The sequence below is a fragment of the Solanum lycopersicum genome, chromosome 9, assembly GCF_036512215.1.
Source record: "Solanum lycopersicum chromosome 9, SLM_r2.1".
NCBI classification, from domain to species: Eukaryota; Viridiplantae; Streptophyta; class Magnoliopsida; order Solanales; family Solanaceae; genus Solanum; species Solanum lycopersicum.
Window position 1 is genome coordinate 49,768,123 of NC_090808.1, and position 144,179 is coordinate 49,912,301.

At 33.3% G+C, this 144,179-nt stretch overlaps 6 protein-coding genes, 2 long non-coding RNA genes and 2 pseudogenes across 9 annotated transcripts; 1 reads left to right on the plus strand and 9 right to left on the minus strand.

Moving 5' to 3' along the window:
• Positions 1-5,111: 5,111 nt before the first annotated feature.
• On the minus strand, positions 5,112-8,282 carry LOC101268795 (chloroplast envelope quinone oxidoreductase homolog; annotated as a pseudogene).
• Positions 8,283-12,184: 3,902 nt separating this feature from the next.
• On the minus strand, positions 12,185-15,822 carry LOC101268312 (chloroplast envelope quinone oxidoreductase homolog). The gene is made up of 4 exons (XM_010327980.4): positions 15,478-15,822; positions 14,570-14,711; positions 13,629-13,720; positions 12,185-13,209 (listed from the first exon to the last, which is right to left on the minus strand). The coding sequence occupies exons 1-4, from the start codon at positions 15,541-15,543 to the stop codon at positions 12,520-12,522; spliced, it is 990 nt and encodes a 329-aa protein (XP_010326282.1). The 5' UTR covers positions 15,544-15,822; the 3' UTR covers positions 12,185-12,519.
• A 5,395-nt stretch (positions 15,823-21,217) lies between these two features.
• Positions 21,218-21,613, minus strand: LOC138338553 (uncharacterized). Its single transcript, XM_069289527.1, has one exon. It carries the CDS (start codon positions 21,611-21,613, stop codon positions 21,218-21,220), a length of 396 nt encoding a protein of 131 aa, XP_069145628.1.
• Positions 21,614-22,071: 458 nt separating this feature from the next.
• LOC138338554 (uncharacterized) lies at positions 22,072-26,063 on the minus strand. Its single transcript, XM_069289528.1, has 6 exons — positions 25,848-26,063; positions 25,020-25,478; positions 23,846-24,244; positions 23,654-23,720; positions 23,167-23,252; positions 22,072-22,572 (listed from the first exon to the last, which is right to left on the minus strand). The coding sequence occupies exons 1-6, from the start codon at positions 26,061-26,063 to the stop codon at positions 22,072-22,074; spliced, it is 1,728 nt and encodes a 575-aa protein (XP_069145629.1).
• A 25,515-nt stretch (positions 26,064-51,578) lies between these two features.
• Positions 51,579-55,129, minus strand: FBA4 (fructose-bisphosphate aldolase). Its single transcript, NM_001346977.1, has 4 exons — positions 54,927-55,129; positions 53,926-54,067; positions 52,870-52,961; positions 51,579-52,453 (listed from the first exon to the last, which is right to left on the minus strand). The coding sequence occupies exons 1-4, from the start codon at positions 54,990-54,992 to the stop codon at positions 51,764-51,766; spliced, it is 990 nt and encodes a 329-aa protein (NP_001333906.1). The 5' UTR covers positions 54,993-55,129; the 3' UTR covers positions 51,579-51,763.
• Positions 55,130-56,116: 987 nt separating this feature from the next.
• LOC109121051 (uncharacterized) lies at positions 56,117-64,591 on the plus strand. Of its 2 annotated transcripts, none has more exons than XR_011211736.1 (3): positions 56,117-56,444; positions 57,783-58,293; positions 64,248-64,591. It is a non-coding gene; the product is annotated as an uncharacterized lncRNA (long non-coding RNA). The 2 variants fall into 2 exon arrangements; XR_011211737.1 differs by having other exon boundaries at positions 57,823-58,293.
• A 6,039-nt stretch (positions 64,592-70,630) lies between these two features.
• On the minus strand, positions 70,631-83,504 carry LOC138338164 (uncharacterized). The gene is made up of 3 exons (XR_011211536.1): positions 82,879-83,504; positions 71,983-72,051; positions 70,631-70,889 (listed from the first exon to the last, which is right to left on the minus strand). It is a non-coding gene; the product is annotated as an uncharacterized lncRNA (long non-coding RNA).
• A 15,924-nt stretch (positions 83,505-99,428) lies between these two features.
• Positions 99,429-104,146, minus strand: LOC101254129 (chloroplast envelope quinone oxidoreductase homolog; annotated as a pseudogene).
• Positions 104,147-116,296: 12,150 nt separating this feature from the next.
• Positions 116,297-117,331, minus strand: LOC138338555 (uncharacterized). Its single transcript, XM_069289529.1, has one exon. It carries the CDS (start codon positions 117,329-117,331, stop codon positions 116,297-116,299), a length of 1,035 nt encoding a protein of 344 aa, XP_069145630.1.
• A 12,135-nt stretch (positions 117,332-129,466) lies between these two features.
• On the minus strand, positions 129,467-130,472 carry LOC138338556 (uncharacterized). Its single transcript, XM_069289530.1, has 3 exons — positions 130,232-130,472; positions 129,715-129,902; positions 129,467-129,658 (listed from the first exon to the last, which is right to left on the minus strand). Exons 1-3 carry the CDS (start codon positions 130,470-130,472, stop codon positions 129,467-129,469), a joined length of 621 nt encoding a protein of 206 aa, XP_069145631.1.
• Between the last annotated feature and the right edge of the window lie 13,707 nt (positions 130,473-144,179).

Consider the following 144,179-nt stretch of genomic DNA (forward strand, 5'->3'; position numbering starts at 1 on the left):
ATGATTGAACTGTACATGTGAGTAGAATAGCAACAGATATATGACTTATGACCCACATAGCGGACTTCAACTAGTTTAGAATTGAGGCACAAAAGTAGTTGATTATAGTGTTTTATCAGGAGAGAGACATGAAAACAAACACATTCAAGTGAATAGTTGAATTACCATAATCCTTTTTATTTTCTCATTGCTTTTTTATCTGCTTAAGAATTATGGTAAGCTTTTAAGGGAGTGTTTAGTATTATTTTGTGGAAAATGTTTTTCATTTTTTTTATGTTTGGTTGGGTTAAATATTTTTGAAAATATGTTTTTCAAATCAACTCATTAATCTCAAATTTAAGAAAAATGACTTCCCTTCAAAAATTAAGGAAAACATTTTTCAAAACTCTCTTCAAACTTCAAATTACAATTTTTTGTTGAAAAAATAAATTTAAAGTTTATTTTTAAAAAATATTTTGAGAAAATAGTCAAATACCACCTCAAATTATTGTCGAACTTCCAACTACACACTTATGTTTTAGGAGAATCCTATCACCCCCTAGACTACTTTAAAACAAAATAATTACACTCTTAAATGTTGACATGACATAAAGAGTGTCTTCACTTTCTTAGATGCATGCAAAAGTTAGAAGAATTGATAAATAATATTTTTAATTTGACTTTTTGTCAAATATATAATTTTAACCTACTCTTCAAGTTTTTTTTTTAATTATATGGAGAAATGCAATGAACTAAAACAATTATGACTATAAAACAATTTTTTTCGATCATCAAGCAAACTAAACATGAATTTTGGGTATATTATCTGGGTCATACATCTTTTTTCATTTTTATGAATCTCAAATTAGTTCAAAATATCAATACCATTAATCTATCTTTTCATTGATTTCAAGTCAGTAACATATATCAACCATCAGATCTTATCTTCAATCTCTATTGTTGTTTAGTGAAGAACCAAGAATTTAACCATCAACAACTCGTAAATAAAGTTTTACAAATTTGGTGTCATAGAGACAAATAAATATCACAATAAAAAATTCAAAAAAAAAGAGAGAGAGTAATCAAGCTCGTCAATGTGCATGAAGAATGATATAAAGTAATGGAAAAGTGATAATGTTGAATTTTTTTCTGGATAACTAATTTGAAAGAAGTGAATGAAAAACAAAAGAGAAAAGGAGGAAGAAAAGAGTATAGATCTTTTTGTAATTAATGAAAAAGGTAATAATAAGGAAAAAAATTAATATAAATAATAAAAAATAACAGCTGACAGCTAGTGGACATCACTGCATGTTGAGAGTATGGTTGTCTAGCTTTAGGGTGATATATATTATTTTTTTTGAAAAAAATCAGGGGGATAATAAGATCCTGCAAAGTATAAATGTGTAGTTGAGAATTCGATAATAAACTAGTGAACCATTTGACTATTTTCCTCAAATATTTTTAATTCAGTTTCAAAAGTTATTTTCTCTAGTAAAAATTAAAAATAACTTCTCAAATATATTTCATTCATAAATCAAACACTAAAAAGTCTTATTCACAATCAAAAATCTAATTATCGAAAAAAACATTTTCCTTCATATTAAATACACGCTAAGACTTGTGCCTCTTGCATCAACTCTTGCACCTTAACATTATGATGTTCAACTAAAATCACATGTGAAGCAGAAAATAAACTGGGCTATTCTTGTTTTTGACTTGGTCAGCCAAAATGTAATAATACTCAAAACATAGTTACTGATACTCAAAAAAAAATTCAAGAATAAGAGAATGCAAGTTGTTTAAGGTGAAAATACCTTCAAGGCAGCAGCTCCACCACCACAAGAGTCGTACTGAACAACATGCATAACCTTCCAGCCCTATCAAATTCACCAATTTCAATTGGAATATATACCATTTGAATAGAAGATAGCATAGAGTGTATCGATTAGACAACACGTGGCCAAAAAAACTGCAAAAATCCAAAATGTATTAATACATCTGTTCTTCCCTAACCATTAGTTTTTTGTCCAACACAAAATTTAAACTCAAACAATTTATTACTCAACGCATCACCCAATAGAAAATCAGATACGAAATTTGGGTTAATTCTCTAATCCCATATTGAAACAAAGTAGTTATATATATTGTTCGAAAATAGCATAAAAAGTAATAAATTACGGTGAAATGAAAAATTTAAAATATGTATATAAGAAATTTTTTTAACTTTCTTAAAATGCTTGTGCCACATAAAATGGAATAGAGGACTAACATATATTATTTGAAAATAGCATAAAATATACTATAAATTACAACACTTAAAAAAAATTAAAAGAAAAAAAAATAAAAAATTTAGTTGATTATTCAAATTTCATCTGTGTCACATAAATTGAGACAAAACTAACATACATTGGGTCGATGCTGGCACAAACGCTTATATCTAGTACTATCTAATAAATGTCAATAAGATGCCTCCTCTATATCAATATGTCTGATTTTTGACAGAAGGGTATTTCTATAAATCTCATCTTAATGAAGTGATGTAATTGGGTAAAGTAAACCTTCATACAACTTCATTAAGTACCGTCACGAAAAAAATGGCTTCACAACCTTTATGTAAGCATATGATACAAAAATGAACCTATATCATATTTTCAATAATTGTTGTATCTAGAACATAACTTTTATTTCATTTTTAAGGGAAAAGGGGCTTGTATTCCTAATTTTGTTATGATTAATAAATTGAAGTAAATATTTTTATTCTCTAACAGATAGAGTATGGATTAAATATATATTTTCTATGCATGGTGAATGCATAATTTCATGTGTATATTTACGTTTTTGTTAACAAATTGAATCAAAAAGAACTTAGTTCTTAATTTTAAAAATATCCCATGACTATAAAACATTGCTTGACTTATTCTTTTACTTTTGTTTGACATGACTAAAAAAATTTTAAGTACAATTTTATTCTAATTCAACTCAAATCTGTTATGATAGAGTAAGTGATATTTTCTTTTCACTTGGATCGAGTCTATATAAGGTCTAGAGATGAGATACAATGCTTTTTAAAAAATAATTTTAGAATTTATTTTAAAAAAAAAATTACTTAATATAATATACTTCACTATCATATATACATATTTTACCTCTAATTTAATTTTTTTTTATATGTAACACCACTTTTTAATAATTACTCATATATTTTAAAAAATTAAACTAGATACACAAATCTTTTAAATTTAACAATAAATAATTATCTTAAAATTTAATCTCCTTAATTAATGAGATACTAACTATTCAAAATTTTCTCTCTCAAATCACACCAAACATTTCCCTCCCCAGTCCTATTACCCGTATGTATCTAACTCCCATTCCCATGTAATTCACCTTATACATTTCTTCTTTGACCAACTCAATACATTTTTGCATGTTCTAAATTCTTTAACTACTTCTTGATACTCCCCATGGTGATCTGAATGGAAAGTGCTAATGGAGAGTTGTTGGGCCCTGATCCTGCTGAGACGCCATCATTTTCAAAAATTTCTTAGTAATTGTGAACTATGACAGAAACAATGAATGTCAAATGATACTGTTTTAGAAATTACCATACTCACTCCTTTCAAGATAGTCATTTACATTTTGTTCATTTTTGTCATTTATATTCTAAGGTATCTCGATTTTAATCACTTTCATATATTTGAGTAATGTAAACTTTATATTCTTTATCAATTTTTTTTTCTTTGTATCTTAAAGTTTAGAATATTTTGTCCTTGAGATACATGTATCATTACTTTTGAGGTACATGTATTTATCGATTTTAAAAGTCGAGATACACAATTTATTAATTTGAATTAAAGAGTGTAGCTTATTTCCTTCTATAATTTTCGTATTCGATCTCAGAGATCCATGAACCCGAATGCCTCAATAATATTGTGAGTATTGTGAACTTTTTTTTCAGCTATTCCTTCCTTTTGTATCTTATAGTTTCGAATATATTCGTCTTTGAGATACATGCATCATTATTCATGAGACACATATATCCATCAGTTTTAAAAGCTGAAAACACAATTTATTATTTTAAATTAAAAGGTATAACTTAGTTTCCTTCTATAATTTTTGTATTTGGTTTTAGAGATCCATGAACCGAAGGCCTTAACAATACTATGATATTGACCATTTGCAAAAAAACATCGAGGATTGAAGATTCAAAAGAAGAAATTGATGAAGAAGATGAAATTTATGATTGAAATTGATGAAGAAGATGAAATTTATGATTTCTGAATTAATAATATATTTGATTTAGATTTCACATTAAAACTGATAGTAGTTCAGATTCAAAAGGGAAGATACAACTTTTATGTGTCTTGTAATGTGTTTCTTATAAGACACTGAACGATGGTGCGCCTTACAAGGCGCATGAAAGTTTGAGTCTTACTCAATTTGACTTTATATAATGATGTTAATTTGAGGGTTACAATATTGTCCTTTTAATCTGAACTGAATTTTGTTGACCTTTTGAAGTGTTTAGCATTTTCTTTCTCAAAAGCTTCATTCTTGGCTTAAACTCTATCATCTAACACCTAATCTGAGCTTTTAAAAGTAATCATTCAATTATTGTTCACATTCGGAAGTCAATTAATCCGATTTGAGGGCTGAATAAATTATATATATAGTTCTAGATAAATCACCCCAACCAGTTTCAGATTATGTTTTCGTTGACTAATTATTTCTGCAAGTATGATTGGACAAGTTACTGGTGTAAAGTAGCCATCGATTTTGATGGTAGTCTTTGAGTAGTAATAATATTGGGCGATAGTTGATTAGAAATCCACCAGTCATTAAGAAATGTCAATTTTCATTTCAACTATTCTGTTTCCATTTATCATCAGTTAGGATTGTGAAAGGGAAAAACATATATACATTTTATATTGGGCGATAGTTGATTAGAAATCCACCGGTCATTAAGAAAATGTCAATTTTCATTTCAACTATTCTGTTTCCATTTATCATCAGTTAGGATTGTGAAAGGGAAAAACATATATACATTTTAATTGATAACTATGTTATTTTAGTTTAGGTGTATACAAATAAATATTTAAAGTTGTATAATATTAGACAAGTATGCACGTATATACTTTGTAATACAGGTAAAATGCCACGTAGTAAACACAATTATCAGGTAAGATGATACATAGGAGGCAAATAGAAGTTGTTACAGCTGAATATATTTATTTGGTCATACTGCACAAGCCTCGCAAACATTTTATTACATAATTTGGGAGAACACTGCTCTATGGCTCCACAATAATCTTTCCGGTGGCATGTCCATCAATACTCTTGCTCCAAGCATCTTCAGCCTTGCTCAGAGGAAATTTTGAGTCGATTACTGTTTTCAGTTTCCCTTCCTTCACAAGCCCAACAATCAATTCCAGATTCTCCTTCTTCAGAATTAAAACCAGTGGCACCAACTGTTTCTTTGAGAAGGTCAATTTCTTTACCGCAAAGGTCCACATGGCGCAAACTGCAGGAGTTATATCTATCACATTTCCGCTTGAACTTAAATTAGGCTCAAAGGTAGACCAAGGGATGCCTGTTGTGCAGTGAATCACTGCATCATATTTTTGGCCTGACGGACTCTTAAGAGCTGCTCCCTCTGGGGTATTGTAATCAAGAACTTCATCTGCTCCTAAGCTCTTCACAAGATCAATGTTGCGCACTCCACAGGTGGCAGTAACATGAGTGTTACCAAGTTTTGCCAATTGAACAGCATAGTGACCGACGCCACCTGAGGCAGCCGTAAATAGAATGTTCTTCCGGGGTCCAGTTCCATTGAGCTTTACCTCAGAATGATTGACAAGGGCCTGAAGAGCTGTAAGACCTGCAACAATAAGACCTGCACCTTCTGCAGCTGATACTTCAGCGAGTCTTGGAACAGTCAAACTCTCATTAGCCACCGCATATTCAGCCGATCCACCTCCATTCTGTATCAAAGCTCATGAAAGATACATCAATCATAAGCGATAGAACACAATATTACAACATGACTATTCAAAGTAAAATGATTTAGCTAATGAGGAGGAATACTACAAAGTCAAGATGAGTGAGCAGATTGCTCTAGCCATAGTGCCTCCACTTCCAACCAAACTGTTAGGATTCAAGTCAGTGGTGTAGTTTCGTGGGGAGGATGATTTGAATTTTCAATGAGGGGACTTGGCAGTGAACAGAAACAACACAATATCCGTAGAAGACGAATGTAAACCCTGAGCAGGTCCCTCACCTACTAAGTTTCAACCAAGCTCCAAAATGTAAGAGAGATGTAGCGAAAGGAAAGCATTTGAAAAGAATTGGACCAACCAGGGCATTGAGCATAGCCACAACCTTGTCACCAGCCTTGAATCTTTTTACATTAGATCCTACCTCTACAACCTCTCCTCCCACGTCGATAGCTGTTACAACCAAAAGTCAGTTTAGAACCAAAAATCAACACGAATAAAAATGCATATTACAATGCATTTAAGCAATTACTCCATAAAATTAAAGATAATGGCCAGGCTGTCCTGATGTCTTTGCCTTTTAACTTCCCATTCGAGTACATTACCATTAAAATTGCATGCTTCAGAAGGGGCATTATTACCTGATCCTACTCACTATAGGAAGTTAGTTGGAAAACTAAACTTTCTCAGCGACACACGTTTGGACATTGCCTATAGTATGCAACACTTGAGCCAGTTTATGCAGTCTCCTAGAGAACCCCACTTCAAGGCTGCCATACATGTCCTCAGATACTAGAAAAGTGATCCTACTTTGGGTTTATTTTTGTCAAATGCTCCAACCTATGACCTCAAAGCCTATTGTGACACTGATTGGGCTTCATGTCCAGATTCCAGGAAATCAGTCAGTGGATACCTTGTTCTACTAGGAGATTGTCCTATTAGCTGGAAGTTTAAGAAGCAAGAAACTGTGTCATTATCATCTGCCGAAGCAGAATATAGGTCCATCAGGAAAGTTGTTGGAGAATTGGTTTGGCTTAGAAGATTGCTGATTGAACTGACCATTCCATGTTCTGATGCTACACCAGTGTTTTGTGATAGTCAAGTTGCTGCTCATATTGCTCGAAACTCAGTATTTCATGAACGAACTAAACATATTGAGATAGATTGTCACTTTGTTCGTGATAAGCTACAAGATGGATTCATATCTTTGCACCACATTTCTACGGTCAATCAGTTGGCCGACATTCTAACCAAGGCTCTCACAGGAATTAAACACACGCATGTCTTAAGCAAGTTGGCTGTGACATCCTCACCTCCAACTTGAGAGGGGGTGTTGAGATGATGCACTATTTCAGTTTGTTAGAGGATCAGATTGGTAGATACAGTAAATTAATTGTTCCATACAGAGTTAGTTGAGTTGGTTAGGATTAAATTCTATAGATTAGATATTTTACTTGATCTCTTATACATGTATAGATATGGATGCTAGTAATTGGAATAAGATACTTTCTTTTCCCCAAATCAATCTTCTTCATTTCATCTGTTTACAGTTTACAGAATTCATCTCCCTCCATTAATGGAGGGGTTCAGTAAGCTTGATAGATCTCTTTTTCGACATTAACTTTTCAAACACTTTGTAGAGATGGGTGATGTGAAAAACATGAAACACAAGGCAACTGCAATCTAAACCAAAAAGCACAAAAAATAGAGTGCAATGAAATTCTAACAAAATGTGTAGATGATTGAACTTACAAGGAATAAAAGGAAACTTGGTAGGAAGAAGTGGACGAAGCATGCCCTTCTGAATTTTCCAGTCAAAGGATTTATGCTTGTAGCCTCCACTTTTACCAAGACTTCATCCTTCTTCGGAGTAGGTACAGGAACTTCCACATGCTGCAAGAGTTTTAATATTAGAACTACTGTTTCTACTTCTGATCAGTATAGAGCAGCCTCATTAGCGGAAGTGTTTAAAACAAATTACACAAAAAAGGAATAACAATATGCTTTCTCTGCAATGACGTCCCAAAGAATCAACCAAACATAATTACTGATACGAAAAAGAAAAAAAATAATTGTTTTGCAAAGCGGAATGTGAAAATACCTTCAATCCAGCGGAGCCGCTGCCGTAAGAGTCGTATTGAACAGCATGCATAGCCATATCAGATTCACCAATTTCAATTCTCTCTCAAATTGGAGCAAAATGGGCGAGGCTGATGGATAAGATTGGAATATATATACATGTGAATCGGCGGTAGCATTAGAGTGTATCTATTGGGGCACACGCGGCCGCCTATCCACGACTATTCTCTTAAAAGGGCAAAATCCAAGATGAGTGGTAGTGTGTCCATCAACATCAGTAAATGCAACTTGCTAACCTTTGACTTGACATGGAATTGAACTTTTTAAAATTTAATGGTTTAAAATAACTTGGTAAATATTTTTCTTACCTAATACAATAATATATGTCTTCATATAAACTCAGACAAAAAATAATATGATAATAATTATTAGAATATTTTCTAAAAAAGAAAAATAAAAACTGTTTCAACTCTCTAAATATGATAAATTTAAGAAATTAATATAATTTAATACAAAATAATCTTTATATGTTAGGAATTGTAATCAAAATTTTATTTTAGTAATTAGTATTAAAGAGTATATTTATAATTTGGAACTATATTGTTTTCATAATCAAAACAAATTATATTTATACTTGTATTACATCATATCAATGACTCGTTCAATTTTTATCTTAGGTTGTGTACATGATATTTATACTTTTATGAATCAATGATTTAATCATCAATGAATAATAATAGACTAAAATCTATATTTTAAATCATCTATTATATTACAACTAATATATTAGTGGTAATGATCTGGGGTGTATTTACGTAGTCAAGTACCATACTTTTTTTCATATTTTAGCTTAGTTTCTAGTATAATTTTTGTGAATATCCTTGTCTATATTAATGATATGATTTGATAACTAGTGGACATAATTAGGTTGAATTCAAGCCAATGACAAGAAGAGAAGACCTATACGATGGATTAGAACATAAAAGCAAAGTAAATCGGACTAAAATGAAGAAAACATAGCTCTAGAATAGACCATGAGATGAGTCCCACGCTGCACCTTTTTTGTGAACTTAACTTCAGTCCAGACTCCTCACAATGCTTCTTGCATCACAACCCCCTTGTCTGTCAAATTAAAAAAAAGTTCCTTGGATGTGCGCTCATGCACGTGCGTGCCTGTGTTTGTGACGTTTTTAAGAGGACTAGATTTAGAATAACTATTAGGACTTAGAATTATAAAATAGAACTTAATTGTTCTTAGTTTTTAGCTTTTGTTTATAAGTGATACTAGTATATGAGCACGTGCGTTGCACGTTTACTTCATAACAATGAATATGAACTATTAAAAAATTATATAATTTTTAAAAAAATAATATTTGAGTTATAATAACAAATATGAAAAGTAAAATGATAAACGTTTTTAATGAATAAACTTATTGATAAAAGGCAAATGCGCGATTTAACTTTTTAAAAAAATGTTTGTAGTGTATAGTTAACTTGAAGATTTTCTTTTTGCATTTAGTCCTTCCTTTATTATAATTTTGGTATAGAAATTTTTTATTTGTTTTAAAAGACAAAATAAAGTTGCAAAAACAAACATGGAGGCACACTATCTTATGATTAACTTTCTTAAAATGTCTTTTTTATCTTATAGAATAGAGTAAAAATATTGAAAATTTTCCTTAAAATGTCTCTCTTATCTCATACAATAAATTGAAATTAAATTAATAGTTACACAGGATATACATTTCAAGAAGATAAAATATTTGACAGTAATTAGTAAAAGATGAAATTCTCCTTCTCATTAAGTAGAATGAAATTAAGTAATTCAAATTTATAAAAAAGAAACTTATTAGAAGGAAATAACTAAAGATTTAAAGTGCAATGATTGATATTTAAATTATGTAATTATACAAATAAAATATTAATATGTAATCAACTAAATCAGATTTTAATTTAATGGAGAGCCAAAATGATAATATTAGTATTCTTACAACTAAAAGTTTGTTAAAATATATTTTACATTTTTTTTTTAATAGGAGCAATATTTGGTCAAAGGATAAAAGATCATGTAACTTCTTAAGCATTTTGGTGTATCATTTTTTGAATTTGGGATTTGGATCTAATGATAATTTTAATGAAACTTGTCTAAAAATTATAGATTTTATCCGCAAGCACATGTAAGAATGATCTTTCACAAATATTTAAAATTTAAGCTGCAAAAATATAATTATTAATATATCTTGTAGGCATTAGTTGTTTTACATGCCTTATACACTATTTTTATGATTTTATTTGTCTCATTTTCTAAAGCAAAAAATACACCCTTCAATCAATTATATTCTTAAAACAAAATTACAAATACAAAGAAAAAGTATCATATATAGCGCAAGTTTAGCGTAAGGCTACCAACGAAAAATGAAAAAATTCTAAGACAATCTTTTCTCTATTCTTTTTATTGATAATGTGAATTGAAACAAAGTTATAGTAATAAACATTCAACTTTTGACCATAAAAAAAAGTTAAAATCTTTGGAAGACAAGTTAATGGAAGTGATATTCAACTACATAAATGGAGGATTTTATCATAGTTGTGATCTCAACAAATAAGTAAAAAAAAACAAATACATCAAGCTTCACTATTCTAGTAATTAAAGTGTTATTCATCTCTATAATCACATTATGCCTTGTAATCTCGACACAAATCTTCTTGCCTTGAAATTTTCTTCACTTGATTAAAGCTTCTCTAGTCTTCCACACTCAAAAATTGTATCACATATAAATCTTTCTATGAAAATAATGTTAAAAGCTTTGTATTTATAGAAAAAAATATAGCTTTGGAATATGAAGATTCACTTACAAAATTGAAAGGTCAAGTGTTACAAAACTTGAAGACAAATATTAATTAAGAACAAAAATTAATTTAGAAGACAAACCATATACATGTATCTATTTAAAGGAATAACTTTTTTTTTATTTTTTTTATTTAATTTACTCACATGTATACCAACTAAAAATATTATAGAAATTCTACTATTTACTGTTTAATTAATTAAATATTTAATAATATATATATATATATATATATATATATATATATATATATATATATATATATGATGTTTTATAACTTTTTTTAATTAATATAGAGGTAAAATTAAATTAAATTAAAAACTTTAATTAAAAATTATTCTAAAGAAGTGCAAAAGTCATTAGCATTTTTATTAAAATAATGTAATTTAATATTCAAATCAAATAGTTAAATATTTTTATAACATTTTAATTTATAAAAAGGGTAAAATTGTAATTTAACTTTTAACTTTTTTGGTTTCCTCTTATAATAATATGGGAAAAGGGTCAAAAATGTCCTTAACGTATTGAAAATGACTCAAAAATGTCCTTCTTCTATCTATTGGATCAAAAATGCCCTCTCATCTACCTATTTGGATCAAAAATGCCTTTAGAGTCAAATTTAAGCCTAAAATTGCCCTTACCTTTAACAGAAGCTGATGTGACAAATATATATATTTTAGTTAAATGTGTGGCATTATTTTATTGATCCACATATATTAGACCCACTTTCATTCATAATCATACCCATTAACCCAAACCCAAATCCAAACCCATTTCTCCCACTTTCTTCATCTTTTTTCTAAAAAAATTATTTGAAATATTAATAAAATAATATCAAAACAATCAATACAACAACATGAAGTTCCAAGCATTTCTCTAAAAAATTCAAAATCTTTCGTGAGCTAATTGGAGATTGAACTCCTCCTCAACTGTTAAAGGCTCCATTTTTTTTAAAAAAAATGTGATAAACAACATGGCTTGATTTGATGAATGTCTTGCTTCCATGGGAGATTGAATGTATGATTTTTTTTTGTTCCCATTTCATCAAATCCACTCATTCTTTTGATACGTTTTGAGATACAAATTAAATTGTACTTATCTTTACTATCATAAAATTAGTAGGTCAATTAATATTTTTTTCGAGAGAATGATGATATATAGAATTTTTATAACCTTTTTTTTAAAGATTAGAATTTCAGTAATTTACCGAAAGAATTTGATAGTATTTTATTAATTCTCCAAATAATTTTATAGAAAAAAGATGAAGAAAGAAAAAGTAGGATCTTTTAGAAATAGGTTTGGATTAATGGATATTATTGAAAATGAAATTGGGTGTAATTACATGTGGACCAATAATCATAATGCGAACACATGAAATTTTAAATATTATTTTTACCACATCAGCTTCTCTTAAATGGAGGGATATTTTAGGTTGAAATTTTACTCTAAGAACATTTTTAATCCAAATAGATGGATGAAAGGGCATTTTTAATCCAATAGATGGAAGAAGGACATTTTTGAGCTATTTCTAATAGCTTAAGGGCATTTTTATCCTTTTCCCTAATAATATATGATAAGCCAGATGACAAACTGCACACAAGCCTTTTTAGACCAGTACTCTATGGCTCCACAACAATCTTTCCGGTAGCATGTCCATCAATACTCTTGCTCCAAGCATCTTCTGCCTTGCTCAGAGGAAATCTGGAGTCGACCACGGTTTTAAGTTTCCCTTCCTTCACAAGCCCAACAATCAATTCCAGGTTTTCCTTCTTCGGAATCAGAAGCAGTGGCACCAACTGTTTCTTTGAGAAGGTTAATTTCTTTACTGCAAAGGTCCACATGGCATTAACTCCAGGAGTTATATCGACCACCTTTCCACTCGAACTTAAATTAGGCTCAAAGGTAGACCAAGGGATGCCTGTCGTGCAGTGAATCACTGCATCATACTTTTGCCCTGACGGACTCTTAAGAGCTGCTCCCTCTGGGGTCTTGTAATCAAGAACCTCATCAGCTCCTAAGCTCTTCACAAAATCAATATTGCGCGCTCCACAGGTGGCAGTAACATGGGTGTTACAAAGTTTTGCCAGTTGAACAGCATAGTGACCGACACCACCCGAAGCAGCCGTAACTAGAATGTTCTTCCGGGGTCCAGTTCCATCGAGCTTAACCTCAGCAGGATTGACAAAGGCCTGAAGAGCTGTAAGACCTGCAATAACAAGACCTGCACCTTCTGCAGCTGATACTTCAGCGGGTCTTGGAACAGTCAAACTCTCATTAGCCACCGCATATTCAGCCAATCCACCTCCATTCTGTATCAAAGCTCATGAAGATCCATCAATCATAAACGATAAAACACAGTATCACCACATGACTATTCAAAGTAAAATGAATTAGTTAATGAGGAGGAATATTACAAAGTTAAGATGAGCAGGTTGCTCTACCCATGGTGCCTCCACTTCCAACCAAAACGGTTAAGATTCAAGTCAGTTGGAAAATACTGCAGTCCCATGGGGAGGAGGGTTTGAATGAGGGGACTTGGCCCCCAAAAGTAAACCAAAAACAAAACTAAGTAGCATTGAACCATAGGCAGCGAACAAGGAACAATAACAACATCCATAGAAAACGAATGTAAACTCTGAGCAGGTCCCTCGCTTACTGGTTTAAACCAAGGTCCAAAATGTAAGAGAGATGTAGCGAAAATAAGACATATGAAAAGAATTTGACCAACCAGGGTATTGAGCATAGCCACAACCTTGTCACCAGCCTTGAAGCTTTTTACATTAGATCCTACCTCTACAACCTCTCCTCCCACGTCGGTAGCTGTTACAACCAAAATAAGTTTAGAGAACCGTAAACCAACAAGAATAAAATGCATATTACAATGCATTAGGGAAATTACTCCATAAAGATAATGAGCAGGCCGTCTTGATGTTTTGCCAGTTAATTCCTACTCAAGTACATTACCATTAACAATAGTTGATGTTATTATGCGAAGTCTATCATACTGGTGGCCTCAAACTTTAGCTCCATTTATTTTTCAGAGCCACTCACTCATTAAATACTACACAAGCAAATTAAATTCCATTTCTACCAACTTTATGGCCACAAATCGTTTGCCAATCAAATTCTTTACTTTTTTATGTTACCATTCTCAATCTTCCAGATACTATACGCTGATGACATGTCCTATCCCAATTCACAAATTTACATTAGTGTTGCAGAATAGCTTCTATACATTCCTTCCTACCAACTCTATCAGTTCCCCAAGTAAATAGGTCTTCTAGATGTTTATGCCAGCCTTGCATAACCTAAGCAGCCAACTACCAAGGCAATTTTTGTTTTTGGCAGAAAAAACAAGCAACAAAAGATTTCCTCAATATACGAACACCCATGTCCCATCCAAAAGATATTACATCAGCCCAGGGTATAGAAAAGGAAACAAGAAGAAAAAACTATATTAACTTGTAAAAGGAGATGATTTCTGATAGGTAGCATAGAGTATTTGAGATACTTAAGACTGTTAGACAGAGTTCCTCATAACAAGGCTGATGCAGAAAACATTAAGAACATCAAACACAAGGCGACCACAAACAACACCAAAAAGGACTAAAGACACAGCGCAAGGAAATTCTAACAAAATGTCTAAATGTAATTGACGATTGAACTTACTAGGAATAAAAGGAAACTTGGTAGGAAGAAGGGGACGAAGCATGCCCTTCTGAATTTTCCAGTCAACAGGATTTATGCTTGCAGCCTCGAGTTTTAGCAAGACCTCATCCTTCTTCGGAGTTGGGACAGGAACTTCCACATGCTGCAAGAAGCAATGGCATGCACACAATAAAAAAGGTTTATATATTAGAACTGTGCTACTACTGAGTATAGAGCAGTCTCATTAGAGGAAGTGCAATATAATATGATCAATAACTGCAATCATTACTCAAACATAGATTTCAGTATCCTAAATAGACGCAATAAGGTCCATCTGTATAGCCTTGTTCTCTTTTACAGACATAGAAAAGTCCTTCAAAGTTCTACTTCGTGGAATCAAGAGTTATATTATGTCAAGACTCAAAATCCAAATGGTCTCAAAGAAACACATTTCTACACCTCAAATGATATTTTATATGCACTACACTCAATTTTTGTGCTCAGATGACTGATCCGAGGACTATCCCAGTTTGTTGACATCCCTTTTAAATTAATTCCAAAAAGAATACACATTTCTACGTCAATTTTAATTCCTTTTAAATCAATTCCAAAAAGAATACACATTTCCATGTCAATTTTAATTTTAATGAAATGATTTAAACCCACACAAATATTTATCACTTATTTTACACAAGAAGTTGAAAAAAAAGTCTTTTTTTTCTTAAAGAAACACATTAAAATGAACAGTTGGATCTTAAATTGCTCAGAGTAGATCACTATCATCTAAGAGATACTAGTAGCATTTGTTATCGAGAAACCACAATACCAATTACCCTAAACAGTCAAACGCCAAAAGATGAACCAAATATATGAAAAGAGGAAAAGAAAAAGGGAAGCAAGTGTTTTTGCTAAGCGAAAGGTGAAAATACCTTCAAGGCAGCGGCTCCACCGTCATAAGAGTCGTACTGAACAGCATGCATAATCTTTCCAGCCATATCAAATTCACCAATTTCAATTCTCTGTGAATTGGGGAAGCAACAACACCTTGAAATTGGAACAAAACCTGCGAAAACAGATTGTATAGGAAATGAATATATAGCTGTGAAATCGGTAGACGGCAGTAGTATAGAGTATATCTTTTGGGCGACACGCGGCCGCCTTTCCACTAAAAGGTTATCGTAAAAGACAACATTTGAACACTAGTTTTAGAGTGTGTTTGGCATATACATTTTCAATTTTCTTAGTTGGCTTAAAATGGTAGGAACACCATTTGATATATTCTTCAATTTTATCCTTTAGAGTTAATATACCCTCTTTATGAATTTATATCCTAACTTATATACAAATGACTCACGTATACCTTTTTTCTCTGATGAAAATGAAAAAAAAATTAGTTTTATTTTTTTCAAAAAAGAATGTAATCACAAATAAGTATATTTAATTCTCCTCAAATATATGTATATATATATGTATATATATAAAGTCAAAAAAATAATTTATGTATGAAAGAAAAAATAAAAATAAGAATAAGAAATTTAAATAATTATAATAAAAAAAAGTTTAAAAAATAATTTATGTATGAAAAAGACTAAAATATACTTTGAAATTTGCTAGAAGAATCATATATACCCCTAAATAATTTTTTTTAAAAAATAAAAGCCTAAATATAAATTTAAAACTAATTTTGTCACTTCCGTCAAATAAAGGATATAAATGAGCTCATTTTGTAATGGTTGGGATATACATGAGCTGTTTGTATAACGGTAAGAGTATATATGAGCTACTTTCGCAACGAATGACATATCAACTCCACTTTCAGATCAAATATTTCTTCAAATTTAAGAAAAATCATTCACATGCACAACTAAGAAAAATATTTTTCAAAACCATACTTGATCCTTTAATTTCTTTTTATTCTTATCCAAACTCCGTATCGCACCCTCCCATTCAAAAAAAAATATTAAAAATTTCAAATTTATGATTCTTTTTCCCTCATGCATCCCTACCTCCCTATCCCATCCAAAAAACTTATTTTTGAAAAATATTTCTAATCTATTTTTTACCTCACGCCCCTCCACCCCCCCTAAAAAGGCCACCCTGTAAAACTTTTTCTTTTTAGAAAAATATCTTTGAAAACATTTCAAAATTTCAAAAGTTTATTTTTGTGCCACCACCATAGCTATCCCACTCAGGTCATTCTCGTTAATTTTTTTAAAAAAAATTTCAAATTTTATACAACTCCCATACCTATCCCACCTCGTAAAAATTATTTTTAGAAAAAAATTATTTTTGAAAATAATTTTCCTAGTTAAGGTCATAGGTCAGATCTCAAGATCGGATATTCGAACGATCATCTTCTCCACTTTTGTATTTCGCACATAGAAAACGTGTTTTTCTTCTGACTTTCTCTCGTTTACGGAACGAAGAAAGCGAGTCTTATCCTAGTTTGAGTGTCGAGATCGGGTCCTAGATCAATTATCAGGGTTGTTTTTTGGATAGCAATTATTTTCCTTAAAGTGTATTTTATAGTCTCAAGCAACAAATAAAATATATTTTATGAAAAATATTTTTCGTTTACCAACCAAACATTAAAAAATGTTTTCTTCTCACCAACAAAACATGAGAAAATAAGTTAGAAATTTATTTATTTTCCAAGAAAACATTTTCTAGGAACCAAACACACCCTTAACGTAAAACTCTATCCTTTTTATATTTACTCGTCAAATATTTTCTATAATTTTAATTTTATATGCCATTTTTGACAAACTAAAATTCCTAGCATTTGAAAATTTTACAAAAATCTCTACATTGGAACGTTCAGTGATAAAAATAAAAATTGAGACACGATGATGTGTTCAAAATTGAAACATGATATATCGCGACATTTTGAAATGTATCTGAATTTTCAATTAAATTAAAAAGATTTTTTTAATTTAAAAAGAGTAGGGATAAGATGTAATTAACTGTTAAGAGTCGGGATAAGATGGTAATTTACTCTTAATCGTCGTATAAAACTCTCTTAATCGTCGAATTATTTTTCAAGCCCTAAGAATGAACATCAATTAATATAGATAATACGGTAAATAATCATGTTAATAATTATTTTCTTAACTGATGAGCCAAATATAAATATAATGAGTAATCGTTAATAAAAAAAGTAATTTTTTAAGCAACAACTCTTAGTTATTTTTAAGGAAGAAATTTTTATAATCTTTATATATATTCTAACAATTTTTAACAATTTAATAAATATATGAGTTCTCCAAATAGTCCTTCAAAATGTTAAGATAACTTTTATAATTAAAATGGTAAAGAAGGTCATTGGACACGTAATTGCCGAACGATCTAATTTGATAAGTTTATAAATCTACCATCAATAGAAAGGAATATAAAATGGTGGACACTTGACCTTTCAAAGTGATGTTGAGTGTGCATGAAAATATGATGGAATTTCAAAGACATGACATAGAACTTATAATATAAAGTTATGAAGCACATACAAATAACTAATCCATTATGACGAAAATATGACTTGCGGTAAACATCGTGATTGTTTTCCCATTCTTAAAGTGAATGTTTTAAAATATGATTAAAAGTATGGATAAGAACATATTTATGTACAGCTAGATAAATTTCACATTCGACCTTTACGGGAGGTTTGAGAGAATAAAAGAAAATATTTTGGCATTTCATTTGGTCAGGAACTTTGAGTACATCGTAAGTATATGTTATGTTTTAATATAAATTATCATCATATATTATTATAAGTGGGAAGCTTTAACCATCAAAGTTGGATTACCATTTTGCTCCTTTACTAAATTAAAATAAATTATTATTTTTTAAATACTAATATTTTATTACATAATGGTAGAATATGAAGTCCAACAACTACACTTTAATTTTTTAGTTATGACATTATAATTATAATTAATAAGGTTAAATTAAATTAGAGTAGAAAACAATAATGTATGAAACTCTTCGAATTTTGTGATTCTTTGAATTTTGATATAAACATAAATTTATCTATTATGAAAAAGTAATGTATGAAACTCTTCAAATTTTGTGATTCCTTGAATTTTGAAACTAAAATAAATTTATTTATCATGATTCAATGTGTCTCATTAAAAAAAAATTAGTAGGTGAAAAGACAATCAAATATCACTATAAATACCAGTTAATTGCTTCCTAGGCCCATCACATTCTTTTCTTTTCTATCATTTTCTATTCTCTTTTCTTCTTCCTAGATTAAGATATGAATACATGTCGTCAAAAAGCCAATTAGGGAGAAAAACAAATAGATTCATTCTGAAATTAAAAGAGAAACTTTCTTACAAATTAGTTCAACTGTTAAACTTAACAGTATAAGATATGACTTATGTATTCCTTTAGATGTTTTTTGTGTTAGATTATGATTTTAAGTTTTTCTTTTTTATTTTTGTCACGATCCAAAATGGGTGTGATGACACTTGTCTTATCCCATCAGGACAAGTCAGTCTGAAACCCAATATCTAACAAAGTGGGGAAACAAATAACAATCCAACAACAGTTTCTATTATGAAAACAAGTCAACTTAATTCTTCAATCCCCAAAATCAGGTTGTCACGTGCACAAGCCTCTAATGAAATATTAGAATTGAAATAAATTATGAGTCTAAAATGAAATTGTCTTTCAAGTAAAACAAAGTCATAAACTGGAGTATGAAAGTTTGCTGAGATGACAAACAGCTCTCCTCACAATCCTCCACAAGATGCCTCGAAAACGAAGAGACTGAGAGGTATCACGAAGATCTTGGCTCGTAACCTACAAAAATTTGTAAAAGCAAGGGGTGAGTACCAAATCAAGCGGTATCCAATAAGCAAACCTTTAAATACAAGTTAAGTGAACCAAATACGGGTACTCCTTACACCCTATCAGAACCTCCACCCTACAGTATAACAATTCACAGTTTACCAAGCACACAACTCAACACCCACACTCTATCAGCTTACATATTCTCAATAAAAACTCAATATTCAACAGTCTAGAAAAACACTCATAATATCATCAAAAACGTGTTCAAGTTCATCACTAATAAAAATATTTAATGGCATGAGATGCAATGTCAAGTATAGTGATGCATGTCTTTCCTAATGATACACACCCGTTGTCTCTCAGTCTGGGACCCATGGGGGACATATTTGTCTATGCATCTGTCGCGGTGCATGACACGACCCTCGATAATAGTAACCGTTGCGGCGAGCAATACGTCCCTCGAAATATAATATCCATCACAACGCACGATACGACCCTTGAAATGGTACATCCTCTTATCACAATCATGTCTCAAATACAATGCAAATGACATGCTCAAATGAAAAATGAGGAGATAATCATTTTGATAACAAAGCACAATTTACAACACAGAATACAACACCAACAAATAAGCAACAAGTCTCCAAATCATTCTCAATACCACACAAGGAAATACACGAATTTCATACGCTTAACAAGGGTTTAGAAATCCACTTGCCTCTATTAATCAACAATTCACTCCGGGACTTGAGCCTTCCCTTTCCGTTGAGCTTCTAAATTAATGCAATCTATTCAAGTACATAAACACAATAAGATTTTGAAACTAATAACACCCATATTAGTATAAGTTTCCTAAGTTTCAAGCCTAAGGTTAAGTTTCAACTTCTCCAATATCACCATTCTAATAGTGTTCATGTAATATAGTATATTCAATGCTTAATTCTATCCAAAGAAAAACAAAACAATTCTAACATCTTTTTATGTTAATAGATAATTATATTATATTTCGACCCTCAAATTACGGCCTATACTTGATCCATAGCCAATGACAATGTATAATAATACCTCAAGAATTTCGTGACTTGTTCTAACTGGAAATCGTAGTGTAGATTGTATTGAATATATATATATATATATAACTACTAACCATTCAGTTCCATAAGCGACCAATAGATCTAAAATATATTAGAATAATTATTACACTGTTTCTTGTCTCTAATTTTATCGAAAACTTTCGGATCGATGCAAAGCATCATGGAAATCATCACTGACACACTTAATTATAAATGTCACTATAATAATTTAATCATAATAATAAAATAATGGATAGGCTCATAGGAAATCAAATAACTAATCACATTTTCTACAGGGACTATTGTTGATAACTACATATTTTTCTTCATTCCACCTCACTGTTCACCCCATTAATGAGTTTTGTCCTTTTCCCCTTTTCAATATTCCAACAATCAATCTTAAGTTATCAATAATCAGACATCCAACTAATATATTAATTATATAAAAAGGGAAGAAACTCGGCTACTTTACGTCTTGATTCACTAAGTTTTCCTTTGTTTGTTTTCTCCGCCATCAATTCTTTCGATAGCAACCACGTTCTCCTCTTCTTATTCTTTTTTTTTAGTTATGACCCATATGTTAACCCCAAATAATGTAATTCACTTTTAACCCATGTTGTGTAGATTATATTTAATGATAAATTTAGTTCATTAACTATCCAATAGTTAACTCAAGTAACACTAGTATTCATAATTTCCAAAAAAAAATATTCCGGGTCATTACATTATCCACCACTAAAAATCATGTTCGTCCTCGAGCATAAGGTGAAAGAAAGTACATGAAGCTTAAAAAAGTTGTGAATATCTAGAACGCAGACTCTGTCTCCCAAGTTGTCTCTCCCACAGATCGGTGCTTCCACTGCACCTTCACTGAAGCAATCTCCTTGGTTCTAAGCTTTCGAACATGCCTATCCAAAATAGTTATAGGCTCCTCCTCAAATATCAACTCTGGACCCAACTCCACAGAATCAAGTAAAAGCACATGAGATTCATCCGTAATGTACTTCCGAAGCATAGAGACATGAAAAATAGGATGAACTGCAGGCAAACTAAGTGGCAAGGCTAACTTATAGGCCACCTTTCCCACTCGGCTTAAAATCTCAAAAGGTCCAATGAATCTAGGACTAAGTCTGCCCTTCTTTCCGAACCTCATCACACTCTTTATGGGTGATACTCGAAGCAAAACATGATCACCCTTCATAAATACTAAGGCTCTAACTCTTCGATCTGCATAACTCTTCTATCGACTCTGAGCTGTCAACAGTCTATACTGAATCATACAAAATTTATCCATAGCAACTCTAAGCAAGTCTGTATCCAAAGAGTCCATCTCCGCTGAATCAAACCAACCAATATGAGGGGCCATCTGGATACTAGAGTGATAACTGTTACTGTAGGCAAACTCTGCTAAGGGTAAATGTTGATCCCATCTATCATCGAAATTGATCGCACATGCTCGAAGCATATCTTCCAACACCTGAATCGTGCGCTCAGACTAACTATCTATCTGAGGGTGAAAGGATGTACTCATATCTAACTGAGTAACCAGACCATGTTGTAATGCCTTCCAGAAGTAAGAAGTAAATAGTGAACCTCGATTTGATATGATAGAAATAGAAACTCCATGTAGTCGCACAATCTGACTGATATATAGCTCAACTAACTTTTTGCCGTATACTTCACCCGAACTGGAATAAAGTGGGCAGACTTGTTCAGCCTATCAACAACAACCCAAATAGAGTCATAACCACCCACTGTGGTAGGCAAACCCACAACAAAGTCCATAGTAATCCACTCCCACTTCCAAGTAGGAATATGCATCTTCTGAGATACACCGCCGAGCCGCTGGTGCTCACACTTGACCTGCTGGCAAGTCAAACACCTCGAAACAAAGTCTGAAATATCCATCTTCATTCCATACCACAAGTAATGATGACTCAGATCATGATACATCCTCGCCTTTCCCGGATGGATGGAATATCGAGAACAATGAGCCTCCTCAAGAATTAATCTAATCAAATCGCCCATCTTGGGCACACAAATCCTGCCTTCGATCCTCAAGACACCATCAAAATCAAGGACAACCTCTTTAGTTTTTTCTCTCAATACTTTGTCTCGAATGAGACATAACTTCTCATCATCAAACTGGTGTGCACGGATCTACTCGACTAAAGAAGACCGATCCTCAATAAAAGCAATCATCCCGTAACTCTCTTCTAAAATCTACAAGCGGACAAAACTGTTAGCTAATATCTGCACATCTCTAGCCGATGGTCTCTCCTCAATACTAAGCGATGTAAGACTCCCCATGCTAGGAGTCTTCCTACTCAGAGCATCAGCCACAACATTGACCTTCCCCGTAGATACAAGATGGTCACATCATAGTCTTTCAACAACTCAAGCCATCTCCGTTGCCTCAAGTTCAAATCCTTCTGACTAAAGATATACTGAATATTTTGATGATCAGTGAAGATCTTAGAATGCACCCCATAAAAATAATGACGCCATAACTTAAGTACAAATATCACAGGCGCCAACTCCAAATCATAAGTAGGGTAGTTCTTCTCATGGGACTTCAACTTTCTTGAAGCATAAGAAATCACTTTCCCCTTCCGCATCAACACACTGCCCAACCCAAATCCTGAAGCATCACAATACACAGTAATGTCTAGACCCTCCTTAGGTAGAGTCAAAATAGGAGCCGAAGTCAACAAAATCTTGAGCTTTTTAAAGCTCTTCTCACACTCATCAGACCACTGAAAATCCCAAATCCTGTCGAGTCAATCTAGTCAATGGAGCTGCAATAGTAGATAAACTCTGAACAAATCGTCGATAATAGCCTGCCAATCCCACAAAACTCCAAATCTCAGTAGGTGAAGTAGGCCGCGTCCATCCTCTAACTGCCTCAATGTTTTCCGGATCTACTCTAATACCTTCCTTGGACACCACGTGTCCCACGAATGTCACAAAAGTAAGCCAAAACTCACACTTTGAGAACTTGGCATATAACTTCTTTTCTGTCAACCTCTAAAATACAATCTTAAAGTGTCTAACATGGTCTTCCTCAGTCTTGGATTAAACCAAGACGTCATTGATGAAAACAATCACAAAAGAATCAAGGTATGGTCAAAACACCCCATTCATCAACTCCATGAATGCTGCAGGGGCATTAGTCAATTCGAAGGACATCACTAGGAACTCATAATGCCATACGGGGTCTAAAAAGTTGTCTTAGGGATACTTGATGCTCTAATCTTCAACTGATGATACCCAAACCTCAAATCAATCTTAGAGAACAATGATGCTACCTGTAGCTGATCAAATAAGTCATTAATACGTGGAAGAGGATACTTATTCTTCACCGTTACCTTGTTCAACTGTCTGTAATCAATACACATCCTCATAGTCCATCCTTCTTCTTCACAAATAATACAGGGGCACCCTTAGGTGATACACTAGGGCGAATAAAACCCTTACTTAATAAATCTTGCAATTGATCCTTCAACTCTTTCAACTCTGTTGGAGCCATACGATAGGGAGGGATAGAAATTGTCTTAGTGATCGGCTCCAAATCAATAGAAAAATCAATATTCCTATCGGGAGGAGCACTTAGAAGATCAGAAGGAAATACATCGGGAAACTCTTGAACCACGGGAACAGAGTTCATGGGAGATGGTTCAACACTAGTATCCCGAATAAAATCTACGTAAGACAAACACCCTCTCTCCACCAATCTCCAAGCACGGATAAAAAAGATGACCATTTTAGGATAAGAACCATTAACACCCTTCCACTCAACCCTCGAAACACCAAGCATCGCTAGAGTCACAGTCTTAACATTACAATCAAGGACAACATGATAAGGAGAAATCCAATTTATACCCAAGATAACATCAAAGTCTATCATCCCCAGAATGATTAAGTCTACCCAAGTGTCATACCCAGCCAAAGAAACAAGACAGGATCGATACACTTGATCCACCACTAAGGGCTCACCTACGGGTGTAGAAACACGAATAGGTACACTCATGCTATCACATATTATATTAAATTCAGCAGCAAATAATAGGTTGACACATAAGAGAATGTAGACCCTGGATCAAACAACACAGACGCAGGTCAATGGCATATGGGGATGATACATGTAATAACAACATCAGAGGTCTCCGCCGCAGTTCTCCCTAGGAAAGCATAACAGTGGCCCCCTCTTCCACCTCTAGCCTGGGTGGTTCCTCTACCCCCACTCTGCTGAGCTGCAACACCTTTACTAGAAACTCCACTACCTCTACCTAACTAAACTCTATCATGACCTCTACCCTGCAGTGCCGGTGACCTAGTTTGAAATGAAGAGATAGGATGGGCCCCACCACGACCCCTATGAGAAGTACACTGCCGCATCAGGTTATCAGGATCTCCACAAGTAAAGCAAAATCTTTGTTTAAGGAACTACTGTGTGGACCCTAAAAACCCACTATAACTATCTCGACCTATAGATCGATGTTGTGAACCGTACGAGCCCAGACCCGGTCTATAAGAACCCCTAGATGTCGGACCACCTTCGAATGTCGGCATAGATGCATGAATGGGTCCCCACTGCTGAAAGAAACCATTCCCTCTTTGTGATCCCCTAACTCCAGATGAGGCACCATGAAATTGACTTGATGTACGGGCCTTTTTAGGGTCCCCAACTCCTCTCTCTCCATCAATTCTGCCTCTTTGGCGTCCCTCACAATGGACTGGAAAAAAGCCCCCTTTCTAGATGTCCGGAACACAGCTGACCTGATAGAGAAAGTCAATCTCCTCATAAATTTGTGGATCCTCTTTGTCTCATCAGAAATAATAGTCAACGCATGCCTAAAAAACTGGCTAAAACATGCATCATACTCTGTAACAGGTAAACCATCCCGTGTCAGATTTTCAAACCTCAAGTGACTCTCCCGTGTCACGCTCCAAGGGATAAATCGATCATGGAATGCACTAGAAAACTTCTCCCAAGTCATTGGAGGATATCCAACTGGAAAAGCCCCCAAATAAGTCATCCACCACTCTCTTGCTGGCCCACGAAGCTGGAGTGTAGCATATCAAACCCCATGTGACTCAGCTAATCCAACCACCTCTAGTAACTCTCAGCATGTAGTCAGAAACTCATGAGCGTCCTCGCTCTTCCCACCCTGAAACTGAGGTGGGTCCATCTTTCAAAATCTCTCATAGCTACGCTGATCATCCTCTGTCAGAACAAACACTGGTGCAACTTAACCCCCAACTGTTGGTGCAACATCATTTTGAACCGTGGGATCCACTGTTAGCTGCCCCACTGCATCCTGAACAACTGGATCTTGCTAGTGCTCTTAGGTCTAAGTAAAGCCCTCCAACACACTTAACACCCTCAATAATGTATCCTGAAGCAAAGGTGTGACTGCGGGCTCTAGAGAAACCTGATCCTCTCTATCATCAATCTGAGGCTTTGTAAAGACCTCTCTAGAACGACCTCTCACTGGTGCTGCTCCACGAACACGACCTCTGGCTAGTATCGTACCACGAGCACGACCTCTAGCTTGAGCTCTACCCCTAACCCTAGATGGGGCCTCCACAACTACCTCGAGAAGTGCCTCCCCTCTACCACCAGTAACATTAGCTCTAGTCCTCGTCATCTGTCAAAAGAGTATACAAAAACTCAATACTAAAGAAGGTAACCACGCACGATGAGAAAGAATGAAAAAAAGGAAATTTTCTAATAGTCTTTATGGCCTCTCAGATATAAGTATAGACGTCTCCATACTAATCCTTAAGACTTTACGTAGACTCGGCTCATATACACGTGAGACCTATGAACCCGGGGCTCTGATACCAATTTGTCACGACCCAAAAATGGGTGTGATGACACTTGATTTATCCTACCAAGACAAGTCAGCCTAAAACGTATCTAACAAAGTGCGGAAATAAACAACAATCCAACAACATTTTCTATTATGAAAACAAGTCAACTTAATTCTTCAATCCCCAAAATCAGGTTGTCACGTGCACAAGCCTCTAATGTAAATATTAGAATTGAAATAAAATATGAGTCTAAAGTGAAATTGTCTTTCAAGTAAAAACAAGTTCATAAACTGGAGTATGAAAGTTCGATAAGATGACAAGCAGCTACCTCACAATTCTCCACAATATATCTCGGAAACGAAGAGAAAGGGAGGTATCACGAAGATTCAAGCTCAAAACGTACAAAAATTTGTAGAAGCAAGGGGTGAGTACCAAATCACGCGGTACCCATCAAGCAAACCTCCAAACACAAGTTAAGTGAACAAATACAGGTACTCCTTACACCCTATCGGAACCTCCACCCTACAGTCTAACAATTCACAGTTTACCAAGCACACAACTCAACAACCACACTTTATCAGTTTACATATTGTCGATAACAACTCAATATTTATCTGTCTCATGTTTTATAGAAAAACACTCACAATATCAGCAAAACACGTGTTTAAGTTCATCAATAATAAAAATGTGTAATGCCATGAGATGCAATATCAAGAATAGTGATGCATGTCTTTCCTAATGATACACAACCGTTGTCTCTTAGTCTGGAACTCATGGAGGACATATCTGTCCATGCATTCGTGCGGCGTACGACAAGACCCTCGATAATAGTAACCGTCGCGGTGAGCGATACGTCCCTCGAAATATAATATTCATCGTGGCGCGCGATACGACCCTCGAAATGGTACATCCTCTTATAACAACCATGTCTCAAATACAATCCAAATGACATGCTCAAATGAAAAATGAGGAGATAACTATTTTGATACCAAAGCACAATTTACAACATAGAATACAACACCAACAAATAAGCAACAAGTCTTTAAATCATTCTCAACACCACAAAAGGATATACACGAATTTCATACACTTAACAAGGGTTTAGAAAACTACTTGCCTCAATTAATCAACAATTCACTCCGGGACTTGAGTCTTCCCTTTCCGTTGAGCTGCTAAATTAATGCAATCTATTCAAGTATATAAACACAATAATATTTCGAAACTAATAACACCCATATTAGTATAAGTTTTCTAAGTTTCAAGCCTAAGATTAAGCTTCAACTTTTCCAATATCACCATTCTAATAGTGTTCGTGTAATATAGTATATTCAATACTTAATTCTATCCAAAGAAAAAAAAACAATTCCGACACCTTTTTATGTGAAAAGATAATTATATTATATTCTGACCCTGAATTTATATCCTATGCTTAGTCTATAACCAATGAATATGTATAATAATACCTCAAGAATTTCGTGACTTAATCTAACTAAAAACTGTAGTGCATATTGTATTGAAAATATATACATGACCATTCAGTTCCATAAACGACCAGTTGATCCAAAATATATTATAATAATAATTACACTGTTTCTTGTCTCCAATTTTATCGAAAACTTACAGATTGATGGAAATCATCACTAACACACTTACTTTATTATAAATGTCCCTATACTAATTTAATTATAACAATAAAATAACGGATAGGTTCTTAGGAAATTAAATAACTAATCAAATTTTCTACAGAGACTATTGTTCATAACTACATATTTTCCTTCATTCCACCTCACTGTTCGCCACATTAATGAGTTTTTCCTTTTCCCCTTTTCAATATTCCAACAATCAATCTTAAGTTATCAATAATCAGACATCCAACTAACATATTAATTATATAGAAAGGGAAGTAACTCGAGTAGTTTACCTCTTGATTCACTATGTTTTTCGTTATTTGTTTTCTCCACCGACAGTTCTTTAGATAGCAACCCATGGTGTATAGAGTATTATTTGATGACAAATTTATTTAATTAACTATCCAGTAGTTAACTGAAGTTACACTTGTATTCATAATTTCCAAAAAGAATATTCTGGGTCATTACAGTTTTAGAGTTAAGGTATGGTTGTCAAAATGGATTCGATATGCAATCCATATTTTTATGTAATTATGTATATTTTGCATTGTTATGAATTTTATTTTACTTTTGTTATTGTGTTATTATACTTTTAAGTGCTATTTAATTGACAAAACTTCTATTAATACATGATAAGTTTGATAATATTTGAATAGTTTATGCAAAATATATTTTTGTTTAAATAGAAGTAATTTAAATAAATACATAATGTAACTAATACTCTCTCTCTCTCTCTCTATATATATATATTTATATATATATATATATATATATATATATATATATACATACATATACATATTCACATATATTTGTGGAACTCACGTGCAAAACATGTGTTGATAACTAGTATTATTATAAGAGGGAAGCAAAAAAGTTAAAAGTTGAATTAAAATTTTACCCTTATTATAAATTAAAATGTTATAAAAATATTTAGCTATTTAATTTAAATACTAAATTACATTTTTAATAAAAATGTTGATGACTTTTGCACTTCTTTAGAATAATACTTAAATAAAATACCTAATTTAATTTATTTTCTTGAAATTATTTAAAATATTATTTTTTTCATTTAATATTTATTTCGGGATTCAATGAATTTTGACTGTTCGTATTATGCATCATTAAAATTGAATTACAATTTTACCTGTATGTTAATTAAAAAAAGTTATACTAAATTCAAATGTTATTAAATATTTAATTAATTAAACAGTAAATAGTAGAATTTCGATAATATTTTTAGTTGGTATACATGTGAGTTAAATAGAAAAAGAAATGTTATCCATTTAAATAGATACACGTATATGATTTATCTTTTAAATTAATTTACGTTCTTAATTAAGATTTGTCTTTAGTTTTTGTAATAGTTGACCTTTCAACTTTGTAAGTGAATCTTCATATTTCAAAGCTATATTTTTTTCCTATAAATACAAATCTTTTAACATTAGTTCTCATAGAAATATTTATATGTCATACAATTTTTGTGTGTGGAAGAATAGAGAAGTTTTAATCAAGTGAAGAAAATTTCAAGGCAAAAAAATTTGTGTCAAGATTATAAGGCATAATGTGATTATAGAGATGAATAAAACTTTAATTACTAGAATATCGAAGATTGATGTAACTGTTTTTTTTTACTTATTTGTTGAGATCAGAACTATGATAAAACCCCTCCATTTATGTAGTTGAATATCACTTTCATTAATTTGTCTTCCAAAGATTTTAACTTTTTTTTTATGGTCAGAAGTTGAATGTTTATTACTATAACTTGTTTCAATTTGCATTATCAATAGAAAAATACTTTTTTTTTGTTTATGTAATTTTGTTTTAAGAATATATTTGATTGAAGGGTGTATTTTTTGCTTTAGGAAATGAGACAAATACAATCATACAAAAAGATTATGAGACATGTAAAACAACTAACGCCTACAAGATATTCTAATTTAAAATTATTAATAATTACATTTTTGCATCTTAAATTTTAAATATTTGTAAAGAATCATTCTTACATGATATACCAAAATGCTTAAGAAGTTAGAAGATCCTTTATCCTTTGACCAAATATTGTTCCTATTAATTTTTTAACAAAAAAATGTAAAATATATTTTGACAAACTTTTAACTGTAAGAATTCTAATAGTGTCATTTTGGCTCTCCATTAAATTAAAATATGATTTATTTAATTAAATATTAATGTTTTATTGGTATAATTACATAATTTGTATACCAATGATTGCACTTTGAATCTTTAGTTATTTCCTTCTAATAAATTACTTATTTATAAATTTGAATTACTTAATTGCATTATACTTAATGAGAAGGAGAATTTCATCTTTTACTAATTAATGTCAAATATTTTATCTTCTTGAAATGTATGTCGAGTGTAACTATACACTACAAATACTTTTTTAAAAGTTAAATCGCGCATTGTCCTTTTATTAATAAGTTTTTATACTAAAAAACGTTTATCAATTTATTTTTCCTATTTTTATCGTAACTCAAATATTATTTTAAAAAATTTTGTGATTTTTTATTAGTTCATATTCATCGTTGTGAAGTAAACGTGGAACGCACGTGCTCATATACTAATAAAGAAAAAAATAAGATAATAATTATTTTTTTAAAATGTGATGATGATCGGAATAATATTATTTTGTGACAACACAAATTTGTCATTGATTTTATATCTATGGTATGACAAGGTAAAGAAGAAAACATATCTTGCCCGTAATAAATTTGAGCATGACAATAATAATATTATTTTCTCCCATACAAATGATGTCATGGATTACTTGATGTAGTTCACAAAATTAATTGTAAGTTCTAAAAAGATATTGTGTTACTATCGGAGAAATAATATTGATATTGTAGCAAGTCTCAAAAAAATAATTTAACTTTCAAAAGATTAAAAGGAAATTATTATATTGAGACTATAAATTATGAAAAGATTTAAGATCTTCATATCACTACAGTCAAAGTGGATTATAAAAATGTATGTAAAAGGTTGCCTACTTTTTCCTCTTGTTTGTTGTAAACAAACATGAGCATGATGATGGAATCACATACAATAAACTAAAAATTTATTGGAATAAGGATCAGTACTAATTGACCAATTTGGTTCGAATGTGAAGCAAAAATAATTGAGAGTTCATATAGTTATATATTGAAGAAATATAAAGTTCTTCATGAACTCTCGTGTGTTTCTTGTTCTCGTGATATATTAATCAATACAAGCTAAAGTTCGGATGTGTCCCATAATTTTTGGAACATAGGAAAAGATGAGTATGAAATTGTTCACCTATCATGTGGATCATCTTTAGTTATATAATTTTATAGTAGCATTTATGATATGGTCATATGTGCTTTGCTATCAACTTAGAAATTGATTTTTTGAAGTTTGGTTTATCGAATTGTTAAATTAAGAGTACAGTTTTAAAGTATAAAATTGCATTGATAATAAATGTTGATTTAGCAGATATTGTATGTCTCCAATTGTAGCTAAACAATTAGTTATGAGAACAAATCTTTTAATATAAATTTGGTATGAGATAAACTTATTTAACATGTAACAACACTTGTACGCATCAAGCCAAATTGGTGGAGGAATCAAATAATTTATATCTAAAACTTTGAATGTGCGATTATGATTTAATACTCCACCACACGCATAAAGATGAATCCCCAATAAGACTCGGATGAATGTTAGATATCGTAACATTTGGGAGAGAGATAATTGACAACTTAAAATTATGTGAGAGATGAATTATGGATAACTAGATCCTCCTTAAAGAAAAGCGGAACTTGAAGTTTAATTTATTTGTGTTATGTTGCAAACCAATTGTCAAATGAATTTACTAACCTTATATTATAATTCAGTTGTAAATAATCCAATGAAAATAATTATAGGACAAAGTCTATCGTACGTCTAAAGCGTGAATCAATCAATTTCGAATATAAAACTCCCCAACAAAAGGAGAGTATCAAATTATCAAGATGGACAAAATAATGAGGGAAGTGCATTAAAGGATCACAAAGACATACATTTCATAAACTATTGTCAAAGGTTTAGGTACCTGAAATGATTAAAATGAAAAGATATCAATAAATTATGTCATGTTGAACAATATCAAATAATTCTCTATGGACGGATAAATAATTGACAAATAAAATGGATACTTCAAATATATTTTATTTCACTTAGAGAAGTGACATTTTGGACTAATAGTTCATGACTCAATGCATAAGATAAGTAACATTTTGGGCTGATAGCTCATGAATCAATGCATAATATAAGTGGGGTATAGACAAATTACTATGTGATGTGTAACCATAACATATTAATACTACTTTGCCCTTGGAGAATAAAAGTTTTTTCACAAAAATCGTGACATTATTGGAGATGTTTTATAATTTGATGGATGCAATAAAGTTTGTTTTTGATTTGACAATAACTTAAATTAATATAATGAATAATTGTTATGTCTAGCTAAGCAGTGAAGGCTATATAATATTCCTTGGAGCATTTCAGGTTCTTGATGCATATAAAGTTTGAAAAAAACTTTTTAAATAAAACTTCAAGTAATCTTATTTGGATTGAAATAATCAAGGAAAAAGGGGTACAAAATGACCCTATTTTTCCTTCCTTATGTGTGTGTGTGTGTGTGTGTATATATATATATATATATATATATATATATATATATATATAGAGAGAGAGAGAGAGAGAGAGAGAGAGAGAGAGAGATGGATGTTGATGACTTGAATATTGTTAGCACTCTTAAAAAGGTTTCAAAAGTTGTTGAGTCTTTGAAAAGAGATTCTAAAATGAAAAGGTCTTGGTAACATATGATTGAGAATCTGACAAATGAAATATTTATTCATCAATCAACATACATAGAAAGACTTTATGCTATTTTACATAAGTAGATCACATTCATTGAGTACCCCAATGATTATGAGATCGCTTGAGATAAATAAAAATTTATTTCGATCTCAACAAAATGATGAAGAACTTCTTATTGATGAAACTCTATATATAAGTTAATTTCGGCACTAATGAGCCTTGTTGTATATGATCAAATATTTTGCAAGTTTATTGACAAGATTCTTCTCCTCCCCAATGAGATGACATTGAAATGACATCAAGAACACTTATGAAGTTATTCTACAAGAAAATCAATGGTATGAAAAAGTGTACACAAGATGATTGTTGTTATTAACAAATTTAATGAGAAATTTACTTGACTTTCAAAAACTCTAACCTAGATCTACGATTTCCTTTCTGCCGTCAGTAGGACTCCCATGGTACATAGGTTTGACTTGTAAAACAAGTTCTTACACATATTTCTGCACTATCCTCTTCCTTTTAGTTTTCCAATATTCGATGTGTTACAAGAAATCTATCAATAAAGAAACTCCAATAAATAATGTTGATATGCCAGATAGAAAAATGTCATGATTATTATAGCATGAAAACAGACAGGCTCTCTATGTAGGGCTATATCTTGAATACTTTAGTGAATGACTTATGTAGTATGAAAACAAATACACTTTCTCTATATCTTGAGTGCTTTAATAAATGACTTATATAATGTCCATAACACATTAAGAATTTCAAAATAATTATGGAGTGCACTTAAGAAAAACTATAGGACTGAAAATGCGTGCTTGAAAAAATTTGTGGTTGCAAAATTTTTAGTATAAACTGATAGATATCTAAACTGTTGGATCACAAGTTCAAAAGCTTCAACTTATTTTTCATAATGTTATTATAATAATATAGAGGTTAATGAAGCATTTCAAGTAGCTGCGATGATTGAAAAGTTATATCCTCTGTAGAACGACTTCAATGATTATCTAAAGTACAAACACAAAGAGATGAAACTTAAAGATTTAATGATTCGTCTTAAAATTGAGGAATACAATTGTAACGACCCGAATCGTTGTTAATTAGGAGAGATAAATATCTAGGGAATTTTGGGTCACTGTCCCACTATAACAGGCCAGATGCCGCTAGGGCGGGATAGGCGAGACAGAACGTTAATGACGAGAAATCCTAGTCTCTTTATATTCCTAAAATACCCAATTAAATCATAAAACAGCCTAAAAACCTTAGAAAAGCTACTCTAAGCTTGGAAAGAAAGGATACAGAGATTTCTAGTGTGAGGATGGATATCCTGTGGATTCTTGGTCAAATTCACTATCAGGAAGCCGAAAAAACCAGAATCAAGGTAAAAAACTTTGTGGAACTGCTTGGCGCCCAATTAGGCTAGGATTTATGAATTGAATAATTCAAATCTATGCTTATTGTGTAATATATATGAATGGATTGTAGGATTTATGTGTAGGCCTTCGTGCACATAATGATTTATGATTTGAACCGTCGAAAGCCTTAGACGATGAATTAGGACTGAGTATGGTCAAATTAGGGTTTGCAGGAGGTGCGTGATGAGAAACCCCTTTGGTAGATGATGGTTGTGATTCTATGATTGTGTGATATATTCTTGTTATTGGTTTATTATGATGCATGTATGTATGTGAATGTTGCATTTGACTGTAAATGATATAGATGAGTAATTTATATGCATGAATCACTTCTTGATTGTATGATTATTGAGAATATACTTGTGAATGTTATTTTGGTGTTTTGATGGATCGATTTTCCATGATCCGGCATAACTAACTAGATCGGTTGGCACATTCAAGCATAAAAATGAGATCGGCCTTCCACGTTATGACATAAGTATGGGATCGAATATCTCATTCTGGTGCACTAATAGTTTGGGTTTGGGTTTCATGAGAGGACCAACTTCTTGACATAATTATGATAATTCAGAGTTGTAAAATACGTTGTTGCTCTTTATGGTGATGCTATTGTATATGTTCTATTTCTGCATACGATGTTATGATTTTGTTGAATCATATATGTTGCACTTAGTTATTATATGTTGTGATGGTTTATGTTTGATAGTGTTGAACGAACTCGTGGAGTATAGTGGAAAGGTGAATGGTTCAAGTGACGGGTAATGAATAGCGAGTGTTGTTCGTGTGTTGTAATTACTAAGGAGAAGTATAAATAGCGTATGTGATGAAATGTGCTTAGGTGGGTTTCACCTTGGGGAAAGAGATTGGGTTTAGTGTTAAGGAAGTTTTCGTAGTGTATATATTGACCATGATTGAGTAGTGTGACAAAAAAAGTAAGAGTATAACTTGAGCTCTTAGTTGAAGCGCTCGTTGGAGAACTAGGGTTCGTTCATATGTTAGCATTTTTATGCTATGATCAGAACTGGGTGAGTTAGTTGTTGAGAAGGTGGTTAGTATTCAGAGTACTATGTAAATTAAAGGTGCTCTAATAAAGGGTAAAGGTGAGGAAGCAAGTGATTTAATTCATGATCTTACTAGTTGATTGCTTATGTTATGTGGTGGGTGTCACATTGATTGATGATGCCTACCAATACGTGTGTTTATACTGATACTACTCTTGTTATGTCTTTTGACATAGTTAGGGTGCATGAATGGTGAAGTTTCATAAGGTGAATATGAATAAATTCTCCAGCAACTTCTATTCTTCCTTCTGCATGGTAGGCGGTGTGTCTTTTATGTAACGTCTCATAACTCGTAATAGCCATGAAACTAAAATTTGTCATTTGTTTAAAGAATAAGAAAAATATGAAAATTTTCTGAAGTGTAAAAAGAATGAGTTTTGGTCATTTTCAAACGACCATAACTTATAGCTAAGGATGAGTTAGAGTCAGTTCTTTACATGGTTGGAAATCCTTGGAGAGATATTTCCAACTCCTTTGAGTTTGTGCATTTTTGATATCCTATGAGGGATATATGCCTATCAAAAGTTGGGTTGTTGGATTGAGGAAGGTCCCAATCCGGATTTTGGTAAGGGTAAACTTTTCATTTCACCCAAACATTCCCTAATTCATTTTAAAGGTTTAGTATAGGCAAAACTAAGCCTTAAAGTTTTAGAAAATTATTCATACTTAGGGTTTGGGAGAAAAGAGAAGATAAGATGAAAAAGGGAGAAGTTCAAGGATTCATCAAGAACGCCAAGATAGTCGAGTGAAATTCATGAAGGTGATCCCTATTAAGGTATGTGAGATCTTTCATTTTTGGTTAATTCACTCATACACCAAATTGTTTAAATTCAGCAATCTATGAGTTGATTCCATGTTACAAGTTATGTTCTTGAAGAATAGTTTTGAATTCTTGTTGGTTGCCATTGTTTGTTGAAATCCTGTTTCTCCGCATAAATTTTGAGTTGAAGGGCAGGTGCGGCACGTCTGCAGTGCACCCAGATCGGCGTTTTTCTCCCAGTTTTCGTAGTTTAGCCGTCGTAAGTCCTTATAAGGTACATTAACATCTTCCGATGAGTTTAATTACTTCAAATAATTTCTAAACACCTACAAATTACTAAAGAACTCAAATCATAACCTTGAATCCATAATCTATTCAAGGAAAGTTAAGATCAAAGTCAAAGGAGTTAAGTTTCAAGTTTAAAGCTAGGAAGCTAGTCTAAAGCAAAATTCTAAAAGGTTTTTAAGGGAATTTATTAAACTTTTTAACTTCGTTTAAGGCTCAAGTTTCAAAGTTAAAGTGAAGAGTAAAAGTTGAAGACTTTTCTTCAAATGAAAGTAGAAGGGAACTAAGTTTTCGCTAAAAGTTCATAAATGTTTTCACATTTAAGTGAAGAGGAAACTATGATTTCCCAAAAGAGTTTTGAACAAGAAAAGGTAACGTTGATTCCAATAGGGATTTTTAAAGCTAAAAGTGTTGAGCAAATTATCTCAATCCAAAAGAAGGAAGTTATTTTAAAAGCATGAGCTAAAGTATATTTTGGGAGTAGTATTGAGCACCGATGAGGAATAAGAGGTCATATTAACTCAAGTCTAAATACAAACCATGCCATCATGGGTAATAAGGGATCATACTTTTTAGATGATCACATAAGTTAAGTTAGTGGATCCACTAAGTTAAGGAGTTATATGCGAGAACAAAGTATAGGACAATTCTGGCAGCATGGGCGAGACGTTGTATCACCACTTAGGCTCATAGTGGTGGTTTTCGATTTGAGAATCTCCCACATAAACTATAGTACTTTCATATATAAGTAAAGTTGAGTTTGTTATTGCATTTCTTTAATGAACTAATTTGCTTTACTGATTCACAAAGCTTTATATATATTGCACGTGTTTAATTTGCCTTATATATTGAATTGAGTATTAATGAGTTGAGCAGAGCCAAGATAAGTTTCTTCTTATTCCGTTCAAGATTTAAGTTGTTGTTTAGCATTACTACTCACATGCTCTTACATTCAATATACTGATTTTAATTGGTCTTCATCATCTTATGATGTACACGCAGTTAACCAGAATCAGCATCTAGCGCATTGTTGATCCAATTTGAGCACTCAGAGTTAGTGGTGAGCTTCCTTGCATTCCGAAATATCCTTTTTATATGATTTTCATTATTTTTATTTATTATAATGTTTTGGTGTCTGTCCCAACATTCATTTTAGTGTTATAGAGGCTTCATAGATAGATAGTCAGTCAGATAGTCAGATTTGAGGCTCTCTTTATTTTGCATTCAGATATTCTATTTTGAGACTTAAATGTCATATGGCCAAGACATTAATCTAAGTTATTTATGATAAAGATTACTTGTTTTACTATTGAATTAATCTTCCACTGAGTTAAGTAAGCTAGACCAAGGGTTCACTCAAGGCCAATAACGGTCATTGGGTGCTGGCCACGTCTAGGGTGTAGGCTGGCGGTGTTACATTTTATTTATCTTGTCCAGTTTTACTCTTAGTATCTCTTGTACCTTTTTAGACTATATCCTTGGGAGTTATAAAATTACTTTACAAGTTTTAACTAAAAGTATGTACAAAAAAAGTTATTTATAAAAGTCATCCTTTTGTAATTATCTTTGATTTCTTTAATTTTTTTTGCATGTTTAACTACTTGGATATGAGGATTCTCCTACTTAGGTGTTAAGGGGTGTTGCCCCTACGGTCCAGTGGTTGGGTCGTGACAAAAACAAAATATTTGAGAAGAAATCATGTGGTCTCTCAATAGTTATGGTAGTTAACATTTGGAAAATGCTCCTTGTAACACCTCACTTTTTGAAATAACTAGAAAGACTTGGATTGGAAAGAAATAATTTATGGAAATAATCAAATTTTGAAGTTTGACAAAGTTAAGCTAAGTATGAGTTTGGATTGACTTCAAACAACAATAACTTCTAGATCAGGTTGAGTTAGGTGTTCTATCACAGTTTTGAGTTCGTATGAGGGAGATATGTCTATTCGAAGTTGTATTGTCTAGATAAGAAAAGTCAAAACCCGATTTTAGAACTGTATTATGGTCTTTTCACTATCCAATAATTAATTTCGTATGAAGGAGATATGTCTATTCGAAGTTCTTCATGATATTTGATCCCTAAGAGGTATGTAAGCTTTCATAGTGTTGAATTCTTTCACCCATAGGCCAATCATATTAATTTTTGCGTGAAATTCATTCAAGAAAGATGAAGGCTTAATATTCTTGAATTGTTTTCTTGAAATTGGCTTTCATTTTTGAGTTAAGATTAGATTAGTGAGTTCTTGAGAAAATCAAGTCAATTTTAGAGCTGTGATTGATTAGATTCTTGGGTTCATGTATTGGGTATCTGAATCTAAAGAGAAATCGAGAAAAAGAATTGAATTCAGGAAAATTGTGGTTAGAAAACAAATAAGAAAAAGTCGGACAAGGAAAAGGTACTAGGTCCGCAATTCCTTCAATATGATTATTCTCTCCACGTCGCGAAGAGGCTACATTGTTTTAGAATTTATTTCGACCAAACATTTTAATTCATCTCCATATAACGGACTTGCTCTCTGACAATGTTTTTCACCTGTTTCTCATGTTTAACTATCTAAAAACACTTGTAAAAATCACGAGATCTTTCCTGTCACAAATCACAACTTAATTCATGCATTAAAAGCAAGATAATGTTGAGATACAAGTTTTGAGAGTTTTTCAATTATTTTTGAGAAATTCCCTTTGAATTTTTTTTTGTAATTAAGAGTCTTTCATTTGATTTAAAACTTTTTAATTGAGTTTCATGAATTTTTATTCAGTTTTTATGATTTGTATGCTTGAGTTAGTCTTTCACTTGTAGCAAGTCAGTATGAGGGTTCGCTTGGGGACTAGCAATGGTTCTCGAGTGTCGGACACGTCTAGGTTGTAGGCTCGGATCGTGACAAACTTGGTATCAAAACATAGAGTTCAAGAGTTATAGGTTGTCTATGAAGCTCTTAGCATGGTCTTGTTTATGTTTGTGAGGGAGCCATTTCTATAAACGAGGGACTCCACACGTTAAAGAATTTTTTTTTGTTCTTTCATACTCTGAATCGTGCAATAGAGCTAAGTCATAGAGATTTATTTTTACTAATACATTTCTCAGATTCATTGGGCTACCCATCATACTAGAGGTGGTTGAAACGTAAAGTTTAAAGATCCTTATGGATGAAATGTTCTTAGCAAGAGTCTTGAGAAAGTCATGAGACTCCAGAGGGGCTTAAGAGAAGCCCAAAAGTAAGTGAAGCGTTCAGTTTCAGATGAATGCACCCATAATTATATGATTCGTGCATTTGATAAAAAGTGAATTGTACTCTTTTCCATAAGCCTTTTTTCAACTGAGAACCTTATTAGTAGGTATGTTTATAGCTTGGATGATATTTCCATACGAAAAAGTAGCATGTGTTACGAGATCATGAGCAGCATTAGTGAAAGAGCCTAGTGGTAGAGGAAAGTATGCAGAGGTTTAGTATTCGTAGAAAGGGATATAGTGCTTTGAAGAGCTATAATACTATAGTCATGAACCCATTAAGTTATTAATAGGAGTTTTCCATTATGAGTAGAGTAAGAGTTGCTAGTCAAGATGTGATAGAGTATATATTTGTTAACCAGAATAGAGTTGATATCGATGTGACATCGTATTAGAGTAGATTGAACTCATGTGTTGAATAACAAAGCAGAGTATTTATGAGTGATAGGTCTAATCTAGACCTATAATTTGTTTTGAGAGGGTCATGATGTTCAAAGTTAATAGAACTGATCAAGTAATGAGGTATAGTATAGTAGGTGAGCAATCATATTGATATTCGGGTTTAGTAATAAACATTAAGTTTGAATTTGAGATGAGTGTCATGATCAAAAGAATGGAAATATGAGGGTGATGATGTTAGTCTTAAGATTTAATCTAGAAGGCTTGACATAAAGTAGGTGAGGTATTGAGGTGATAAGCTGCAATTAACATGAGTGGTACAAGTAAGAGGCCAACCTTTAGATAAGGGTGGGGAAGTGTGACTAAGTCACAATAGTAAGAAGAAACATTAAGAGGTGTATTGAGAGGGTGCATAATCAAGAGGTTAAAAAAACACCTTATATAGGTCATCGTACCTGCCTTTTGAGAGTTTGATAGTCATGAAATAACTTTTTCCCTAGTGTTAGAGTAAAAGAAGATGTAGACCAGTTTAGAGTTGATGGAATAGGTCCTTAGCTTTCAAGTTTCATATTTAGACCTAAGGGGGAGATAACAAGATGATTAATTAAGTCAAGTGTTTGAGAGTAAGATAATAATGAGTCTGAAAGAGTTTAGGGGATATCTTTTTAGAGGTCTTTTTAGTAGTAGAGTTATTTTAAAAAGAGAAGGTTAACGATCTTATCGTGATAGTGATAATGTGTTTATTCCGTCTAAGGTTAAGTGATAATGTGTTTATTCCGTCTAAGGTTATCAATGAGGAGGAAGAAAGAGATGAGGTTTTCTATGAGAAATAGTTAAATGGGAGCCCTTAGTTGGTTTCGAATAGTAATGCGAGCAATTCTAGCTAGTTTGGCAAAGATGATAAGAGTAACCCGTCTCATACTTAGTCCAACCGCCATTCGAATACGAATGATTGGGGGGGGGGGCAGATATTGTAACACATCGTGTTTTGAAAGAACTAGAAATACTTAGAATTAGAAAGAAATCATTTTTTTGGAAATAATCAAACTTGGAATGTTTGACAAAGTTAAGCTAAGTATGAGTTTTGGATCAACTTCAAATGACTGTAACTCCTAGGTAAGGATGATTTAGGTGTTATACTAGATATCATAGGAAACATATTTGAATTATTTTTATAACGCCACCAAGTTTGCTCAATTTTGAGTTCATATGAGGGAGATATGTCTATTTGGAGTTGGGTTATCTAAATAAGGAAAGTCTAAACTAGATTTGCAAAAGGGTATGATAGTCTTTTCACTACCCAATTTATTAAATTCATTTTTGGCAATTAATTTGGGGATAAAATGATTGGATTTATTTTACGCTTCAAAATAATAAGTTAGAATTTTGAGAGAAGAGAAAATAAGAGGAGAAAATAAGAGAGGATCAAGGCGTTCGTCGAGTTTCTTAAGTTTTGTCATGAATTTTTGCCATGTGTTTGCTCCCTAAGAGGTGTGTAATCTTCGATAGTATTGGGTCTGTTCACCCACGTGTCAATTTATGTTAATTTCAGCATTGAATTTGTTCTTGAAAGAAAAAAGTTTGATGTTCTTGAAATTGGCTTTAGTTTTTGAGTTAAAATGAGATTGATGAGTTCTTGAGGAAATCAAGTCGACTTTAGAGATGTGTTTGATTAGATTCATTGATACATGTATTTAGTATTTGATCTAAAGAGAAATTGACAAAAAGAATCGAATTTAGGTTAATCGGGGTTAGAAAACGAGGAAGAAAAAGTCGGACAAGGAACATGTACCACTTGCGGACTTGTTCCTTTACTGTGAAGGTCACGGACTCCACTGTTTCAAAAATTATTTAGACCAAATATTTTAATTCATCTCCGCATCACACACTTTCTCCAAAGACACTGTTTTTTAATTGTCTCTCATGTTTAAATGTCTAAAAGCACTCCTAAACATCTTTTCTATCACAATCACAACTTTGAATTTATAAATCAGATTTAAGGTAGAGTTGAGAGTCAAGTTTTGAGAGTGCTTTTTTCAAACTTTTTTGAGAAAGTCTCTTTAGGTCTTTTTTAGGAGTCTTTTACAATTTCTAATAACATGTTTCAAGACTTGAGCAAGTAAGTATGAGAATGGGGAGAATGTATCCATGAGTCTACTTTCTCATCACGAGATCCTTCATATCATGAACCTTAAATCTTGAATTCATAATTCACATTCACGAGAGAATTAAGGGTAGAGTTCAAGAAAGTCTTTAAGTTTAATTGTGAATTCTTTGAGATCAACTATCGATTTGAGTTAAGTTTTGAGAAAGGAATGAGAAGAGTCGGATACATGAGTTTCATATTATTTATGTAGACCCTCGAGTCGAGTCGAGTTGTTCATGCCCATAAATTTTGCATGAACTTCATAATTGAGTACCTTTTAGAGGAGTAGTATATTTAAGTTCTAAGTCTTGAGTATTGAGTTCCCAATCCTTCTAAGATTATATTTCTAATTGTGGAACTGTTACATATTATACATGTTGTCGTTAAGTAGAGTAGTTCATGCACATAATTATGCATGAATCATATGAGTCGAGATCTTGAGATGAGAAGTATCATTGAAAGTTGAATTATTCATGCCCATAATTCTGCATGTACCTTATGAGTTGAGCATTCTTCAAATGATTAGTATCATTGAAGTTCTTGAGTTCTGAATTGTTGAGTTCTAAGTATCGAGTTCTTTGTATGGCTATGTAAAACCTTGAATCGAGTTGTTCACGTTCGTCATTCGGCATGGACCCTATTTCGAAAACTCTTTTAACTTCTTCTAAACTTATTTTAATACTTGAGCATTCGTGTTGAGAAAGAGTATAGTCGAGTCATTTTTCTTAAAATAATATATGAGAACTATGTATTCCCAAGAGTAAATATTTTCACATTTAAAAGATGAGGAAAGTGAGATTCCCAAAATTGTTTCGAGCAGTTGAGTACCACCTCTTTTTGGATAATTTTTTTTAGTAATAATCTCAAATCGTAGAAAGTGTTATGTTTTTAAGCATATGAGTTCATGAGAGTAGTATTGAACACTGATATGAGTGAGAGTTCATACAACTCACATTTAGTTGAGAGGTATTATACCTTAACAAAGTATAGGACATTTCTGAGAGCGTGGATGATACATTGTATCATCACATAGCTCATAGTGATGACTGTTAATTAGAGAAACTCCTATGGAGTTGTATTTTATTTTATATAAACACCGAGTATTATTGTATTTTTCAATATGTTGAGTTTCTATCTACAGTTTTATAACTTTCCATATATATTGCATCTTTTGCTATTGCTTTATCCTTAAATATCATGAGTTGAGTATCTTGATTTGAGTACCTTCGAATTAAGTATCCTGAGTTGAGTATCTTGAGTTGATTTGTGCTTCATTGTGTCGAGTACCTTATTGTTGAGTTTCAGTGAGTTGAGAACCTTATTAATAAATTGAGTATCTTATCCTTGAGTGACTCTGAGTTAAGTAAGTTTGAGTAGTTTAAAATATCCTTGAGTATTCCTTGAGTTAGGTAAGTTTGACAAGAGGTAAGTATGTTTCCTTTTTATCAAGTTCAAGCTTATGTCATGAATTCCCCTTACATTCTCGTACATTTCATGTTCTAAGTTATTAATAGGAGCTTCATTGATATCATATGGAGTTCGAGTTAGCTATGGTGAGCCTCCTTATTTATAGAGGGTTTCACTTTTACTTTTAGTTATATCAGTTGTTAGGAGGTCACGAATCTTGTCCCAACTTCCATCTTTGTCATTTAGAGGTTTCATAGATAGACTATAGAGTTTCAGAAGTATGTTCATTTATTTATTAAATATTTTAAAGACTTAAGTTACCTATATGATGGCGAGCTGAATAAAATTTTTTTTTGTCTTTCATTTGAGTTAATACTTTGTAATTGAGTTTAATAAATTTTTATTCAGCTTTCGAGCATTTTATGCTTGAGTTAGTTTCTGTTTGTAGTCAACCAGGATGAGGGTTCGCTTGGAAACCAGTGATGGTTCTCGAGTATTGATCATGTCCAGGGTGTAGATTCGGATTGTGACACTCTTATAAAGGGCAAGAAAACAAAGAAGTCCAATAGACAGAAGATAGACCAAGCCAAGAAAAATACCAAATACAACTACTACAATTGTGGAAAGACTGCCACAAGGCTACTGACCGTCATACTCCAAAAAGGTCAAGGACAATAGCAAGATTCAAGCAATCATGGTGGAGAAAATGAAGGACATAGATGAGCTCTTTGATATGATATCAGAGTGGAATTAGGTTGGAAACCCAAAGGAGTAATTCTCGACTCTAGTGCCCCTTGATATATTTGTTCTATAAAAGAAGCATTTGCAAGTTATACTCTAGTCGAGTTTGATTATGATCTCTTCATGGGAATCACTTTAACCGCCAAGATTTTAGAAACTGAAATGTCATTGTTAAAGATGACAATTGACAAAGTGGTATCTATGAATAAATTCCTGCATATTCCTACAATTAGGAAGAATTTAGTTTACTACTTATTACAAATGGATTTATATTTGTCCTGGTAGTGACAAAGTTATAATAAGTAAGAATGAGATGTTCTTGGAAAATTGTTAACTCACTGAAGGCTTTTTCAAGTTGAATGTAATGGTACTGACAATATTAATAAGAATTATGTTTTTGTTTACTTATTGAAGTCAAATTCTTAATGGCATTCTCGTTTAGGACATGTTAATATAAAATCTTGCGAAAATTAACAAATTTAAAAGTATTGCCTGATTTCGAGTGTAATAAATAGAATTGTGAAATTTATGTTGTATCTAGTTTATTAAAAAACCTTATAACTACATCCTAGATCAATGACAGTAATAGTGATTGCTAATGATGGTGGTTGTTGTGATGATAGAGATGGTGAATTCTAGTGGCAGGTGATTATGAATAAAACGGTCTGAAATATAGCCAACATAAAAATACCTCTCAGTGATATTAACACTCTATTTTAGAACTTAATAATTAGCACTATTGGATTAAGGTAGGTATGTTTTTTTTGTGGAGCTTTCGACTCAACTCTTGTGCAGAGTTGTTGAGTTATATTTTGTGAAGGCTGTTGTATCCTGGAGGGGACAAGTCAAAGAGGACTACTGCTGGATCGGTGAAAACATTTGCTGAAGTGAAGAGATTAATTTCTTCATTTTATTTTCAATTGTAATTTTGCAATTTTATTATCTTGTAAGTTTTTTCACTAACAATTTTAAGGAGATTCAAAGATGGCTACAATTGAAAAAACTGCGGATGTAAAGATGGGAGATCTTAACAAGTCATTTCGGTTCAATGGTAACCATTTTAAGAGATCGAAGGGTAAAGTACTTTTCTATTTAAGTCTTCTCAATGTTTCGTATGTATTAACCGAGAAAAATCCAAAATAAAGAAGAAGTCACCATTATGAATGATGATGAAACTATTTCTCATCTAGAACTATTTCTCATCTAGAGAAAGTGAAAAAGTACGATGGTGATTCCTATAAGTGTCGATATTATCTTCTTAATTGTCTATCTGATAATTTTTATGACTATTATGATAGAACTTACTCTAGTGCAAAGAAAATTTGGAAGGCATTGAAGAGTAAGTATGATACCAAAGAGGCTTGAGCAAAAAATATGCAGCTAGTAGATTTTTTCGTTTCCAAATGGTGGACAACAAATCAGTGGTAGATCAAGATCAAGACTTCATCATGATTGTTGGAGAGCTTAGGTCCGAAAAGGTTAAAATTGGACATAACCTTATTATTTGTGGCATAGTTGATAAATTTCTACCTTCTTGGAAGAAATTTCAAAAAACTATGCGCCACAAACAAAATGAAACCTCTCTTGAAACCTTGATAATGAAAATCCGCATGGAAGAAGAAGCAAGGGGCCAAGATGCACTTTTACAAACAGAAGAGAACAACATCACATCAAAGGTAAATTTAATTACTTCGAATAATGCTACGCCTGAAACTCACAAAAATACTTCTTTAAAGCATAAGAAGAAAAAATTCAAGAAAAATAATGGTAGACATCCCAAGAAAAATAATGGTGAAAATCACCAAGCACAAAATCAACAAGTTCAAGAAAGGGGACCATGCTTTGTTTGTGGCAAGAGTGGTCATATTGCTCGATTTTGCAGATTCTGGAAACGTGGTCCTAACCCTCAGGCAAATGTTACCGAAGAACCTTTTGTGGCGGTGATTACCTACATAAACATGGTTGAGAATGTTGATGGATGGTGGGCTGATTCTGGTGCAAACCGTCATATCTGTTATGACAAAGACTGATTTAAAAAATATACTTACTTTGAGAAGCCCAAAACGATCATGCTTGGTGATGCTCACACTACTCAAGTGCTTGGAAAGGGAGATGTTGAATTGTGTTTTTCTTCTGGAAGGATATTAACATTGAAAGATGTACTTTATACTCCTTCTATGAGAAAAAAATTGATGTCTAGTTTTTTTCTTAATAAAGCAAGATTTAAACAGATTATTGAATCTGATCAATATGTAATAGTGAAGAAAGGTATTTTTGTGGGGAAGGGGTATGCATGTGATGGGATGTTTAAGTTGAATGTTGAAATGAATAAAACTTCTACTTCTGTTTATATGCTTTCCTCTACTAATTTTTGGCATGCTCGTTTGTGTCATATTAATGATCGTTATGTTGGAATCATGAGTAGTTTAGGATTAATCTCAATGATTAAAAAGAATTTTAAAAAGTGTGAGGCTTGTAGTAAAGTCAAGATCACTTAAAGTTCTCATTTTCAAGTTGAAAGAAAAATTGATTTGTTAGAATTAGTTCATACTGATATTTGTGAACTTGGTGGAATTCTAACTCGTGGAGGTAGTAAATATTTTATCACTTTCATTGATGATTTTTCTAAGTTTACATATGTTTACTTGATGAAAAATAAAAGTGATGCTTTTGAAAATTTCAAAACTTACCTCAACGGGGTTGAAAATCAGTTTGGAAGAAAAATAAAAAGAATTAGAAGTGATAGAGGCTGTGAATATGAATCAAATAAGTTTAATTCTTTTGTAAGATCATTGGGAATAATTCATGAAACTACTCCTCCTTACTCTCATTTTTCTAATGGAGTAGCAGAAAGGAAAAATAGAACTTTGGTTGAATTGAGTAATGTCATGCTTATTGAGTCACATGCACCATTAAATTTTTGGGGTGAAGCTATCTTAACTGCTTGTTATGTGTTGAATCGTGTGCCTCATAAAAAGTCTAAATTGACACCTTTTGAATTGTCAAAAGGTTACAAGCCAAGTTTGAGATATCTTAGAGTTTGGGGTTGTCTAGCCTTTGTGAGGCTAATGGATCCCAAGATTACAAAGTTGGGTAAGAAAGTTACTACTTGTGCTTTTCTTGGTTATGCTTCAAATAGTATAGCCTATAGATTTTTTAATCTTGAAGATAATATTGTAATAGAATCTGATGATGCTATTTTTCATGAAAATAATTTTCCTTTTGATACTAAAAATAGTGGGGGTCAAAAGATTGAACAAAATATTTTGTCACTGCCTAGTTCTTCTACTTCAACTTTGAAAAATAAAGAAGTTGGTCATTTTGAGTTAAGAAGAAGTAAAAGAGCTAGAGTAGAAAAAGATTTTGGTCCTGATTTTTATGTGTTTAATATTGAAAATGACCCTCTAACTTTGAAAGAAACATTATCTTCACATGATTCTATTTTTTGGAAAGAGACTGAAAATGATAAAATGGAATCTCTAATTTCTAATAAAACTTGAAAGTTAGTTGATTTACCACCGGGTTGTAAAACAATTGGTTGCAAATGGGTCTTAAGGAAAAAGTTGAAACCGGATGGTTCTATTGATAAATACAAGGCTAGGCTAGTTGCAAAAGGTTTTAAACAACTAAAAGACCTAGAATTTTTTGATACTTTTTCTCCGGTTACAAGAATTACATCCATTAGACTTTTAGTTGATATGACTGCAATTTTTTATTTTCAAATTCATCAAATGGATGTGAAAACTGCTTTTCTAAATGGAGACCTAAATGAAGAAATTTATATGGACCAACCCGAGTGTTTTGTTGGAGCAGACCAAGAAAGCAAAGTCTGTAAACTTACTAAATCTCTATATGACTTGAAACAGGCACCAAAACAATGGCATGAAAAGTTTGATTCTTGCATGATTGAAAATGGTTTTAAAACAAATGAGTGTGATAAGTGCATATATCATAAGTCTTGGTATGATTCACATGTGATCATTTGCTTATATGTTGATGATTTGTTGATCTTTGGCTCTAACATGAATGTTATTGATGAAGCTAAAAATGCTCTTAGAAGCCATTTTGATATGAAAGAGGCAAATTTTATTCTTGGAACATGTGAGGGGATTTTCCTTGACCAGTCACATTATGTTGAGAAAATTTTGAAAAAATATAACTTTCATGATTGCAAGCATGTTGCTACTCCTTTTGATTCAAGTGTTCACTTATTTCCTGTTGAAACTGAAAATGATATAATAAATCAAAAGGAATATGCTAGTATAATCGGAAGTTTGAGATATGTGACTGATTGCACTAGGTATGATATTGCATATGCAGTAGAAGTACTTGGCAGGTTTACAAGCAAGCCAGGTAATGAACTTTGACATGCTATAACAAGAGTTATGAGATATTTTATTGGAACGAAAAATTGTGGTTTGTTCTATAAAAAAATATTCTTTTGTACTTGAAGGCTTTTGTGATGCAGATTGGAACACTTTGTCAGGTGATTCCTGTTCTATCACTGGTTATATCTTTACTTTAGGTGGTAGTGCTGTTTGGTGGAGATAAAAAAAGGAAACTATAATTGTTAAATCTACCATGGAGGCTGAACTAATTGCTTTAGTTTTAGCTAGTGAGGAAGCGAATTGGTTAAGAGATTTATTGTTTCAAATTCCTTATTTTGAAAAATCAATTCCTTCTATTTTAATTCATTGTGATAGCACCGCTGCAATTGGTAGAGTTCAAAATCGTTATTACAACGGTAAATCCAGACCTATAAGGAGGAAACACAGTAATGTAAGATCGTATTTGACAAATGGTACTATTAATGTTGATTATATCAAATCTTGTGATAATCTTGCAGATTCTCTTACGAAGGTGTTAACAAGAGAAAAAGTCTGGAGCACATCGAGGGGGGTGAGATTGAAGCCTACAAATCCTTGAGTCATATATGAGGAAACCCAACCTGGGGACAAGAGATCCGATAACAAGGTTCAAAGGGAAAAACTAATCATATGATGACTTGTTGTGAAAAATGCATTATTTTTCACCTCCCTATGATGTGAGTGCATTGTTTCCTGTAGTTTGTGAAGGTTGAGTTGATAAAACTCTTAATGAATATATGTAGCCCATATGGGTGGAGTGTTAATCTTACAGGAGCATTCTCGACAGATTTCACCTATGTGATGTGTCGAAGTAGGTCGCTTCCTATGAGAATGGGGCTTATTCTCAAATGCACTTAAACCGGGATAGCACATGGCCATAACGTGCCGACTGTTAAAGCTCATGTCAACACCTTGATTATTATGTGTGAGAAGTGATATTTTATTTCCCTTAAGCAGTCATAGTTCAAGTCTGAGACCACTACGACTCTGGAGTAAATGTTACTGTTTCATTAAGTAGAGGTTCAATGCAGAGCACACCTTCATTATGCATAGTAGTCTTCCTTCAACTGAGATACTCTCTTATCTAAATATTGAAATGAGTGGGGGATTGTTAAGTTATTAGCATTTTAATATTAATATTTAACATATTAAATTGCTTTATTTTGGAATTATAAGAATGACCATTGGTAAGCATTTGAGTTTTAAACTACCAATTTAATCATGTTATTCATCTTTGACTTGGTAGCCATGAAATGTCATTACTTTTGCTTTATTAGTTGAATTCATTGTGAGATAAAAACATTTCAATAAACATTGGAATGGATAACTTCTACATCATCCAATAGCATTGGTTGTCCATCATTTTATTTCATTCTTAATTCCTCCATTACTCTTTGTAACCTATGTAACCTATGTAACTCCTATTGTAACCTATGAAACTCCTAAGGCCATTATCTTCACTATTTACTACCTCAATTATCTTCCTATTCATCGCTAGGAAGACTTCTTGTAGTATAAATAGTGGTGGTCTTCATTTGGTCTGGGATACACAAAACACAAGAGAAAACAAAGAGTGAAAGAATTAGTATAAAAGAGAGTTCTTATTGGTTGAAGGGAGGTTTTTTTTTTGTGGAGCTTTCGACTCAACTCTTGTCCAGAGTTGTTGAGTTATATTTTGTGAAAGCTATTGTATTCTAGAGGGGACAAGTCAAAGAGGATTACTGTTGGACCGGTGAAAACATTTGCTGCAGTTTTGAATCTCCTTAAAGAGAGCGAGATATCAGCGCCTCAACCTGAAGAGATTAATTTCTTCATTTTATTTTCAATTGTAATTTTGCAATTTTATTATGTTGTAAGTTTTTTTACTAACACTATTCATACTAATTAAGTACTTAATTCTTAATAAAAATAAATACACTTGAAAGCTAAGAGTCAGAAGCATTCAAATGCAAACCTCCATTTAGTACAATAAATGAGGACAAAGTTAATCAAATATGAGAAAATAAAATAACAATTATACCAAACACAACTTTAATAAATGGACTTTTGAGAATTCGTACATATTTACATATTTTAAGAAAGATATATACATAAACCTGGCTCTTACCTTGATTTCAGCTGATATCTATGATCACTAATTTTGGGAACTATCATGTAGGACGACATGCAACACAATTTTTTTTATTTGTTCAATTTTATACGAACTTAAATGTCGATTTTTGCACACTAAAATTAAATGGTAATAGTTTCCATGTATTATACCCATATATTATTCATATTGTATAATGGATAACATGAGTCAATTCACTTTTGAATAATGAGATACCCAATCCATTTAAAATAAAATAAATTAAACTGCGTCAATAACTATAAATTTTAACCAATTTACCACCCTTTAGAGGGAATTAAGTTGTTTTGTGTCACATGTTAAATCGAATGGCGATGTGATGTCATTATCTACTTATGAATAAGTAATATTTTCAAATTAAAATACAAGGATTTTTAACTTTTAGATGATATATACTCAATAAAAAATTATCTAGCCGATCCCAAATCATTTAAAATTGAGATACAATTATTGTTGCAAAGCCCTTTATTATGTAAAGGTTGTTTTCAACATGAAAATGAATTCGCAAAGCAACCATTCAAACACTTCTCTTTTTCAAAAGCTTCTACGAAAAACTATCGCTAAACACTATCATCAACACTTAACTTTTAAAAGTAATCATTCAATTATTGTTCACATTTGGAAGTCAATTAATACGATTTATTTACATTTGGAAGACAATGGTTTGACTTCTAGGTTCAATAAAGTATATAGTTCTAGATAATTCACAAGACTAACACCAACTAGTTTGAGATTATGTTTTCATTGACTAATTAATATGATTGTAGCCATCAATTCTGACGGTAGTCTGTGAGTCATAATTTTGGGCGACAGTCGAGATTTAAAATCTACTCACCACTAAGAAAATGTCAATTTTCAATTTAACTGTTTGCTTTACCATTTAGCATCAGTCTTGAACCCAATCCAGAAAATTAATGATTGCCAAAATGCAAAGAGAACTAGGACAAACTTAATCGAACAGCATTATGAAAATAAAAATAAAAAACAGTTGACAAGCTGCATATGCATACAAGACAAATAAAAGTTGTTGCAGCTGAATAGATTTAACTGGTCATAATGCACAAGCCTCACAAATCTTTTATAACACACGTATGTATAATAACATAATATGGTAGATCACTACTTTATGGCTCCACCAAAATCTTTCCTGTCGCATGTCCGTCGATACTCCTGCTCCAAGCATCTTCAGCCTTGCTCAGAGGAAATTTGGAGTCAATCACTGTTTTGAGCTTCCCTTCCTTCACAAGCTTAACAAGCAATTCCAGGTTTTCCTTATTGGCATTTACAAGAAATGGCACCAACTGCTTCTTTGAGAAGGTTAATTTCTTTACTGCAAAGGTCAACATGGAGCTAGCTCCAGGAGTTAGATCGATCACCTTTCCACTTGAACTTAAATTAGGCTCAAAGGTAGACCAAGGGATGCCTGTTGTGCAGTTAATCACTGCATCATATTTTTGGCCTGATGGACTCTTAAGAGCAGCTCCCTCTGGAGTCTTGTAATCAAGAATCTCATCTGCTCCTAAGCTCTTCACAAAATCAATGTTGCGGGCTCCACAGGTGGCAGTAACATGGGCGTTACCAAGTTTTGCCAATTGAACAGCATAGTGACCTACACCACCCGAAGCAGCCGTAACTAGAATGTTCTTCCGGGGTCCAGTTCCATCAAGCTTAACCTCAGCAGGATTGACGAGGGCCTGAAGAGCTGTAAGACCTGCGATAACAAGACCTGCACCTTCTGCAGCTGATACTTCAGCGGGTCTTGAAACAGTCAAACTATCCTTAGGTACCACATATTCAGCCAATCCACCTCCACTCTGTATCAACGCTCATGAAAATACATCAAACATAAAGGATAGATTACCATATTACCACATTACTGTTCAAAGTGGAATGATTTAGCAAATGAGAGGAAATACTACAAAGATAAGACGAGCAGGTTGCACCAGTCATGGTGCCTCCACTTCCAACCAAAATACTAAGATTCAAGTCAGTTGGAAAACTACTGTAGGCAAGCCCATGGGGAGGAGGGTTTGAATGAGGGGACTTGGCCACCAAAAAGAAAAAACAAAAAGAAAATTATGTAACATTGAACCATATAGGCAGCCAAAACAACATCCAGGAAAAACAAATATACAGCCTGAGGAGGCCCATCACCAACTAAGTTTCAACCAAGTTCCAAAATGTAAGAGAGACCTAGCGAAATGAAACATTTGAGAAGAATTGGACTAACCTTGGTACTGAGCATAGCCACAACCTTGTCACCAGCCTTGAAACTTTTTACATTAGATCCTACCTCAACAACCTCTCCCGCCACGTCGGTAGCTGTTACAACCAAAATCGGTTTAGAGGATAGTAAACCAACAAGAATAAAATGCATATTACAATGCATTTGGGAAATTACTCCATAGCAGAATGTATTCCTTTCTACTAGTTAACTACATTTCCTGCTATTCATGTTATCCCAATCTAAGTTGCTTGGACTCATCACTTTTGGTGCCGCACCCGTGTCGACACAACATGGTTGCAGGTGTGGGATCCGTGTCCGATTTGGTCAGCCGACTTTGGGTACTTCTACCAAAATCGGTGGGGAAAGTCCGGACAGTTTTAATGATTTCAGTAATCAATACAAAAGCTAAGGTCAAATTGAAGAAAGGAATACCTTTTATAAAGAAATTTCTCTGTCACCCCTATACTTTAATCTCCTTCCTCGATTCTCCTCAAGTTCTCCACACACTATCTCATAATTCAAGTTTTATAACTCTGTTTCCAGGTATTTTAATTATTTTTTGGCAATCCCCGAACTCGAATCAATACATGGATCCATATCCCCAAATCTTAAAAAACAGATCATGAAGGATCCGACTTCTAGATCAGCATTCAAGTCCGAGCAACTTAGATCCCAATTGCTGTGAAATTTTTGAAAGAATCTCCCCTTTTTCCATGCAGCTTCAACATAAGTTATTGACTAATACACACTGTATGTGGAGTTATATGTAAATATTCCAGAAAAGAACAACCATCTCCCACCCAAAAGAAATTCTCTATTATATCAGCCCAGGTCTAGAAAAGGAAACAAGAAGAAAATTATGTTAACTTGTCAAAGGAGATGCTTATTGATTGGTCGCATACAGTGTTTGAGAACACTTAGACAGAGATCCTTATACTAAGGCTGATGCGAAAAACATTTGAGAACATGAAACACAAGGCGATTGTAAACCAAAACCAAAAAGCACTAAAAACACAGTGCAAGGAAATTCTAACAAAATGTCTAGTTGACTGAACTTACTAGGAATAAAAGGAAACTTGGAAGGAAGAAATGGACGAAGCATGCCCTTCTGAATTTTCGAGTCAAGAGGATTTATGCTTGTAGCCTCCACTTTTACCAAGACTTCATCCTTATTCGGAGTAGGGACAGGAACTTCCACATGCTGCAAGAAACAAAGATGTACACACAATCAAAAAGGTTTTTAATATTAGTGGTAGTATTGCTACTACTGAGTAAGCAGCCTCATTAGCAGAAGTGTTTAAAACAAATTACAGCAAACAGGACTAAGACAAGATAATATGGCAAATAATTGCAATCACTACTCAACCATAAAATTCAGTATGCTAAATAGATGCAGTAAGGTCCATCTGATCACATAGTATAGCCTTCCTTCTCTTTATTACGGACACCAAACAAATCTTTGAAAGTTCAACTTTGTGGAATCATAATGTGAAAATCAAGAACTATATTTACATTAGGACTCAAAATCCAAATGTTCACAAAGAAACACTTTACTCACTAAACATCAGATGAGATTTTATATGTATACTACACTCAACTTTGTACTCAGAAGATCAATTCGAGCATAATCGTTACTTAAATATGGATAAATTACCTAGGAGAAACACCTTCATGGTCGATTGAGTTGTTTCTTTTTTATTTATCTTCTTTCCCCCAAACTAAACACTCAATTTAAAAGTTACTTCCAAGCTAGGTAGCACTCTCCTAGTGCTCAATTTAAAAGTTATTTCCAAGCAAGCTCTCTTCATAAGCTTCATACACTCCATGTTATTACGCTTATCCCTTTTCCCTTAACTACAGAAACGTAAACAAGTGAAGCAGAAAATCAAACTAGATTATTCCACTATTGAAGTGACAATCAGCCAATTCGACAGTCCGATGGCCAATAAAATATTTTATAGAGTTTATCTCAAAACAACTGTTCCTGCAATTTTCTTCTAATGAGAAATGAGCCAATTTTGATATGAATAAAGGAAAAGAAGAGCAGAAAGTGAAAATACCTTCAAGGCAGCAGCTCCACCGCCATAAGAGTGGTATTGAACAGCATGCATAATCTTCCCAGACATATCAGATTTCCCAATTTCAATTCTCTTTGAAGTTGGAGCAAAATGGACTACGGTTCTATGTAGTACTGCAATTTGTAGAATATATATATAGGTGAATTGCCGCTGTCAAAGGGTAATTTTCCTTTGTCTGCGGTTTTCCTCGGGGGAGGGGGAGGGGGGAGGGGGGCCATCCAAGACTTTTCTCCTGAAAAGCAAAATTAGATGCATCTTTTCCCACGGAATGGTAAAATGAGATTTTGACATACTCTGGTCATATCTATCATTTTTTTGGTAATACATAAATAAGATATTTTTACCATAGTATCAATTGATATTGTATGATCTTTATTTTTAGATGTATGTAAATAGAAATTTAAATTTATATAAAACTAAAAAAGTATATATATATATCCTATATGACATAATATATATAAGACGTTATGTAGGACACAATTATCATTTAAGCATTATGTAGGACGAATATCTTTAGTTGTTCAATTGTAGGCAAGTTTAAATGTCTACTTGTACACACTCAAAATTAAAGGTCATAGTAAATTAATTGAGCTCAAGTTAAATGTCATATTTATGCATTACGTAATTTCAATTTTTAGTAAAAAAAGAATAAAATCACCACTAAAATTGTTCTAAATTTTCAAAAATAAATCTTTAATTTTGCGGACATTCTATTAGCCCACAAAAGTATTATATACCTTTGTAAATACAACAAAGTTAAGGTGCCTTTTGAAAAATAAGAAGATAATGTTACTTATTTATGCCTTAAAAAACGTTTTGTATATTTTATAAAGAAATGTGAACATTTTAAAAAAGAAATAATTGCGAGGGCAATAGGAAAAAATAAATTAAATATCTTCTTGATTTAATATAGTGATCAACTAATATATGAAAACTATTTGTAATAAGTTGATCAATTAATATAAAAAGAGGAAATAATTATCAATTTAAACAAGGGGAAAGGGTCAAAATTACACCTCAACTTTGTTTTATTGATTGATTTTATCCCTACTGTTAAAAATAAATTATTTTTACCCTTGACGTAAATAAACTAAATGAATATACCGCTTCTTGAATGGAAAGTCCTAAATCAATTAAAATTATCTGATTTACTTAAATTATTGAATTTTAATCCGACCTGATCCACTTATTAATATAATTCATTTCTTTTATCCAAATTAACTTTGTTTTTCCACCTCCACCAAAGGGCATCACCCTCTACAAGATTTCCTCCACCACCAGCGCCGAACCACCACCTCTCCAATCTTTCCTAACATGATTTATGTGGTTATTTTCTGATGGATTCATAATATTTGTTTTCCTCTATTATCTGATTGACATTCCTTTCCAACATTGCAAGTATGCAATTGTTTGGAACATGACTCTTGCTAGTGTGGATCTGAATAAATTCTGCTATGCGGACTTATAGCAGCTTACAAGAACAAGGAAATAGCTTCCAAGGTGGGCAACAAAGTGCATCCATGTGCTTATACTAGTTTTCCATTTTTATTATATATTTCATCTTATTTGATTTTGTTTTTGTTACACATCCCTCCCCTACACAACATTTGAAGGATTTTTGATGAAATTATGTTGCTTAGGACCAATTTGCCTAGTGGGGAATTGGGTATTGATGATGCACAACATTTGAAGGATTTTGAAGAAATTAAGTTGCTTAGGACAAATTTGCCTAGTTGAGAATTGGGTATTGATGAGGGTGTTGGGTTTAGCAAGTGTGAATGGGAAAAGAAAATAGAGAATATGAAAAATGAGGGAACTAATTTGGAGGAAAAATGAAAAGTCATTTGCAAAGTACAAATGAAAAGTCATTTCTCCCATATCGGCAAAAGAAAGGGAAATTGTTGTCCTTATATAAGGAAAAACTTCCATTACTTCTTAAAGAGCTAAGAAGAAGATGCCCCCTCGCGCCGTTGTCGTCGTCGCTTGGCTTCGGCTTTGGCAAATGATGTGATTGATAAATTTTTTTGACAAAATTTATTTAATCAGTTTTTGTTAAATCAAATAAATCCTGTTAATATTATCTCTTATAAATTTGCGGGTAACGGTAACATTCTGAAAAGTTGTTACTCTTTCCAAAAAGTCGTTACTTTCCGAAAAGCCGTTATTTTTTTGACAGACACATTTTTCTGAAAAGTTGTTATTTTTTTTTCAAAAGACACAACTTTCTGGTCTGAACAGATTTCTCTGAACAGACACGTTTCTTGCTGAAAATGGCTATAAAAGGAAGTCAATTTTCGATATTTCAAACACTGAAATTTTCCTTCTCTACATAATTTTCTCTCAAATAGATCAAAGTGTCGATTGACTGAGTCTGTGTGACTTGTTGTTCTGAAGTTCGCTAAAGTTAAAGAAATTTGAGGTATCGCTATTTCTTTAACAGGTTTAATTCGTTTTATCTTGAGAGAAATTAATCCATAACCTTGGGTACAGTGAGGGGGTTAAATTTCTTAAGGACACACAGTAGTTTCTGTGGACTCGGATTACTTCTTGTATTTTATGTATTTTCTGCTTCATCTTATTTCTGTTTCTGTTTATTGGTTAACCTTATAAATATAGGTTAATATAACAATCTTAAGAAATTTAAAAGTTTCTGTATTTGAGGTTTCTGGAGATTAAAACCTTTATGATTTTCTACTCTGCTTGAATTTTTAAAAATTCATTCGATTAACGATTAAAAGAACATAAAAACTTTATCGTTAAATCAGAAACAGTTTGTGTATAGATTTGTTCTTTACTGTTAGTATTTCATATACTTAACTTATCTGTCATTTGTGATAGAAAAAAATGACTAATTCAAGTCAAACAAATGCTGAAACAGTAAGTGCTGCAACAACATCGATTACACATAATCGTTCAAATGCTTTCTTAGCGCCGACTGAGAAACCTGCAAAGTTTTCTTGAGTCGACTTTAAGAGATGCCAGCAAAAGATGTTCTTCTATCTCACTACGTTGAGTCTGCAGAAGTTCATTAATGAGAATGTTCCTGTTATGTCAGATGAAACTCCGCCTGATGAAGGATTCTTGGTAACAGAAGCATGGACACACTCAAATTTTTTGTGTAAAAATTATATTCTGAGTGGCCTGTAAGATGATCTGTACAATGTGTACAACAATGTCAAAACCTCAAAAGAACTCTAGGATGCTTTAGAAAATAAGTACAAAACAGAAGATGCCGGAATGAAGAAATTCACTGTGGTAAAATTTCTGGACTATAAGATGATAGACAGTAAGACCATCGTCACCCAAGTTCAAGAATTGCAGGTCATGATCCATGATCTCCTTGCTGAAGGTATAAATTTATTTAATGCCTATGTTAGAAATATTAAGTTTTCCCTTAATACTCACATAATCTTTAATGTAGGATTGATTGTGAATGATGCCTTTCAAGTGGCTGCAATTATTGAAAAATTACCTTAACTATGGAAGGACTTCAAAAACTACTTTTTTTTTTGTTTAATTACCCTTGGAGGGGTAGGGGCTGAGCAACACCCCCAGGCTTTACCATTAATAACAAAAAACAAAATACACGGAGGGGGGCATAAACCTAACCTCCAATCCTAAGATGGTTTGGAGTTGACTTTCAAGAATGTCAACTCCACCCCTTACAATGAAAGATGAAACCAAAATACTACAAACCTAAGGAGAGGACTCCTCTCATTACATAGTATCTAGGAAGCATAAATTAGGGAGACTCTCCCTTTACAAGAAAGCCTATCAACTAACTAACCTATGTCCTATTCAAAGTAGCTATATTATTTACATATAGCTAAGTTGAAAAGGTACTATAATCAAGGAGGATCAAAAATCATTTTGGTCTTCTTTCTTCTAAAGCTTGGCATGTCCATCAGATCCATTTGATAGTAGGCATGTGCTTCTTTTGGGAGTTGGTTGCTGTGGACGTAGACTTGAGGAGCTGTATTGTTGTGGCTATGTTTTGAAAGTGCGTCTGCGACCCAATTTGCTTCTCTAAAGATGTGGGAACATCTGAAATTCTGAGTTTGTATGATGATTTGTTGAAGTCTTTCAAGCTGATTGGTAAGATTCCAAGGTGGTGCTATTTTGTTTGAAATCCATTGCACCACTAATTGGGAGTCTAACTCAAGTAAAATGTTTTTGAAACCTAATTCAAAAGCCCAAGTCAGTCCAAAGAGAGCAGCCTCAATTTCAGCTTGGTTGTTCGATCCTTCTCCAAGAGGTGTTGAGAAAGCCATTATCATTTTGCCTTCTTTATCTCGGATGATACCTCCAGCCCCAATTTTTCCTTCATTGGTGAGAGCACTTCCATCTGTATTAATTTTGATCCATTGGTCTGGAGGCTTAAACCATGCTACCTTGTACACTTCAATGTTGTGAACACATTTCTCGCTTGTTTGGATCAATGCTGTCCAGTTTGCAGGCCAGTTGATACTTGGGAAGGCATTTTTTAACATCTTGAAGGTGTCCTTGTAAATTGCATACTTGACGCGGCTTCAAAAACTACTTGAAACACAAACGCAAGGAGATGATTGTTGAAAATCTCATAGTAAGGTTGAGAATCGAAGAGGATAATAAGGCTACAAAAAAGAGGTCACGTGGTAATTCAGCAATATCTGGAGTAAATTTTGTTGAAGAAGATCCCATAAAATTAAAGAAAAGAAAGAAAGCATCTGGTCCAAAAAGCAATCCTCCTAAGAAGAAATTCAATGGAAATTGCTTCAACTGTGGTAAACATGGTCATAGGCTACTGAATGTCGGGGTCCTAAGAAGGACAAGAAAAAGAAGGATCAAGCAAACTTGGCTGAATCCAAAGGAGAAATGGACGATCTCTGTGCAATGCTTTCAGAATGTTACTTGGTTGGAAACCCAAGAGAATGGTGGATAGATTCTGGTTCCTCATGTCATGTTTGTGACAACAAAGAATTATTTTCATCATATACTCCAGCACTTACAGATGAAAAATTGTTTATGGCAAACTCCGCTGTTGCAAAGGTGGAAGGAACTAGCAAAGTCCTATTAAAGATAACATCAGGCAAGGTGGTGACTTTAAATAGGGTCTCATATGTTCCACAATTGGAAAAGAATTTAGTTTAAATTCTAGTTCTGACCAAGAATGAATTTAAATGTGTATTTGTTTCTGATAAAGTAGTAGTAAGCAAAAATGATATGTATGTAGGAAAAGGCTACCTTAGTGATGACCTTTTCAAACTCAATGTAATTGCAGTTGATATGAATAAAGATTTTGCTTCTTCTTACTTGCTTGAGTCTAAATGTTTATGTCATGAACGTTTGGGACACGTTAATAACAAAATCTTGCAAAAAGTGATTAACTTAAATATTTTGCCAAAATTTGAGCAATAACCAAAATGTCAAATTTGCGTTGAATCTAAGTATGCTAAGCATCCTTATAAATCTGATGAAAGGAATTCAAATCCTTTAGAATTGATTCACACTGATATTTGTGACATGAAGTTAACACCATCACGTGGTGGGAAAAAGTATTTCATAACTTTTATTGACGATTGCAGTAGATATTGTTATATCTATTTGCTAAATGGTAAGGATGAAGCAATAGATGCATTTAGGCAATATAAAACTGAAGTTGAAAATCAGTTAGATAAAAAGATCAAAATGATCAGAAGTGATAGAGGTGGAGAATATGAGTCTCCATTTGCAGAATTATGTTTAAAAAATCGAATAATCCATCAAACTGCTGCTCCCTACACTCCTCAGTCTAATGGAATTGCAGAAAGGAAAAATCGAACTTTAAAAGAAATGATGAATGCATTACTTATAAGTTCAGGTTTACCACAGAACTTGTGGGGGGAAGCTATCCTTACAACAAATCAAATACTTAACAGAGTGCCTCACTCAAAGACAAATGTAATTCCATATGAGAAATGAAAAGGTAGAAAACCCAACTTGAAATATTTCAAAGTGTGGGGGTGTCAAGCCAAAGTCCAAGTTTCTATACCCAAGAGGGTAAAAATAGGGCCTAAGACTGTGGATTGTGTATTCATTAGATATGCCACAAACAGTAAGGCATGTTAATTTTTGGTTCATAAGTCTGAACATTTGTATATTCATGATAATACAGTAATGGAATCAGATAGTGCTGAATTGTTTGAACATATCTATCCATATACAACTAGACTTGAGTCATCTAGTAGGGGGTCTAAACAACCCAGAGAAGAACCAAAAGAGAATGAACCCAATGAAGAAAGTCCAAGACGCAGTAAACGTCAAAGGACATCTACTTCATTTGGATATGATTTTGTAACATTTCTCTTGAAAGTGAGCCTCAAACATTCAAGGAAGCAATGTTATCTAGCGACTCAACCTGTTGGAAGGAGGCTGTTAATAGTGAAATTGAATCAATCTTAAGCAATCATACTTGGGAGTTGGCTGATCTTCCTCCAGGGAACAAACCCTTGGGTTCAAAATGAATCTTTAAAAGGAAGATGAAAGATGATGGAACTATTGACAAATATGAAGCACGAATTGTTGTCAAAGGTTTTAGAAAAAAAGAAGGTCTTGATTGTTTTGACACATCCTCTCCAGTGACTAGGATTACATAAATTCGGATGTTAATTGCACTAGCTGCAGTATACAGTCTTGAAATTCATCAAATGGATGTGAAAACAACCTTCTTAAATGGAGAGCTGGACAAGAAATTTACATAGAACAACCTGAGGGTTTTGTACTTTCTGGTAAAGAAAAGAAAGTGTGCAAACTTATTAAGTCACTTTATGGACTAAAACAAGCACCAAAACAATGGCATACAAAGTTTGAACAAACAATGTTGTCAAATGGATTTAAGATCAATGAATGTGATAAATGTGTTTACATTAAAGATACTCCAAATCAAAAAGTCATTTTATGCCTATATGTAGATGAGATGCTTATAATGAGCAAAGACATTGCTAATATAAAATCTACAAAGCGTATGCTCGCTAGTAAGTTTTGATATGAAAGATCTAGGAGTTGCTGATGTGATATTAGAAATTAAAATTCTTAAAACTCCTAAGGGTCTAGCATTGTCTCAAACTCAGTATATTCAAAAGATACTTGAAAAATTCAAATCTTTGAATTTTAAAAGGGCAAAGATTCCAATTGATGTAAACTTTCATCTTGCAAAGTATAAAGGTGAAAGTCAGTCTCAATTGGACTATGCTAGCGTATTGGGAAGCTTAATGTATGTCATGAATTGTACACGACTAGACATAGCTTGCTCTATCAGTAAACTGAGTCGATACACAAGTAATCCTAATCAAAGTCATTGGTTGGCAATGAAGAGAGTTTTGGGATACTTAAATGACACTTAAAACTATGCTTTACATTACAACAAATATCTAACCGTTCTTGAAGGATATAGTGATGCAAATTGGATTACTGGGTCAACTGAAACAAAATCCACAAGTGGATACATTTTTACTATTGGTGGAGGAGCACTATCTTGGAAATCATCCAAACAAACATGTATAGCTCGCTCAACAATGGAGTCTAAATTCATTGCTTTAGACAAGGCAGGTGAAAAAGCTGAATGACTCTGGAATTTCTTAGAAGATATTCAATTTTGGCCCAAATCAATGACCCCTATATGTATACAATGTGATAGTCAAGCTGCATAGGAAGAGCTGGAAGCATTATGTATAACGGCATGTCTCGTCACATAAGACGAAGACATAACTCTGTGAGACAACTACTCTCTAGTGGAATTATCACAATTGACTATGTGAAGTCAAAAGATAATGTGTCGGATCCACTTACAAAAGGCCTAAATAGAGAGAGAGTTGAGAAATCATCGACGAGAAAGGGTCTATGGCCGATAACAAGTCATTGTGGCGGTAACTCTGCCTAGAAGACTTGAGATCCCAAGATCTAGGTTCAAGGAGATAAAACAAAGTCATTGATGACGGTTCAACATTGTCAAGAAAAAATATTATTTTATGGTTCATTCTCATGATGAGACAATGTTTAGTAACAAGGATAAAGACATAAGGACTTTTTAATGGTTTCTAAGTTTGATACAGGGAATATCAAATGGTGTATCTATTGGATAACACATTTATAAATCACATATGTAAATGTGAAGTGTAAGCCGCTTCAAGGAGAATCCGGTAAGGTCAGTTCTTTAAGCACTTACTATCCAAGATGTGTTCATAGCTGAAACGAACAAAACAATGAGAACTAAGAACAGTTCAAGGGTTGATTGTGTGACATATGTTGTCTAGGTATACACCAATGCTTGACGGTTCAAAGATATCAAATCTACTGATTGACCGAGCATATCCGATATATGTTCACTACAAAAATTTAAAAGGGAAACCTACTTATCCAGATGCGATTAACTTTTACCTACAAGACACACAAGTTTTTTCATGCATATGTTTTAACAATAGCCTTCCTCATTCATGTGGGGGATTGGTGGGTTTAGAAAGTGTGAATGGAAAAAGAAAACAGAGAATATGAAAAATGAGGGAACTAATTTGGAGGTAAAATGAAAAGTCATTTGCAAAGTGAAAATGAAAAGTCATTTCTCCCATATCGGCAAAAGAAAGAGAAATTGTTGTCCTTTCCATTACTTCTTAAAGAGCTAAGAAAAAGATGCCCCCTCGCGCCGTCGCTCGCTCGGCTTCGGCTTCGGATTTGGATTTGGCAAATGATGTGATTGATTGATAAATTTTTTGGACAAAATTTATTTAATCAGTTTTTGTTATATCAAATAAATCCTGTTAATATTATCTCTTATAAATTTGCGGGTAACGGTAACATTCCGAAAAGTTGTTACTCTTTTCGAAAAATCATTACTTTCCGAAAAGCCGTTATTTTTCTAACAGACACATTTTTCCAAAAAGTTGTTATTTTTTCCAAAAGACACAACTTTATGGTCTGAACAGATACGTTTCTTGCTGAAAATGGCTATAAAAAGAAGTCAATTTTTTATTTTTCAAACACTGAAATTTTCCTTCTCTGCATATATTTTTCTCTCAAATAAATCAAAGTGTGATCGGGTGAGTCTGTGTGACTTGTTGTTGTTCTGAAGTTCGCTGAAGTTAAAGAAATTTGAGGTACCGCTATTTCTTTAACAGGTTTAATCTGTTTTATCTTGGGAGAAATTAATCCATAACCTTGGGTACAGTGAGGGATTAAATTTCTTAATGACACATAGTAATTTTTGTGGACTCTAATTACTTCTTGTATTTTATATATTTTCTGCTTCATATTATTTCTGTTTCTGTTTATTGATTAACCTTATAAATACAGGTTAATATAACAGCGGGTGCTTTGCTCAAGTGGAGAGGTGGCGAAGGAGGTTTTGGAGAAGGTTGTGGGCTTTGGTGGTAGTGGTGATGGGAAAAATAAAGTTGATAATGGTAAAAGAAAGGAAATGGGTTATATTATTAAGTTGGTCGGGTAGAGTTAAAATTGAATCATTTAAGTGAAATTGAATAATTTAAATTGATTTGGGGCTTTCCATTCAACGAGGGGTATATTTGTTAAGTTTATTGATGGCAAGAACAAAAAATAACTTGTTTTTAATAGTAGAGGTAAAATTAACAAATAAAACAAAATTAAGGGATAATTTTGACCCTTTTGCCTTTAAACAATCAATAGAGAATTAATTACCTTTTTTCAATTTTATCTTTTAACATTACTTATTCTAGCAAGGCATGTATATAAATAAAGATTAGAGAATTAATAAAGGATTTAATGATTGAATAATATTTCTTGTTATTTATTTTTTAAGAATTATGCTAAACCTTATCATTACAATTAAAATGAAAATGGAGGGATACCAGATAATATTTCTTTTAGCTAAATAACGATTAGTTTTATTCAAGTACTGTAATTTTTATAATTAAAGTTGGAAACAACTCATTCTTAAATTATGCGACAATCACTAGTTGTTTTTTAAGGAAGACAAATCTTATAATATAAAGTAGGCAACGAGGCGTCGTCCATTTGCATTTATATGAAGTCTGAATTTGAATATTAAATTTTAATAAATTGTATGTATTCTTTTCAAAAACAATATATCTCTTAAAAGTTTGTAATTTTAAATATTATTATGGATAAAGTTTTAAATTTATAATTGTATAATTAATTGTCTAAATAGTTTTCTAGAACAATACAATTTTCCTTTTCAAGAGTCACAATTTTTTTTGTATCATTTATGGCCCACAAACTTATTTTATTTTATTATTAAAAATAATTTGTATTTGTTTGATTATAATAATAATGCAAAAAATATATTTACTTTTCTATTTTTTGACAATTCAAATCGTTCATCTATGTTTATTACTACTACAACATATTCAATATAATCCTACAATCATCCATATATGTAATTTTCTTTTTAATTATATATAATATTTTTTTAAACATAAGTATTCATATAGTTTTATTTAACCTATTTTACCTTTAAAATAATATTTATTTTGTCTTAATTCCATATATGTGTCCTTTTTAATTATATATAATGTTTTTTAAACATAAGTATTCGTATAATTTCATTTAACCTATTTTATCTCCAACATAATATTTATTTTATCTTTAAAAATTTTGATTTAAATAAGAAAACAAAAATAGCACAATTATAAAGAGATAAAAAAAGAAGAATATAGAGTTGATAATGTAATAATAGATAAATAATGACACATAATTGTAGTTTAAGAAAATACATAACTAATTAACGGGACAAATTTTGAAATTGTATAAATAATGGGATCAAAAATTAACTTGTCAGAGAACTATATATCATATACTTAGGAAACTTCCACAATAGATAAATTACAGATTGAACTTCATATAATATTGAGTTGCACTTTTTAGTCTTGATTTCTACTTTTACAATATTGAATTATGATAAATTAGTGTCATTCGTCGAGAGTAAGAAGCATATTAAATATAGATTATGAATGATTTACAATTAATAAATAAATATTTTCTCATACTTGAATTTCAGAATTAAGTTACTTTATTACCTTATTTATATTAAAATTTTGGTTATTATTAACAAGATATTGATTAAATACTATAAAATATAATTGTGAAAAATGTTTAGCATTTTCATTTTAAAATTTTGTTAAACAACAAAACGGCTAAAAGAAAAACTTAACTAAAACTTATACTCACTCCGTTTCGATTTATGTAATGTTTATTTGACTTAAAATGAAGTTTTTTTTAAAAAAAAAATACTTTTAAAATGCGTTGCCTAAAACAAACCATACATATTCATATGACTATAAATCTTCTTACTAAGAATAAAATGTATATTTTAAATTCAAAATGTTATTAAATATATTAATACATCATTTTTGAAATTGACTACAGAGAAACATATGTCACATAAATTAAAGTTAAAATAATATAAATTTTCATAGTTTTAAGAGTTAATTACATTATACTCTATTCTTTTTCAAATTACTAAAAACTTCTTAGAATTAAAAAAATTTAGACTTATCAGCAGACATTTGGATACATGGGTCATAATACATTGCTATTTAGAAAATTTGTAGACAGATACCTCACAGATGAATTCGAGAATAGAGAGTTATATTTGAAATGGAATATGAATGTACTCGAGAGGAGAGAGATGTACCCAAGAGACAATAGAGATGTATTCAAGAGGGGATAAAGATGTACTCTAGAGGAGAGAGATGTACCCAAGAGACAATAGAGATGCATCCAAACATAATTGTGATTGTGATTCTAAAATTAAAAGATAAAATAAGAGTCCCATAAAATCAGCACACTAATCAATAAAATAGGTTATAAATCGTCTAACTATAAATTTATAATAATTATCATATTTGTAATTAAAATGCTAATATTGGAAACTAAAAAAGCTAGTATAATATTATTTAAATTAAGGTCTTAAAATAGTATATTCTTGTAATTTTTCTTTTAAATATTATGATGTTAAGATCTGAATAGTAGAGAGATAAAGCTATTCATTTTCTTGATATTTGAATATATTAAATTTTATATTTAAAAAAAAAATAAAAATATAACTCAAATAAATTCTAAATTTATCTAATAATATATTAATAAAATATTTATATGACGATTGATGGTGGTGATGACTTACATTGGTGATTGTGTGTATCGATTTCAGATGGTATTGGTTCATGATGTTGGTACTTTTGGGGTGATATTTTATGGTATAGTAGTTGATAATAGTGACTAACTATGGTTGTTGTTAGTAGCGAACTGATAATTAATAGTAGAATGATAAGATAGATAATGACAGTAGTGAAATTATATACTTTAATAAGCACTACTATCTTATAATCTAGTAAACATTTATAGTTTACTTTAACTAAATGCAAATCCACCATAATGTTCATTTTATTTGTAAAGTTAATTTTTAACATGTTTTAAAATATTGAAATTTATTTTATTTATTCTTTAATACAATCTAATGTATATTATAAATTTTTATTTCCTTTTATGTATACTAAATAGATCCAGAAACGATGAGAAACACTAATAAATTCTTATATTAAAGTATGCATTTTTGGTAAGCATAAGAAATAGAAAAAATATTTAAAAATTAAATTAAAGTAATAATAAAATTAAATAATGATGATTAGATATCACAATAACTCATAAAAGAAAAAAAAGTAAAGTAAAATGAAAATGAGTTAATAGTAATAACGGTAACTAAAGATATTTGTAGAACCATTTAGTTTTCTTGTTTATCATTCTTGGTTGATTTTTATTAGAGTTAAATTATATTTTATCCTAGATTATCATCCAATTCATATATAGAAAGATGTTCCTAAAACTATTTATTTTTCTTATTTTCTTTCTTAATGGATTTTTGTTAGAATAAAATTATATGTGCACCCTTGATGGTCCTATCACTTCACTCTTCTATGTATTATATATATATATATATATAAGGTAGACCCTAGGGGGTTCACTTGAAGTCCGGTAAAAAATTACACTATATATATAACGCCAAATATTGATGTTATGCGTATATTATGTGTACCATATGTGGATGGTCTAAGGGGGAATTTTTTTGAAGAAGCTCATGGTTCCCCCCGATATTCTATTTATGTGGGAGCCACCAAAATGTATTGTGATCTTCAAGAGGTTTATTGGTGGGATAGTTTGAAAAGGGACATAGCGGAGTTTGTGGATAAATGTCCTAATTGTCAACAAGTTAAGGACGAACATCAAAGACCGGGTGGTCTAACTCAAGTAATGGATGCTCCTACTTGGAAGTTAAAAGATATCAATATGGACTTAGTAGTGGGCTTGCCTTGGGCAAGAAGGAAAAATGACTCAACATGGGTGATTGTTGATAGATTGACAAAATCTTCCCACTTTATCTCCGTCAAATCAACTTATTCGGCGGAAGAATATGCAAGGTTGTACCTTTATGTGATTGTGAGCTTGCATGATATCCCTTTTTCCATCATTTCAGATAGAGGTGCCCAATTCACTTCTCGTTTTTGGAGGTCTATTAAAAAAAGGTTGGTACTCAAGTGAAACTTAGCACCATTTTCATCCTCAAATGGATGGTCAAGCGGCGCGTACCATCCAAACCCTAGAAGGCATGTTGAGAGCTTGTGTTATCGACTTCAAAGGTAATTGGGATGATCACCTACCATTGATTGAGCTCTATCATAATAATAACTACCATTCGAGTATTTCCATGTCACCTTTTGAAGCACTCTATGGTAGGAGAGTAGGTGTCCGTATGGGTGGTTTGAGGTAGGAGAGTCTTCACTTCTTGGTCCCGAAATAATCTATGAAGCATTGGAAAAGGTTTGAATGATAAGGGATAGGTTGAAAACAACTCATAGTCGGCAAAAATCTTAAATAGGATAAGAGATCTTGAATTAAAGTAGGTGATATGGTCTACCTGAAAATTTCATCCTGAAAAAGGTGATAAGATTTGGTAAGAAAGGGAAGCTTAGTCCCCGATATGTGGGTCCTTATGAGATAGTGAAACGGGTTGGGAAGGTTAATTATAAGTTGAAGTTACCAAGTAAACTAGCCCCAGTTCATCCCGTATTTCATGTCTCCATGCTTAAGAAGTTTATAGGTGACCCGATATCCATTCTCCCTATTGAAGGGTTAGGTGTGAATGAGAACCTTGCCTATGAATAGGTTCCGGTTGAAATCCTAGATCGCCAAGTCAAGAAGTTGAGGAACAAAAAGGTGGTATCCGTAAATGTCGTATAGATAAATCACCTAGTTAAGGGAGCAACATGGGAGGCCGAGACCGACATGAGGTCTCGTTATACTTATTTCTTTCCTCAAAATTCTAGCCAAATTTGAGGTTAGTAATCCTCTTAAAATAAAAGAATGAATAATGTTGAATTTTACTTGCTTTTCTACTATGTGCATATTTATGGTAAATGTTCATGCTAAAATGAGTTTTCAAGAGAAAACTGCTCTTTTGCTTAACTTGCACTTATTTGTGTTATGTGTATAGTTGCCTTTATGAAATGGTAGTGAGCATGGTTAACGTGTTTTGAAAGAAGGTTTGCATAAGTGACTCTTGATGTTCATATGGAGATCATGTTGATATTGAGAAGGTAGTTCCTCATGTTGTGATGTTGAGCTTTTACATGTGGTAAATTGTGAATTGAGTTGCTATGTGTAATGTCATGGTAAAGTGTTGAATGGAATTGTGAATTACTCCTATGGGTTGTGACTCATAATGGTTTTATGTTATTGATGTTGTTGTTGGTTGGGTTGCTTGTCTTGAATCTCATTTTCTCCCTAGAAAAAGATTTAGGTGTCATTCGGGGATGAATGTTCCCAAGGAGGGATAATGTAACACTATGAAAGTCCATGAGCCTCATATGATGAACTAAACTCTAAAACATTGTTTCTAAGCCTAAATTAATGTATTAAAATTAATTAGGAAGTGTTAGAGTTAAAACTTCAAGAAACGACCATGACGTCCAGAGTATTGTGATATGTGAACTACTGTGTCTTTACATATTTCAAGGGGTTTTAAGAGTCGGAATTTATTCATGTTTGGAAAAAAGGTGTTAAATATATAGAAGAGTATTATTAGGGTCGAAACATCCGGGTAAGACTCCCCAAGGATCACCCTAAGAATCCGGAGAGGACCCTAATATTTGATCAAAAACTGTCAAATGGACAGTGGCCAAATGATGGACCAAACGACAAGCCATCGATGGTGTCGTAGGTCCATACTTAGATTTTTTTCCAAAAGTGTCTCAAAACCCACTCTCTATAAGAAATGATGCCTTGCCAGTACGGGGCCGTCGATTGGTCTACTTACCGTAGATGGGCCCTCGTTGTTTGGCACTCGAAGTGGACTGCCTAGTTTTAGTTAAGTTCGACTAATTAGTTAGTTAGTTAGTTAATTAATTAAGGGTTAAGGGGTGATTAATTAATTTAGTTAAAGGACTATATAAGCTAATCTAAGTCATAAACCAACTTAATGTCATGACCCGAATTTTGGAATCCAGATCGAGACCGGCGTCATTGACCTCTCAGAGGTCGCAGACAAGCCTCTTCTTGCATTCATCACATTCATATGGTTAATTTTAGCGAAAAATATAAAACTTTTTATATGTATGAAGTATACATAAACTTCATATAATAATTTCATATTTACATCATATATTAAGCTCAACATTAATGTAACAACCATCTATCATAAGAATAAAATCGAAACATGATAAGAATATATCATAAATACGTTTGCCAACCATGATCTTATTACAAAAGCTTCAAAATGAAAGTACGAAAGAAAATTCTAGGGACAACATCCACTAGCTATGTCTAAAACTAATCTAGACTAAAACTATAGCATTCTTAAAATCAAGAGGACCTACAAAATGAAGTGGAGAAACGCTGATGTCCGAACCGTTGCAACAGTCGTCAATCTGTGATTTTTACATGCATCTATAAAATAGTAAATAGTAGGGATTAGTACACCAATTGTACTAAGTATGGGTGTATGCACACATACACATAAAGTTATGTATGACCAATGAAAGCTCTTCCTAAACAACATGCCATTTCTGGAAAGTCTGGTCATTAGACTATCCTAATTCGTCAGTTGTGAATTTTGGTATGAATATGATGAATTTTAATGCATTCAAAGCACACAAATAATTTTTTATATGATTACAAGACATTAGTATCATCAACATAATTTTAGGACAACTCGGGCGAACATCTGAGATTTTGGTCCTCTTAGGCCTAAAGCTCCCCTGTGAACATATAGTTTATTTTTCAGTTTTTTTCTTCTTCTTATTGTTGTGTAGTTCATTTATTCCTTTGGTCTTATATTTTACTTACAAGTGCAATGGTTCATTGTAGTCTCATTCCCACAATGAATCGATTTAAGTAATCCAAGGACTAAGGAATAATTTTTCTACCGTATAGTGAGTCATTCTTTACACTATATATTCATTACATTTTATAAGCCATTCTCTATTGATCATACCATTTATTTCATTACTTTCATGTTAGGAAAGTTATGAGGTTTTTAGTTGTTATGTTTCTACTCCCCTTTATTGGCATCATAAAACAAGCCATTATAAGCCATTCCTATTTGGCTTTGCCCATTATTTGCTGAAACTTCATGAGTGTAATATTGACAACTGAAATTCTTAAGCTCTTCTTCATTGCTCACTTTGAACATACGTTCCATCATCATTCTTTCTTACTTTCATAGAGACATACTTAGGAATAAGATCATGCGAGCTAACATGAAATCCAGTGTCTTTGTCACGACCCAAAAATGGACGTGATGGCACTCGTCTTATCCCACCAAGACAAGTTAGCCTAAAACTCAACCATTACAATAAAGTGCAAAAATAAAATATAAGTAACTTAATAAAACCCCCAAAACCTGATAGTCACGTGTACAAGCCTCTAAAGTATTACAATTGATTCAAAAGAAAAATTCAAGTCTCAAATGAACTTGTTTCTAGAATAGAACAAGATCATAATTAAGGAGATGAAAGTCTGCTGAAATGGAAACAACTACCTCAAAAATCTCCAAGAAGCCTCGGAAAAGAAGAGAATGACAAGTATAACAAAAATCCAGGCTCATAACCTACAAATTTTTTTGTAGAAGCAAGGGGTGAGTACAAAACCACACGGTACTCAGCAAGAAAATCTCTAAACACAAGCTAAGGGGATGAAATACGGGTACTCCTACCACCCTCAACCAAATCCCCACAACTACAACCTGCAATAAATTCAACCCAACCTAACAACTCACAGTTTACATAGCACGTAGCTCAACAACAACACTTAGACAAATTATATATCCTCAACAACAAAACTTCAACAAATTACATATCTCCAATAATAATACTTCAACAAATTATATATCCGCAATAACAAGCTCAATATTGATCAATCACAAGTTCTGCAGAAAGGCAGTCACTAGATCAACAAAACACAATATCAAGATCACCAATGATAAGTATGTGCAATGTAATGGAATGCAATGTCAAGTATAATGATGCATGTCTGACCTAGTGATACACATCCGCTGTCTCTCAGTCCGGGATCCATGGGGGACATATCTGTCCATGCATCTGTCGCGGCGCACGACACGCCCTTGATAATAGTAACCATCGCGGCGCGCGATACGTCCCTCGAAATATAGTATCCATCGCGGCGCGCGATACGTCCCTCGAAATGGTACATCCTCTTTAAGTTCTCATTCTTTCTCAATGCACATAACACTTTTCACAACCATGTGTCAAAATAATGCAAATGACATGTTCACAGAAACAAAGAAGATATCACCATTTTCATAACATTGCATAATTTACAATCAACAATGATTCAACAAGCCTTTCAAATTATTTGATATTATCAACACATCACACACAACCCATTATTGACATTGCCTTTTATTACCCTTTGTTTTCATCATTAGAATTAATCAATGTGGAAGTCAACCCATCACTAAGTCCCATTACTCCCAAACATATACCACAAGGAAATACACGCATTTCATACACTTAACAAGAGTTTAGAAATTCACTTGCCTGAATCAAATAAGAATTTACTCCGGAACTTGAGCCTTCCCTATTCGTTGAACTTCCAACTCAAAGAAATCTATTCAAATAAATAATCACAATAAGATTTTATAGATTTGGGCGAGTTAATGGGTCTAAGTTAGACATATAGATTTGGTTTTGAAGCCAGAAACTGCCACAAAACCAAAAGTATACCTCGTGACTCACAGATATCTTAGTCTTCTATCCTTCGTTCCAACAAAAAAATTGAGTCAGCATAGAGGAACTCCGAGATAGTGACTGTATTATTCCTTTTTGTACCCTCTTTGTACCTGTTATCCAACAATTGTACATAGCTCTATACAACATTCCTGTCAGTTGAACAATCTGAAGAGAAAGGATCGTAGAGGGTGTGCCTGCCACAGCCCACTCTGAAAAATCTCTTCCTGTAGACCCATTTGTCTTCACTATTCAAAAGCCACAGTATTACATTAATATAATCACAAGTCAACCAAGAATTCCTAAACTTTAGTACCATACTCAAGCTTTGATTCTTTGTGCTTTGGTTTATGTGGGGAACTCACAACAAAAAGGGAATGTGGTTCCTTTTTTGACATTTATATGTATTGTTCAATGTGAAATTTCCAACCTTTTAGTTTCTGTGCCACCGCATAACTTTTTCATGACATCCCCAATACACGCCCACCAAACATCTGTATACAAAATTCATCCTTCACTTCAATGATCCTTCTTCCACAACAATTCAACTGCTATTAGAGTCAGTTTTACTTGTGACTTTGGTGTCAAAAATACCGTACAATTTTTCAAGGCTTTACCTATGAATAGCTATTTTCATAGGCTTCGTTGCTAACTCGGTTGGCCGGTTTATTTGGTGAATTTTATTAGCTTCTTATCTACATCAGCCCTTCCATTATTGTGGATAATTTTCAGAGTGATTGCTGTCGGACAAATCTGCATTATGGTTTATATGTGACAAACCCTAGTAACTTATTTTTGATAAATATGGATAAAATATTATAAGGTGTTAAATAAAATATCACTTTAGCCCATTAATTATCAATTAAGTCAATTATCTACAATTACTCATTAATTAATTAACTCAAGTTAAAAGAATAATAAAATTATTTTTTTTAAAATGACCTTTCGGGTCATTACAGTCTTCCCCACACTGAAAAGAGGTGATTCACCGATTTAAATGAATCTAGATCATGTGAGATACTCATGAAATTCAGTGTCTGCCCCACACCAAAAAGGGGTGATTCCCAGCAATGGTGAATTCATCTCAGGCGTTAACTCCACACCTAAAAGAGTGGCTCACGGCTATAGTGAACCAAGAACATGTTTTATATATTATACATTTCATATTTATGAGACCTTGGAATCGTAGATGTAGCATCAACACATCTCAAGTGAGGGGAACAAATGTGACCTCAACCCGAGGGACTGCTTTAGCAAACACAGAGTCTGCTTTATTCGTTTATTTATACTTCACATTATTCGTTTCATTCATTTGTAGGCTGATGTAAACACCAGCTATACCTAGGAGGAAGTTTATGACTCTCATTGGGATCGTGAAGTGCAATGACCAGAATGACCTAATGTCATTACTTGAATCTGGTTTTACCTCCTGATTGGCTTACACAAACCCTTCGGTATTGTTCATTTCATTATCTTTTGATACTTTGAGGAACTCCAACCTTAACTGACATAGATCATGTGAGCATCATGAAACACTGAAAAGAGGTGGAATCACTGGCCAAAGTGACCCAAAACATGCTAGCGTTCATGGGAATTGAACCCCGCCAGAACCCTATATTGGCAGTATAGGTTCGATGACTGGGATATATAAGGAGAACCATACCCGGCATACCGGAAAGTCTCATCTCATGAGAGTTGCATGAACCTCAACCCTTCCCCAAAAAAGGTATCACTGCTCATAGCTAGCCTATCGGTGCTCAGTATAAAGTTCCATTATATTCAACTCATACGTCATGGAAGCTGGATTCTAGTATGAGGACATCATAGCTCAATAGATGATTTCTCATCTCATCATTAGTATTAAGTATACATCAGTCTCAATACTTTCATTAGAGTGTACATAGAGACTGGTCTTTTCATTATCTTTACACTCTCGTAGGTGAGTACATTTTGGTAAAATTTACTTAGGCTCATTTGAGATTGCTCTCATCTTTCACATTAGCCTCTTATCATTTTGTCACCATATTCATTAGCATTAGCACATTTGCTTTTCATAATTACTCATCCCTTTTACGTGAATTCTCATTTCATCATATGCCAATTCACTTGGCCATTTAATGTGTTTCACACTCTTACTTAACTCTTCTAGGGTTTCATCATTTCATTACATACATCTTAGTTACTCATTTCTTTTTACGTGAATGTTCATTCATCATCTTTTAGTGTTGACTCAAGCATTATGGAGACTTGCTTCTAGATTGAGATTTACTTACTCTATTAATGACTGGTCATCCTTACTTTACGTTGATGAATTGTGAATTGTTCTTTACATACGATCCTTAGGTGTTAATGAGACTAGTTTCACACATTCTAACACCTTCATTCGTGGGTATTCTTTTAACAAATTAGCTTTGGTATAAGTAAGACTTATCTCACTTCCTTTAACACCCCATTTTGGTTACTTACTTAATTTAGACCCCTTTAATTATGTTATAAATCACGTTACTTACGTACTTTAGTATAGTAGCTTCATATCACCGTTTATGGACGATGAGCACTTCATTCAATGAGTTTCATGTGTTCATAGTTCATTCTTGTGGAGCATGTTGGGAGTTGTACCAATGAATGTCATGCCGTTGGTTATGGATTCATTGATATTACTTTAGAAGTGCTTAATATATTCTTGATACTCTTACTACACAAGAATTGACATATGATTAGTATTGACTCAAGATTTGGGATGTTAGACTAGCAAATTCATCCTTTTTGGCATAACCCAATTTTTACGTATGTTCATATTTAAATTTCCATATGTATGAAACCTTATCCAATCTTTTAATCATTTAAATAAGTTCCTAGCCATTAGTATATATTCATTTTGACCAAATAGAGTTAGCCAACTTTATTGGAACCAGAAAGCCAATTTATTCAAGATATAATTTCATAGATGTCTTTGAGCCAATTCTTAATTTATGGATTTTAGTGTAACGTTGTAAGAGCATATTGGACAAAATTATATTAACATTTGATAGATTTAACATCTTCATAACATCACAACAATAACAAGTCAACATTCAGCCAAAGACATATATTCACTTAACACATCACAGACTTAACTTAGCATATTATTGATCTTTAATTATCATGATAAGATTAACTTTACACAATCAAAAGTTCATAAGTTCTATCTATACTCATCATCAAAGAACAATACATGTTAATAAAAATCATCACCACATACCAACAACATGATCTCTAACCTATTCAACATTGAAGTCGAAAAAGGATACTAAGGAAGGGAAGTTCGACGAGACCGACGTGAACAACCCTAGTTTTCAAGATCTTGTGAATCATTTGAATGAAAATACTCTTAGAGAGAGAATTCCAGTATAGAAACCCATGTATTAATTAGAACTTAATCTACGAAGACCACCTTGGAAGAACCTTGAAGAAACCTTGAAAATCGTCTAAGAAATTTTCTATTTTTTTCTTGCGTTTTGTTCACTGTTTTTCTCACGCTTGTTTTCTGGTTTTAGTTGTGTATTTGTTTGACTTTGAACGTGATTTTTAGTCTTAGGAACTGACCTTGACTTATTCAATTTAGGGTTTAATAAGTTAATTAAATAAAGTAATTAACTAATTACTAAAAAAAACCTCCTAAGTTGACTAAACATAGGAGAATGTTTAATTGACCTAAAATCTGAAATTTTTGGTGTTGAATATGGTTTAGGTCAATATTTTGACTTTATATTAATTAATTAAATCCTTAATTTAAATAATTTAGGGACCTAGGGTAAGTACTAAAGTACCCCTAAGTCATTGGAACCATAATCAACCCTCTAAGACTATCCTAGGTTAAGTACTAGGATGTTTCTTGAATTATACTAGGTTACCATAAGAATTTCGATTTGACCCCTTTAATTTTATTAATTAAATGGATAATTAACAAATTAAGTGACCTAAGGTAATTACAACAGTACCCTTAAGTCTTTATAACCATAAATGATCCTTTGGACCATCCTAGGTTAAATTTTAGGTTTTCTTTTTCTTGTCTCAACCGAAATCTGAAAACTTCTTTTTGATTTCGGTTTTGACCCTTCAAATTAATTAATTAATCTGCTATATTAATTATAAGTAGCCTAGGGTACTTAATAAAGTATCCCTAACTTTTTAGGACCTTAACTAACTCTTTGGACCATCCTAGGTTAGGTAGTAGGTTGTCCCTTTCTTGTCTTAACCAAAATCTGAAAATTTCCTTTGTAGTTTTAGATTTAGATCTTTTAAATTATATAATTAATTTTCTAAATTATTTCATTCTGTAAATTAGGGAAATTACTAAAGTACCCCTAAGTTGATAGGACCATAGCTAACCTTTTGGACCATCCTAGGTTCGTACTAGGTTGTCTCTTTAACTAGTACTAGGTCAGTATCAATTCGATTTTGGTCCAAGGTTGTCGGGTGCACTAGTGGGTCCATTTCAGTTAGTCCTAGGTTAGTTATATATTTGGGTCAGGAAGTTAGGCCTCACATGGAGTGGTCCCTTATGTATGTTTTTGTTCCCTTAACTACCCTAACCGAATTCGGTTAGGGTGGTCACCTCCTCTGGTGCTTCTTCACATGTCTTGCGCATGTGCTTGCACTTGAGTTGGTTATAATTTCCTAACTAACTATTATTTATGGTTCCTTTGGGAATGTTTACTTATTGTCCAAAGATCGTCACTATGTCCTTGGGCACTGCTTAATCTACATGATCATTTAATTGATCATGTGACATGGTATCTAGGCTTGACACTTGGATACCTCATATCTTTTTGTGAGTTAAAGGAAAAAACATTTTAGTTTAGGGTCTTCATTGCAGGTACCATTCCTAAACAAGCTCATTAATACTTAGATATGTGGCTAACACTCTTTAAGCCAATATTTTATAATATGCCCAATATTTTGCTTAATTGGGTATTATATAGAAATTGGCTAACATCCCTTAGCCATTTTTCTGTACTATGCCGAATATTTTCAATATTGGCATTGGAATGCCTATTTATCCCCAATACGCATTCTTAAAGATCTATTGGTCTCTTCACTAGACATAAAATTTTCAGGAATGTTACATTACCTCCCCCTTAGGAACATTCGTCCCCGAATGACACTATACATCATTTTTAAACTAAACACGGTGATTTTCGAAAACACTTTAACAAGATTGAAACTTTACTCTTTGTGAATATCTGAATCACACTTATATAGATGATGCATAACATTCAAGCTTATCTGAAACTTCATATTTAAGATCGAGGAACTTCCTTCTCAATAAAACTTAACTTAATGCACATCACAAATCATGCAACACAGAAAACATGCCTATGCTACAATAAAACAACAACATAAAATACAACATAACTTCGTTTTAACTGACATGGTTCTATTATAAGACATATGATTAGGGACTTACCACAACAAATCCACTAAAGCACTTAAACTTAGAGTTTCTTACAGATAAACCAGAATTAGGAAGAGTATATGTAACCTCTTAAATAACATTTGGTTCGCCTTATGATTTGAACCTAATGACACCCAACTTAATTTCAAAGGGACTTTCCACTATGCCATCAACATCTATACATACCCCTTCGGCCATAACACTATCTCCTATGGGAGTACTAACTAGAAATGGTTCATGTAAGATCTCAGGAAGTAAGTCAAATTGATTAGTCAATAAAGGAGTAACCATAGACAAGGTAGATCCTGGATCTAATATTGCATAAACATGAAAGGATAAGACAAGCAAGTTACCAGTATCCACATCCGCAGAATTCTCTTGTTCCTCTCTTACTTTCAACAATAGAACAAGTTTCTTTTAGGGTGTTCGACTACAACATGTGGCCGAGGCTGAGCATCTGCCTTGACCTGTTGGATTTGAATCATGCCTTTCTCATTTTAACTCAACTTATTTTGAAACTGAAGCCTTACTACCCTATTTCTATAGTCTATTATAGCAAAACACTTAAGAAGCAAATCCATGTCTAAGCCATATTCTTGAGTTGGTATGGAGCCAACGTATCCTTTTCCTCCTCATTAATACTCTTAGGAGGCTTTTAGACATTACCATACGTTAACCTCCATGTGAACATCCACACTCACCACACGTCTTTCATCCACGTTGGGTATTTCCATTGTGGCCCTTTCTTGGGAAGGCTAAATCTTGATTCTGGCGCCTTAGACCACTTGACCATCCTAATTCTTGTGTATATCCCTATACGTGCTCACACAAGAAGAAAGTTAGATACTTAGAATGACACAAAGTGTCAAAGCTCTAGATAGCACGATAAAGAGTAGAAGAATGGAGGATTTCCTATCATCGCGTAGTCTCTAAGTCATTATTGTGGCATTCTTTACAAACTAAGCTAGAATTTACGTAACGTGGTTGTATTGAGCTTTAGATCCTAGGTTATTTAACCTCATGCTCTGATACCAAGTTTGTCACGACTCGGATTCTGGAATTTGGATCGAGATCGGAGTCGTTGACCTCTCAGAGGTCGCAGACAAGCCTCTTCTTGCATTCATCACATTCATATGGTTAATTTTAGTAGAAAATTTAAAACTTTATATATATATGAAGTATACATAAACATCATATAGTTATTTCATATTTCCATCATATACTAAGCTCAACATTAATGTAACAACCATCTATCATAAGAATCAAATCAAAACATGATAAGAATATTCATAAATACGTTTGCCAACCATGACCTTATTAGAAAAGCTTCGAAATGAAGAGTTAGTAGATCATGAGTTGAACAAAGAAAAGGTAAGCATTCGTTCTTACTCTCTTTCAAGCTTAAGTTTTGTATAAATTTTTAACTCACATACTCGTACATTCAATATACTGATGTCAGATGACCTGCATTATTTTATGATGGAGACATAGGTAACCAGGATAAGCACGCGGCATTTCGTTGATCCAAATATAGCTCCGGAGTTTGTGGTGAACCTCCTTGCATTCCGAAGGACATCCATTTCTTTTTCTTTTATTAGTTTTGTTTAGGATGTTGTGGGGTCTGTCTCAACATCCCTTTTAAATCAGTTTTGAGGCTTCGTCGACACTAGTATTTTAGTTTTTAGTTTATTGTTGTTTGTTGAAACTTGAGTGTAATCATGGCCAAATATTATATGAAGAAATTTTATTTAAACATGTTTTACTTCTTGTTTAAGTTGAGTTTAGTCTTCCGCTGAGTTAAGTAAACCAGGACAAGGGTTCGCGTAAGGGCTATCAATGGTCTTCGAGTGCCAGTCCGCCCAGGGTGTAGGCTAAGGGCATGACAGGAGGATTAGAGATCAACCCTATTTTTGTGTGGGAGGAGGACACATGAGTGATTTACCATGATTTCACGGTATTTCTAATGTATTTCACTTAAGAGTTGGTGTGTCTAGAGCCTTTTTATATGGGTTTTAACAAGTTTTGTGCCTTGTTTTGCAGAAAAGATGTTCTAGCAGAATAAGAAGAAGACAACTGAAAAAGTGCAGAAATAGACCTACGGAAGCAATTGAATAATTGTCATTCAATTGAAGCTCAATAGGTGGTGATCATAGATGAGTAGCTCAAACATTGGAGGAAAATCAGGAAAGTTTGAATAAGTGTGGTACCACGATTTTCATCGACGGACCGTACTGGTGAATCGTAGTTTGTGACTACGACAGTTCTAGTACTTGATATTTGAAGATTCTATGTATGGATCTACGGAGGACCATCGACTGACCGTGTTGTTGGTCCGTTGTTTGATTTAGAAAAGGTGCAAATCTGGAGGTCAAAATATTTTCTTAGTACCGAGCGACGGAAGCAAAGTCGCGCGCCTGATCAAAACTTTCCTTTTTTGAATTCCTTTTACATTAAGACTTCGTTTTCTATAAATAGGGGATAGAAACCTCATTTTAGGGTTGGCTATTATTACTTTTGTTATAATTCTTTCTTTTGGGTATTGTTATTTACAACTTTAGCAAATTATCGAATTGTGGATTCTGTTTGAAGATTTTCATTTGAAATTCAAGTTGCAATTTCTGGGTTTATTCTTCTTGTTTAGTTCATGATTTTTTCATCTAAAAACATGAATTGTGATTTCGCTAACATGGGTAACTAAATCCACAAACAGGGTTGTGGGAACCACGAGGGATTAACAACGTATAACTAGAAATTAAGAAATTCTTGAATAATGTTTTTGTATGCATTGCTAATTCTTTCGTTTGGAAGTCTTTTTAACAAGTGCACGCGTTAGAACTCGCTTTATAGCTACTTGCCGGACCAAGGAGATAGTTAATAGGAAAAGAATTATCAACATAGATTTAGTGTGATACTATATAATAGGGTAGTGTACATCAATTATGATATCTAAAATTAGGTAATGGTAAGGGTTAGTAAATTATACACACGTAGCCGGAACAAAGAGTGGGGTGAAATTCTCTAGATGTCAGACCAAGGATTTAGAGATACCTAATTTATCACTTTGCATGTAATACACTAGGAAATGATTGTTATTACTGGGAATACCGCGTTATGAACTTGTGGGGAACACACATACCCTAGTTATTTTCTCATCTTGATTACAACCAAAGTTTTCTTTTGTTCACTTGATAATCTCACACTTAGGGAATTTATTTCACAAACCCCCCCCCCCCCTTACTTTATTGCTTCGAAAATACCTTGACTAAAAATAGATAATTGTGGGTTAAAGTTAAGTCTAAACCATTTTTCTTGTGGGATCAACCCCAACCTACTAGTTGGGTTATTTTCTTAATAACGATCTCTTATACTTCTTTAGGGAGGTGTAATTTGAGCATATCAATTAGCATTATTTTTTTGTGGAGATGAGGACACATCAACATTAGTTCTAGACAATACAAGTATCTCCTCAACAACTAAAAATATACTAATAAGATGTACAACATATAAAACAACAAAATAAACACCCTTCAAATAATTAAGAAAGTCTAAAATATCAGAATCAGTATTTAACATGTAAAAAGTACCCTTAGTGCTGACTCTACATCCAAATGTCTCAACATTTTCAACACTCAATTCCAGTGCTATTTTATGAAACAACATAATATGCAACTCATCTTCATCTATGTTAATTTTTTCAACACTATTGATTCCATTGACATACCTTAAAGTAGGATCAAATATAAAACAACTCATGGTGAAATTAAAGTGTCACTACAGTTTGAGCCATTATATTACAATACCTATAATGTCAAAAGAAAAATAACTACAGTCAAAACCATAAACTTACCATGACTATAACACAAAAAAACCTAATTTATTTTTAAAAAATAATATCAATCCCAATCTTTAGAATGAATTGTTGTAATAGTTAAAGTCATACTGTAATTCTTGCAACACTGGACCACAAACTCTATCAATACCCAAGACAATTGACCTTAAATAAAATATTAATTTTAGTTGTAATTGAAATTTTACGAATAAATCCTAGAATCTACTCGAATTCATGAAATATGTCATTGAAGTCACCGAAGTCACATATCAACTAAGAAGACATATTACGCAATATTACACCAAAAGCAAAGTAAAATCCCCAAAAAGTTCAGAAAATCGAATGATAATCGATCCTAAAATCAAACAGATATGCACGAGAAAATGAAAAAGCTCAAAACTAACGCAAAGGACAAGAACTTACAACAAAATCGGAGTGGAACTGAGCTTCAACTGAGAAGGTTTGAAAAACCACATATGATAGTGTACGTGTTAGTGGAGAAACTGCAGAGAGGACAAAAGGAGAACAGAAGTGGAGAAGTCGTGCAGGTTTGGAACCAGGGTTGGACTATTCTTAGTTTAACATGAGTCATTTGCCACGTGGAATGTAATATCATACATGGATTTTTTTTTTCCTTTTTGACCTTTTATATGTGTTTGTGCAACACCCACCATACCACAACCAAAAACTGTTTTAAATGTTGGATTTGGATGAGTTCAAGGGTCAAGATGACAAAAGGATAAGTAGAAGAGTCCATAATACAATCTCATACAAGTTTAGGGATCCACTAGACCATTTCGCCTTATTTTTTTCCTTTTCTTCTTTTTAAGTTGATTTTCTTTAAATTTATTAGAGATATTCTTTTTATTTTACTTTTTATTCTTTTAATATCTATTATTTATTTTGTTTCAACGTAACTCTTTTTAAATATACTAACTTAAATAACTCTTTTAAAAATGATGAATTATAAATTTAAATAGAAATTGATGAGATAGAAATATAATTTATTTAGTTTTTTTTTTATAAAAGGTAAATTAGATGTAATTGAATGAAGAAACTTAAATTTCGTCAGCATCCTTTCAAAAATATTTGTTTATAGAATTCATCAAAGTTCGTTTATATTTTTACTTCTATTTTAGAGAGATGGAAACTTAATCAACATATTTAATTTATTTGTTTTTGTCTTTTTTATAAATTATTACTAACATAGTAAATTGAACTATATGAACTAAAAAAAATTGACGATGCTATTTATTAATTTTCTGAATATGCATTATAATATTAGTAACTCTATTCTTACACACTTTTAAAGGTTCTTGACGATTTTCATAGTAATATATATGTGCTTGAACGGATGCTAACTTAAAGTTTTCAAAAATGAAAATTAAAGTAAGTTAAATTTAGATGTACAGGTAAATATCTTTCTTCCCCGTCTTGCTCCCTTTTTCATTATTTAATTTTCACATGTTTCAGGAGTTAACTTATGTAATACAATCGATACACTAAAATTTTTGTGATTGTGTATTTGTCCTTAATATCTTTGATTAGTTTAAGCTTTTACTTTTATGAACCAATAGAATATCTATGGTACTTGTACAAAGTGCATTATGTGAAACTACTACGCACACCGGACACTTGCATTACCACCCGAACTTTTACTTTCTAGCAAAAATTCTTGTTCCGCTACTATATATATATATATATATATATTGTGAAACTACTACGCACACCGGACACTTACATTACCACCCGAACTTTTACTTTCTAGCAAAAATTCTTGTTCCGCTACTATATATATATATATATATATATATATATATATATATATATATATATATATATTATAAAAATTGTAGCAATATCTCAAATTTGAATTGTCGAAAGTTGTAGCATCATTCAAAATATTAATTATTTCATTCAAATCGCGTCATTTCATTTCATTTTCTTAGAAATAGTCAATTTTGGTGGCTTGTTGAACTGTACTAGGGAAATACTTATAATTGTTGAGAGATTATATTGTTGATTATCAACCAATGAAATCCATTTATTTATTTGAAGGTCAAGGTTTGCTTATACAAAAAAATAAAAACAAAATAAACATTAAAATATAAAGAAGCAAAAATACACAATTGTGGAGCATATTCAATCAAAATTAGAAGTCATAGCCACGTTAGAATAAATAAAATATAGATAATTGTTAGAATACACACTTCTTTTCTAGAAGCACCAACAACTTTTTCATTCTCCTTCTTTCGATTTTTATATAATGGGAGCAATCTCATTAATAAATGAATCATTTTTTATTTAATAATACATCTCGAAATAAGAAAGTTATTCCCATAATCAGATTGAAAAAGAGGTTTGGGCTTTTGGGGTCACTCTAATCTTACCTAACACGATTTTCCAACATTTGACCACTAGTTTAGTATAGCACACCGAAGCTGACTGAATTTTAATTAGCACAGAAATTTGTGATTAACTATCATTATTGTTTTACTATTATTATTATTATTATTGAAATGTAGGAATTTTTTTTGTTCCTGCGGACTCCAGTTATTACCAAGTCTTCTAGGATATGAGAAATATATGCACCTCAACATTATTGTGGATACTAATTTTATTCTAAATGATAAAATACAAAATGCATAACACTAATTACACCTCTAATCACTTTTATTTGTTATTATTTGATTCGACAAATCTATTAAGAAAATAATTATTAATATAATTATCTTATCAAACTATTCTTATTAATTGATATTTGGATTAGGATTTGGAGAATAGGTATTAAATGGCGAGGGTAAAACATTAAAAGTGTTTTTTCTTGATATATCAAAAATCACAAATAAAAATGCAAATCTATTTGAAGAATAAGTCACAAGTAAAATTAATAGAAAGTATTATACTTTATAGAGTTAATACCTTTTAATACCTATATTAAAAGATGTTAGTGTTATTCATGATGGTTGTTTGGTGTAAGGAATTAAAAATAGAAGTGATGGAATAATTGAAATAATTTATCCCACTATTTATATCATAGTGATGAAATAAGTTATCCCAAAATAGCTAACACATAATTACTTATCCTGGGATAAGTATTTACTATCTAAAATCTCATACAGTATCAAGTAGCATGGGGATAGGTTTCACTCTCTTTGTATTGTATAAAACAATAAACATAGCATGTATATATTTTTTTAATTTCTCGTCTGGCATAGTGAGTGATATATCTTTTAGAATACAATCAGTTAAAATGAAAACTCATGATGCACACAATAATAGAATCTCTATATTTCTGTTATTTTATCTCCTTTTTCTTCTTTTGGCCATTTTAACATCTAAAACTTACAAAATAACATTTCAAACACATTATCACAAAAATAATTTTTAACGGTAATAAATAGAAGCATTAATAAAAAGTCTTAAAATCTTTACCGTTATTAATTAAATATCATTAGATTCAATATCACTAAAGCTTTTAGGAACATAATTAATTGCCACTGAAAATTATTTTTAATATAGTGACAGTATAGCACGTAAAAATAATTATAAGAAATTTTTAATAGAAGTATAGTTTGCGCACTAGTTCAAAGCGCATCAAGAAGTAAGAAGGTTTCAATGTACCGTGACATAAATATAGTGTTTACGTTTATAAAAACTTTATATAAACTAAAACAAGTTTCTAAAACTTGATACAATGAAATGGATAATGATGAGATAGACTTAGGATTTGATAAAAGCTTAAGTGAATCGATCTTTTAGGTCAATTAAGTTGGTTTTTTTAGTCGATGAATCACTTGTGAAAGAGAATAGTATTATGCTAATCGAAGAATTCAAGAAGAAGATGGTAAAAGTCTTTTAGATGATAAATCTTGGAGAGATGACTTACCTTATGATAAACATACCTGATTAAGTCATTATTTGTCAGAAAAATTAAGTATTTAAAAGAAAAATAGAACAGGAGAAAAAAGGGTGTATGTCATTGAATGAACAAAAAAAGAAGCTAAAAAGGGAATGACGAAGTTAAATTAGTTGATGAAGCAGTATATTTCGAGCTATAAAACTTTGCTAGCTCACCCTATTTTGGTTAATTCATACAAACTTTGATATTTTATGGGTGGTCAGGCTAGCCCATTTTTAACGTGGGCCAAAAAATGAACGCCCAATCTACAAGTATGTGGGCTACATCTTGCTGGGTCAGCTCACTTTTTTAAAACTAATATATTTTTTTTAATAAAAAAATTAAATTATAAATTATAATTTAAAGGGCAACTTTCACATATAACAAATATAAAATTCATATTTGTATGTTAAAACAAAGTTACCACAATTGCACTCCATAGCAAACATATAAATATATAATTCGCTATACGTATACAATTAAAGCGAATTGTATAAAAACGAAGTGTATAAAATGAGAAAGAGAAAGAGACTTGGGCAGAGAATTGTATAAAACGAAGTGTATATAACGAGAAAGAGAAAGAGACATGGGCAGAGAATTGTATAAAACGAAGTGTATAAATCAAATTATATAAATATAAGTGTATAGAATGATTATATACAATTTGAATTTGTATAAAATGAAAAAGAGAGAAAGACAAACGAGACTTGCGCAGGGAATATGTAATTAAATCAAATTGTATAAAACGAGAAAAGAGAGAAATTATATACAATTTGAATTTGTATAAAACGAGAAAAAGAGAAAAGCAAAAGAAACTGAGCAGAGAGTATTTTGATTGTATAATTATTAGTGTATATGACAAAAATATATGAATTTGCATGTGTATATACAGTTTTCTCTCGCTTTACACAAACAAAAACATAATTTATAAATTTTGTTTTTGTTTGTATAAGCGAGAGAGGCGAGGGTGGCTAGCGAGATTAGGGATAGTGGCGAGCGAGATTTAGGAGAGGGAAGAGAGGGGAACAAAAATATATGTATTTATACAATTTTCTCTTGCTTTATAAAAACACAAATAATTTTTATACATTCGTGTTTGTATAAGAATATATAATTTTTTAAGAAAATTTAAATTTGGGGAGAGATTCTAGGAAAAATTGAAAGAAATTGGGAGCGTAAAGATAGCTAACATATTTGCATAAAAATAGAGGGTGGCCATGACTAATTAAAAATAATTGATTTGGGGAGAAATTTGAGGGATAACTGGAAAAAAAATGGGAGAGAAAAGATAGAGAATGAATTTGGATAAAAATAAATCTTCTACTTGATGAGTGGGTCCGAACCAAATGGCAAAAATCGTACAAAATTGCTACGGAATACAAATGTTTTAAAAAGTAGCTATTGGATTTATTTTGATTTAAACGTTTGCTACTATGTACAATTTTTCCTATTTAAATATCGACAAAACAATATTATATAATGTTAATGTTACTACTTGTTAATCAAATCCACACATAAAATTATCTTTATAATATTTATTAAGTCTTTTACAAGTATAGTAAAACCTCTATAAATTAATACTCGATAAATTAATAATCTCTCTTAAACAATATTTTCCTCCGGTCCCGACTTGGGCCAATGGAAAAAATCACAAATTTCGACATAATAAGATAGTATATTTTCAGAAGACCCCTATATAAACATACGGGGCCCATTAATATCATAAATTAATAATTCTTTAAAGTACAAACAAATCTAACAAAATTTAGTGAAATATGATTATATTGTGTTTTGGTTTTTCTTGAAATTTAAATATAGTTGAAGCTCATCTCTAACTTTTCTTATTGCATCTAAGAGCTCTGGTGTCGTTTTTTCGAACTGCACCATAAAATTGTAAGAGTTCTAGATGCGACAAGTGTTTCCTTACATGTATCTGGTTCCAAAGGTATTATATCATCTTCAACTTCATCATCAAGATTGCTTTTTCGATGGTATCCACATTCTCTTCTAAATTCTAGACCTCTATACAAGTATCACTTTCACTCAGATAATCCAACAAACTATTGACATTTATTTTACTATGGTAATCGAAATAATAAATCATGATCTCAAGTGAGTTCATGAATGATGTTTTCACAAGTATGATCATTCAAATTCTCTGATATTAAATCTTTCGAACGATTTTTACAGTATCGAAAATAATTTGCTATTGTCTTTTCGTGAACATTTATTGTTCAAATAGGAATTGCATAATTGATAGCATCCAAAACATTGATCTTTGTTGGATCATTTTGTCCCACTCTATAACCTTTTAAAATCCTATGATAAATTATTTTTGATAATACATCTTGAAAGTTTTTATTATCATCACAACTTGACAGTTTTTTGATGTAAGCTCCATGGGTACGGTTTCAGAGTTTATGTAAATGCCCTATCTTCAAAGGGAGCTGCTGACTTAAGGTATCCCCTGATCCGAGGGTGAGCTAGAATTGCGTATGGTGAAGAGGAAAGGAAGAAGTCATTGTAAAGGAAGACGACATTTACCATTTCCGCTGCCTGCCTAAAAGCTTATTAGTAGCTCTTAGGTTCTCTGTCAGTAGAGTGATTGCCAAAACCTAGGTATGTTTTCGAAGAATAATAAGAAGAGACGGTTGTAGCTTTTAGAGACTATCCTCTGCAGTTGCAGCTACGTGGAAGCCAGCTACTTAAAGACAAGCCCCCCAACCATTCCGCTATTCCTGCCCTAAAGCAAGGGAATCCGCTCTGACCCACCACCCTGGTAGGAATTGCCAGATTTACTGTTAATGAATCCTTGTAATACAAGTTCTTTCCTCTAACGATGGCTATGAACTACGCGAACTGAACTGTGAAGGCTTTCAAACCAAGACTGAGAAAGCTCAATCAATAAAGAGTATTTTAGTGGAATGGCTTAACTTACTCCCCATATGAGACCAGAAAGGAAGCTAGCGAACCTAGGGTCAACACCAAGGTAGGGGCAAAAGGGAAAAGAACGATGTTTGATGTGAACGGAAGCACGCATTTTTCTAAGAAAGAAAAACATGAAGCGGCGATAGCAAACATTACCCTCACTCAGAACAATATGCTCTTTGGATACATGAAGCACAATCAACCTCTCTACCTTAAGACTTCTAACATGGTCGATTCTAGATAGAGCACGGTAACCCACAACCCCCTACTCTACAAAACAAAGAGTGGAAAATCTCTTCATAGGGTACTGTAGTTGTACAACCATAGTACCATAGGGATGGTGAGAGTTCATAAGAGCCCGAATATAGATAGGTGAAAGAGCCTTACTCAAATTACGAACCCTGAACCTCTTTTCGAATTCACAGTTGAACCTTGATGGGAAATCATAGATTTCTGATAGGAAAGAAAAAGCCCAATTACAAAAAAAAATTCATATACACGAGCGTCCTCCTACATTGTCCCCTAGTACATCATACTTAAGAAAGCGGTTTCCAGGGTCAACCTATTTAAACGCATGCCAGACCACTAAGTGATGAGACCGTGCAAACAAAGGCAACGAGGAGAGCTAGCCAGAACTAGACAATGGGTGGGTGTCCAACAAACATTCCTTAGCTAATAAGGATTCATTCACCGCAGCTTCTCTTACTAGCAGATGAAACTAGCAACATCACATCATATAGAATAGCGATTGACAGGCATTCAAGTCTATCTTATAGTTTATGTTGATGATCTCATTGTTTCCGCGAGTGCATCCTTCATTTTCAAGCTTTATTTCTATCGTAATTTTTCCATATGGGCGCCTATTCATTCTTTTTTGGGGTGTATAAAGCCACGGAGCGATTCAGGCATCTATCTTATTGTATTGACGAAATTGGAAGATCAGGATTTCTTCCTGCCGCTCAAGCGGGATCAGATCGGGCTTTAGCGAGAACAACTGTAATTGAATCTGGAACAGAAAGACTTCACTTCAACTCAATAAATGACGTCTACTTCGTAAGTGCTAAGGTAAAATATATCACCGAAAGGAAAGGTGATAGGGGAGCCTAGCCATTTCACTCTACCTGAGTAATAAAGTGGAAACCCCCCTCACGATCGATTAAAAGGAAAGTCGCCCAGAACAAGGAACCAATTCGAATTTGGATTTTGACATGTCGGTGGTTTTTAACCGTAGGCATTAACCTTCATCAAAACTCAAACTAATCTTAAAATTAATAAATATTAATTTATCGATTAAATAATATCTCTATAAAATAATAAAATTTCATGGTCCCACCTATATTCATTTATAGAGGTTAAGCTGTAAAAGTATAAATATCTAAATAGAAATATTAACCTAATTGTTGAGTTTAGACTCTATTTAATTTTAAATTTTAATATTATATTATATTTTTAATTAATTTTTTTGGCCCACGAGCTGGCCCTACCTATATTTCTCAAGCCTTACAAGTCAACAGGCTTATTCAGGGCGGGCTAAAAAGTCATTTTCTTTAATGGACTCCAAAAATCTTAGCCATTTTTATTAAATCTCGGGTTAGGTCAGACCGGCCCAATGTACCTATCCCATATTGACGGCTCTAAGTATATTGAAGCTTAATTCGATGCTTAATGTATCTTATAGCAATAAGACCTGTCATTTAATTTCTTGTGAGCATTTTGTCCTAATTTTTAAATAGTGCTTATTAAAGTAGTTTACTAAAGAGATAAGAGAATATTTTATTGATAATGAATAAGATATTTATATAAGAGAGTGGATTCATAATGACAGGGAAGGAAATCGATAAACCAACCTAAGATATTAGTGAGGATCTTTATTGTTATGAATCCGTTAAAAATATGAAAACTAAATTTGTAAATAAGGAATAGAAATAATATACAATCACTCTAAGATATATCTCTAATGTGCCTCTACAAGATGGTAAATCGATCAAATATGTCAATCTTGGAACGTAACAACTCAAAAGGTCCACCTCGAAGAGAGTTTGTGAGCATATCAGCTAGTTGGTCCTTCGAGGAAACATGGGAAACCCAATGAATACCTTGTTGGACTAATTTACGAACAAAATGATAATCAAGCTCAATGTGCTTCATGCGAGAGTGAAACACAGGGTTAACACAAACGTATGTAGCACCTAGATTATCGTTGTAGATGACGAGGGTCTTAGCAAGAGTAATAGACAACTCCTTGAGAAGATTACGCATCTGACAAAGTTTAGCAGTGGTAGAGGCAATGACCCTATATTCTGCCTCCATGGAAGAATGAGCCATAACACATTGTTCTTAAAACTCCACGAGATTGGATTACAGCCAAGAAACACAACATAGACTATACTAGATGAGCGATCATCGCGATGACCATCCCAATCAGAGTCAGAATAGGCATGAAGCAAGAGAGGAGATTCTTTTCGAAGATATAGACCACGGTTGGATGTCCCGGCAAGATAGCGCAACGATATGTTTAGCCATAATCCAATGGGTTGTCGTGGCACAACTTGTAATCTGAGACAACTTGTTGACTATAAATGCGACATCTGGACGAGTAAACATTAAATACTACAAGCTTCCTACTGCATTCTTGTATTCTGTTGGATCTTTAAGAGGAGAAACATCTTTAGAACCTGGACATGAACCACAAGCGTTAGGTGTCCTCACTAGTTTTGTATCTTCCATGTTGGTTCTGTTAAGTATATCACATATATATTTATATTGGTTAAGAAATAGAGCAAGAGGTGAACGAATGGCTTCAACACCCAAAAACAAATTCAGATCACCAAGATCTTTTATGGAGACCTAAGTACCAAGTTGTTTGATATATTCTTCAACATATTGAGACTGATTTCAATTGCTAGTAATTATTAGATCGTCAACATAAACAACTATATAAATGATAACAACAGATCTTGCATAGATAAAAAACAATGATCACACTAAGAATGATGAAAACCAAAAGACTGAAGATAGGTTTTTAGTTCATCATACTAGACGCGTGAAGCCTGCTTCAAGCTATAGATAGCCTTGTGCACTTGACAAACATTATTAGGAAATTTCTCATTGACAAATCCAGGTGGCTGAGACATGTAAACTTATGTTAGGCAAACAGGTGAGTAGGTCTCACAATAATCCATAACGGGTCGTTTCAGATAACCTTTGGAAACCAACCAAGCTTTATAACGTTCAATATTACCGTCTGAATTATATTTAACACGAAACACCCATTTAGAGACCACCGGTTTGGCATGAGGGATAAATTGCACAAGAGACCAAGTGCCTTGACTTGCAATGCTGAAATCTCAGCATTTATAGTAGCACACCAATTTGGATCTTTTAAGGCTCGACGAACAATGTGAAGTTCCACTGGCTTGGGTAGGGAAGAAAGTTGTTTTGACTTGGTGGAGTTTTTGGTCGTTGGAGATAATTGGGATGGTTTAATTAATGGTGAGACATGAGATACATTAAAATTGGTAGACTCATGAACAATAGCACAAAAAAGCAATCACTCAACGGGTTTATGAATTTAATTCTTTGACTGAGTAGTTATGGGAAGAGACGGTTGAATAGTTGAATTTTGATTTGACTCACTTATGTTATCAAGAAAGGAGAGGTCAAAGGAGGTAGAACTAACAGAGGTTGATGAATGAGAAAGAGACATACCTGAATGGTGACTAGATAAATTCCTAGTTCCGTTTGATGAAGAATTGTCAGGTGTTCAACTGGAAGAGGTGAAACCAAGAGGTGGTGTAGTAGAGGTCGTATTAGAGGTGATTGATGAAGGTTAGTCATGAGAAAGAGGAACAATAAAGTGGTTAGGAACCCAAGAGTCAACATTGTCATTTTGGGTCTATTTTCTATTGGTTCAAGAGACATAGAAGGAAAAGAGTTTTCAACAAAATTAACATGACATGATAAATAACGACGACAATTTATAGGATCATAACACTCATAATAACTCTAATTTTGTAAGTAGCCTATGAATATGCAAGGAGTAGAGCGAAGCTGTAATTTAGTCTGATTGTAAGGACGTAACTATGGTTACCATAAACAACCAAAGACACGAAGTTTGTTGTAGTTTGCTAGAGTATCATATAATCTGAAATAAGATGAATCTCCATCTAAAGTTTTGATGGGTAACCTTTTAATTAAGTAAGCATCAGTAATAAAGGAACAAGACAAGAACTTTAAAGGAAGATTGACATTGTGTAATAATGTGATACATGTCTCTACAAAATGACGAGGATGACACTCGGCAGTGGTATTGTGTTCAGGTGTGTAGGAAGGAGTAAGGAAATGTTATATTATATTTTCTTCAAAGAATGAGCAGAGATGAAGGATCTCCCCACCATTGTCAGAATAAAAACATATGATGGGATTTTGAAATAATTTCTCTACAATTCGCTTGAATTTTTTAAACACAGTTGAAACATCAAATTTTCTCTGTAGAGGAAATAGCCAGATATATTTCGCATAGTGATCCACAAATATTAAATAATATTGAAAAACATCATACATACTTCTGGTGCATCACCCCAAACATCTGAATAAATATATTCTAAAGGAGCAGGACTTTGTATCGAGGTATTGTAAAAGGTATTGTGTAAAGATGAAGAAATATTCAAAAGGTTCAAAATATAACAATGATTAGGAGCGGAGGGATGGTCGAGACGTCGATGCCAATTGGCAGTGGTGGTGATGGAAGTGGTTTTGACTTGAGTATTAGATATAACTTGGAGAATGGACTTGGAAGACCATGAATACACATCACCCTTAGGATTTCCTTCTACTAGTGATGCCTCACTACAAAAATCCTTCAAAACAAATGAGTAAAGTGAGAAGTCAATAGAAACATGATTATCACTACACAATTTATAAACCGAGATAACATTCTTCTTCATATGAGGCTCATATAAAACATTACTCAAATTGAGAGGGTAAAGGAAGAGTGTAGAAGAATATATCTTGTATGGGTAGTCTTGTGAGATTTACCATTATCAAGAATGACATCCTCACTTCCATTATATTCATAGTGAAGAGAAAAGGTTTTCTATGTCTTGGGTAACTTGGTGAGAGGCACCGAAATTGACAAGCCAATTTTGATCTTCATTGGTGGATTATGCATCACAGTTAGCTTTGGGATGTTGATCGTTCAATCGGTTAAAGTTGCTTGAAGAACCATTGAATCTAGTACTTGTGACATCCGGAGAGTAATTTCCTGCATTGCTTTACATGATGGGCAGGTTTGTCGCACAGTTGACAAGTGACCCTGGATCAATTATTTTGGCCAATAGAATGACCTCGTTGATAACCTCCATTTCCGTTACTATTGGAAGGAGGAAAATTCCTTTGATTCAAGCGTGAGATATTGGTACTCCGATTGGAATTTCAGTTAGTGGATGCGGAAGGTTCAGCAACAAAGTTTTCCATGATTGGCGCAACAGTTTTGGATGACCGACGAGTCGAATGAGCTTCAAAATTAGTCAACTTATCATGAAACTCTTAAAAGGTTATGATTGTTTCAGGAGAACAAAGTGTAGAGGCAATGCTATCCTACTCCGAAGGAAGTCCATGTACGATATATAGAAAACTTCATCAGCGGACATGTGAACACCAACTGAAGCAAGCTTGGTGCAAATTGTCACGACTTGAGAGCACCTTCTAGACGTAACCAGCGTCTTTTTCCTTTTAGAGGACTTAGAGAAGCCCTTAACACACATCATCACATATCATAGGTAAAATAAAAATGTGAAAAAATTAAAACTTTACATATGAAGTTTACATAGACTTCTAATATATCGAAATTAGGCTACAATCTTTGTCTCACACAAAATCATCTAATATAAGCACACAAGATTAGGGAAATAGCCCTTACAATATTACAATAAAGTTTCATAAGAGAATACAACATAGTCTTTACAATATAGGAATAAGAACTAAGTCTTTAGACTATTAAATACAAAAACTTGAATGGTAAGGTTCATCCTCAGACTTGAGGACTCACGAACAACTTGGGAACTATCCAAGTCTTCCTTGAAAATGGACTTGAAGCTATTCAATGGACGGAAGTATATCTTTGTAGAAAGAGAAGAGAATATGAGTTAGTACAACCACATGTACTAAGTATGTATATATGCAAGTAAAACATTTGGAAAGCATGCACAAATGGACATTTTAATATAAACATGCTAAATTCACTTTAAAAGCCTTTATGCACATTCCAAGAACATATACAAGTCCATACCAGAACAATAATGAGACATATTCATTTGGATGTTCAAGAAGCCATAATCGACAATTCATGTTTAGAGTCCATTTCATCAATACTTCATAAGACCCTACTCATAACCCCAATCCATGTCCAGTAGTGCAATATGTATGTGAAGCCCCATAACCCTACCTAAACCAAGTAAACTAGTAAGGAGATCATAACCATTTCCTTTACATCATATAACATCATAACAAGTATAGTCAGTCATCATATATAGCAACTTAGACCAATATCATCTGTATTCAACGAAACCAACATCATACAAGGTCAACAACATATAGAATCACCATTATGCATTTAATTTATAACATGAGTACATTGAACCCCTCCTAGATTACCCTCAAGGCCCACTTGTAAAATGTATAGGTAAAGTCTCATACCCTTACCTACACTAAGTAACACCTCTCAAGTCATCCTAGTTAGTATTAATCTTCCTACTTCCATTCATTCATTTTATTGTAAAGAACATTCACCATAACCGACAATGGACCATATGAGATAAAAAAGGAATTTGGTGTCAAAACCTCACACCGAAAAGAGGCATCCTACTTGCCAAGGTAGGACATTAACATCATCGTAGCATCGAGGTGGATCCACTAGCTAGGTTTCCTATGGGGGCACATAGTAAAGAAACTAGGAAGATATTACTAGAAACTCTCATTATGCTAATCCGCATTGTAGTTCACACCTCATGAGAACATCGGGGGAAGATTCCTCGTGAAGAGACCCCCCTCGTTATCAAGTTCACTTGGTGCTAAGCTAAATTCCCTTTTTGAAGTATCATTACGTCTTTTTTAATCATCAATTTATAACATAGGTTTTAGGAGTTTTACCCCTCATATATCATGTTCATATCTCATAGGTTATAGGATGAGAAAGTCCTTTCATTACAACCCAACATCATGTGAGAATAATACTTCATAACATAGTCACAAGATGCACATAGGCTTTACCTTCAATCTCACATCATAGTACACCTATCATCATCTCACAATCACCATATTCATAGTATGATCATACATTAATAACTTCATTATTCATACTTCAATTAACCAACATTACCAAAAGCCAACAACACTACAACAACAAGTTTATAACCTAGAAGGTCCTACCAGTGGCCTCTATGAAACCCATTCAAGACTTCATCCCAAATCAATGATATATATTCATCAAATCAATTATCGTCATCATAGGATAGTCAATTATACAAGATCATTCTCAATTACATCACCTCTAATCATAATTCAACATAATTCAAGAGCTAATAAATAGGGTTAGGAGAAAAGGTACATTCATGAGTTATTAAATTACTAGATCAAAAACCTAATAAATACATGATAGGGAAGTTCAAGAAGCATTAATACAACTACTACCACTATATCAATGTATATACCCACCATCTTCAAGTAATTCATCAAACAAGATCCAAGATTTATGAAATTTAGGGAAGAACATGGATTTATTTGATTTTCAATTAAAAACCATGAATTAACCATTATTCTTCCCTTAAACAATCCTAAGTAATCATAATTCAGCACAATTGATCACTAATTTTAGATTTTAGTAAAAGACCCATCTGTAGAGAAAACCCTTGAATTTAGGGGATCTGAAACAATCTTTGAATGGACCTATTGGGGAAACCAATCCCAAGAGTGAAAGAATTAATACCTTAGTGAAGAATTTATCTACGAATTTGAGTAGAAAACTTGAGAAATTGGTCTTATTCTTCAAGCTTTAAAGTTTCTTCAATGGAGGTTGAGTAGAGAGAGAATTTAGAGAGAATTGAGAGTGATTTGTATTTCACTTTAGAGATTTTATTTTTGTGGTTAAATTTGGTATAAAAATACCTAATATCATTATATACCCCTCCCCTAAATTACCCAAAAGGCACCTCACTTAATTAGACCTTTTTGTGAAGTCAAACTTGACTTCAAATGTTGAGAATTTTCATCGGGAACAAGTCTGTGTCACGGAGATGTTCCCATAAGATTTTTGAAATTAATTTTTGAGAGAGACTCTGAAATGTCCGTGACGCAGAAAAAAAAATTTGGTCCTTCGTGAACCATGTCAACGACGCGGACTGGTTTCATGTAAGTGAAATCGCATGTGCATCCTCCTCAAGGACTCCTAGGGTGGTTCTTGAGGGGTTGGACCTTGACGGTTTGACCCTATGAATATTATTTTATCTATTTAATGTGTTTTTACAAGTTTTATACTTCATACAACACTCTCAAACACTCACAAGACCTAAGGACATTTACTAGTTCAATTTTACTAGTGTCCGGACGTATGGTTGTCCCTCGACGCTTAGGCTCTAATACTTCTAAATTAAGTTTATTACATTAGTCTAGGTCTGAAAATATCATTTTAGACATTATTTAATAGATGAAGCTCTAGTTTGGGTCGTAGAATATCCAAGGTGTTACACAAATCTCTTTAATTTCCTGCAAATACACAGTAATAGAGAGATTCCCCTTTTGAATAAAATTCAAGTCTTCTATCAAACTCATCATGTGAGCATGCGGAGGCTTCAAATAAGTCATGGTAAGGTTTTGCCAAAGTGTATAAAATTTTTTATCATTAGTAACAAAGGGTATAAATTCAGGTGAAAGGGATGCAACCATGGCTCTTCTAAGGAGATGGTCTTATCGTTTATAGATCGAGATAGTTATGGTGGATGGTGTGGTTTATTTATAAACTGAAGAAAGTCATAGGCAGTAAGCAATGTTTCTCATTGATATTGCAAGGATTGGTAGTTGGTGTTGATGAGTTCCAATGGGGCTTGCACAGCGGCATTGATGGACATAAGTTGGTCGGTATTGTTCAAGGAAATGATATTGTTAGAGGGTGTCACATAATTTGTAGTAGTTTCATTTGTTGGTTTTCGGAGGGAATCATAGGTGCTACATAAAGGAGTCATGACTACTGGAAAAAATAATTATTGCCTAGAAAATGTTTTGGTTGTTAAGCGGAATAGCTCTAATGTCATAAAGTAGGTTATTAAAGAGATAAGAATTGATTTTATTGATAATGAATAAGGTGTTTATATAGGAGGGTGGATCCATAAGGATCATGAAGGAAATCGATACAATCAATCTAAGATGAGTGAGGATCTTTACACTTATGAATTAGCTAAAACTATGGAAAATAAATTTGTAAATAAAGAATAGAAATAATATACAATCACTCTAATATGTATCTCTAATACTGCCATGACTTTTAAAAGAGTGGTTAGATATTTTAAAATAAACTCTAAAATACATAAAACATCAAATTTAGGAATAGTTAGAATTTCAAACTCCGTGATATTTTGATAGTGATGGGGTTGAGATCTGACAATATAAAAAGTATCTCTTCATAATGCTTCATTTTGGGATTGCGGTTTTTCATTTTAGGGTCGACTCAAATTTAGCTGCTTTTTTAGAAAGTTCATTTTAAAATTATTATTCAAGTAGTTGCTATGGTTGTACCTATTTTTCGATACGGTGTTAGCATGTTCGTGTATCCACTTTTTCTTTCATTCAATGTGCATTTCATGTACTTAATTTTGAAGTTAAAGGTCAATAAAAACCAGTATTTCCAGTCAATTTATTTCTTCTTTCTTTTGCAATTCCAACTTACAGACAAAGGTACAAAAAAAATACATGACATACATATATACATACATTAAAGGATATGCACTTAATTACAAATAATCATTGAGACGATTCCTAATATCCTTTTATATGATAATATTGATGTACCTATATTTATTAACATAACATTTTACGACTCTCAATGCTCAGTGAGACACCAATACTTCATGGCGAAAATAATTACTTGAATTAATTATATCTCCACAATGATCTTTCCTGTGGCATGTCAATCAAGACTCTTGGCCCAAGCATCTTGAGCCTTGCTTAGAGGATACTTAGAATCAAATCTAGTCTTTATTTTCCCTTCTTTCACCAAATTAACATGCCATTTCAGTTCCTTATCTTCTTTAGGAATAAATATCAACGGCAACAACTGTTTTTTGGAGAATGTCAATGTCATCCATACATAAGTGTACATTGAACAGGCCCAGGAGTCAAATCAATTAACTTAGCTCTGTCACTTAAATTAGGCTCAATTGTTGACCAGGGAATGCCTCTAGCACAGTGAACCACTACATCATACTATTTCCCGATGGACTCTTAAGTGTTGCTCCTTCTGGTGTTTTATAGTCAACAACCTCATCTGCTCCGAAACTCTTTACAAATTCAATGTTACAAGCTCCACATGTGACATCACCAAACTTTGCTAATTGAACAACATAATGTCCAACACCACTCGAGGCAGCAGTGATAAGTGTTGGGAAAGATAAGGCACTAACAAAGAATGCCTGATAGGATAACAACGGAAAAATACCCAAGTCTATACTTTCCCTTCTCGATTTGAACCAAGATAAGACAAACAACCACAAGAAATATGATAGTAAGGCAGCAAGTAATTCAACCAAACAAATATAACAAGGAAATAATAAACCAATCACACAAGACACAAAGATTTACGTGGAAAACCTTTCGATGTGAAGAGTAAAAAACCACGGGACCAAAAACTCCTCTATAATTACCAAGAGTTACAATTATGTTCTCCAAAATTGGCCACAAAACAAGTACCAAACAACGAGCAACAACAAAATAAGATTGCACCAAATCTACAGAATTAAAGGAGCAAAATCACCAATTCCGCAGCTACTGTTTACGACAACAAAAATGAAGTTGTAGGCCACCAAATCCAACTCTGTCAGCTCCTAATCAAATATTGAGATTAATATAATATGCTGTCCAAAAATTAGCTCAATCGGACAAGAAATGAAGCGGAAATCGCAATTTGAAGTTTGCTGTTAGGGCTGAATTTTGACTGCGAAAACTGCTCTCTTTCTCTCTTTTTGGCTGCTGAAAAACTCTCTGTGTATATGAAAATAAGACCTAAATAGACTTATATTTGCCTCATAAGAATGGGCCTATGGGCAAAAATGGGTTGGTCCAAATTGGGCTTTTATTTATTCACATAGGAAGGGAAAAAGACCCATAACCCAACAATTCTCCCCCTCACGACTATGTGGAGGAGACCGCCATCCCGGTGACCATGCAACAATCTTCAAACTTCTCTCTTGGCAAAGTTTTAGTCATCATACCGGAACCATTGTCATTTGTATGAATCTTTTCAAGCTCAAGTAACTTAGAATCAAACACATCTCGAATCCAATGGTATTTCACATCAATGTGTTTAGACCGACCATGGAACGTAGAATTCTTGCCAAGATGTATAGCACTTTGACTGTCACAATAAAGCACATACCTCTCTTGAGCACAACCAAGTTCCCCCAAGAATCTCTTTATCCAAAGCAATTCTTTACAAGCTTCAACGACAGCAATAAGCTCAGCTTCTGTAGTAGATAGAGCAACACATTTTTGCAACCTAGATTGCCAAGACACAGCTCCCCCTGCAAAAGTAACCAAGTACCCTGAAGTAGACTTGCGAGTATCAACATCACCAGCCATGTCTGAATCAGTATAACCACAAAGAGTAGGCTTCCCTGTACCAAAACACAAACTCAGACTAGAAGTGCCACAGAGATATCTCATAACCCACTTCACAGCATTCCAATGTTCTCTTCCCGAATTAGAAAGAAAATGGCTAACAACTCCAACAGCGTGAGCAATATCCGGTCTTGTACAAACCATCACATACATCAAACTACCAACAGCTGAAGCATAAGGAACTTTCTTCATATCTGCCTTCTCATCATCACTAGAAGGACACTGTTTCGTGCTCAATTTGAAGTGCATAGCTAAAGGTGTACTGACAACCTTAGCTTTGTCCATGCAGAATCTGCGAAGTACTTTCTGAATATACTTCTCTTGTGATAATACCAATTTCTTGGCCTTTCTATCACGGACAATCTGCATGCCAAGAATCTGCCTTGCTGGTCCTAAGTCTTTCATAACAAAAGACTTACTCAACTCTTGCTTCAACTTCTGAATCCTGCAAGTATTATGACCAACAACAAGCATGTCATCAACATAAAGCAACACAATAATAAAGTCACCTTCAGAGAACTTTTGCACAAAAACACAATGGTCTGAAGAAGTCTTCTTGAAGCCCCGCTGACTCATAAAAGAACCAAACTTCATGTACCACTGCCTGGGAGCTTGTTTCAAACCATACAAGCTCTTCTTTAATTTTCAAACATAATTCTCTTTACCCTTGACTTCAAAACCTTCCGGTTGCTCCATATAAATTTCTTCATCTAAGTCACCATGGAGGAAAGCAATTTTAACATTCATTTGATCAACCTCTAAATCTAGACTTGCAGCCAAGCCTAGAACCACACGAATGGATGACATCTTCATAACCGGAGAGAATATCTCATCAAAATCAACTTTCCTTTTCTGGTTAAATCCCTTGACAACTAATCTAGCTTTGTTCCGTGGAACTGGATTACCATCTTCATGTTTCACCCAAAAAACTCACCTGTTTTTCAAAGCATTTCTGTCTTTAGGTAACTTAACCAAATCAAAGGTATGATTATCATGCAAGGATTTAATCTCATCTTCCATAGCATCAAACTACCTTTCTTTTTCTTCACTTTCCATGGCCTCATCAAAACTCTCAGGTTCTTCCCCGTCAGTCAAGAGTACATACTCATTGGGAGAATAACAAGATGAAGGAAAAATCTATTTATGGTAAGAAATTTAGGGCAAATAAAACCCAACAAATCTCCCCCCTGGCCTGAATTTCTGACAAAATAAATTTGTCCACCTTCTTTACTTAATCTTCAACAACTTGCTTCTCCTCTCAATAATCTCCTTTGCAAAATTTATTTCTCAACACAGAGAACCTCTCTGAAACAATTTCTCCAATAAAATCTTCATTACTGTCAAAAAGGTTGCGGCTAGAACTACAACCGTCAAGATGAACACCTCCTTCTAACCTGGTTCAATCATCGATTATCGAACCACTAAACCTGACTCCATCATTGAATCTGGCTCTGATACCACTTTGTTGGGAAAGACAAGGCACTAACAAAGAATGTCTGACAGGATAACAACGGAAGAATACCCAAGTCTATACTTTCCTTTCTCGATTTGGACCAAGAGAAGACAAATAACCACAAGCAATATGATAGTAAGGCAGCAAGTAATTCAACCAAACAAATATAACAAGGCAATAATAAACCAATCACACAAGACACCAAGATTTACGTGGAAACCCCTTCGATGTGAAGAGTAAAAAACCACGAGACCAAAAACTCCACTATAATCACCAAGAGTTACAATATTGTTCTCCAAAATTGACCACAAAACAAGTGTCAAACAACGAGCAACAACAAAATAATATTGCACCAAATCTAGAGAATTAAAGGAGCAAAATCACCAATTTTGCAGCTGCTGTTCATGACAGCAAAACTGAAGCTGCAGGCCACCAAATCCAACTCTGTCAGTTCCTAATCAAACATTGAGATGAAGATAATATGTTGTCCAAAAATCAGCTCAATCGGACAAGAAATGAAGCGGGAATCACAATTTGAAGTTGATTGTTAGGGCTGAATTTTGACTGCGAAAACTGCTCTCTTTCTCTCTTTTTGGCTGCTGAAAAAACTCTTTGTGTATATGAAAATAAGACCTTAATAGACTTATATTTGCCTCATAAGAATGGGTCTATGGGCAAAAATGGGTTGGTCCAAATTTGACTTTTATTTATCCACATAGGAAGGGAAAAAGACCCATAACCCAACAATAAGAATGTTCATACGCGGTCCACTTCCGTCTAGCTTGATTCCAGAAATTTCAACAAGGGATTTGTGTGCTGTAATAGCAGCAACTGGAAGGCCTGCACATTCAGCAGCTGATACTTCCTTTGTCCTTTGTACAGTCAAGCTCTCCTTTGCAACTGCATACTCTGCAAATCCACCTACAATCTGTTATCAAGCGCACAAATATTATATCCTGAGCAGCGACAATGGAATGATTTTTTAGCCTATCAAATCAATAAGTTGAGCTACAATAATAACAGTTAACTAACAAATCAAAAGAATAAAATTAGACTTACAAATGGATTAAGAAAAGCCACAACTTTGTCGCCAGCCTTAAATTTCACAACCCTTTATCCAACCTCTACAACTTCTCCAGCTACATCAGTACCTACTCTTCACAAAGATGCATTATTAAGAAGATATAGATTTTAATAAGAAAATGGTAAATGAACAATGAACAAGAAATTAATGTGATAGATTATCTTACTTACAAGGTATAACAGGAAATCTGCGAGGAACAAAAGGACGAGCCACACCTTTTTGAAATTTTAAGTCTAATGGATTTAAACTTGTAGCCTCCAATTTTATGAAGACTGTAGGCACTTGATTTTCAACATGCTGCAACAAGCAATGATAATCTATGTTACTTATAAGATAAAATTTCGTCCAAAATGACTGGATAGGAGAGTATTACCTTCAATCCATCAGCTCCTCTTCCATAAGATTTGTACTGCACGGCGCGCATAATTAGCTTCCCTTCCATACCTTCAACGGTTGTTTTGATTAATTTGGTTTCATCCTCCTAGCTAGCTGTATTTAAACCTAGATTGGGGAGGAATTTTCATTGCTAAAATAGTTGAGAAGTGGTGCTAAGTCAATGTTGAAATCCAATATATTCAATTATTTCTTGTTTGAATTGTGTGCCAGGATTATTGAGGATTGAAATCATTTTCATGACTATTGATCCAAATACAGAGCCAGGCAATTGGAAACAAAAGAAACATATTAAATTTAAGAAAACAATTAAGTAAATTTCATAGGCAGATGGTTTGAAGCTTTCTAAATAATATTTTCTTCATCTCTTAACTTAAACTGATGATATGTAAATAAATAAATAAATTAATTCGCACAATTCATTCAAGTTTGGTGGTGGTCGACTTCAGAAGGCTACGCATTCTGCTCAATGCCTTGATGTAAATCCATGGAAAATATGTCATTTCTTCTCTTTATATAATAAGAGAGAGAGTTGAAACTACTTGGGAGTTTGAGGAGGATATGAAGAAGAGATATCCACGTTTTTTTGCTTTCGGAGAAATTCCAAATTAAGGTACTAACTCTTTTCTTAGTACAGGTTTAGTTGATATGCTAAGTTGGGTGTTTGAGTTCAACTTATAGTGATCTCATTTGAGGATGAATGTTCTCAAGAAGAGATATTTAACACTTCAAACTTTGAAAGAGCTAAATTGAGATCCGTACAAGTTAATCTTCAATTATGAGTTTTAGTTCAACTTCAAACGACCATAAATTTCATCACACAATGAGTTAGGTGTCCCATGAGATATCAAATCATTGGTCCTCTTTCCATCACCACGGAGTTTGCTAACTTTTGAATTTGGCTAAACGACATATGCTTGTTTGAGTGTAGTTAAGGAAATTCATCCATTACAAGGAGAGCTATTTTAGTGTTTCTTGGGTTTTAAAGGTGTGAACATGAAATGAAGGGTTGTGACTCTCATGAAGGCTTTTCACTTTGACGGAGGGTTGTGACCTTTATAAAAGGTTGTGTCCTTTCTAAAGGGTTGTGACCTTTTGAAATGTTATTCATTTTCCAAAGTGTTCTGACCTTTTTTGAAGATTGTTTTCTTTCATAAGACTTGTGACTTTTACCCTTTGTTGGCTATAAATAGAGAGGTTGTCTCTCATTTTTCAGCATTGAATTCTTCCCTTCTTTTGCATACATTTCTTATAAAACAAAATCGATCGATCGTGTCTGTATGCGTGATTTATTGTTGTCATTTTGACTTCGTTGAAATTATTGAAGTTTGAGGTACCACTACTTCTTTAATAGTTAACCTGTTTTATTTTGGGAGGAATTAATCTGCAACCTCAGGTACTTGAGGGGATTAAATTTCATAAGGACACAATTAATTATGTGGACTTGGATAGTTCTTTGTGTTTTTTCTTTCACCTTCTATTATTTTTTTTGGTTTGCTACTCTTAATACAGGAGATAACAAGCTTAAGAAATTTATATTGATGAATTTTCTGTTGTAAGGAAATTAGTTTTATTTTTTGTGTTCTTTTTGTTGGAAAGAAGAAGAAGAAAAAGAAAATTATTTTATTATAGGCATAATACATAATTGTGCCCTCTAACTTGGTTTCGAATTACATTTACGTCCTTCAACTTTGTGCGTGCACAAGTAGACACTTAAACTTGTATAAAGTTGAACAAATAAACACATGCGTCCGACATGTCATTTTTTGTCCTATGTGGTGTCCTACGTGTATTGTACCATGTAGGACTCATGTGTTTATTTATTTAAAAGTTAGATAGTTAAAGTGTCTATTTGTGCAATGCAAAAGTTGGAGGTCAAAGTTAAAATTTGAAGCCAAGTTTAGGGTCTAATATATATATTATCCCTTTATTATATGATAAAAGAGATTTGAGACGAATTAGTACTACTTTAATATGTTCGAGTATATAATCTGTACTAAATTTTTCTTGGATGAGTACGATTAATCTTATTTTCTTCCCAAGTGCATTCAAGCATTGCACTCCTTTAGTTTTCTTTTCAATGAGAATGTTATTTTGTGGATAAAAGTTAGGATGAACATTTTAATGAACATTTATTGTCTCCTAACAATATTTGAACATGAATTTATTTTCTTGTTGAACTAATTTCTTCCGAAGAAAATTGGAATATGATGAAAACTTAGAAAGAAAGAAATAATTTGCAAGTGAAGAGACTTGCATGGAATCATTTTTGACAGATAGAATATGATTCAATGAGATTAAAAATCAGGTTCTATTTTTGTTTCTCTTGATTATTATTTTCTCTAACCTTTATAAGTTATGAGATTTATTTTATAAATGTTAGGATAGATTGTCATTATGTGATGATATCACATATATATATATATATATATATATATATATATATATATATATATATATATATATATATATATATATATATTATTAATATGTATTTTGTTTAGAGGAGAGAAAAAAACTTTTGTAATTTTTTACTCCATGTGAAATTCGATTGTTTTGGAGACTAAAATCTTCTGTTTCTTGTTTTACTCCATTAATAGAAAGAATATAAGAACTTAATGAACAAATCCAATTGTGCATTGGTTCAAAGAATCTAGAAACCTTATCAATTTGTTAAATACTTTGTTTGAATGAATATTCTGACATTAAGAGTACAAAATCTTCTTAGTAAAATTAAGGCTAAAGGATTCAAAAAAGATAAAAAAAATCTTCTTCACTAGATAGAAACAGTGTTGTTTGTGATTTCTGGAGATTAAAACCTTTTGGGTTACTACTCTATCTGAATGTAAAATTGATTAGAAGAATATAAAAACTTCATCAGAATTCGAGGTTCATTTGGTTAACGATTAAAAGAATATAAAAACTTCACCGTTAAATTAGAAACATGTTGTTTAAAGATTGAATCTCTATTGTTAGTATTCTAAATACTAAGTAGAAAGACAAAAAAACACTAGTGATAAAAATTAGTGATTTTGTGTCTATAAAAGGTGTTTCTATGGACTAAATCTCCAAAAGAAGGTCTCGTGTTGCCAATGTGTATTAGATGCTATACAATTTGAAAGCATGAAAAAATATGTGGAAAATAATTTCAAATACATGAAAATATTTTTGTGAACATATTCAAAATGTGAAAATTCTTTACTTGTGATAAAGACAAAATTAGACTTACAATCTAATTTAAATTTGAAAGTACAAGATATGGAATTTGATGACACTCTTGCATTATGTTACACCTACAAAATTCATGGAGTATATTTGATATCGTTATCGTTGACTAGTATATGATATTAGTATAAAACCACAAAATTATATTACTCGTTCAAAAAAAATTGTATTCTTTGATGAAAAAGTTTCACTTAAAATATTGTGATTTTTCATAAAAAATATTTATTAATTTTTTTTGTTTAGACGTGAACATTTGTAAAAGTTACATGTTATGTTTGTGTTGTAAAACAAAAAATTTGGGTCATATTGCCCTTCTGAAAAGGACATATGACAAGGTATTGACTGGAAAACATTATCTGTATTTGAGAAAATTATAAAAAAGTAAGAAATAAAATATTTGTGGGAAAATGTTACCTCATAGAAGGTCTTTTCAAACTTAGTATTTTTGTTTGTTTTTACTTGCTTGACTCGAATTGTTTGTGACATATTTATGTCAATTACAAATCTTGCAAAAACTGATCAATTAGAAGTTTTGCCTAACTTCTAAGGCAATATATCAATGTCAAGTATGTGTTGTTGAAATAATTAGAATACCTTTGAATTGATTTACACTGACATTTTTTATATGAAGTCAATACCATCTCGTGGTGGGAAAAAAATATTTCATAAAGTTTATTCATAATTGCACTGGATACTGTTATTTTTATTTGCTGCATGGTAAGGATGAATCAATAGAAACATATAGGCAATATAAAACTAAAGTTGAAAATCAGTTGGATATTTTCATGATTAGAAGTGGTAGATGTGAAGAATATGAATATTCTTTTGCAGATATATAATAGGAAATGGAGTCATCCATCAAATTACTGCACATTCCCACCTCAAGCTAATGAAATTGTTGATAGGAAAAATTAAAATTTGAAGGAAATGATGAATGCCCTACAAGTTAAGATTTACCGCAAAAATTGTGGGGTGCTATAATTATAGCAAAAAAGAACAACAAAAAAAAATTGTTCAGAAAGGGAGCAACAAAATTTTTTGTTTGTTTAGACTTTGTTGTATCTTGATAGAGAATGTTTGTCGCCCCTTAAAGTACATACAAGCAATAACTCTTGAAAGATAATGATCTAACAATGTTCAATTGAGTCTATTCCATATGAGAAATGAAAATTAGGGAAATATTCTCAAAACTGGTAAAAATAAGACCTAAGACCGTGGATTGTATGTTCATTGGATATGCTACAAATAGTAAAACATGTCAAACTATGTCTCATATGTCCAAACTGCCGGATAGTTAAGTGAAGGGTCTAACGACCTTGGAATGAACCAAAGGAAGAATATACTTAATAAAGAGATTCATAGGGATAGTAAATGTAAATAGACAAATTACTTCCTTCGAATTTGATTTTGTAACATTTCTTCTTGAAAATGAGTATCATAAATTCGAATAAATTAGGCCACATATGAACTTATTTTTGAAAGAGGATATTAATAGTAAGTGTTTTATCAAAAAATTATTTTTCGAAAAGAGTTCGTTTCATTTTAAAGGTATTTTTGACTTTTAGGAGTCGCCACTTAATTTTTAAGAAAAATCAAGAAAACTTTGTTTCTAAACAACTTAAACAGAAAAATTGTTTTGAAACATTTTAAGGGTTCGAGATTCCTATTAGTATCTTAGGAAGGTGTTTAAGGCACCTAAGATACTCCGCTAACTTATGGTTTTTCGGCGATTAACTTATTTGACTATCTTGTTTTAACTTTTACAATTTCGAAATTGAACTTATTAAAGATTTCAAATAGACTTTACTAATTTGCAATTTGTTTTTGAAATTTAAATTTTACATGAACCCTTTAAACTTAAGCAACTCTCAAGTTTAAATCTTTAATCATTTTGAAGTTTCAATTTTTATTTTGTTGATAAATCAAAAGGCGTTCGATGGGGTTTGGAGTTTTTCTAACCCTAAACTATCGGCGTTCAAGCAAACACGTCAACAAATAGTAAAGAGAGAGAGGGAAAGAGATTTGGGTCCAATTTCGGTTCTGTTCGCCTTGACCGAAGTTTGGACCCACCGGCTTTTGGGTTTTCACCCCATTTTTACCTGTCCTAGTCTAATCATACAAGAATAACTACAAGGAAATAAAACGACAAGGGCTTAGGCCCATTACAAATAAAAAATATACAAGAAAATAAACATAAACAAATTCTTCGAATTCGCCTTGTGACTTTCTCCCAATCTTCATGGCATTTGACCGTCTGTCTTGATAGTTGACTCGAAATAAGGAACTTTGAGCCTTTATGGTTCTTTCGAATGCATAGAGGAAGAGGAATCTCAAATGGACTCGAGATGATGTCACACACAAAAAAAGAACAAGAATAACATTAGTAGGATGAATGGCAGCCTAAAGAGATATAAAAAGAAAATGCATTTTGAGATTATGATATTTACTCAATCGAATGAACCAAACAACACATAAAAGGAAGCACACTCATATTGAAGCATATAAGTCTTGGGCATACAAGCAACAAACTGTCATGAAGGAAAACAAATGACAACCCATGGGTTGATACTCCCTCCATTTACTTTTCCATAACCTCACACGTATCTTATGAATGAAATAACTGGCAGCAAACTTTAGACAGCAACAATAATATGTGCATACACTTATGAAAAACAGCCTAACAAAGTATCTAAATGAACGATAACAAATAAGATACAATAACTCCCTTAACAGTGGAAAAAATAATCGCTCAAACAAGATATTGACCTCTTATTCCATCTATTCAACTCGAAATGCACAACATTACTCATATCCAGAACAAACAGAAGATAAATTAAGACGAGGGAGACGACTTGAGAGCTAAATGAGCTATAACCGCAAAATATGGAGAAGAACAAACAAATAACAATCTTGGGTTAAAATACAACGTCCAAAGGCATCCATTACCCTCACACATATTTAACACATGTTTAAGGCTAAAACAGAAGAAGAGTAATCGATCTAACTCTTACTAATGAAAAAAAAAGGACAAATAAGAACAAACATTTTTTTATCACACGAGTTTTAAAACAGTCGCGAATATACTGACAAAGAGAGGATCTATTTGAGAAGCTTAATAGATAAATATATGAATCCAAATCAATAGAGAGAATCAGATTTTACAACACTAAGAGATTAACCAGAAAGTGAAACCATTTATCGACTGAACCCCAAATCATTTCTTGTGGAAACAAGGTCATAGGTCGGCTGGTTATAGAGATACAGAACCAAAATAACTAGACATAACAATCAATATCAAACTTCGAAGATGAACATTCACAAACGTCGCACTTATGCTTATTGTCTAAAACCAAAACTCAGCAGAGAACAAGATTAAAACAAGTGTTCGAACCAAAGAACCAAACATTTTTACTAATAGACCCTGTATCGAGTGTTGGACAAACACAACATGCCACAGTGAAATCGGATATGAGAGGAGGCAAGATTACCTTTCTTATAGCAGCGAAGTGGGACGACGATGAGCAGCGGGAGACTTCAACACCGGAAGGCGGTCTTAAGGATTCCCACGAGCAGAAACAGGGGTGACGGAAAGCAGGAAAACCGAGCAAACCTAAATCCTTCCCTTGTTTTGGAGCTTCTCAACCAGAACCCAAAAGAAAAAACAAAGAAAAACCCTTGTGTTGTTATGAAAATGAGCTCGGAAGCAGATGAAATCTTTAGGAAGGAAGAAAACTCCGCTGTATTTATCGATACTATAGGAAAAGAAATCCAGCCAAGTTTCTTCTTTCATCACAATTTTCCCCACCAAGATTTCCAACCCAAAACTTTTTAGATAAGAAATTTCCCTTCTGTGCTTCTATAACAGACGGAAAAGCAAAAATTTCTCTCCTCAAGATTTTTTCCAACTAAATCGTCCCCCCTTTGTTTGAAGGAAGATGGGGTTTAAATAGGAAAACAATTAGGGTTTCGAAGGGAAAGCGGGGCATGCGAAATTCGGCCCATTTTGAAATTCAAACATCGAATCCCTTTCAACAGAAACGGCTATGCCTTTTTGAACTCAAATCGTCCAACGGAAGGGGACGAGGTGGAGGGTCGAGATGAGTTCTTCGTCCTTGGCAAGCGACGTGGCTCAATCCCACGATGCCAAGGACGAACAAGGACGGTCTTCGCTGTCGTCTAGTGCTGTAGGTCGTACGATTTGCAGAAAGAACAACGACTCCAAAAAGCCGTTGCAACTCGCGTGGGAGAGAGCGTGGGCTGCTGGGAATCGAGATGCGTGGGAGATAGGAATTTTGGCATTTTCTGGGTTGAAGAAACGTGGGGGGAACTGGAAAGGGAAAGAAGAAGAGGGGGGCGCGTGGGTGAGGGGAGAAGAAGGAAGGGGAACGGGTTTGGGTCGGAGCGGGTCAAAAGAAGTGGGGTTTGGAATTGGGTTGGGTATTGGATTGGGCTTCTAAGAAAAGAAACGGATAGGTTGGAAATTAATTGGGCCTACGAATTGGGTTAGGAAGTTGATTTGGGGTTGAGGAGGATGGGCTGGATTTAGGAAAGAAGTGGGTTGGGATTAAAGGTGTTGGGTTGGAATGGGAGAATTGGGCCTTAGAATTGGGTTGGTATCAAATATACACAGGATATACCGGCTATATACACAACTATGTAAACATTATATCGTTCTATTTTTGCAAAAATTATACAACTAATTAACTTAAATAATTTGGAAAATTCACGAAGCTCGATACTTAGCTTATACCGACGTGGGTCAAAAATTGGGTGTCAACAACTGTCCCTCATTTTACTTGGGTTGGTGCAAGCAACTCGAGGAAAATGAAATTGACCGAACCAATTTTGACCAACCCCCTTCATTTTCCAAAGGAAGGATTCGGCAAAGGGTTTCGGAGTTATGGCCGGACCCTTGGAATGGGTTTCCTACATATCTCAGGCTATATGAGAATTCAGGCCACTTGTAGTTCGATAAGCTTGATTTACCACATGATTTTGAAGGAATCTAAAGCCACCTCGATACCGAATTATGAAGGTATCGAAATGCTTGAGAATAGAATTCGAGAGCGAATGTTGGAATACAGCCGAGTTTTCAACATTGAATCCGCCTACATACCCTTAAACCTTCAGAATCAGGCTGTGCGTAGTTCGACTCTATCGGTGGAAAAAGAAATCTATTATGCTAGATAACCTTTGGTTTTGGACAAGTGACAAATTAACGAGTATGAAAAGGAGGTTTGTAACCTCTTTAGCCATGAATGTGGCGCGCTTCACACCCGTATTTAAGAACTTACACGGACATAATTTCCAAAGCTCTTGGCGCATTTGTCACTCAGATTGGAAACTTGCTTCCGATAAAACTAAACTTCCGGATGCAAGACAGAAACTGACAGAACAAAGAGAAAACCCGCGTGCCTCGAGAGGGGTGGTTCGATCGTGGTGGAAGTCGCTCCTCTGCTCGCGTCCTAAGAGTTTGACATTCCTCTTTGGACTGTGTCCCAGTTCGCTGCTAAGAAAAAGTTCCACGTTGTGCTGCATCCTTTTTGATGTCGTCCTCACCTGCGGTTTTTGGAGAATTCATCCTTTTCGGATGCTCTCGACAAAGACTGAGATAAAACTCGTCAGCTTAAAAATGCAATTAGGATGGGAGACAGTGTCTTTTTATCGTGCCGACACTTTATTGTTCTCCTCAAATCGACGTCGACTCGATCGGTCTGGCGTCCAGAAAATAAAGCTTATGTCTTGTGTTTTGCAATAAAATCTTCAATGTACTCTTCATTTGATGATAAAATAAATAAATAAATGTTGATGCGACATTGATGTCTCTTTTGTCGTTATCTTTGATGCTCTTCTTGATATTTATTTTTATAAGAAATAACAGAATGCAGTCGAGGCCAATGGATAAGTATTGCTCTTTCTTTATCCATGTACGTCCTCTTCGGGTCATGATTATCTTTACGCGATACGTAAATTTCCGCGAGATATGAATCTTCTCGCGATGCATAACTTTCGGCGAGGAATAAAATCTTCTCGCGATGTGCAAATTTTGACGAGGCATGAATTCTTCTCATCGTGCATAAATTCAAGCGAGGTATAAAGTCTTCTCGCGATATATAAATTTGACGAGGTATAAAGCCTTCTTGCGGTATACAAATTTGACGAGACATGAAATCTTCTCGTCGTGCATAAATTCCAGCGAGGTATAAACCCTTCTCGCGATATATAAATTTGACGAGGCATGAAATCTTCTCGTCGTGCATAAATTCCAAACTCGCAATGCATGATTTTTCGCGATGCATGACTTTCTGCAATGCATGATTTCTCGCTATGCATGATTTCCGCAATGCATGATTCTCCGCGATGCATGGATATTTATATCGTCTGTGTTAGTAATAACGGCAAGACGACCTCCAGATAATATGTCGAGTTGATCGATAACAACAAAAGAACTATCTCTTCTGGGGTAATGCGTTGTCTTGATTGACAATAATTATCTTGCCTTGATAATGTAATGCAAATAGCGTCCTTTATGGAAATCGTGAAATCTTCGCTGAGATTCCTGTCTGATTCACCTTTGAATCTGGCTAGACACCTTTCCTGAATTTCACATTGTTGGGAATTGCTTGAAATAAACAAACCACGTTCCCAAGTCTTTGACATAAGTGACATAATGCCTCTTGCTTCTGGGAAAACCCTTGATTTTGGGATAGTTTTCTCCTCTTCGGAGTCATCTCTATAACGAGCTAGCTAGCTCAATAATTATCCAACTGTAACAAGGTGGATGCTCGATAATAGTCCAACTGTAACGAGGTGGACGGCTCGATAACATTCCAACTGTAACGAGGTGGATGGCTCGATAATATTCCAACTGTAACGAGGTGGATGCTTGATAATATTCCAACTGTAACGAGGTGGATGGCTCGATAATATTCCAACTGTAACGAGGTGGATGGCTCGATAATATTCCAACTGTAACGAGGTGGATGCTCGATAATATTCCAACTGTAACGAGGTGGATGCTCGATAATATTCCAACTGTAACGAGGTGGATGCTCGATAATATTCCAACTGTAACGAGGTGGATGGCTCGATATTATTCCAACTGTAACGAGGTGGATGGCTCGATAATATTCCAACTGTAACGAGGTGGATGCTCGATAATATTCCAACTGTAACGAGGTGGATAGCTCGATAATATTCCAACTGTAATGAGGTGGATGGCTCGATAATATTCCAACTGATTCAAAAAATAGAAACCTGAAATGGAAAAGCAAATATACGAACCACTTATGGGGTAGATCGCCCAACAAACTATATGCTAAAGTCTTTGATTGGCCAATCAAAACATATAATCCACTTATGGGGTGGATACCCAACAAATAAGAATTATGACTCTAACACATTCAAGAAACAAAGTACACCGAAATTACTACGCGACAGACATACTAAAACTGAATTGACGTTTATGCACGTCGCGACTATGATTCTGTTCTTTAAAAGAAAGAATTATCGAGGTGAATGACTTGATTCATTCACATGAAAAAATAAAGACACTCTCGTCTTCCTTGACAAACTCAGCAAAATTTGAGTTTGTTGTAGTCATTTTAATCATTTATCGAAAACTTGTAACAATTCGATAATTTTGACTTTCAAGGAGATATTGGTCATCATCATCTTTCTGATGTGATGGACTCGTCAAATTCTCCTGCAACACTTCTAAGTTAGTATCACTTTGATCATCTTCAAAATGATGTCGCTTCAATATACGACTTTATCAATACTATCACCTGCAAAGCTCGACGCCAAACATTAGTATCGATGATGAAGTAAAGAATAAAAGTAAAATTGAGGAAAGATTGAGTCACTTGGCTTATCCAGATTAGGCTATGATGAGTCCAACGGTAACTTTGATCATGACTCATAACTAGCAATCCTCCTGCACCTTGTTTCTTGCAACTTGGAAGAATCTATCAGTGTTTGGCCTCAATATTCCTGCAAGATAAAAAGAAACTTGTTTATCACTTGAGGCAATATAATGCAATAGAGATAAAATGAGATTGAAGATTTTCTAGGTTTCGCTGATGAGTCCACGATGGGTGCAAGTGACGCCCTTTGTCGTTCATGACAGCTTTGTATAGCCATTTTGTGACTTCAATGTTCCTGCATCCAAAGAAAAATTCTTAGTTTGAAGGACTGATCTGTGTCGGTCTTGTCTCCATGCTCCTTCTTGCAGTTGGTTTATACGCTCGCCTGTCATTTATATGACATATTTGATGGAATTTTTGAGGACCCTCCTCAAAATTTGTCCCGGTCTAAAATATATAAGAACTCTCATGACTGCTTTGTTGATTCTGAGGTTGCTCATTCTTGAATCTTGAGGCCCCTCCTCAAAATTTGTCCCAGTTTACCTCAATAAATAACAAATGACATTTGTGGAATTTTTGAGATCATCTCAAAAATTCTGTCCCAGTTGCAAGCTAGATTGTCGTAATTTTTGAGATCCACCCAAGGCTAATTTCCGTAGGATCTTGGTCTTCTATTTTGACTTTGTTAAAGAAGTCCAACTTCCAATGAATTTTTGAGATCCTCTCAAAAATTCAGTCCCAGTTTCCATTATGAAAAGAAATGGAAATCTTACTGGGTGTATGACCGAGCCGTTGTGGTGCCTACGTATCCCGTTGGATCAGGAATCAGGTCAAACATAGTTCCCACCTCAAGGGTTAACCAAAATAGGAAGTTTTGATAAAGAAACGACCGAGGCCGACATAGGCCGCCTACGTATCTCATTCTTGAGAATTCAGGTCGAACGTAGTTCCAACTAGAAATGTGCGATACATTTTCAAAATAAAGGTAACGAACTTCACATGCAAAATTTGGCCAATGTTGGGCATTCTTCTTCTCGAACGAATATCTTCAAATGACTCAGTTCGGAATTGACTTGTACTCACTCTTGAGCGTCCAATATGTCACCCATTCAGGTGGTTTCCTCAATATTGATCAAGTTGTTGTTGATCATGTTTTGTATCTTGTGCTTCAGAGTTGAACAATCCTCTGTGTCGTGTCCAACGGCTCCTGAATGATAAGCACATCTGTGGTCAGCTCTGTAAAATTTTCCCAAAGGATTGGCTGGTCTTCCTTCTATAGGATGGAGCATGCCCATTGCTTTCAACCTTTCATAAAGTTGAGTTTGAGATTCCCTTAATGGGGTAAATACTTTAGGAGTCTTCCTAAATTTTGGGCGAGGAAGTTTTTCCTGATTGACATTATAGTTTTGGTATTTCTTTTGAGAAGCTGACTTCATATGAGTAGTCGTGATCACATTTACCTCCTCCACTTTTCCTTTTGATTTATCCATATCACTAATTCTAGTGAATTTTCCATGAGATCTCAATGCGGTAAATTTGGTGAGCTTTCCAGTCTTGAAACCATCTTCCAGAGCTTCTCCCACTTTGACAATCTCGACAAACTTTTGTCCCATCATACACAACATTCTTTCATAGTACTCAGGCTCTTGAGTACGAATGAACATTTCAGTGATCTCACGTTCGGACATTGGAGGTCGAACTCTCGCGGCCTCTTTTCTCCAACGAAAAGCATACTCTCGATAATTTTCTGTAGACTTCTGTTTGATCTTCTCCAAGTAGTAGCGATCTGGAGCATCTTCTACGTTATGTCCAAATCTTTCCGTGAAATCCTTTGCGAGCGCATTCCAACTTTTCCATTGTTTCAGCTCCTGTGATGTAAGCCACTCCAGAGCTTCTCCACTTAGACTTCGACCGAAGAGACGCATCAATAATGCTTCATTTTGGCCAACTCCCACAAGTTGATCACAATAAACTTTCAGATGTGCTAGAGGATTTCCTATTCCATTAAAAGTGACAAACTTTGGCACTTTGAACCCTTCTGGAAGGTCGAGATTCGGATGGATGCATAAGTCCTTATAGCTCAATCCATCAACTTCGGAAATATAGTGCAACTCCTTCATGGCTTTCCTGATCTCTTCTTTCATATTCAGCTTGACGACCTCTTTTTTGACCTCCACTCTCTCTCCTGTTCCTTATAGTGATCAAGCTCGGAACAGTTGGCATAAGGTTCATTTGAAGATGGGATTTGGAAAGTAGTTTTTTGAGGTATGGGTGGAACAATGGAGGGATTCTGGGTATTTTGCGTGGCTTGATAATTTTGGGGGAAATTTTGAGGATCGGTATTTTGGTTTTAAAGATAGGGTAAGGCTTGAGCATTGTTCGTATTTTGGTTTTGAGGATGGGGGAAGGTTTGAGCATTGTTTGTATTTTGGTTTTGAGGGAGATGGAGGATTTGAAGGTTAGTGTTTTGAGGATGATGTGGTGCTTGACACGACGTGGTGGCGTGATTGGGATTGGGGATAGTTGAGTCAATGGTTGGAGGATTTTGAGCGGGATTAGAGAGAAGATTCTGAACCTGTTCCGCGTTCGAGGGAGGAAAGTGGAGTGGAGGTCTTCCGTCTCTTGGAGGGTTGAAGGACGAAATTGGATTGGGCAAATCTCGCATCCTTTGCATTTCAACCCTCATTTCGGCAATCTGTTGCATCAACTGCATAATCAATTCGTTTTTATCAGCGGCGGCGGGTTGAGCCACGACAACATCATCAATCTCAATCTCCTCATTGTTATCCCCCATTGCTGTCTTTTCCTTTCGCAAATTTGCAGGGAAGGAATCTTCGGAGCCTTAGATCTCGGATGATAAACCAACTTACCAACACAGATCAGTTTTAAATACCTGTCAATGAAAAAACTCAAAAGACCAGTATGTTAGTGCCTGAAGGTGGTAAATAATACAAGATATCACATATAGCGTAAACACATAAGAGTTGCTTTATTCGGAGATAAACTTGCTCACCAATATAAAGAAATGGTTAAATAGACAGGAATTTATCCACTTGACTTTGGGATTTAGTAAATAAAAGTGTCGACTTGAGTCGAGACAAAATTGACGGTATCTTTCATTACCGTACTTTGATTTTTGATTGAGATGTAAATCTAATTTTCTTGTAAGAGTCGAAAAGAAAAAAAAATTTCTCAAAATTCTTTTGATTTGAAATGATGAATCTTTTTCTGGTATGAGAGTAACACTCAAGAAAAATGAAGTTCGTTTTTTTTTCCGGAAACTAAAGACTCGAAGAGTATTTGGACGCACTTTTGATAGTGACTCGATATTTATGCTTATGGGTTCTAAAAATATTAGAAGACGAGTGAGCTAGAATATCTCCAAATAAAACAACATATTCAAATAGGCATTTATAAACAAATATTACGCGTTTTAAACAGATATGTGACCCTTTTTTGCCAAGGGTGGGCCTAGCAATTTGAGGGATGTATACGTAATTTTGAAAACCGTATACATCCTTCAAATTTATACACATAAGTATGAACGTCCATTTAGGCCTTTGGCCGTTTTGGACTCAAGGCGGTCTTCTAATGGGCCCAACACGCCATGGGTATTGGGTCATCTTAGGTAAATGCGCTATTTCAGGATCTGGTTTAGCTCTATCCTAGGTTTACTAGAATATGTTTTCAAATCGACGGTTACCCGAGTCGGACAAACATCGGAGTGGAGCTATCGAACAACGCCGGATGACCGCATTCCGACTATTTATTCGATACTCCCAAATGATTTCTTGGGTATATCTGAGAGAAGTCGCGGTAAGCCGCGTAACTTCCGTTTCCTAATGCAGTCTATTTGCCGTTTGACGGAAGTTATGCCATGAAATGCAATTATTCGAAAACTAAAGTATTTAAGCAAGTAAACAATTATCACAATTAATCAAACAAGTTAGTCTTAAGGTTAGAATCCTCCAAATACTACCCAGCGGAGTCGCCATTTCTGTTTTATCAAAAAATTATTTTTTGAAAAGAGTTTGTTCCATTTTAAAGGTATTTTTGACTTTTAGGAGTCGCCACTTAATTTTTAAGAAAAATCAAGAAAACTTTGTTTCAAAAACTCTTAAACAGAAAAATTGTTTTGAAACATTTTAAGGGTTCGAGATTCCTATTAGTATCTTAGGAAGGTGTTTAAGGCACCTAAGATACTCCGCTAACTTATGGTTTTCCGGCAATTAACTTATTTGACTATTTTGTTTTAACTTTTACAATTTCGAAATTGAACTTATTAAAGATTTCAAATAGACTTTACTAATTTGCAATTTGTTTTTGAAATTTAAATTTTACATGAACCCTTTAAACTTAAGCAACTCTCAAGTTTAAATCTTTAATCATTTTGAAGTTTCAATTTTTATTTTGTTGATAAAGCAAAAGGCGTTCGATGGGGTTTGGAGTTTTTCTAACCCTAAACTATCGGCGTTCAAGCAAACACGTCAACAAATAGTAAAGAGAGAGAGGGAAAGAGATTTGGGTCCAATTTCGGTTCTGTTCGCCTTGACCGAAGTTTGGACCCACCGGCTTTTGGGTTTTCACCCCATTTTTACCTGTCCTAGTCTAATCAGACAAGAATAACTACAAGGAAATAAAACGACAAGGGCTTTGGCCCATTACAAATAAAAAATATACAAGAAAATAAACATAAACAAATTCTTCGAATTCGCCTTGTGACTTTCTCCCAATCTTTATGGCATTTGACCGTCTGTCTTGATAGTTGACTCGAAATAAGGAACTTTGAGCCTTTATGGTTCTTTCGAATGCATAGAGGAAGAGAAATCTCAAATGGACTCGAGATGATGTCACACACAAAAAAAGAACAATAATAACATTAGTAGGATGAATGGCAGCCTAAAGAGATATAAAAAGAAAATGCATTTTGAGATTATGATATTTACTCAATCGAATGAACCAAACAACACATAAAAGGAAGCACACTCATATTGAAGCATATAAGTCTTGGGCATACAAGCAACAAACTGTCATGAAGGAAAACAAATGACAACCCATAGGTTGATACTCCCTCCATTTACTTTTCCATAACCTCACACGTATCTTATGAATGAAATAACTGGCAGCAAATAGTCGCGAATATACTGACAAAGAGAGGATCTATTTGAGAAGCTTAATAGATAAATATATGAATCCAAATCAATAGAGAGAATCAGATTTTACAACACTAAGAGATTAACCAGAAAGTGAAACCATTTATCGACTGAACCCCAAATCATTTCTTGTGGAAACAAGGTCATGGGTCGGCTGGTTATAGAGATACAGAACCAAAATAACTAGACATAACAATCAATATCAAACTTCGAAGATGAACATTCACAAACGTCGCACTTATGCTTATTGTCTAAAATCAAAACTCAGCAGAGAACAAGATTAAAACAAGTGTTCGAACCAAAGAACCAAACATTTTTACTAATAGACCCTGTATCGAGTGTTGGACAAACACAACATGCCACAGTGAAATCGGATATGAGAGGAGGCAAGATTACCTTTCTTATAGCAGCGAAGTGGGACAACGATGAGCAGCGGGAGACTTCAACACCGGAAGGCGGTCTTAAGGATTCCTACGAGCAGAAACAGGGGTGACAGAAAGTAGGAAAACCGAGCAAACCTAAATTCTTCCCTTGTTTTGGAGCTTCTCAACCAGAACCCAAAAGAAAAAACAAAGAAAAACCCTTGTGTTGTTATGAAAATGAGCTCGGAAGCAGATGAAATCTTTAGGAAGGAAGAAAACTCCGCTGTATTTATCGATACTACAGGAAAAGAAATCCAGCCAAATTTCTTCTTTCATCACAATTTTCCCCACCAAGATTTCCAACCCAAAACTTTTTAGATACGAAATTTCCCTTCTGTGCTTCTATAACAGACGGAAAAGCAAAAATTTCTCTCCTCAAGATTTTTTCCAACTAAATCGTCCCCCCTTTGTTTGAAGGAAGATGGGGTTTAAATAGGAAAACAATTAGGGTTTCGAAGGGAAAGCGGGGCATGCGAAATTCGGCCCATTTTGAAATTCAAACATCGAATCCCTTTCAACAGAAACGGCTATGCCTTTTTGAACTCAAATCGTCCAACGGAAGGGGACGAGGTGGAGGGTCGAGATGAGTTCTTCGTCCTTGGCAAGCGACGTGGCTCAATCCCACGATGCCAAGGACGAACAAGGACGGTCTTCGCTGTCGTCTAGTGCTGTAGGTCGTACGATTTGCAGAAAGAACAACGACTCCAAAAAGCCGTTGCAACTCGCGTGGGAGAGAGCGTGGGCTGCTGGGAATTGAGATGCGTGGGATATAGGAATTTTGGCATTTTCTGGGTTGAAGAAACGTGGGGGGAACTGGAAAGGGAAAGAAGAAGAGGGGGGCGCGTGGGTGAGGGGAGAAGAAGGAAGGGGAACGGGTTTGGGTCGGAGCGGGTCAAAAGAAGTGGGGTTTGGAATTGGGTTAGGTATTGGATTGGGCTGCTAAGAAAAGAAATGGATAGGCTGGAAATTAATTGGGCCTACGAATTGGGTTAGGAAGTTGATTTGGGGTTGAGGAGGATGGGCTGGATTTAGGAAAGAAGTGGGTTGGGATTAAAGGTGTTGGGTTGGAATGGGAGAATTGGGCCTTAGAATTGGGTTGGTTTCAAATATACACAGGATATACCGGCTATATACACAACTATGTAAACATTATATCGTTCTATTTTCGCAAAAATTATAAAACTAATTAACTTAAATAATTTGGAAAATTCACGAAGCTCGATACTTAGCTTATACCGACGTGGGTCAAAAATTGGGTGTCAACAGTAAGATTGATTAAATCTTGACCAACCGTACTTGAGTTGGTTGATCTTCCTGTGGGAAATAAACTTTTAGGTTCAAAGTGGATCTACAAAAGAAAAAGAAAGTTGATTGAACTACTGAAAAATTCAAAGCAAGACTTGTTGTCATAAACTTTAAGCAATAAGAAAGCCTTGATTATTTTGACACATAATAGCCAGTAACAAGTATACGTCAAGTTAGGTGTTGATTGCGGTAGTTACAGTATATACCCTTCAAATTTGTCAGAATGGATGCGAAAATATTTTTATTAAAGAATAAAAATTAAAAAATTGAAGGAAGAAATTTACACTGAACACCCGAGGGCTTTGTGGTTCCTAGTGAAGAAAAAAAAAGTTTGTAATCTTGATAAGTCACTTTGTGGACTAAAAACAAGCATACAAATAATGACATGTGAAGTTTGACCACACTATGTTGACAAATGAATTCAACAACATGATAAGTATTTTTACATTAAAGACATCCAAATCACAAGGTCATTGTTTATTTTTATGTTGATGGCATGTTGATCATCAAAAGAGACAATTCTGACATAAATGGTACTAAGCATATGATAGAAAGTAACTTCGATGTAAAAGATATATGATGTTAATGATGTGATTGAAAAGGTACTTGACGATATCAATTATTTGAATTTTAATACTGTCCTGACTCCAATAAATTTGAGCTTTGTACATCAAGAGATTAAAGACTAAAGTGACCCGCACTTGAATTATGCTAGAATATTGAGAATTATGATATATATCATGAAGTGTACACGATCATATATAGCATGTGCTATTAGTAAACTAAGTCAGCTCACAAGTAACAATCAAACTCATTGGATGACAATGAAAAGAGTTTTGAGTATTTAAAAACATACTTAACAAACTATTACTTAGCATTATAACTAGTATTCAACAGTATTGGAAGAATATAGTGATGCAAATTAAATCACCATGTCAAATGAAATAAAATCCACAAGTGATATGTAGTTACTCTTGGTGGAGGAGCAGTCTCTTGGAAATCTTCCAAACAGAAATGTATCGCTTACTCTACTATAAATCTGAGTTTTTAACTCTAGATAAGACCGGTGAAGAAGTTGAATGACTCCGAAATTTCTTGAAAGATTTTTGGCCCAAACCATTAGCTCCAGTATGCATACACTGTGAGAGTTAATTTGTAATGTGTTGGGCATGGAGCATGATGTATAACAGAAGGTCTCGTCATTTATGACGTAGACATTATATTGTTAGAGAACTACTCTCTAGTGGAATTATCATCATTGGCTATGCAAATTCAAAGGATAATGTGTTGGATCCACTTATAAAATGCCTAACTAGAGAGGGAGTTGATAGATTATCAAAGGGAATGAGGCTATGGCCAAGGACAAGTCATTGTGGTGGTAAATCTATCTAGAAGACTAGATATCCCAAGATATATGTTCAAGGATATCAAACAAATCTGTTAATGATGGTTTAACATTGTCAAAATATTTTTCTATGATCCATTCTCATGATAAGACAATGTTCAGTAACAAGGATAAAGACATTATGACTTTTTAATGGTTTCTAAGTTTGATATAGGGTATATGAAATGGTATATACACGGGATAATACATTTAAAAATCACCTTTGCAAGTATGAAGTGTAATATGCTTCAAGGAGAATCCGGTAAGGCTAGTTCTCTAAGCACTTATTAATTGAGATGTATTCATGAATGAGACGAACAAAACAATGAGAACCAAAAATAGTTCAAGGTTTGATTGTGTGACTTATGTTGTCTAGGTATACACCAAAGCTCAAGAGTTCAAAGATATCAAAATTACAGATTGACCGAGTATATCCGATATATGTTCACTATGGAAAGTTTAAAGGGAAACCTACTTAGCAGATGCGATTAATCCTTACTTACGACTCACACAGTTTTTCATGCATGTGTTTTTTTGAAAATAGTCATTCTCTACTCATGTGGGGGATTTGTTGGGTTTTAAAGGTGTGAACATGAAATAAAGGGTTGTGACTCTTATGAATGTTTCTCACTTTGATGGAGGATTGTCACCTTTATCAAAGGTTGTGTTCTTTTTAAAGGGCTTTGAACTTTTGCAAGGTTGTGCCTTTTTCAAAGTGTTGTGACCTTTTTGGAAGGTTGTTTACTTTTCTAAGAGTTGTGACATTTACCCTTTGTTGGCTATAAATAGAGAGATTGTCTCTCATTTTTCAGCATTGAATTCTTCCCTTCTTTTGCATATATTGCTTACAAAACAAAATCGATTGATTGTGTTTTTATGTGTGATTCATTCTATCATTTTGAGTTCGTTGAAATTATTGAAGTTTGAGGTACATTTACTTCTTTAATCGTTAATCCATTTTATCTTGGGAGGAATTAATCTACAACCTCGGGTACTTGAGGGGATTAAATTTCTTAAGGACACACGTTGGATTCTGTGGACTCGGATAGTTCTTTATTATTTTCCTTTATCTTCTATTATTTTTTCTGGTTTGCTAATCTGCATAAAGGAGATAGCATTGTTTTCCTTACCCCCTCCCCCCCTCCACTAGACCTACACATGTTTTCACCCTTTTTGGGGTCTAAACTGGTTTGAATAAGTTTTAGTCACTCCAAAAGAGCTTAGGGTTTTTCAGAGAGAAGTTCAAGAGGAGAAAAAGAACAATCGAGATTTTTGCATGCTTTGAGGATTTTCACCAAGAACTTAGTTTTTCGTGATATGTAAGCTCTCACCCTCATGACAATTATGAGTTTGCAATTACGAATTCGTCCATGAGATTGTGTATAGTGAGAATCTTGTTCAGTTATTGAGGTTTTGTGCTTTATTATTTAACAATGGAGTGTAGTTGAGTTCTTGAGGTGAGAGTTTTGCATATGAGTGATATTCATGATGTAATTTGAGTGTCTTTTTGATGAATTTTATTGGGTTGTGAATCTAAACGAGTTTGGGAGTAAACTATTCAATTCTAGATGAGTTAGTCCTTGATTTGAGCAAGAAAAATTCATCAAAGTTTTAGGTTTGGGGTGGGACTTTTCCCCCAATGCGTCAGGAGGGCTGGCGCTCTACGCCTCCAGTACGCCCCAATAATTGGTAACATGGCGCAGTGTGCCACCAAGACAATAGGAGCACCAGACCATTTTGCTTCTCTATTCTTGCTCCGTACTTGTTCCTTTGAGCCGAGTTTTCATTCTCTTCCTCATACCAACTATCTAATACTTCATCAATCACTGAGAGATCTTATATATTTTAATCATGACTCTTGAATCTTAATTTCAAATTGAAGTAAATATCAAGAGCAAAGTTCGAGAAATATTTTTGAGTCATTTTGAAAAGTCTCTTACAATCTTCTAAAATTTGTGTTTAAGTCTTGAGTAAAATGAATATGAGGATGAAGAGAGTTTCATTTCATTTCAAAATAAGTATAAGGGAATATTCCCATGTGTAAATACTTTTATATTTAAAACAAGAGTAAACTTTGATTTCTAAACGAGTCCATGGGGAGTTTTTGAGCAATATCTCTTTTAAGAGATTCTTTTGAGTAATTATCTCAAATTTAGGAAGATTTATGTTTTAAATATGTGAGCATGAGTTATATACTATTGGAAATAGTATTGAGCATCGATATAGGGATGCGTTTAGACAACTCAAAATCCTCAAAAACCATGTACGCCATCATGGCTAAAGGATCATATTTTAGATGATTTCTTATTACTTTTAAACATAGCTTAGTGGATCCACTTAGTTGATGATGTTCTATACCTCGACAATGTATATGACAGTTCTGGCAGCATGGACGAGACATTGTATCATCACGTAGCTCATAGTGATCGTTGTCGGTTAGAGGATATCTCAATATAGTAAAGAGTTATTATTGTATTTTTTTCATACATTTTGAGTTATAACTATTGTTTACAAAAATTTATATATTTCATCTTATTGTCATTGCTTTAGTATTTGGTTGAGTTGAGAATTCTTGAGTCGATTTGAGTTAAGTTGAAACGAGGTAAGTATGCACTCCTTCTATCTATTCAAGCTATATGTTATGTTTTATTGTTCCAGTTACATGCTCATGCATTCAACGTACTGATGTCATTCGGCTGATATCTTTTCATGATGCAAATACAGGTGTTCAGGGTCATCAATAAATATTCCGTTGATACCACTTGCAGTTCCAGTTAACTTTGGTGAACCTCTTCACATCTATCTTTTAGTTTGTTAGGATACCGTGAGTTTTATCCCGACTTCCATCATTGTATTAGAGGCGTCATGCATGATAGTAGTTGAGAAGTCTTTTTCCCGTCTCCTTTGTGATGTTTTAAAGACTTTGAGTTGAACACTTATGTTTTTTAAGTTAAACTATTTTCATTAATGGTATCTCTATGAGTTGAGCTTGCATTTTAGGTTCCCACTTCACTTGAGTAAGCCTTTCTCTGAGTAATGATTCAGGCTAAGGATTCTCTTGGGACCAGAAATGGTTCTCAAGTATAAGCTACGTCTGGGTGTAGACTTGGAGAGTGACAGAAAGCTCTACACAATCATTTTCTTGTAGCATGACTATATGATTAAACTTGATTTTGATTGGGTTAAACTTAACTTTGATGGTTTTTGCTATGGAAATCCGGAATGTTCTAATGGTGGTGATATTATAAGAAGGAAAAATTACATAAAGTGGTACATTTTGACACATAATTACTAATTTCAGCAATATTTTTTATTTATTACCATTTATTGTAATACTATATTAAATCTGTAATATGTTTTGAAAGTAATTATGTATGCAATATATACGAATTATATTTATTTTTTGAAATATATTATATTTGTTTGGTAAAAATTTGACACATTGTATTATAAATGTATTAAAATGTGTGATAGAAGCATTATCCATCATTAAAATTTGTATTATATATGAATAATAATTTGTTCTTTGTCATATATATTGAACATGTAAATATATTTTTTATTATAGTTTATTTACGTAAGTTTCCCTCATCAGAAACAACAATGGATATTTTCTCATTACATGTGCTGATTTCTATGGCTATTGTAGTAATAATATGGTTGAATCTAACAAAGATTGAAAATATGTGTTGATGAAGGTTATAATTATGTGGTTGTTGAGTCTGTCCCAAGTTAACATGATTAACAATAAAATGAAGATTCATGGCAGACGCAACAAATTATTAATAACATCGAAAACTTCTCTAAGAATTTCAATTACTCTTCTGTCCACATTTATAGAGAAGGTAACAAAGTTGCAAAATTATCTTGCCAAAAATGGGAAAAGAAACAAAACGTTCATGAAGTTCAATAATATCGATTCTCTATCTAGTATGGTTAAGACTCATATCACAATGGATAACTAACGTGTTAGACGTTTAAATGAAAACAAATTGGATTTTCAAAAAATTGATTCAACTTTAAGTAAAAAAAAAACTATTTTAAAAAGGAATCGTCACTTAATTCTTTTTTTTAAAAAAAAAAATTAAGCTTAAAGACTATAATAGAATTAAGCCTCAAAGATTAGAGAAAAAGGTCCGGAATTCTTTTTTACACCTCAAGAAAAACATTAATGTATTTGAAATATCTGCTAACATGCGGTTAACCTACGAGAATATCCTTTATTTCATTTACTATTTAAAAAAGATACCTAAAGTAAATAAAGTGACTTGAAATTATTTGAAAAGAAATTAACTTGAAATTCTTGAAGTGATTTTAGAAGGAAGACAAACTTAATCAAAATTACTAATTAACATAAATTCAGTACAATCACTAAAAAGATTCAATTAACAAAAGGTTCCCCGTTAAGAAATTTAATAAAATTTAAGCGTAAATTACATAAATTTCATAGTTTTAATAAATTACAAATTATCTCTAATAAGTTTCTAATTACATTAATCCCTTAAAAATTAAAAAAAAACGTGATACAATAATATGTAACTCGAATACATTAAATACTTGCTCGAATACATTAATATGTAGTTAAGATACATTAAAAACTAGCTTGAATACGTAATATGTAGCTCATATACATTAAATAACGGCTCAGATACATTAATATGTAGCTCAGATACATTAAAGAAATAAGGAATTTTGGAAAATTTTAAAAGTAATAGATGATAATGAAAATAAGTGAAACAAAATTTGTATTTTTGTAAATTTTCCAAAATATAAACAAAATAAGTAAGATTAGAGTTAATACAAAATAAAATTAGATGACTAAATGTGCAAAGAGAAGAAGGAAATTGGGTCCAAGCCTGGTTACTGTCCGCCTGGGTCAGTGCTTGGGCCTTTCAACTTCTGAGTTTTGGGACCTTTGGCCCATTTGCAATGCATATTCACTGTGTATAAAGTATCACGTATGCTACATGTTTTTTCTGTGTATATGACTTATTTTTTTCCACTTTCGAGACCTGTAATTCTGATTCCATATCACTCAAACATCGATGGGGTTGATTCGAAGTAATTCAACTCGAGGAAATGCAAGAATGGAGTTCAAAATGAACTCATATTGACATCACATGTATCCAAAGAAAATTAAATCAGCGAGTGAATCAACGAAATACTGGTTTAAGATAATTATCAATAAACTTCAGTAAAGGGAGAAACTTGAACATTTGTTATGAATTAAGTTGCAGCCAACATCAAGAATTTAAAGAAAAGATATACTTTCTTAAAACGATGTATCTAAAGATAAACAAATGCACTATTCCTACATGGATTAAATTAACGCCATATGTCAATAGAACACATGCATTTCCGCCTATTCTGCAAAACATCGATAGAAACAGGACAACATGATCGCAAATTCTAACGAAGGAAAAAGACTCAAATATACAACACTTTCAGAAAAAGCACATTTATGTCATTAGTTAAAAGTTTGATTCATTTATCCCATTAACGTTCAAGAAAATACTCATACATGCCATTATTTTCTAACAGTTGTTTTGCAAAACCATTTTGTAACGCGTGACCAATTATAATTAGACCACGTCATCAATTTTATAAAAAATAATTTTAAAAAAAATTAATTCAATTTTTGTTCTATTTTTTGATTTTTTAATTAAAAAAATTGATGGCGTGATCAATTGTAATTCAACCACATCATCAATATTTTTAATAAAGAAAATCAAAAATGTTTTGGATTCAATTTTTGTTTAGAATTACTTATTTAAAAAATTGATGACGCAGCCGAATTATAATTGGCCACGTGTCAAAAATAATTTTGCAAAATCACTATTAAAAATAATGGCATGAATGAGCCTAACGGTAATGACATAGATGAATCAAACATTAAATGAATGGTGAGTATGTTTCACATAATATAATGATGAAATTATCTAATGTTTTTCCTCGAACACAAGGTGAATGAAAGTACCTGGAGCTTCGAAAAGTTGAGGATATCTTTCACGCATATCAGACTCTGTCTCCCAAGTTGACTCTCCCACCGACTGATACTTCCACTACACCTTCACTGAAATAATCTCCTTTGGTCCTAAGCTTTCGGACTTGCCTATCTAATATAGCTATAGACTCCTCCTCAAATGTTAAGTCTTGACCCAGCTCACCATAATCAAGTGAAAGCACATAAGATTCATTCAGAATATACTTTCGAAGCATAGAGACATGGAAAACAGGATGAATGATGACAGACTAGGTGGCACCGCCAACTTATAAGCCACCTCTCCCACTCGGCTCAAAATCTCAAAAGGTCTAATGAACCTAGGGCTAAGCTTGCTCTTCTTTCCAAGCCTCATCACAAACTTCATAGGTGATACTTGGAGCCAAACATGATCACCCTCCATAAACACTAAGGCTCTAACTCTGCGGTCTACATAACTTTCTGTCGAATCTGGAATGTCAACAGTATTTACTGAATCATACGGATTTGCTCCATAGCATCTCTAAGCAAGTTTGTATCCAAAGAGTCTATCTCCATCGAATCAAACCAACCAATCGGAGATCTACACCATCTATCATACAATGCATTAAATGAGACCCTTTGGATACTAGAGTGATAACTGTTATTAAAGGCAAACTCCGCTAAGGGTAAATGTCGATCCCATCTAGCTCCGAAATTGATCACACACGCCCAGAGCATGTCCTCCAACACCTGAATCGTCTGCTCGGACTGGCCATCTATTTGAGGGTGAAAAATTGTACTCATATCTAACTAAGTACCGAGACCATATTGTAATGCCTTCCAGAAGTGAGAAGTAAATAGTGAACCTCGATCTGATATGATAGAAATAGGAACTCCATGTGGTCGCACAATCTGACTGATATATAGCTCGGTTAACTTTTCTGTCGTATACTTCACCTGCACTAAAATGAAGTGGGCAGCCTTGGTCAGCCTATCAACAACAACCCAAATAGATTCATAACCACCCACTGTGGTAGGCAAACCCACAACAAAGTCCATAGTAAACCGTTCCCACTTCCAAGTAGGAATAGGCATCCTCTAGGATACACCTCCAGGTTTTTAATGCTTACATTTAACCTGCTGGCAAGTCAAACACCTCGAAACAAAGTCTAAAATATTTCTCTTCATCCCACACAACCAGTAATGCTACCTCAGATCATGATACAACTTCGCCGCCCCCGGATGGATGGAATATCGATAACAATGGGCCTCCTTAAGAATTAATCTAACCAAATTGCCCGTTTTATGCACATAAATCCTACCTCCAATACTCGAGATGCCAACAGACTCAAGGACATCCTCCTTGGATTCCCCTATCAATACTTTGTGTCGAATGAGACATAACTTCTCATCATCAAACTGGTGCGCACGGATATGCTCGACTAAAGAGGATCGATCCTCAATTAAAGCAATCATCCCATCACTCTCCTCTAAAATCTGCAATCGGACAAGACAGTTAGCTAAAATCTGAACATCTCTAACCAATGGTCTCTCCTCCATACTAAGTCATGCAAGACTCCCCATGTTATGAGTCATCCTACTCAAAGCATCGACCACAACATTGTCCTTCCCCAAATTATACAGAATGGTCACATCATAGTCCTTCAGCAACTCAAGACATCTCCACTGCCTCAAGCTTAAATTCCTCTACCAAAAGATATACTGAAGACTCTGATGATCAGTGAAGATCTCATAATGCACCCCATACAAATAATGACGCCATAACATAAGTACAAATACAACACCTGCAAACTCCAAATCATGAGTAGGGTAGTTCTTCCCATGGGACTTCAACTGCCTAGATGCATAAGCAATCACTTTCCCCTTCTGCATCAACACACAACCCAATCCAACTCTTAAAGCATAACAATACACTGTAAAGTATACACCCTCCTCAGGTAGAGTAAACATAGGAGCTGAAGTCAACAAAGTGTTGAGTTTTTGGAAGCTCTATGCACACTCATCATACCACTGAAAAACACAAATCCTATCGAGTCAACCTAGTTAATGGATATGCAATAGTAGAGAAACTCTGAACAAATCGTCGATAATAGCCTGCTAATACCACAAAACTCTGAATCTCAGTAGGTGAAGTAGGTCGCATCTAGCCTCTAACTGCCTCAATCTTGGCCGGATCTACGCTAATACCCTCCTTGGACACCACGTGTCCCAAGAATGCCACAAAAGTAAGACAAACTCACACTTTGACTAATTAACATACAAATTCTCTTCTCTCAACCTCTGAAGTACAATCCTCAGGTGTCGGACATGGTCCTCCTTAGTCTTGGAGTAAACCAAGATGTCATCGATGAAAACAATTACAAAAGAATCAAGGTATGGTCGAAACACCCCATTTATCAACTCCATGAATGTTGTAGGGGCATTAGTCAATCCGAAGGACATCACTAGCAACTCATAATTCCCCTACCGGGCCCGCACAGTTGTCTTAGGGATATCTGATGCCCTAATCATCAACTAATGATACCTAGACCTCAAATCAATCTTAGAGAACAATGATTCTCCCCGTAAATGATCAAATAAGTCATCAATACGCGGAAGAGGATACTTATTCTTCACTGTTACATTGTTCAACTATCTGTAGTCAATACACATCCTCATAGTCCCATCCTTCTTCTTCACAAATAATACAGGGGCACCCCAAGGTGACACACTAGGGCGAATAAAACCATTACTCAATAAATCCTTTAACTGATCCTTTAACTCTTTCAACTCTGCTGGATCAATATGGTATTGAGGGATAGAAATAGGCTTAGTGTCCGGATCTAAATCAATAGCAAAATCGATATCCGTATCTGGAGGAACACCTGGAAGATAACAAGGAAATACATAGGGAAACTCTTAAACCACGGGAACAGAGTCCATGGGATGTGGTTCAACACTAGTATCCCAAATAAAAGCTAAGTATGACAAACACCCTTTCTCCACCAATCTCTAAGCACGGATAAAAGAGACGACCTTGCTAGGATAAGAAGCTCTAATAACCCTCCACTCAACCCTCGGAACACCAGGCATCGGTAAAGTCACTTCTTAGCATTACAATCAAGGACAACATGATAAGGAGAAAGCCAATTCATAACCAAGATGACATAAAAGTCTACCATCCCTAGAATGATTAAGTCTACCCAAGTGTCATACCCAGCCAAAGAAATAAGACAGGATCGATACACTCGATCCACCACTAAGGGATTATCCACAGGTGTAGAAACACGAATATGTACAGTTATGCTATCATATATCATATCAAATTCAACAGCAAAAACGTAGACACATAAGAGAATGTAAAACCTAGATTAAACAACACAGACACAGGTTGATGGCATACTGAGATGATACCTGTAATAACAGCATCAGAGGTCTCCACCTCTAGTCTACCTTGGAAAGCATAGCAGTGGCCTCCTCGTCCACCTCCAGCCTGGGTGGTACCTATGGCCCCACTCTGCTGTACTGCCACACCACTATTAGAAAATCTGTCACCCCTACATACTCTGCCACGACATCTACCCTATGAGGATGATGATCTAGTCTAGGATAAAGAATTAGGTCGAGGCCCACCCCGACCCTTTTGAGAAGTACACTGCCGCATTAGGTGATCGTGATCTCCACAAGTAAAACAAAATCTCTGACCTAGGAACTGCTGTGTGGATCCTGAAAACCCAATATAATTACCTCGCCCTATAGGTTGCTGCTGTGAACCGTACGAGCCAGAACCGGGCTATAAAAACCCCTAGATGTGTGGCCACCCTCAAATGTTGGTATAGATGCATGAGTAGGTCCCCGTTGCTGAAAAGAACCACTCACTCTCTGTGATACCTACCTCCAGATGAGGCACCATGAAACTGAACTGATATACGGTCCCTTTTTTGGGTCCCCAAACTCCTCTCTCTCCATCAATTCCGCCTCTTTGGCGGCGCTCACAATGGATTGGAAAAAAGCCCCCTCCGTAGATGTCTGAAACACAGATGACCTGATAGAGAAAGTCAATCCCCTCACAAATCTACGGATCCTCTCTGTCTCACTTGGAATAATGGCCAAGGCATGCCTAGACAAATGGAAAAAACGCGTTTTATACTCTATAATCGATAAACCATTCTTTCTTAGACTCTCAAACCTCTAGCACGACCTCTATTTGGTGCTGCTCCACGACCACGATCTCTGGATACTATGGTACCATGAGTACGACCTTTAGCTCGAGCTCTACCCCTATCCCTAGCTGGGGCCTCAACAACTGCCTCGGGAAGTGCCTCCCCTCTACAAGCAGTAACATTAGTTCTAGTCCTCATCATCTATCAAAAGATTATACAATAACTCACTACTAAAGAATTTAACTACACACGACAAGAAAGAATGAACAAAAGGAAGTTTCCTAGTAATCTTTATAGCCTCTCAGAGATGAGTACAATCGTCTCCGTACTGATCCTTGAGACTCTACGTAGACTCGGCTTGTATACACGTGAGACCTATGAATCTGGGGCTCTGATAACATTTTGTCACGACCCAAAAACGGGAGTGATGGCACTAGTCTTATCCCACTAAGACAAGTTAGCCTAAGATCCAATATCTAATAAAGTGCGAAATACACAACAATCCAACAACAATTTATATTATGAAAACAAGTCAACATAAATCAATTTCCAAAACCAGGTTGTCACGACTCACGTGCACAAACCTCTAATGTAAATATTAGAATTGAAATAAAATACGAGTCTAAAATGAAGTTGTCTTTCAAGTAAAAACAAAGTCATAAACTGGAGTAGGAAAGTTTGCTGAGATGACAAAAAGTTACTTCACAATCCTCACAAGATGCCTTGGAAACGAAGAGAATGAGAGGTATCACGAAGATCCGGGCTCGTATCCTACAAAAATTTGTAGAAGCAAGGGCTGAATACCAAGTCACGCGGTACCTAACAAGTCAACCTCTAAACACAAGTTAAGTGAATAAAATACGGGTACTCCTTACACCCTATCTAGACCTCCAATCTACAGCCTAACAGTTCACAGTTTACCAAACACACAACTCAATAACCAAACTCTATCAGTTTACATATTCTTAATAAAAACTCAATATTCAACACTCACAAGTTTCACATAGGAACACTCACAAGATCACCAAAACACAATGTCAAGTTTATCAATGATAAGTATGTGCAATGTAATGGAATACAATGTCAAATACAGTGATGCATGTCTGCCCTAACGATACACACCTGCTCTCTCTCAGTATGGGACCCACGGGGGACATATCTGTCCATGCATTTGTCGTGGCGCACGAAACGACCATCGATAATAGTAACCATCGTGGCGCGTGATACGACCGTCGAAATATTATATCCATCGCGGCACACGAGACGACCCTCGAAATGGTAAATCCTCTTACACATAACTCTTATTACAACCATTTCTCAGATGCAATGCAATGACATGCTCAAATGAAAATGAGGAGATAACCATTTTGATATCAAAACACAATTTACAACAAGGAATACAACACTAACAAATAATAAACAAGTCTTTAAATCATTCTCAACACCAGGCAACGAAATACACGAATTTCATATGCTTAAGAATAGTTTAGAAATCTACTTGCCTTTGTTAATCGAATAATCACTCTGGACTTGAGTCATCCATTTCCGTTGAGCTTCCGAATCAATGGGATCTATTCAAGTATATATATTCACAATAAGGTTTCAGAACTAACAACACCCACATTTTTTATATGTTTAGCCTTGAAAAAAAATTCACCCACATTTATAATCAAGTTTGTAACTCTTGATGTCAATTAACATTTCAACCATCATATTTTTCCATGTTTCAAGTCTAGAATTGTATCCCAAATTTTTCCAATGTCATAATTTAAGTGGTCCTCACAAAACCTTATTCATTTAATATTTAAATATACATATCAATAAGTCAAAACTTGAACTACAATTTAATGATCAAAACTAGGAAATTTACACCCAAGTATATTCGAACAGATTATGTGAAGAATTGTTTCACCCTCTCTTTTTTTCAACACCATTTGTCTCAATCGAATGATTGGCTCATTATGACCAATGATTGGCTTATTATTGCTAATCATTGGCTCATTATGGCCAATCATTGTCCCACCACTATACATCCCAATAATTTCCAATTCTTGCCATGCAATTCACAGATAGTCACGTACCAACATCAATATGCATTTTCCTCTCATTCCATACTTATGTCAAAAATGTTAATTTTTTTTTTCATTGCCTTCTTTATTTCAAGCCATTAATTTGTTTCTCTAATATCCAAAACTTTGACGACAAAACATAAGGAAATATAATATAAATATAATGCTAACACCATTACATGTGCACAAACGTCAGAACAAAATCTCAATATCATAGAAAACACCATTGCCTCCTTCCCTTTTCTATTACTAATACTATACCCATTTAATAATAATACATGAATTATTGCGGCAACCTCCATTTTCATCTCTACTACTATATTGATTAATACACTAATGGTTTCATCAATAATTACAAAACTAATCACTGTAAACAACCACCCATAATCCATCAATGAAAAATAAAAATTGAATCTGAATTGGGGTTGCTTACCAGGAGGCCAAATTTTTGTATATGATCTTGCACGAAGTCACGTTTAGGATAGTTTTCTTTTACTCTATTCCTTTGAATAATAATTATAAGTCAAGAGCATTAAATTTCACCAACTTATTTTAAATATAATTGGTACAATTGTTATAGGATCTTAAAATGAATGATCACTTTAGCCCACTAACTATCTACTAATTCTATTATTTACCCTTAACCATAAATAAATTAACTCAAGTTATATGAATAATTTAAATTTCAAAAAATAACCTCGCGGTTCATTAAATCATCATCCATTAAAAATCATGTTCGTCCTCGAACAAAAGGTTAATGAAAGTACTTGGAGCTTCGAAAAGCTGAGGATATCTGGCACGCATGTCAGACTATGCGAAAAGGAAAGGAAAAATCTTAAATATTTGTGGCTCGAGGTTCGGCATTTAAGGTATGTTAAGAGTTTTAGACTTGATGAAGAAATTTTTCCTAATTAAAAATTAAAATCGTAATAGGCAATGGGTAAAGGTGAAAGATTGGGGTATAAAGAGAAAGTTTATTACTATAGAATGCGGCTTGAAAACCGATAATGCCAAAGCATATGGGCATTAGCTGATATATTATTGAGTTGAACTCCTTGAGTGATTGTGTTTTCGTTATTACACTCGTATAGTTGTGATAATTGAGGTGGTTATGTATTATGTTGATATTTGTTTTATTTAAATGCATCATGATCCCCTTATTTAAAATAATATTGTGCATTTGCATTGACATGAGTATGTGTATAAGTTGGGCACGTGAAGATCGTTCGTGCTGGGATGGTGAGATGTTAAGATTGTAATTTGGGTATGTGAAGATCGCTCGTTATAAATTATTTGATATTATGATAGTGCATTGAGATCGTCCGCACAGACACGTACATATCGTCCGTGTCGATATATGGACTTCGCTAGTCCCCCATGGGTCATGAACTATTGATGTAATTATGAGGAGTATCATGTATATACGATTGAGAGAGTACTGGGTATTAGACACACATTCTTTCATGGTGTCATATTGCATTGCATCTCATGATATCCTTCATTCTTGATGATTATGTGTTTCATTTGGTGGTTGGAAGTCAATTGATGGTTGATTACCTCTATTTGTGGAAATTTATCTGGTAAGTGTAATATAGACTTATATAATTAAAGAATTAATTTTCTTATATAAACGTTCATCACTACTTCTTCGTTGTCCTTCAATGAGATATACTGGGTACACGTGGGTTCATACTCATACTACACTTGTTACACTATTTTATGGTACAGATTGGATTTCTAATTCGGGTATGTTCTTGAAGCTTGAATATGATTTTCGATTATCTTGGAGGTGTGGTGCACCGCTTGGGATATTTTGCAGCCCATGCATTCAATCTACCTCTATTTATTAGGTTATTTTGGTATTCTGGTGTGATATTTCTTATGTTTAGATTTTCATATTAGTTTGGACTTGTATCTTATTATAGAAACTCTTTTACTTATGACCCTAAATCTTGGGGGTGGTATTTCTATTTTACACTTTTTTTAAATACTTATTATGCTAGATAATAGTTTATATTATCTTTTAAGTTAAAATATTGAAATTTATTGAGTTTACTTACGTATAGGTTGAAAACATAGGTGTCATCACGACTCATGACTTTTGGGTTGTGACAAGATCAAGAAAGGTTTTAAGTTAAATTGTGAATCTTTTGTGATCAACTATTAAGTTTAAGCAAAGATTTGAGGAGGTAAGTAAGAGAATGATAAGAGTTGTATCCATGAGTTCCATCTAGTTACTTAGACCTTCGAGTCGGATTGTTCATGCCCATAACTCCTCATAAATCCTATAAGTCTAACAACCTTGAATTGAGAAGTATCTTACATTTTTCGAGTTGAGTAGTTCATGCTCATAATTCCGTATGAACCCTCCATGTTAAAAATCATAAAATCATACACATGAGATCATAAACCTTGAATCCATACTTCAATTCAAGGAAAGTAAAGATCAAGTCAAGAAATTAAAAAAGCAAGCCAACGTATAGTTATCAAGTTTTCTAAAGTCTTTAACAAATATTTTACGTTGTTTTAAAGACTTAAAGTTCAAGTCAAGAAAGAGAAAGAGTTGAGCTTATTTCTCAAAGCTATAAGGGAACTAAGTAATCCCTCAAAGTTAAGTTTCAAGTAAGAGAAAAGTATCAAGTTGAGTTCACTTCTCAAGAGTTATAAGGGAACTAAGTAGTCTCTAAGAGTTTACAGAAAATGTTTTCAAACTTTTCAGAAGGAAGGGAGGCTAGATTTCCACAGAGTCTATGACTAGTTTTAATAGAAGAAAGAGGAAACTATGATTCCAAGCGTGCTTTTTAAAACATAAGTTTTGAGCACTTATCTCAAACCACAGAATCAATATCTTTTTAAACATAAGAGCCAATATATTTTTTGGAGTAGTATTGAGCACCGATATGGGGGAGAGTTCAGATAACTCATAGTCCCCACAATCCATGTTAGCCACCATGAGTAAAAAAGGGTCATACTTTTTAGATGATTCCTTTTCACAGTTTACTAGAAGATCCATTAGGCACTTCAGGTCTTATACCTTTGGTCGGGTATAAGATGCGCTGGTAGCGTGTGGTAAGCCAATGTATCATCATTGTAGCTCTTAAGTGATGGTTGTCGGGTAGATAAACTCCCACAGTATTAATACATAGTTCCTCAAGGGGATTGAATGGGGGTATGAGACTTCATTCATGCATTACAATTGTTTTAAACTGCTTTATATTTAAATGATTTCAGTTGAGTATCAGGAGTTGAGTATCTTGAGTTAATATGTGCTTCATTGAGTCAAGTATTGTACCTTTAAGTTGAGTATCTAATCTTTGAGTTGAATGTCTAATCTCTGAATTCAGTAATCAATCTTTGAGTTTAATTGAAAAGAGGTAAGTATGTTTCCATCTTTTTATTCAATATCAAGCTTATGTTATGCTTTAAAACATACTCGTACATTTCACGTACTAAGCCATTTGGCCTGTATCTTTTGATGATGCCGACACAGGTATTCAGGATATTCAACGAGATCTTCTTTGATACATCTCACAGTTCAAGTTAGTCATGGTGAGCCTCCTTGTTTTCGGAGGATTTAATTTACCTTTCCATTTAGTTAGGAGGTCGTGAGTCTTGTCCCGACTTCCATCCTTGTCAGTTAGAAGCTTCATAGATAGTCAGTTTAGTTAAGAAGTCTGTACTATTCATTTTTTTATTAAATGATTTAAACACTTAGTTGTCTATTTTATGGAAAGTTTTATATATTATTTTATTCAGAGTTAATCTTTAAAGTTAAAGCTTTGTATTTGAGTTATTGATTTTACTCTTTTTTGGGCTTTTGTATGCTTAAGTGAAACTTCCGCTTGTAGTTAGTCAGGATGAGGGTTTGCTTAGGGAGCTACCATGATCTTTGAGTGATGGTCATGCCTAAGGTGTAGGCTTGGGTCGTGACATTAAGATTGAATTGACAAATTAGAGGTGAAACTATATTTCTAATACAACCCTCTTATTCTAAGGTTGTATTTGGACATGTGCTATAATGACTTGATTTCAAATTAATATTTGGACATGCAATTTAAGATCAAATTCTAGAAAAAAAGTTTGATTTAAAATTTCAAATCGTGATTTTAATTTTTTATAAAATGCAGCGTTACTTGAAATATAAGTTTATATTTTACAAATCATCATTTTGAATTTCGCAAGAAAAGACTCATGCTCAATGTTAAGAGATTATTCATACCATGCGAAAGTATGATAATAAAAAATAACTAATTATATTGTTGTTGACTAGTGAATATTCATAAAATTATGTATAATTGAAATTAGTTTGTAATCACAATACATTATTTATAAAAAATACATGGAGATATGTGATTTATTAATGTGTCACCTTAATATTCTGAAATCAAATCGCCATTTTATATCATGCTCAAATCGGTCCTAAAAGTGTTTACTTTGATATATTATGCATGTTAATTTAATAATTAATTTAAAAGTGACATATTAGAAGTTGAGTCCACACTAATTGATCATAATTATTAAACTTATTGATTTGATATAAATATATATATTGGCAATACATTTTTTTCCTTTACTTTAGACATTATTTATTAATTTTTTTATGAATCACATTTTACTTGATCTGATACCATACAAATTGAGTGAATAGCTCATCGAAAATTTAAATCGGTTAAAGAAAGCTTACTTTTTATCTATTAATCGTACTCTCAAACACTACTATCCATAAGTCTAATTTTTTTACCAAACTAAACTTTGAAATAAAACGATTGAGGATATATTTGACTATAGTTTTATCGTTATTTATGATAGTAATAGCAAGAAAAACGTTCATCTATAAGGATATTTGACAAATAAACTCAAATATAATAGGTTATCATATATCTTTTCAAAGTATAGAGGAAAATTTGAAATCTACTTATACTTTAAAAGTTGATTTCTGGAAAAATAAATTATGACTTAGCAATTGAATTTATGATTTCGGTATATACAATTATTTTAACATAATATATGTATATTTAGTGGTAATAAAATTTTATTTTTACCGGTAAGATATATTGCCACAAAATAATATAGTGATAATTGAATTAATATTATTGCATTCAAACTAGCTAAAGTCTTTGACAATATTTACATAGAGTATTCGCTATAAATGTTCATATTTATTATTGTCGCTAAAATATAATATAATGATAATTATATTATTATCGATAAATAATTGTCTTGAAATCACTTATTTGTAGTTAACTAAGGCCTTTTGAAACCTAACAATAGTTTTTAATTTTTCTCTATCTATCAAAGGGCCTCTATAAAAATCTAGCAAGTAAGGTAGAAAATAAATTACGAAAAACACGATAAATAAAATAACAACACTTAAGTATGCTACATGAATTGTTGATATTTTTTTCTTTATTTTTTCTCGATTTGCTTTTCAATAGCTATGATTTTATTTCTTAATTCTCTTTTACATAATATATTTTTGTCTCATTAGTATCATTATTTGTATTCAATATTCAACGATTTACCTTAGAAATTTTGAGGAAAATCAATCTTTATTTTTAGTGAACAAATCAATTTAATTTCAAGTATGGTGATGGTACCAATATTTCAATATTTATTCAAAACAATGGAGGCTGTGACGTATCAATCCAAATCAAATATTTATTCTTTTAATAAATAAATTGATTATTTAAACTCTTATGTTTTATAAATATAAAATGTGTTTTGTCAACAAAAGAATTGTATGCATTTTAATTTAAGTTCTTAAATACACTATGCGTGCATTTTTTTTAGTAAACCAAAAAAAGGTCGTAAAAATTTGAAAAATCTCACCTATTAATTTTTTTAGTGTATTTAATTTATTTAGCATTAATTATTTTTAAAAAAATTGATATTGTTTTGTTTGCTTTTTCTTTCTAAAAAAAACTAATTAAGTTGACAAAGATGAACATGCTAGTTTTTAATTATTTTTTTCTGTGGAAGAAACAAAAGCATGGCGTCAATGTGAAATAAATACATTTTTTACAAAACAAAAACATTTAAATAATTAAACAACTAATTCATAAGACTAGAATATAAATTTTTACTTTGTTAAGTCTTGAATTATAATGTAATTTTTGTAATAAATAAAACTGTAATGAATAAAATTAAAGACAAAGTTAATATACGATATGATATAAGTGTTTCAGAGTTAAACGTACACATTTACTCTCTTTTCCTTACTGTAATATTTCAAGAAATAATTAATCAAACAACTCACAATTCTATTTCATCAAGCATATAGATAGCTTATGAAAATATGAATTTACACAATTCATTAAAATGCATTCAACTTACAATCTTCCTGCTCTTTTCTAATGTAAAAAACATACAAGAAATTTATTACCATAAATTTATGCTAATAAAATAAAGATTAACATCTTAGTGCATATTCATTCTTGGTATGACGCCAACAAGGATCACAAAGAACATTCGCATGGACTGAAGATCTATCAGATCATGGATTATAGTAGAAAACATGCCTCCTAATGTACTGAAGTGACATAACTCGAGCCGTGTTAGGATGATAAATAATCGGTGCCTTTCCACCACCATGTAAATAACATGTGGGTGAATATAGCAAGATCGAAGTACATGACATCCATCAATCGAATAGTCATCAAAGTTAGTAGCATTATTTTTTAGACATATACCATATTTTACCGTCATATCACCATTTGGATTTGAGCTTGAGTTCCTTGTCATTTGTTTTTCTTTTTTGCTAAAGACTTAAGGGTGAAGTTTTAGTTTTTGCATTTTGGTTTGAGTTTAAACGGTCTTTAATAGTGTGAATAATTGTATAACTATCAACACATAATTATTTTTCTATTGACATAATTTATGATGAGATTATCTATAGTAAAGTAAATTTACTTCAGTGATGTTGCATTAAAAACACTTTTTACACAACGCTTGAATATATATAGTTATAATAATTATTAAAATACGTGTATGTGTGTGTCTATCTATCTATCTATCTATATATATATATATATATATATATATATATATATGATAGGATGAGAAAACATTTATGTGTAATGACATGTTATGCATTTATTAATTTAATGTAAATATTTAGGTCCAATTCTATCATGTGTATGAAATAATCACTTAAAATCCTAATATGAAATTGAAGTTTTGTTTGTGAATTTTATGTTGCATGTTTTCTCAATCATAAAAACTATAACTTATAAACTATCAAAATTGTCTCCATTTTTATACAATATTAACAATTAAGCAAAACTTAATAAAATCACATGATAAACTATCATAAAGCTATTCTAAAATATTGAAATATTTATTAATCAAACTTTAGTTCTATATAAAAATTAAATATAAATGGTAGTGTCTTGTATCTAATATCATTCTCCCACATACTATGAACATTTTTCTCATGTTGAACTTGCATTTCTCGATTATATGACCGATAAGTCAAACGATCATTGTTACTTTGAGCTATTTGTTTTTCAATTTGATTGGTATAACGAATTTGGTTAATGTAACTTGTAGAGTATGAATTGATTTAAAGTAATAATTAATTTTATGTCGGTAAAAATAATTGTTATATAAGATATATATAATTTAAAAGTTATGATATGAATCATATATTTTAGTTACATATGAAATAAATGGTTAGTAGATAAAAACGAGTACTAAAATTAGAAGTGAAATTATATTTCTGTTTTTGTCCCTTTATTTTAAGCTTGTATTTGGATATATGATATGATATCTTGAGTTTCAAATCATGATTTAATTTTTTTCAAAAATGGTAAAATTTGACCTATAAGTTTTTATTTTGTAAGCCTCACTTTCAATTTCGCAAAAAAAAAAAGATTCATGCTTTGCATGAAGAGATTATTCTACCATGTGATATAATTATATTAAAAAATAACTAGCTACTGCTACTATACTATTGACCATTAGATCTTTATAAAATTATGTAGATTTGAAAGTTTGTAATCATAAAACACTTATTTATATATATTAAAAGATATCTGATTTATCGACGAGACACCTTAGAATATTTTGATATAAAATCATAATTTCACATTGCATGACCGAATAGTCCATAAGAAAATATTCAATTCAATGTGATATTTATATTGATTTATTAAGTTATTTTTTAAATAATGTTGAATCCATACTAATTGATCAGATAGTACATTTACTTCTATGATTAATTATACATTATAAATAAAATTAATTTTTTTATTTATCCATTTTTATGGATAACTTACTTGTACTGAAGTTAGTGAATATCTATTTAAAAGTTCAAATTGTTAAAGAAAACTTATTTTATATTTATTTAATCATCTCAAATGGTAGTACAAGCAAGTCTAATTCTTTACTAATTTAAACTTGAATATATAAAAAATAAAGTTACATTTGACTACTCCTTTATCTTTATTTGTGAAAGTAATAGCAAGAAAAACGTTCATCTATTAGGACATAGGACAAACAAATTTAAATATAATAGGTCATCGTACATTTTTTAA

Bases quoted from the DNA above. Each gene is read 5' to 3' on its own strand.
- LOC138338554 (XM_069289528.1), bottom strand. From the start codon at position 26,063: ATGACGAGGACTAGAGCTAATGTTACTGGTGGTAGAGGGGAGGCACTT. The intron at 23,253-23,653 runs GTATCCCTAAGA...TGGGATTGGCAG, and splicing joins GTTGAAGATTAGAGCATCAA to GCTATTATCGACGATTTGTT. The intron at 22,573-23,166 runs GTCTGATGAGTG...TTAGTCGAGTAG, and splicing joins AGGATTTGGGATTTTCAGTG to ATCCGTGCACACCAGTTTGA.
- LOC138338555 (XM_069289529.1), bottom strand. From the start codon at position 117,331: ATGAAAGAAGAGATCAGGAAAGCCATGAAGGAGTTGCACTATATTTCC.
- LOC138338556 (XM_069289530.1), bottom strand. From the start codon at position 130,472: ATGGACTTTGTTGTGGGTTTGCCTACCACAGTGGGTGGTTATGAATCT. The intron at 129,903-130,231 runs GTACTTAGTTAG...TTGACATTCCAG, and splicing joins GGCATTACAATATGGTCTCG to ATTCGACAGAAAGTTATGTA. The intron at 129,659-129,714 runs GTGCCACCTAGT...ATGCTTCGAAAG, and splicing joins AGGTGGCTTATAAGTTGGCG to TATATTCTGAATGAATCTTA.
- FBA4 (NM_001346977.1), bottom strand. From the start codon at position 54,992: ATGTCTGGGAAGATTATGCATGCTGTTCAATACCACTCTTATGGCGGT. The intron at 54,068-54,926 runs GTATTTTCACTT...TGTTTCTTGCAG, and splicing joins GTGGAGCTGCTGCCTTGAAG to CATGTGGAAGTTCCTGTCCC. The intron at 52,454-52,869 runs GTTAGTCCAATT...GCGTTGATACAG, and splicing joins TGGCTATGCTCAGTACCAAG to AGTGGAGGTGGATTGGCTGA.
- LOC138338553 (XM_069289527.1), bottom strand. From the start codon at position 21,613: ATGAAGGGTGATCATGTTTTGCTTCGAGTATCACCCATAAAGAGTGTG.
- LOC101268312 (XM_010327980.4), bottom strand. From the start codon at position 15,543: ATGGCTGGAAAGATTATGCATGCTGTTCAGTACGACTCTTATGACGGT. The intron at 13,721-14,569 runs GTAAGTTCAATC...TGGTTGTAACAG, and splicing joins CAAGTTTCCTTTTATTCCTA to CTACCGACGTGGGAGGAGAG. The intron at 13,210-13,628 runs GTTGGTCAAATT...GCTTTGATACAG, and splicing joins TGGCTATGCTCAATACCCTG to AATGGAGGTGGATTGGCTGA.